The 121,559-nt window shown below is 42.5% G+C and overlaps 1 protein-coding gene across 7 annotated transcripts; it reads right to left on the bottom strand.

Moving 5' to 3' along the window:
• Positions 1-1,139: 1,139 nt before the first annotated feature.
• On the bottom strand, positions 1,140-117,314 carry CEP350 (centrosomal protein 350). Of its 7 annotated transcripts, none has more exons than XM_090047668.1 (39): positions 117,252-117,314; positions 90,758-90,843; positions 89,355-89,398; positions 87,688-87,802; positions 85,840-85,972; positions 81,358-81,983; positions 79,584-79,697; positions 75,402-75,515; positions 73,352-73,498; positions 68,116-68,777; positions 67,306-67,427; positions 63,311-64,377; positions 61,423-61,576; positions 58,794-58,957; positions 58,039-58,225; positions 56,886-57,106; positions 56,611-56,774; positions 56,019-56,129; positions 55,629-55,769; positions 52,937-53,073; positions 51,928-52,047; positions 50,769-50,950; positions 49,869-50,065; positions 48,402-48,586; positions 46,753-46,840; positions 45,779-45,925; positions 40,994-41,151; positions 37,194-37,316; positions 31,833-32,032; positions 29,932-30,143; positions 28,998-29,142; positions 25,522-25,682; positions 24,791-24,927; positions 23,488-23,570; positions 20,272-22,346; positions 18,809-19,210; positions 18,572-18,718; positions 16,363-16,485; positions 1,140-5,205 (listed from the first exon to the last, which is right to left on the bottom strand). In XM_090047668.1, exons 2-39 carry the CDS (start codon positions 90,828-90,830, stop codon positions 5,041-5,043), a joined length of 9,546 nt encoding a protein of 3,181 aa, XP_089903794.1. In that variant the 5' UTR covers positions 90,831-90,843; positions 117,252-117,314; the 3' UTR covers positions 1,140-5,040. The 7 variants fall into 7 exon arrangements, with proteins under 7 accessions (XP_089903794.1, XP_089903793.1, XP_089903796.1 ...); XM_090047667.1 differs by lacking the exon at positions 117,252-117,314 and adding an exon at positions 110,311-110,520; XM_090047670.1 differs by lacking the exon at positions 117,252-117,314 and adding an exon at positions 110,311-110,520 and having other exon boundaries at positions 50,775-50,950.
• Between the last annotated feature and the right edge of the window lie 4,245 nt (positions 117,315-121,559).

Here is a 121,559-nt window from a genome sequence, read left to right as displayed (position 1 = left end):
TGGTTTGGAGTTAGCCTGATGACTTTTTCTTCTATACTTGAAGAGTCATGGGGAAACTCCAGGCAAATCACCCACTGCAAGGCATGTTGGGATGGGTGCTCTCTGGTCCTCTAGAGGTGAAGCAACAGCACTTCAGGCTGCTGCTCAGCCTGGAACTCTAGGGTACTGCATGTCTGTAATAAACTTGGAACCTTACCATACTATTTTTGGAAAACAATTTTCTGATCTTAAGTGATACTGCACAGAGTTGGGAACCCAAACAGAACAGCACTGGCCTGAAGCATGGGAAGTAGGAAGTAAAATTAACCAGCTCAACTAATGAGGGAAGTGAAGTGCACAGAACTTTGGTAATGGAAATGGATGGAAAGAATTTTCAAAGTGGCTTAAACGTGTTCAACTTCCACTGAATTTCAACTGGAACAAGAGACCTAATTCCCAGGCTCTTTTGGAATCCCCAGTGTGACAACTTGTAATAAAATATATCAGTCTTGGCCACTCTTAGGCTTATTTTTCATGAATTTTGCAATGTTTAGTGTTTTTATTAAAGCCTCAGTTCCCAGTATCCTGACTGAGCACATCTTTTTAATTTAAAAAGAACATAGAAATAGTTATAGATGCAGCAGCTGCAGAGAAAGGCTTGATGCTCTGCTTCCCAAGGCTTGTAAACTGGAATGAATGAAAAAAGACTCAAAACTCTTCATAAATTACTTGTGATGTTCTGAAACCTGATTCATGCCTTTTGAAAGTGACAATACTATACAAGCAAGGAAGATAAGACATGGATTGAATAAAAGAAAATTAATCTAGATTTATCACTCTCCTATACCTAGTGAATAACCTACTACCAGGTTACTTATATTCTATGAAACAGATCAGATGTATACTGCCCAAAAGTATAAGCCAAAGGAAATACTCTTATTTCAATGATCATTTATACTAAAGAACCAATTTCCTGATTTTTTTTCTTAAAACAACTTGCCATGAAGTTTTCTAAATATTTAAAATTTTCTTCTATCAATAAAAGCTGAGAAAAACAGTAATTCAATTTAACTGAGTTGATTAATCTTTAAAATGAACATAAGTAGACATGCTAACAGAAAAATAAACCTAGTTTAATAAAGCAGCAGTGCAGGCAGTCATTAAATTTATAAATCAATTTATTTACAGATTTTATCCTCTTAAAGTACATTTCAGTTAACAAAGATATTTACACTGGTGTACACAGGGACCACCCTGGTGTATTTTACAGTTCTTAATTACAAAAAACCCCACATCCTTATGTCTACTGTGCAAAGCTGCTCCGGGTGGGATTATTCACTGAAACTGGCCCAGAACCAAGTGAACAAGTTATGTACACATACACAGTAAACTGGTTTATTGTTAATATCTGCACAATACAGTACATGGGGAGGCCAGGCCTCCCAAAAGGCGGCTTTGCAAATGTGTATCAAAAGGCTCTGCAAAGTCAAGGAAAAAACCTCTCAAATGCAGGTTAATTACAGTACTCCTCTCTCATGTCTGTATGTATTTTTGCATTTAGTTTTTTAAATTACAAATAAGTTCTTGATATTTTTTCCTCCATTTTAGGTGATTTGTAAACATTTCAGAATTCCTATAGTTCAAACTAAGCACTTTGTATGCATCAACTCTTCCTCTGCTGGAAAGAATTTTATTCTCCCAAGATTCTTAAGGTAGCAAAGGGATATGAAAGTCAGAACTGCACTCCGTTCTTTGCAAGATAGTTATTTAAATGTTCTCCATCACTGTGCTACTGAATATCTTCTGCAGGTACACACTTTATTCAAGTATTGCAAATATCTAAGGCCACTTTTTCAGGAAAACAAAGCCAACAAGATAGATTTTTTTTCAATAAACTACTCAACTTTATGAGCAACAAAACATAATCAGAAAGGTATAGTAGTAATATTCCAAAAATCAGTAGCTTAGGAAGCATCCTATTATGAGAGAGGGTCACCTTCCATATTCACACAAGCCTGGGCTTTTCTATATGGCATTGACTGATCTTTTCCTGGGCTGAAAAGGGAATCAACTTTCCATATCAACTCAATCCAGTGCTTTTGCTCTACTAGTGAGAGCTTGCTCCAATTTGCTGCTCAGAAAATAAAGAGAGTACCAGTATCCCTTTAACCTCAGATTTCTCACTCTTTCACCAAGACAATTTAATAAGGATCAGATCATTATCATGACAGAATATCTTAAACTTGGAGAAGTCGGGGGGGAAGGGAGAGCAGTGAAGTGCAATTTGTTTATTCAGCCCAGAGATTCCCATCTCAGCTGAAAATTTGTTATGAACTCTGACTAAAGGGACCATCACCAAGTCTCAATACTCTTGAGTCCTAGTCTCCATTGTACTCCAGTACTCATCCAATGTTAAGGTCACTTAACAAGCATATGCAGTTATTTTGTTTCACACAGCTCCTGCTGGGAATTGTTACAGATACTTTGAAATGTTCTCTCCAACCTCCTTCCACATTACGAGGAACCAGCTGCAACAAACACGATCTCTGCTGCTGCTGCTTTCAAATTCCCACATACCAGCCCTATACCCCAGAAGGTACCCTCAGAGAGGTAAACCATCTTACTACCTCAGCATAGGCCATGATATCTCAGGGATGAAAACAACTTTTTCTACCATTTCTACAATATTCACAATATAAGTCTGCATTGTAGATGTCTGTACTGGTACTCTGTCCTCTCTACTGTTATTGCCACTTACAAAAATAACAATTGTCCCTTTTGAAAAGAAGATAGCCCAGGAAATGGAATCTGAGACAGGGACCCAATCCACAACACCATGCTGATTTAAAGACAGCAGCTTTATCTCATTTGTTTGAAGCACTTGGTAGTTCTGAAGTTCAGCATCATGAACCCAACTATCTTACTGATTTAAATGGCAAAGTGAATTACTTAGGAGAAGCTGAATGCTGTTGCAACAGGATCGTCTGACTTCCATACAGCTATAAGGGAAGTTAGCACAGACAGATATACGTGCTTGGTCAGAAATGTTTCACTACATTATGTGTTTCCCTTTGTTCTTTTGCTCACTATGCTCTTGTAGATATGGCTCATCACTAATAACTCACAAATGAGATGCTGGCAATATATGACAGGTGAGATTCAGATATGATCAATCCCCTCCCACTCCAACATTTCTCACTGCTGTCCCTGATTTACAAAAATGACTGTGTTTGTGTCACTGTGCAAAATGCAAATATTTCAAGGACAGTTTTCCAAAAATAAAGATGGACAAGGAGGGAGCGCAATGGAGCAGTGATGGAGGTATGCATAGTTGGAAGCCCAAGAAACAGATAGATGCAGTAAAGGGTCAGAGATTACCCCATGTGCATATCAAGGGCTACAGTATCTTTGGGTGCCTCCTAACATGCTTCTGAGTGCACCTCAACACTCCCACATGTCTGGAGAATATGAATCTACTCTGGGTCTGGTCCTGTGCTGGTAAACAGGATTTCCACTATTAAGGCATAAACACTCAACCCTAGATTGTCTATGTTCAACCAAGAACCACAAAATGGGTAAGTCAAGAAGGCCCTCAGAAGACAGAGAGCACTGTAACTGAACAGCTCCAAACATTGCACGCAGTGGCCATCTTCAGCTTATAGCTCCTGGGAATAAACCATTTCTGATGAAAGAGAAGGTAATAAGAGCAGGAAGGATTCTGAGATCTTCTTTTTAGCTTACTCCAAACACTTCATAATTTCTGACACTGGTCCAGCTGAGGTTCCTTTTACAATTGCTGCCTTTGCTTCCCAAGGTTTGACTCCCTTGATCCTCCCCACTGTCCCACGAGGCTGAGGTTTTTTGTGCAAAGAATATGGACCCTACAAGTTTCCAGGATAGATGTCATGTTATCCAAGTACCTTTCATAGGTTCTGCCATTTCAAAACCTAAGAAAGTGCAACCATTGCACAGGACATGTTCCTGATTTCCAACTTAATAAATTATCTTAAAATAAGTTAAAAAAATCCCACAAGCACAAAACATGCACAGAGTCAAGCACTGGACACCACTTTCTTTGGTGCAGAACACTCATTTCCCTATATCTGTCAAGCAGCAGCTCTTCCTATTTATAAGAGTTCAATGATAACAAGGGAGGGATTGAGGACCAAAGCTGTGTGAAGAAATATTTTCCACTCCCACACATCTGATGCCTGAGAGAATCCTGAGTATCCATTTATCAAGGAGCAGCTGGTGGTTCAGGAAGTGAAGAAATGCTACATGGCAGAAGTAAAGTTGGCCTCAGGCTAGTCTGTTGGAGCCAACTTTCAGCAGCCTTTACCTTGCTCTTGTTCTGCACTTAAGTAAAACAGATAGGGAAGAGGTAAGAACTGTGCAAATGGATGAAGAATGCAAGGTTACCAATTCCCCTGGATTAGCCCAGGGATCCTGTTGGGTACTACACCTCAGCAACAAAGGTGGAAGTGGACTTTAGAATGGAATCAGGCCCTGGAGTGGAAAAACTGATGCATGCAGTTGGGCCTGCGGGGTAAGAAGGAGAAGTGGTTAAGAGCATAACACTGTAAAGGACTTTAAAATCTTCTTTATGGTTAAAACCCAACCAAACCAGTAGTTATCATAATCACTGGTGCATACCTAAAGATCACTTGAGTTTCAACTCTTGACAACAATTCCAGGCAGAGTGGCCAGTCTCCCAACCTCTCCCAGCCCAGCAATCCCACCTTCAGAGAACAACCTACAGTTCCCAGCCCAGTCTGAGCCATGGGGAGCTGCTGGCAGCTAAGCTGAGTACTTCCTTGGCACAAGGATGACATGAACACTCCACATGCCAGCATCAAGTGAGGGATCCTATTCATCGCGAACAAGAGATCCAGTGTAAGGTCTCCTAAGGTGAGGCATGCAAAACCAGGTTGATTCATCACATCCAAGTGGCCTTTAAAATCCACAGCTGAAAGTCCAGCAGCAGTGTAGTTACGGTGGAGGTGTAGTATGTCAGAAGGCAGAAAGGCCTATAGCACAGTGTCTGATTTATTTCCAGGGATGTCACACAAGAAGTAGTCTCTGCTGTTTTTCATTTATCTGGTTAAGAACATCAATGGTGTCTCTGATTAAGGCCTCAAAGATCCCATCTGCCAACTGCATCTTCACACACAGCTCATCCTCATCATAGTTCACCCACTGAGCTTCTTCCTCATGAAGTTCCTGTACCTTGGGGGGTAGAGAAAAAAAAATATTACTTTACTGCTGCTTAGCATATCTTGTGCACTTTCAGAGCTTCCAGGAAGAACCAAACATGAGATGCATGATAAAGAATTACTTGCTAATAAAGAAAATATTTTTCTGTAAGTGCTGTGATGATCAACAAATAGACCACCACAACAATCTCTGCTGTTTGCCACTATTCTCTATTTTACCCATTTCATTAAATGCAAAAGGATTTGAAAAGCAATGCAGCAACTCCTGTTTCTTCACTATTTGATGATTCATTAACCCGTGAGTGAGCCTGGATGTTCAGTCCAGTCCAGCACTTACAAGAGTGCTGAGGGCTTACATCTGATTAGAACACACGCCATTAATGGTGACCTCCATTGAAGGTGTCTTGTAACCAGCCCTGAATAAAGTTTAAGCTGTGTACTCCTGAAAAAGTGGTTGCAGATGTGTTCTCAGAACATTAAATGAGCAACTGCACAATATATCTCCTTTAAAATAGTATAATTAGGTATCCTATTTATTTTCCCCCTTCATTTCACTGTTCATTTTAAAATGTTTCCTTGTATTGTTACACACTATTTTTGTTTAAAACACAATACTGATGTAACATCATGCATCACTACCGACCAATAAATGCGAATTCAATCTGAAAGAAACCAATTAATTTCTCATTTGTAAAAAGTCAACGGATGGCATGAGTGCTGTACAAAACACAACCCTGAGTGAGAAGAGGCAAACTAAATGAGGGAAATAAAAAAAATTAGAAATATGAACAAATTCAGAAATAAAAGAAATTCACATCTGATTACAGTACTAATTCTCCTGAAAGCAGAAGTAGAGAAGCAGGCAAACAGTGCACAGTGCAGTACTATGTTCTGTATAAAATAAGGATTTTAGCAATATTTCATGCTTCATTTGTCTCAAGGGCATAACAGCTAAAGGAATGTTGTGCTAATTAGAACTACATTAATAATTTGTCTCTCTTTGTTTTCATTAATGGTCAGAGTTACAACACTCTTATTAATGGGATGGCAACATGTGTGGTTTTTAGGCTCAGGAACAGCATTTCTGAGATGCTAATCAAACGACTGCTGGTGTGAGGATGGCATGGGGGACTGAGTCCCCCACGCTGGACTCCCTGCATGTTAGCAGCACCAGGACAGCCTGGCATTGACAACCTCACTCCCTTTCATCACAGCCTTTTCTTCCCCATACTACTAACAACCCAGGACAAAGTGTTATGGCTTAAAATCAAGGAAGCAATGCAGCAGCCTGCACATCCACATCCCACAGCTTTTGGGAGAAGACTTCTTCCTGTGATTCCAATTCAAGCCCCAGAGTCCCAGGAAGAAGAGACTGATGTCACTGAAAAAACACCAGGTGATGCAGGAGTCTTCAACAAAAAATGAATAAAGATCAAGAGAAGTACTCTCTTTACTCCTAGAAGAAGCTCAATAACAGAGAGGCCAGGCTCTTATGGCATTGAGGCTGAACCTTTTCAGAAATCCAGCTAAAAGCACATTACAATATATTGGCATCCCTGGGTAAGCGTGGTGAAAACCCTGCTGAGAGATACACTGACTAATAGATGCTTCCTTCAGAGAAGGTTACAACCTAAATGGGAAGTTTGGGGGCCTTCTGAAGCTGATTTAGGCAACCAGGGTTGTGCTTTCATCTTGGGGTTGGAAGCTCCGAGTTCTACAAACTTGGAGGAATTTGAAACGTGGGTGGCAGAAATGTCTGGATCCATGTGCTTCTTGCTTCTGGTGGCCAAATCATGAATCCAGCAATTAGCTAAATCACAAAATGAAAAAGAAAGTAAAGTTGTCTTTAGTAAGCAAGTGTGGTTTTGGGTGCAAAAGCCCACTGTGCTTCCAGTTTGTTATTTGTTTTTCGGGCTCACCCCACTAGAAGCAGAGGTTTTGAAGATGCTGAATACTGCTATTGATTTGGCAAATGAAGAGCTATTGGTGCAGTTAAGGCAGGGGCGGGCAAAAGGCAGCCCGTGGGCCATTCTATCTGGCCTGCGGGGCCCCTAAAAATTTAGAAAATTAATATTTATCTGCCCCGGATGTCTGTCACGTGGCCCTCAATGGCTTGCCAAAACTCAGTAAGTGGACCTCCACCTGAAATAACTGCCCGAGTAAGGGGGTGCTACGGATGGAATAAAGTGTACCAAGGATGTGACTGTTATTGCTGCAAGAAACATGTATGCTGCCATAGAAGCAGGGGAAGAGTTATTTTTTCTTCCGTGGCCCCCTCTAGTGGTAAAAATGGCTGAGTAATGCCTAGTGCCTATGAGATTGAAGGAGGATTTCTTCCCCCCACCTGCTGTGGAGACCAAGAAGCTAGCTGATACTGCTCCATGGCACAAGAGAACCATTCCTTATCCTTGGCAATTAATTAATAACAACTTCTCACACTGGTTGGAATGACCCAAGGCTCTTTTTAAATTCTCTCACGCCCTTCCCACCTCACTCAAACGTTTATGATTAGGGACCTACTGAAATTGTAATTTCCACAGAAACTGCAAATTCGGTTGATCTCCCTGAAAGTGCAGGGACCGTGAAAAGGTGCAAAACAACCTCAGCAGCAAGTGGGAAGTGGAATTAAGTGCTGCAAAAATAGAAAAGGGCAGGAAGCCCTGGTGTCCTGAAGCATGGAGGGGTGGGAATTCTGGGACCTCTTGGCCAATCAGAGCTGTGGGGGTCCTGCTGTGCTCTGCCATGAAAAGTGGTGACTGGCATGTGCTTGGACCACAAATTGGTGGGCAGCAGCCCCAAATTTGGTAGGTGCCTAATTATGATGATGTGCAGATGCACATGCGCAGGCAAGTATATTCTTTTCCTTATCACACTGAAAATAATTAAAAAAAACAAAACCCAAAAAAACAAATCCATAGGGGAGTCATGGAAAAAGGTTCCTCATTTCCAACTAGAAAACCTGCAACTGCAAAACAGATCCCCTTTTATTGCAAACTGCTTCTGTTTGTTTTTCAGAACTACAACAGAATAGAAAGACTTCAGGCCTTAAATTAACAGGCTAAGGTCAGGTAAGTTTTAAAGAGGGTCATTCATAGGCTCACTGGCCCAAAAAACTAAGCTATTACCTCTGCTTTTGTCCAGCTTCACCATCCTCTATGCTCTGGGAAGAATTATAGAAATTAAGGGCTGGAAAGAGAACTCCAAAGAACATTGAGTCCAACCCCCTTGCTCTGGCCAGGAACATTGCTGAGATCAAAATGATCCCAGCAAGGTATCTGTCCAGTCTCCATGTGGGGTCTCACTAACACCAAATAAAAAGGAAGTTATTGCTTCCTTAGCCCTGCCGGCGACACACTGGCTAATGCATCCCAGTATGGTATTAGCTCTGTTGACTACAGCTTCGCACTGGCGGCTCATGTTCATCCTGTGATCAACCATAACCTTGAGGTCCCTTTCAGCCACTGTGCTGGCCAGGACTTTCCTCCTAAGCTATACTCATATTGCTGGTTACGTCTTCCCAGATGAAGCACTCTGCATTTACCCTTATGGAACTGCATCTGGTTCTGCTCCATGCACTTTTCCAGCTTGTCCACAAACTTACCAGCCTACTTCCACAGACAGAAAGCAGTAGCAGAGCTTTAAGCATCACTCACATGCATGATTTCACAGGTTTTTATAGACATTAGGGCTGGAAGGGACCTCGGAAGATCATTGAGTCCAGCACCCTGGCCCAGGGGCAGGAAGTTAGCTGGGGTCATAGGATCCCAGCAAGATAAGCATCCAAACTTCTCTTGAAGGCGTTCAATGTAGGTGCATGAACGACCTCCGGTGGCAGGCTATTCCAGACCTTGGGGGCTTGGACAGTAAAGAAATTCTTTCTTATGTCCAGCCTGAAATGGTCTTGCCATTTATAACCATTCGACCTCATCATCCCTTGGGGTGCTCTGGTGAACAATTGTCCCCCCAGATCCTGGTGAACACCCCGATAAAAAAAAAAACTTACAGGTGGCCATCAGATCACCCCTGAGCCTGCGCTTTTCCAGGCTAAAGAGTCCCATGGCTCTCAGCCTGTTGTCATAAGGTCTGTTTTCCTGACCTCTGATCCTGCGCATGGCTCTTCTCTGGACTCTCTCAAGCTTCTCCACATCCTTTTGAATTGAGGAGCCCAAAACTGGATGCAGTACTCCAGCTGTGGCCTCACCAAGGCTGAGTACAAGGGGAGAATGATGTCCTGGGATTTGCCTGAGAAGCATCTATGGATGCAAGCCAGCATTCAGCTTGCTTTACTGGCAGCAGCATCACATTGAAGACACATGTTCACCTTGTGGTCAATCATGACCCCCAAGTCCCTTTCATCCATAGTGCTAACCAGCATAGCACTACCAAGCCTATAAGGATGCTGCAGGTTTTTCCTCCCAAGATGGAGAACCTTGTATATTTTGGTGTTAAACACCATCAGGTTCTCGTCCGCCCATTTCCTGAGCCTGTCAAGATCCACCTGGATCACCCGCCTGTCCTCAGGTGTGGATGTTTACCCCAGAGTTCCGTATCATTGGTGAACCTGACCACTCCACTTCTGACTCTAAAGTCCACATCATTAAATGAGGATGTTGAACAAAATAGGTCCAAGGACAGAGACTTGGGGAACTCCACTGGTCACAGGGCACCATGACGACTGACTTCCGTCAACCACCACCCTCTGGGTCCAACACAGAGCCAATTCCCCAGCCAGTGAATCATGGTGGACCCAAGTCCGCAATTGGACAGTTTTGCCAAGAGGTGATCATGGGATACCAGATCGAAGGCTTTTCCGAAGTCAAGATATATGACGTCAATCTCCTCTCCCTTGTCCAGGTGATAGGTCACCTGATCATAGAAGGAGATAAGATTGGTCAAGCAAGACCTACCTGCACCAAACCCGTGCTGGGTATCCCTCAGGAAGTTGTCATCAGCCAGTCTGTTGAGACTGGCCTCCTTAATAATCTTTTCTAAGAATTCATCAATTTAACTTTAGACTAAGAGGCCAAGTGAAAAAGCAGGGATGACTGGGTTTATGCTATTACAACAACCACTACTGCCAGTGCTTTAAATATAATGAACATGTAACAACAATTGATAGAGTGTAACAAGGAACCCCTGCCCCTGTGACTGGTGAGGCTTGAGATGGCAGGAAGTTAAGGGGCAGCTAATGAGCAACTGAATGACCGGTTACACCTGGTCTCTAGGGGCAACAGGTAAGCAGGAGGAGGCTGGGTTAGTGGATTTAAACCCAGCCTGGGGCCAAACAAGGAGAGGGGAAGAAAGGAGCCCAGGAGAGCGTGGGTGCAGGTGGACAGTCAGGCAAACTGGGTGACAAAAGACTCCTAAGCAGGTAAGGCCTGCAGGCTGCATTTACCCAAGGAGGGAAACTTGTTTCTTTTGACATGCAGATGGCTCGTGCTTTTTGATTTGGTTTGGACTTGTGAACTAGAGGACTGGGTTGTGGCTACAGGGGCAAAGAAAACTATAAGCAGGGGTGTTGAAGTGTGGCCCCTTTTTTATTATAGGGGCCAGAAGACAGCCTAAAGCCAAGGGGAAGACTAGCACATCGAGACAGAACCCCAAAAGGGGTGAACACAACTGTTGAGGCCAGAACTATAACCCAGTGGTTGAGGCTTTTAATCAGTGGACCAAGGCAAGCACAGACAGAGAAAAAGGTGCCTAGGCTTTGACAGCTGGAGCCCCTACAAGCTCTGAGAAACCTCCAAGGCAACCCTGTGAAAAGGGACCTCTGCATGGGTGCAGGTGGGCAAAAAAGGGCTTGGGTAGGGCAAATGGTCTGACCGAACAAGTCAGGCTACCCTCAGAGCTGCTACTGGTTTGAGGGATTCCCCATGGCACAACTAACAACATCAAAGTTGCTGCAGGCAAGGAGTGGGAAGTGCAGGGAATGTGGGAGAAGGTACGAGGCAAGAGCTGACCCTACCCGCGTTACAGAGAGGAAGGTAAATTTTCAAAAACTGAAGGGGAGACCTTTAGAAGCACAAAGCAGCAAGATGCCCAACTTCCCATGAACACACAAGAGGGCTGGCATCTAATTCTTATGTGTGCCTAAGGAAATCTCCTGTGGAGTATGAAGAAAGCTGTACAAGATGAAGAAATCAAGATCAGAGGATAGCAGAACTCAAACTGGTCACAGATTTTTTTTTTTTTTTTAAACTTTAACTGTGAAGAACTACTGGACTTTCAAAAAGGTTTAGTTTTTTTACCAACAGTTGTGATTTTCATTGAAATTATTAGTGGAAGTTACTGAATTTTTTTGCTTAATGAAGACCGGAATTTTCCAAAGAAAAATTTGAATAATCATGTTGACAATTCATTTGTTACGTTTCAGCTAGGAAATCATTTACTTTTTCTTTCAAAAAAGAAAAATGGTTCAGTTGTTATCCCTAGAAAATAATAACAAATACTAAATTTCCACAAAATCTCTCCCCTCAGCCCAGATTTTTAACCCAAAACTTCTGAATAGGGTAAGGGTGCACACTGTCAACAAACCTGAAAGTAGGCTTCTGAAATTCTCTTTTTGTATGGACAAGAAACAAAAGGGGAAGTGGGGAAATGATACTGAGAAGCCAAATCTAAATTCAGACAGAAAAGGACTATAACCCAGGGGACAAAGTCTGTAAAGGTTCCTCACGCCTGAAAGAGAACCATGAATATCCACAGAAATGGCAGCAGAAGAGACATGGCCATAATGCTGAGGGAATGGAGATCTGTGGCAAGATCAGAATTAGTATCCAGCCAAGCTGTTTGATGCTGGAAAATGGAACCTGCAGAAGTAAGCTTTAGTGTTAATAATGGAAAAGAGTTGCTAGCAATACTCCTGGTACAGCTTATCTAAGAATTGCACTGAGGAGCAAAGTAGGAGCTAGAGCTGCAGAGGTCATAGAATCATAGAAGTCGGGTTGGAAGGGACCTTGTAGATCTTCAAGTCCGACCCCCCGCCTGGGCGAGAGAAATACTGGACTCAAATGAGTCCAGCCAGGTAGGCATCAAGCCTCTTCTTGAAGAACCCCAGGGTAGGAGCCAGCACCACTTCCCTTGGAAGTTGGTTCCAGCTCCTAGCCACCCCAACTGTGAAGTAGTTCTTGTGGATGTCTAATCTAAACCCACTCTCCAATAATTTGTGTCTATTGTTCCTTGTCATGCCAGGGGGTGCTAGGGGAAACAGTGTCTCCTCCAAACCCTTCTGATCCCCCCTAGTGAGCTTATAGGCAGTCACCAGGTCCCACCTCAGCCTTCTCTTGTGAAGGCTGAACAGGTTTAGGTCCCGCAGTCTTTCAATGTAGGGTCTGCCCTGTTGTCCCCGGATCATGCGGGTGGCCCTCCTCTGGACCCTCTCAATGCTGTCCACATCCTTCCTGAAGTGGGACGCACAGAACTGGATGCAGTACTTCAGCTGTGGCCTGACCAGTGTTGCATAGAGGGGGAGGATCACCTCCTTGGGTCTACTTGAGATGCACCTGTGGATGCACGACAAGGTCTGGTTAGCCCTGCCAACTGTGACCTCGCATTGTCGGCCCATGTTCATCTTGGAGTCAATAATGACTCCAAGATCCCTTTCTGCCTCCATGCTCTCAAGAAGGGAGTTTCCCATTCTGTAAGTGTGCTGCTGGTTACTACTGCCCAAGTAGGGCACCCTGCACTTGTCAGTATTGAAATGCATCCTGTTTATGTCAGCCCACCCCTGTAACCTATCCAGATCTTGCTACAATCTTTCCCTCCCTACTAGCGTGCTCACCTCACTCCAAATTTTGGTATCATCAGCGAATTTAAACAGGTTGCTTTTCACCCCATCATCCAAATCACTGAAGAAGAAATCGAACAGCGCAGGCCCAAAGACCGAGCCCTGGGGGACTCCGCTGCCCACTTCCCCCTAGGTCGAATATGACCTGTCCACCACCACCCTCTGAGTACGACCCTTGAGCCAATCTGCAATCCATCTGACTGTGTAGGCATCAATGCCACAGTCGCCTAGTTTTTTAATGAGGCTGGGGTGGGAGATGGTGTCAAAGGCCTTGCTGAAGTCCAGAAAGACTACGTCCACAGCAACACCTGCATCCAAGGCTTTTGTGATCTGATCATAAAAGGCAATCAGGTTAGTCTGACATGACCTGCCCATAATGAAACCATGCTGGTTGCCCTTGAGCATCATCCCTGAAGCCAGCCCATCCCAGATGTTCTCCTTGAGGATCTTCTCAAAGAGTTTCCCTAGGATTGAGGTAAGACTGACGGGCCTATAGTTGCCCGGGTCCTCTCTCTTCCCTTTTTTGAAGATGGGGACCAGGTTTGCTGGAGGAACCAGAGACCAATGCAGCTGCTGGAAGAGTTGGAAGGCAGGAAAGCTCAAGTAGACCTTAAGCACTGATGTATATGAATGCTACTCAATCCAGCTGCAGAGCCCTGAGAAACAGATTTCTTGAAATGACCAGCTGATGTCCCTCCTCCAAAAGGCATAAATTCATTATACTTTTCCAGGCATGGAATCTAATTATTGGAGGATCATCTTAAATTTACCCCCCCCGCCTCCCCCAACTACTGCAGGTGGTAGGGGGAAGGAGATGATGAGAGGAGCATGTGGGAGGGCAGACGGTGGGGGGCCATTAGGGGCAGGCAGCAGAGGGAGGGCAGACAGCAGGGGTGCAGGTAATAGGGGGCAGGCAATAAGAGGCAGGCAGCTTCCCCCTACCACCTGCTCCCCCAACTTACCTGCCATTGTGTCTAGCCCCCTGAAGTCTCAGACTGCCTTGATTCCCCCTTACACATGTTTCTAATACTACCTACCTATGTAAACCTCCACTGCAGTTATCATGGGGATGTTATATAAATATGAATCAAATATTTAAATAATTAAAGCCCCATCTCAGACGCTCTTGAATGTCAAAATTCACTACTATTCGAACCATCTGAATTGATTCGGAAAAAAATTCAGCAATTCAGCCATAGACTAAACAAGCAGCTTGTTGGGGTTGGGGGAAGAAAGGATTGGGGCAGGGGGCATGGGGCTAAGGGAGCGGGGTGGGGAGGACACGGTAACGTTCACAGCAGGGGCTATGCCCTGCTGCCACTTTGCCCAGCTGGGGCGTGGGGGGTTGGGGAAAGCAGGCGCAGATTGCTCTGGGTAGAAGGGGGCAACCGGCACCAGGGCATAGCCTGCACTCCCAGCACTGCCATGCCTGCATCAATGCTGGGAGCGTGGACTGTGCTGCCACTGCTGGCCAGTCAGCGCAGACAAGCAAGTGCTGTTACTGTCTGCCAGGTGGCGCAGGATGCAGGCTTGGCAGCACTGGTAGCGGGGGCTATGCCCTGCTACTGCTTGCCCCCTCCCATGCAGGGCAAGCTGCACCTGCATTCCCCACCCTGGCCTGGCTGGGCAAGTGGCAGCAGGGCAGAGCCCCCACTCCAAGCACTGCGACACCCGCATCCCGCACCCCCCTCCCTAAGTAATGCACCCCCTTGCCCTGGCTGGGCAACTTGTCCCTACCCCAGTCCCAATCACTCCCCCCTCCCCAACAGACTTGCCAGCTGCCTGTTTAGTCTGTGGCTGGAAGTCTGAAGCAGTGCCAAATCTTTTGGATCCGATTCAGCTGAATCGAATCAGGATAGTGATTTGAATCTCCGAATCAAATCACTGTCCTCCGAATCGGCTGAATCTGAATCCGAAGCGAATGCCTGCCACTTCGCACAGACCTACTATCTAGTTTTGCTTTATATTATAATAATTCTTTCAGTTTTAATGGTAATCTAACTTAGGTTATTTTTGCGTCTGAGCATTTTTTTTAAAGCATCAAATCAAATGTGGACAATCAATTAGCCATACTTATTCGACTCGTAACACAATCCTCCACAGAATTCTCTAGCCATTCTTAATAGACTAACTACAGAATTTTTAGATACTAGTAAACTGCAGATATTAATTTACTTAAGACATCTTTACTCAGGTACATGAGCAAAAAAGAATGGATGTGTTTCTATTATTTTTTAGTTTCTAAAGGCAAGCTTTCACAAAACCTGTCCAGGCACAGTTGGGGCGTGGGGCAGGCAGCAGGAGACAAGCTTCCTGCCTCACCACATCCACACTACCTGCCCCCTACTGCTCCCTCCACTGCTTGCCCTCTTACTGCTCCCCAGTGCCTGCCCTACCCACCTGCCCTACCATGTGCTCCCCATACTGCCTTCCCCAATGTCTGTTCTCCCACTGCCTGCCCCCTTCTTCACCTCTGCCTCCCTGCCTATAGTAGTGAGGGGGATGAATTTTAGATGATCCTCTAATAATTAATTCCATACATGGAAATCATAATAAATTTATACATTTCTGTATACAGAATCTCATTACTGGGGAGATTGCCTTAAATTCAGGGGTGTCTTGTACATGGGGAAATACAGTATTTAAAGAAGGAACCCATTTTGTTCCTTGGATTAGTTCTTAATCATTAGAAGCTACCATAGTGAATTGGTGCAGGTGTATAATAGGTACACTACTTGCATAAGAAGTGGCTGCACTTCAGGGAACTGCACACAAGCTAAGTTACATCATATGTACAACAGCCTTGATATCCCAGGATGTTGATATCCCAAGATATTCAAAGCCTAAATTCAAACCTTTTTATTAGTTAAAGCTCAATTCAGTTCCTAGCTGAAAAAATTTCCCATTAATTTTCTGGAAATTATCCACTAGAACAAAAGACTGAAGTGATCCATGGCTTGAAGTAAGTGGTATTTAGATAACAACGCAGAATATAATTAAATAAAGTGTTAGGTACTGAAAATTCTTACATTGTCAAGTGGAATCCTCATTTTCATCACAGCCAAGAGACATCTCTCTCTCACTCATTTCATAAATGTAATCAACAATTAACACATTAATTAATTTATTACTTACTAGGTAATAATCAACTTTTTAAAAGTTGACAAGACATCCTCTTTTCCTCATGACTCCTCCTGTTGCCTTTGTTTTCACATATACTTATCTGAACTAGTAAGGGCTTAAAATATGGTCCAGCACTGTGCACCTAGGTTTAACTACCGTCTATAAAATGTCATCTGTGGTGCCTTCTTTTGAGATCTAGGTTACACTTAATTCAGGGGGTAGCACACTTGGTCACATTACAGTTTGTTTGCATCCACTGACCAGTATATGATCCACTCTGTCCCGCTTCTTTCGTCCAAATTTTATCATTTTCTGCCAATCGGTTTTGTGATTAGGTTCCTTCCTCAAGCAGAATAACTTCAGCACTTCAGCTGCAATGAAACTCTACATGACAGAAAATAAATCGATATCATTATATTTAGGGAAAAGGTGAATCCCGTTCAAAGCACCTGCTCTACAAATCAGATCATAGTATAGAGGGTATGTTTCAGTTCAAGTTTCTTCAAGATGTTACATATTTAAAGGAGTTTATGACAGAATTGCCCATTATTAACATGGTCTTAAAAGGAATATTATGAAAAAGTACAATTTATTTAATACAGGAGAGGGGACAGAAGTCATCACTTAAATTGCTCCAATGCTCTTATATTTAGAATTGAAAGTTGTGCTTTTAATACAGTCAGTTAGAAATTAAATCTCAGTTCATGGAGGAAAATGTGTGTTAGAGACTGAGGCCCTCTTCTCCTTCTCCATTTTTTAAAATCTTCTTGACTTTATCCTTCTCTTCTTATTAATAGGAATTTGAGGACAGCTATAGTTTGGAATATTGGATTGTATTCCTGACACTGCCATAGATCCAATGCATTATCAAGGACAAGTTCCTTAAAATTCAGTTTTATTTGAAAATGACTAGAAAAAATGCACCGTAGGAATTCCTTGTTTGTTTCCTGATGATTTCAATATGAAACCACTTTGTTGACAAGCAGCTTTTCTTCTTTCAGCCCTGCAAATTCCAAAGAGGCTTAGTGTCAAGCTGAACAACCCCAACTTGCCTTCTTGGGCATCATCATCAGTAACACAAATTCGGCAAGTGAAACAAGGCCCTCAGTCATCCTAGTGCAACCTTTTCAGATTTAAATCATGCCATCAGATGCATATGAATATTTCTATTAAGGGTAATGGGGTTGGCACAGATATGACTGAAATTTAGCATTCAGTTAACCATGCATAAACACATATAAAGTCTGGCTTGCTTAGGCTCAATCCTGCAATTGCCCTTACACCTGCACAGAGTCCTACTGAAGTCAGCACAGGTACGCAATCTGTCCACAAAGATTAAGGTTGGTTAGATCTGCAATATAAGCCTATGCCCTTAAAATCACTAAAACTGGCACATAACCCTGGAACAGAGGGGACCAAAACTGCTAGTAAAAAAAAATACCATTTTTCTAAGGGTGCACCGATAAAGATTTTTTTGTCTGACACCGGATTATTAACCAGCCACATCAACCGATACTGATATGCATCTCGGCAGTTTGGAAATCAATGTCTGGCCGGTATGTCTGTAGGGGAAAAGGGGCATGGGGGAGGGAAGTTGCGTGGGGGGTGGGGCAGATTGAGGTCCCCACAGTGAGGGAGGAAGGGGGCTGGGGCAAATGCAGGCACTGCCCAGCCAGGATGGGGTGCAGGACAGAGACACGGGAAACTTGTCTTGGGGACATTGGGGCGGTGGGGAGAAGTGGGGTGTGGCTTCTTGCTGCTGCGTGCACTCCAGGGGAAGCATGGGGGGCATGTGGCCCCCAGATTTGTTTGTGGGGTAAGGGTGGGCTGCCTGCTACAAGCCTGGGGCCAGGTGAAATCTGGGGGGCACATGCCCCCCATGCCTCCCCCACAGTGCGTGCAGCAGTGGGGAGCTGTCCCCCCTCCCCACACATGGACAAGCCACCCACAGCCCTGTCCCGTGCCCTGTCCCAGCTGGGCAGTGCCTGCTTCTTCCCCAGCTCCATTCTCTCCCTCACCATGGGGGCCTCGATCTGCCCGCCGCAACACCCCTTCCCCTCCCAGACTTACTGGCTGGACACTGCTCACCAAGCTGCCCACCTGCATTCCTAGCCATGTGCATGGTGTCTGTGTGCATGCGCACCGCATTTAATTGGTGACATTGTTGGCTATGCTGGCCAAAAAAAAAAAAAAAAGCTGATTGCCGACAATGTCAATTTTCCTTTTATTGCTGCTGATCCAATATGGACTGATCTATCAGTGCACCTCTACATTTTTCCACAATCCTTTAATCAGCTAGGACCCCACTTGAGATCTCTTTGTGAATCACTAGCTACACCTATTAAAGCCCAGGGTAATGCTTATCCACTCTTACAGAGTATTTTGTGCTCTATAAAGAGAAAAAATGACACACAAGCACAAGGTATTATAGTACGTAAGAGCAATTGTATTTTAACAACCTTTTTCTTACCTTGATCTCATCAAGGTCATTAGGATCTTTTACCCGCCGGAAGTATGCAGAAGTGATCCTGTATGGTTTCATCCAAATGGGCTGATTGAGATTAGGATCCTCAGCAAAGATTTCCCCAAAAATTTCTCTTGTTAAATCAAATACTGCCTGGACAAATAAAAAGTAAACATTTAAAAACCATTAGCTGCTAAAGGCAAATTAGCCATGGGATGAGATCAAAGTTCCACAGGGTTGTACCTTTTTATAGACCTGTTTGCTAATGGTCTCCATGTCTTGCTCCTGGATGGTATTCCCAAGGTCTATAGGAAGGCTGATACTCTGAAGATCGTGACCCAGCTCTTTCAACTTCCACAGCTCCTCGGCTGCTTCATGTACCATGCCTTCCACTTCCACTGCAGTATGAGGGACAGCCAAAGGTTCCTCACATGGCTTTGCTGGCACTTTTTGTGGCTCCGTCTTGGGCAGCACTGCTGGTTCTTCAGCTTGCTTCTGCTGAACCTTGTGGGAGCTTAAACCAAAGTCTTCATCAAACCAGTCTTGATCATCTCCTAAAGCACTCAAGAACTCTCGGCTGAGTTCCAGTTCTGCTAACCTCTTGGCAAGCTCTTTCTGCCCACTGGCACCAAACACTGGGCTTTCCTGTGATAAAAAACAAATTAAAGTTGCTAGCAAAAGCAGTATCATAAACTACTGTCTGCTCTGAATTCAAATCCAGATCAATATTTAAATATACTTCTAATATAACTGGCAGTGTATATGAATTTATTCAAAACTAAAAAACAATAGGATAATATTCATTCTATTTATATACCTGTGCTTTTACCATTCTTTCTTCAATGCTTCTGAGAAGTTACTGAAGACTTTAGACTAGACAGAAGTATTTTTAAAAATAAATGATCCATTCCTGATGTTCACTCTGCTCTGAAATCAAACAGTTTAAGATGGGGTGGGTGGCTCAACAGTTTGGTAATGGGGTATGGAATTTTTCACTTGACTTATAATCAGTATGCATATAACCAAAATCAACAGCTGAAAAGCCATTACTATCTGATGGCGGTTTTGGTGGCCTATGGGAGGTGACCTGGTGCTTCACATGACAGCAAGAGACCACCACTAAAGTGATCAGGTTTCCTTGGCACTTCAACAGAAAAACCGAGTCTTACACTCTTACCTTTCAGGTGGCTATGAAAAAACCTGAACTTCTGTTCAGGCCATAGCTATCCACTGGATACAAAACATCACTTATTGTTGAGCTGTTACTCAGCATCTCAACACGTTCATTAATGCACTTTTGCTAATGCACATTAAATTTAGTACCTCTAACACGAGAGACTAAATAAATGCACATTAGGCTGTCCTAATGTGCAGTAGCAAAAATGCGCTTTTTTAGTGATGCATAATGTGCAGTAGCGTATTTTTACTGCATATTAATGTATTAGCATAATTTTTGACATGGAGCTTTAATGTGCAGTAACATAGGCTACTGTGCATTAAAAACACACCTGTAGATATGCCCAGCATGTACTAGAAGGTTGGACATGCATCACAAGTCCTCTGCTAATACTGCAGGAAGGAGTGGCATAGAAGGGGGAGTGAAGGGAGAAGTCCTACACAAAAATGTTGACACACTGTTCTTCAAACTCAACAAATCAACTAAACAAACTATTACTCCCTCAAATCAATGCAAGATGTATACTCACTGGTCTGGGACACATATCCGGAGAAGAAACTTCCTCTCTCTCATCTTCCAATTTAGAATTTAAGAAAAAGTCGTGCAAGCAACTCTCTCCTTGTTCCTCCACATGTTGGGTTGGTGTTCTGGGTGACAGTTCCTCTTGGCCATCACAAAGCTCTTGATTGCTAAGTTGAATTTTCTCATTTCTGACCCTCTTGATTTGTTGAAATTGTTTAACAGCATCTTTAAGAAAGTCCTTAAGGAGAACATCAGTCAGCAAGCTGACCTTTTCTAATTGATCTTCTGACTTTTCTTCTTCCTGAAGTGGCAATTTAAGCTGTGCTTCTAACTGGCTCTTTTCTTTTGTCAATAAGTCCATAAGTGGAGTTGCAAGTTTCTCCAAAACTCCAGAAGAGAGATGATTTAACTTTTCAATACACTCCTCCCCTAAGATCTGTTGCTTTTCCAGTTTTTCTGACAACAGATTATCTGATGTGTCTTCTAAGAGAACAGCAGAAATCTTTTCTATGGTGCCAGGAACAATGTCATCTTTTATAGAGTATTTGAGACAGTCTATCACAGACTGCTCTTGGGCAAGTGATTCAACAGCTGCAGAAATCTCCTTCACATGTTTTGCTTCAGGACTGGAATCATCATTATCTCTTTCCCCAGCTGGCCCTTCTTGAGCAGATATGCCTGCTGGGGCTTTATCTTGAGAATACTTTTCTGTTGCATCGCTTTTCTGGTCTTCATACTTGCCAGGTTTGGAACTTCTTTTGTTTTTTGGCTCTGTTTTGTGGTGCCGATCCAATTTATCATCAAAAAATGAGTCTTCATCTTCATTTGTATCTACATAGGTATCAAAACTTTCTGAAATATGAGATATCTTATGAGGAGGGGCAAAAATACCATGCTTTTCCTTGCAATCAAAATATTTAATACCATCATAAGTTCCATTGTTATTTCCTTCAGGCTTATCCAGTTCCACACCAGCCCAGACACCTTTAGCAAACCTGGTCAGACCTTTGAATTTCAGTGTGCCAGGCTGGACACTACTCACAAGTACCCTGTCTCCAATATGGAAATTTAGGAGGCCATCTGCTTCTTCCACAATGGAAACCGAGGCCCAAAGTGATGAATCAGTGGGACCTGGTTCTCTCACTACGTCACTGCGCTCTTTATCTTTTATGAGCTCTGTTGGTGACTTAAGTTCTAATAATCTCTCTGAATGTATGCTGTCTGAGACAGAAAGAGACTTGTCACTGAGATATTCACTAATTTCATCATCACTTTCAAGACTGGTAGATCCACTCCTGGAAGATTTTGCATGAAGTGATTTCAATCTAAGTGACTGAGAGTCTTTTCTGGGGGATAGCATAGAGATCTCAAAGTCATCTTTGTAACACTCAGCAGAGGCATCTTCAACTGATTTCTCTTTTCTGTGGGAGACTCCCTCAAAATCTTCAGAGTAGGACAACCCTTTCTGACCAAATACTTGTTCTGTAATGTCTTTTTCTTCTATTAGTTTGCTCAGCTTGTAAGAAGACTTTCCTGTATCAGTACTTCGGTCACTCACAACTTCATCTTTGTTCATCTGTTTCTGTTCTGAGACTTCTTCTCTACTTTGAATATTTTCAAAAGCAAAGCCAAATAGTTCTTTCTGAGATAGCTCAATCTCAGTGCAGGGGTCTTTTTTTGGAAAGACTTCTAGTGAATTCTCCTGTTCTCTCTCTAGTGTTAAGATGGCACCAGAGCATTCTGAATGTTTAATATTAGCACCTTCAACTTCAAATTCTTCTGGTTTTCTGTACTCCATCTCTTCTGGTAACTCAGATTTGTGACTTGACACAATGTCATTAACAGATGCATCTTCTGACCTGCTCCGTAACACCTGAGATTGTCTACAATACTCTCCTAAGTCTTTGAAAAAAGATGAGGAGGGCACACTATCCAAAGAATCACCAGATTCTGCTCTGGATCTCCTTGGTGACTTTAAGACTGGAGACAGGGTTTGGGAAGGCTCTTCTGTATGAATTTCTGTTTCAATTAATCTCTTGCTGTGCATGGACACAGACTGCTCAGTACTTGATGGTACAGCATCTTGAAAAAAAAAATCATTGCAGCATTAACATGTTCAAGCATGATCTTTTACTACCTTCCATCTCTGTCAAAGTAAGTTAAGTCTAACAATGCCTGTGTTGTCGGAATACTGTAACCATTAAAATAGACTTTTAGTCCAAAAATTCCATGCTAAAGAATATTAACAATACATCTGAATATTTTAGAGGTTAGTGGACCATTTTGTAAATATTAGTATCATCCCCCTCAGTTCTAGATCCTTACGTCCTCCAATCAAACCTTTTCCCTTGCATAAGTTTAATATCATAGGATGTGAATGTGGTATGCAAAGCAAAGCTTAGCTTTTTATCTGGAGATCAAAATGGCAAATAAAGTTATAGCTGTATGCAGATCTTTAAAGATTAATGGTAAAAAAACTGAACATACATTAAGAAAAGATTTTAAATATTTTCAGACCTTACATTGTTTCTGGTTTCTTTAAGGATCAAATCTGCTTAGTTAAAGACACTCTTGTAAAATACATCACTTTTCTTTAATAACATTTTAAATTTTTTTTATTATAATCAAGTCCTTTAAAAGAAGGGATCCAAGTGCAACGTTTTCTAATTCAGGGAAGGACTATCCTAAAGGTAAAGCTTTGTTCTTGAAACCATTAAAGTAAAAATGGATGTAAATGTAAAAAAAATAAAAACAAACTTGAAATATGATCCATGCTCATTTGAGCTATCCATACTCTCTATTAATCTCCTCTACTCTGATACGGACAACAATGACTTAATGATAAACAGGTTTTTCAAAACACAGGGCCTTGTTGCATAGTAATCCTTAATAGCTGGAATTCTTAACCTCCCTGGAGGGTCCACACTAACACCTTAAAGTGACTTAAAGCACTCATGTGGCTCAAAGTTATGCCACTCCAAGACAGGATTCTCTCTTGATCCACACAACCCAGCTCCTGTTCCATTAAGGTGTGGCCACTCACAGATGTGCTGTTCAAGTTGAAGATGCGACTGCTCCAAACTCCAAGCTAGCACTACGCCAATCAATATTTGTGCAACTCACAGCATGGAGTGTAACAAGGCCCCAGTAAATAACAGAATTCTGCAAGATTAATAATAAAGACTCCTCCATCTACAGTATTTACACTTTTCCATTTACATACCAACATGTTCTGCAATGGATTCCAAAGATGCTTTGGATCGCTCTGATTCAGTCAATGATTTCCAATTCTTTGTCGTCTCAGGCCTAGGGTCAAAAAGTCAATACAGTGAACCACAGCTTTTTTCAAAATGTTAGAATAGCTATTCAAAATGTTAGTATTGGTTACAGAATCACATGCCCCACACCAATGTGTATTAATTATGAATTGAACATAGGAAGCAATTTAAAAAGTGAGGGGGAAGTTGGAATGGGTGCTGGAGAGGGTCTTTCTGTAGTGTTAATCATAAAAAATATTGCCCTCTACAATTAAAGCATAACCCTCCTATATGAGTATGCTACAAATCCCATCACATGCCAAGACAGGGACCTACCGAATTCATGGAGGAAGTAGACCTCCTTTCATTTTGCAGGTCCCCCACCACTATCTCCCGCCCTGCCAATTAGTGGAAGGGTCCTGCCTGCAGCTCACTCCTGACCAGCGGGGAGGCAAAAACTGCAGTTTTAAATATAGCATCATTTTTGCCTTCTGCCAATGATTGGCTGAGGGGCCCCAGATAGCTCTGCTGTTTGCTGCTGGCTTGCAGGGAGGCAAAAATGGTGCCACATTTAAAACCACAGTTTTAGTGTCCCTGCGGATCAGAAAGGAGCAGCAGGGTCCTCCGCTACTCAGCAATGAGGTGGGGGAGAGAAACAAGGGGTGAGGTGCACACAGGGGAGTATGCAAAATTAAAGTAGTCATCATGCACTCTGCTTCAGCCATAAATTTGGTAGGTTACTACCTACAGTGCTGGTGGAACAGAGAGAAACACAAGGAGAGATGCCAAGAGGTGTAGTGGATTATACTGCACTGTTTCACCTCAAGACAGCCTTCTTTTTTTTTTTTTTTTTTTTTTTAGGGTTCCACAAAATCAGATTCTTCATGTTTCTTCCACACAATTTTCCCTATCCTAGCACACTGCATTTTTGAGATACCCTCATAATCTCCCCTCCTCCACTAAGAAAATGGTATAAAATGTTCACACACAAAAGGGTTTTTTTGTCAGCTTCATAAGCCTTAAAAAGTTCCCCGAGTACAGTAAAAAAGATCTATTCTCCTAATGCATATAGATATTAGAAATACATCAATATCTGCTGATCAACAGACAGAAAACACAAATTGTTCTTTTCTTCCATACTTGTGCAGGAATATCTTTAGACAAATGCTTTCTTTGTTGCAAACTTGATATATTTTTGAAATAACAACTATAGTTAAAATAGAAAAATGTCTTCAAGGCACTATTAAATTACAAAGAGTTCCAAGTTACCTATGGAGTGGAGATGGCTTGATTTTAGGTTTTTCAGAAACTGAAGATGGAGTTTTAATCTGAGGTTTAGCTGTGGGTGACATGTCCAAGTCTTGGCTCAGCTCTGCTTCAGTCTTCTTGATGAACTCATCGTAAGACTGAATATGAAAAAAGTAAGATTAATAAACCACATCTACTAGAAAGAGTTAATCCACCAAACAGAAGCTATCAGATGTATATGCTGAACTGAAAGCTTGCAAAGAACAATTTTTCCAACTAGTTAGTCGATCTAATAAAAGATATCACATATTTTACCCAAAGAATCTTGTCTGTCTATATTGAACAAGTAGCTTATCTACATAGGTAACAATTCTTATTGTGAATGCTGGAGCATTTACTCTTAAAGCCAAACTCAAATACTGTTTTTCTAGCCTTACTGTATATATTACTTTCATTAAAATTAAATTGTACAACTGGTAGTACAGAAGTTTAATTAATGGGTTGCCCCTTAACTTCAAGAGCACTGTCCGTTCTATTGTTATTATTATATGGACTATGGCTGCATTATTGAAAATAATTAAATCCCTTGTGGGCCCTGCCTCCACAAGATTCATAAGAGGGGGATGAGTAGAAGCATTCTACTTGAATAGTATAAGAGAAATGATTTCTCTAGCAACTACTTACAATATATTGATTTATACAGTGCTAACAGTGTTACTTGTTACAAAGCCCTTCTTCCAGTGGTTCCTAACCTCTAGTTGTTTGATCAAACTGGCCTCCTGGGCTTTCAGTCTTTCCTTCTGTCTCTTCTTCTGTTGCTTTTTCAGTTGGTAGACAACAGACTTCCTCTTTCGTAGCTCTTCTTTTAGGGCCCTGATCCGGCCTTCAATGTCACTCTGGTCAGATGTAGTTTCTGAAAAAAGGTTAGTTTAAACTTAAACTTTCAAATAACAATGTAAGTAACACAGCAACGCTATCCAAAAAATACAAATAAACAGTCAAAGGACTCAAATCATTTTACATGTAAAAAAGTAGTAAAATAAATTAAATTTTAAAAAGTTCATTTCATTAAAATAAACACTGTTTAGTTCCATATACATATGGAAGTAAACAAGTGTCACATCACACTTTATTCAATTTGGAAAAGGCAGAGTTATGGCTTTTAGTCATATTGTAGATCCTTTGAATGTCAGAATCACTAAACATTGTAATTCACATGCTAGAATGTGGCACTGAAGAAACGGCTGAATATCCAAAATGGGCAGGATTCCTGATGCATTTAAAGATGAAAATACACAAGACACGCAACAAAGATGTTTGTTATGGGTATGCTCCGTGTAGAGGTAACACTTAAGATAGCCAATACATACTAGAGCGGGGGTGGGCAAAATGCGGCCTGGATGCTGGATGCAGCCCGCTGGGCCATTCTATCCAGCCCACGGGGCCCCTAAAAAATTTAGAAAATTAACGTTCATCTGCCCTGGACTGCCTGTCATGCGGCCCTCCACGGCTTGCCAAAACTCAGTAAGTGGCCCTCTGCCCAAAATAATTTCCTGTCCCTGTACTAGAGGGTTTGTTTTGTTTTAATTTTCAGAAGGTAAGTTTAACATGCATTATATATATCATTGTCCTCATGCCACACCATTAAGCTGAGAATCACAATGCATTCTTATACCCTTTGGCAGATGAAACACACTTGAAGATAAAGATAATTAAATAAACTGTGCCCCCCCCCCCAAAACAAAAAAGCAAACCACACAGGATATAAATTACAGAATTAAAAATCAAATGTCAAGCCTTTTAACTCCCAGTTATTTCTAGCCAATATGGCATATGGGAGAGAGGGGAGGGGAGCGGTGCATGTTGTTGTGAATGAGGCCAGTATTCAATTCACAAAATTAAACAACAACAACATAGCTCTACTCTCTGTTTAATTAGGCAGGATGCATTGTAAACAGCTTCTAACACTAGCCATATCAAGCTGTGCTTCTCTGAACAAATTTACATCATGAATGTGTCATGAATTTTTCTGGACAAGATCTAAAGAGAAAAGTTGTCCCGAAAACTTCTTGTCCTTTTTTTTTTTTTTTAAGGAACTTACACATTAAACAGGACCCCTCCCACCTCCCCCGCAAAAACAACACCCTATGCTAAAAGAACATAAGGTCTCATAATCAAACACTTAATTGCTAGAGAATACCAGAATAAAGGTCGTCTCTACAATCTCTTTGCCCCATCTTGTGTCTGCATTATGCTACACCTTTAATGACATATGATTGTTTTTTGGATTCACCATACACTGTTTTATTTTATTCTGATTGCTGCACACTCTTCAAACCTGATCTGAAGACAGAATTATTAAATTTACTACTGTGCTTTTCTCTGACCCTTATTATAGTTGCTGTGTGCTTCACTAATATTAAACAGATTTACGTTCACAGTACCCTTGTGAAATGAAGAGGTATCATTATCCCTGCTTTAGTGATGGGCAGGGATCTGAATTTTCTGTTCAATGCAGAAAAACAGATAAAAAAACACACATTTTTCTCAGTTAACACAGAAAAATGTGGGTTTCTCTTTTAAAGAAGAAAAATGTGGGAAACCACAAGTTTCCCTTTGCAAGTTGGCTGGTTATCTGATTTGAGAAACATAGGATCTGATTTTTCAGAATATGTAGCTTTAAAAAGTAACACAGTCAAAATTCAACTTCTGTTGACTTCAGATACAGCTGTGAGTGCTCAGTGCTTCTGCAAGGTAGATCCTGGGGTGTCAAACTGGGCTTTCACACTGCTATCAGATTTCACAGATATTTGATGACAACAGAGTAAATCTCAGGAATACCGAGTTCCTTTCTAATATTTGAAGGAGAAGTTAAAATACTGGGTACAGATCCTTCTGCTCAGTCATTTCCAGCCTGTCTTTGTCCCAGTCTTGTCTCGTCCTTTTTGTAATCCCTTTCACCTCACTAAATCAGTCCCAGTTTCTAATCCTCAGATTATTCTAGTCCACGTGCCCTAGTTAAACCAATCCTGTTCTTCTCTCACAATCTTCCCTACTAGCAATGTTGTCACCAGCTATAGCTTTTTCTGCAATGGACTCCCCACCTCAGTCTTCTGTTTCTACTTTATCCCAGACTGAGTCCCAATTTCCCTCCTGTCAAACCTCTGGTCCCCTCCCAGTTGAGACTTCCTTGTCCCACCTTACTGCTAACACACCCACCCCCATGTCTGCTTCTTGTCTTGTACATTTGAATCAAGCAGCAAGGTTCCTTCTCCCAGATGGTTCTGGTGCTACGTAGTGTTTGTCTGCATCCTAGAATAGAAAATACAGGGGAAATCCTTCTTGCCCCAAGGCTGGAATGTGCTTAGTGGGTACTGAATCAAAAACTCTGAAGTCTCTACATGCTTATTAAAAACTGGACATTTTCAATAGCTTTAACACTGGTTAAACTTGAGCACTTTTCATTATGGCATGCCACCTTCCTGTGGAATTTCAAAATTCTTGCTCCAAAGAGTGGGGACGCTACAGCTTCTTAAAAAAAGAAAAGCGGTGAGGTGGGGGGCCAAGAGTTCAATATTTTTTTTTTTAACATATTGTTCTCCAGTCTTGTGCTCAGGAATGATGGAACTCTTAACTGAAATTTTCTGAGAAAATTCAGCCTAAAGACAATGCCCTAAATTCATCCTAAAGAAAACAAAACAAGAAAAAAAGAAAAGAATTCAGAATTGATGAAAGTTGCCAAATGGTGCAACTCAGAGAATGAAGTCCTCAAACTACACAACAGATAAACCCAAGGCAGAGGTAACTACATAGCCTTTCCTATAGCAAAAGCAGCATTAAACAATAAAACATCTCTAGATGGAAATAATTAAGAACAAAAGATCATGAACACAAAAACCCCTAGTAAGGCCTACTTTTTAAAAAAGCAAAATGAAGGAAACAATAAGCTTAAGTTCTCATAGCACAGAGAACATGTGTAAACTAAAACTAACCTTCTAAGAACTGATTCTAGGGCTCTATGTTGCTTCCAGAAAAAATAATGACATCTGTGCTTAGAAAACATTAAGCTTTATAAACTTTACTGATCAATTGCATGGAGGTAGGAGGACTTGCATGAAAGTCTTGGCAACCTTAACAACTGGATTTATGAGTCAATTTATTGGCTTAAACAGTGTTGAAAAATATATGAAAGCACAAGAAAATGCATTCTCAGTATCTACAATCTTACCTGACTGTGTCATGGATAAAGACTCATCAGACCAACTGTGGGACACCTGATGGGATTTCAAAGGTAAACGCAGCTGCCCTCCAGTTCTGTGGCTTCCTTTGCTGGAATCCTGTTTTGACAGAGTTGTACTACTTTTGGAAGGAGACTAATCAAAGAAGAAAGAAAAAACAAGTACCTGCTTGTAAAGCTCAATTTAAAAGTATGAGATCATTGTCATTACTAGCTTATTACAAAGATGGAAGTATTCTCTAGTCATAAACCTTTAGCAACACTAAGCAGTTAATTCCGTTTTATTATGCATCAAACTACAAGCATCAAAAGGAGCAATAGTGATCATTTGCCTTTAATGTAGACCCCAGTAATCCTACCTTTTATGGATTACCCTTCTGTTATACAAGTACATTTACGCATTTTTGATTAACAAGTTCAATTTTTTTTTTTTTAAACAACTGAGGTAACCGTAACTTGTACGAAATGCATGCAAAACTGCAGATGTGTAACAGGGCAGATCTGCACCATGAGCAGCAATAGCACATGAGGAAGCAATGATCATCAGACTGCCAGTGGCAGTAGTATGGCCAATCATCAACTGCAGTGGCTGTTTTGTCTGCAGTCCCTCCACCAGCCCTGCTAAAGTTGGCACCCGGGGCTCCTGATCTTGTCTTCCCACCTTCCCCCTGTTCCCCACCCTCCCCCCAGTTAAGCTACTGAAGTTTAAAAATGCTTAATTGACCCCCATTCCCAAACAGATTATTCTCCAGTGACTTTTAAGGAATTCTGACACTAGTATTTTTATAGATAGTTGGATTTTTTTTAAAGAAACAACAAAATAATTAAACTTCCAAGTAGCCAAAGGTTAATTTTCTACATGTTTCCTGATGTTTGTTTTCCAGTACTAGAATATAGAAGTAAAAAGCATAAAAAGGTCACTCACAAGCTTGGCAGGTGAGGTAGCAGACTTGAGGTCCTGCGAAGAAACTATTTCTTCAGTAAGTGTACTGTGATCAGGGCTTGCAGGCTGTTCATGCCCCATAATCTCTGATGGGATAGACTCAGCAGCTGGACTCCCTAGTTCTTCAGGAACAGAGCTTTCACTGTTTAGATGAGAACAGGAAAGCACTGGAGACTCTTCTTCACTGGCTGTTTCTGAAAAGAGATTACAGGAGGGAAGAGAGAGCATATGGTAAGAGTCAGCCATGCAAGTACATGCCCTGAACATTATTTTGATTTATGCATTTGATGAAACAAAACATAAAAAACAATACATGTCACAAACAGCATTTAAGTACCAGATTACACAATGTTGTTTAACTTGTATGGCTTGGATTGCTCAACAAGGCATACATTTTTAGCAGAGAATTGCAACTAAAGTCTGTCAGATTTTAAGTGTGACAGCTGAATGCCAATAACAATAGCGTTTCAGCATATTCTAAATTAACTTTTGCCAAATTAAATGATTCTAAATGAACAGCTCTCAGCGTTCAGAAATGACAGCCTTCTCTACTCAGTTAAGGCCTCCACCAGCCACTGTGTTGCTGAAGTCAACTGTTGTGGAATAATGCTGAAGTATAAAATCAATCAATGGGAATAATAATAGTTGTGGATGAACCCAAGAGGGGGAAGAGTTTAAAATGTTATGATTTAATTCACTGCTGCCAGGTGAAATAATCCTAAGGTGAGGACTTGGTTTTAACATTCCTGTTTTCATTTTACTTCTACAAGATCTATAAAATGTTATGGCGGGTGAGGACCCCACACACCTTGGAAGACAACTTCATGTTGGAGACTGGGGAAGCCCCCCACCTCCCCAAATTTCCAAGCAAATTGTGCACGTACATTTATTATAGATTCATGGAGGAACTGATTTCTAGCCTTTTTTATACTACAAATATATTTACTTTTCCTTTTCAACACTCTGGGGTTTGAGCCTATTAAAACTATACAACTGGGCATTCAACTTTACGCATTTTACAGCCATGTGGAGTCAAAATGGCTGTTAGTAGTGATATGAGACATGCATTAGAACAACAGAGGCAGTTGAACACAAGTATCAGGTATACATCAGGATGTAGATAAAGGAAAGCCCAGAGTCAAGGATGTGACTAGGAGGAAGCAACTGGAGGCAAACAGTTTTGAAGAGAGGACAAGATGGTGCTTGTGGGAGATCCTCTTGCCCAAAAACAATTAAAAAGGCAAGTCTGTTGAAGACATGCCTGGGTAAGTGGCAAGCATTAATGATGTGATCACTTAAAGGTGAAAGCATGAAGGGGGAAAAGACAGTAAAGAGCAGAAGAGCACACAAGACTATATGGAAGTGTATAGAGGGTGAATCACTGCCAAACAGAGAGAACACACAATTACTAGTTCACTGATTATGCTGCCCAGGGGTCAAGTGTCAACAAGACAGCCTGTGGGCTGGTGTCCTATCATCTGGCCTGTGGTGCTGTCTCTGAGTCTCAGGCTGGCCCTGCATGCTACAATAATAGCAAGCAGAGCCAGTTTGGCCCTGTGTGTTGGATCCTGTGTCAGTCCAGATTAGCCCACAGACAGGCCCTGTGTGCCAAATTCATCATGTAGGGCCAGTCTAGGGCCAGCATACACAATGCAAACAGCACACCTGGTTGATTTGGGGTGCATGCTGTCTCCAGCATCAAGGGTTGGTCTATGGGCCTGATCAGACTCACAGATTGGCTCTGCACCATTCATCTGGTTTGTAAGACTGGCCCAGTTTGATACCCTTGTTTTATGTTATGTCAGTTTACCAATTTCATGAGCTCCAAGAAGCTGCGGACACTATTTAAACTAATTCTTTATTTGAACATTCCTTGGTATTACCTTTGGGTTCAGTCCTCTGGTCGCCCTGTTCCTTCTTTGCTGTTTTTGTTTTGAGTAGCTGTTTGTCCCAGGCAGCTAAAGCTTGTTTCTCTATCCGGCGTATCTCCACTTCCTCTGCATCTAAACGGCGCTTCCACTCCAGTAATTCTTCAGCATGCTGTCGCCGCTGCATCAGTTTTTGTTCTCGCTTAGTCAAGAACCTAATAAATATACAAGGCAATGAAAAGAAATTCACCGTATCCAAAAACCCAATCATGAGGTGCTTTGTCATTATGATGTACAAATATTCACAACCAAAAGGTAATCAGCTAGGACAGTATCAATGCTATGTAAGACTCCCTATATTTCTAATATACAACTAGGAAAAAACCCTAAATAAAATGGAAGCTAGTACTTTCTTGATAATATTCTATAATACTTATGATTACTCACTGACAACCTACAAAGAACAAACACAGAGAAAATGTTGAAGTACTCTGTCAATTGTAACAAATATTAGCCTCTTCTATTTCACATCTTTAAGCATTACTGTAAAAATAAGTGGGCAAGTCTTTAAAACAAAAGTATGCTATCATATTGGTAATGCATAGAGAGGCCTACCTCTGATTTTTAATGCTGTTTCCTCCAAAGAGGTTTTAAATTTAACTTTTCACAAAGTCCACTGAATCAGAGTCATAATACAATTCTGCTCAAAGTTAAATGAGGGGCCCAATCTATTAAAGAGTGTGATAAATAGGTGAGAACAATCAGGACTCATGGTAGAGGGTGAGTAAACTAGAAGAAGCTTATAATATCCAAGTTTTGAGGAGGCTCAATAATAAATTGATGGTTAGAAGTAATCTAGCAATAACCAATTTGAAATAATGTTTGTAGCAGTCCCCATCTTGACAGAAAAAAGTGCCTTTGGCATTAAGTTGGAACCCTCAAGAAAGTAGCGATCACTGGGAAAGCAAGCATTCCTGTTACAAAATACAAACATTTTCCTTACTAGCCTCAATGTCAAAGAAGAGACTGTACCTTCATATACTACAGCGTTCTTTCCAACTACATGAACAACCATAAGGAAAGTGAGCATGGTTCTATATTGGCAATTCACTTGAACAGCAGCTAAAGTAAGTGACTTCTTCATTTGAGCACTGCCTGCTCAGATCCCTTCCCTTGAGAGATTGTGTAACATTATACTTCTCAAAAAAGAATATGATCAGGTGAATAAAGGGTGTGTGACTGCCCTCTCCACCTCAACTAGTTAGACTATCTGGCTGGTAATTTAAGACTATAAAGCTTAACAAAAGTAAGAATCAAACTGCAGGTAGCATCCTCATTTTTTCCTGGTGACAACTTTTCCAAGCAAACCGTAAAACCCAGAAATGCTGGAAAACACCCAGAATGCATCTGACATAAGTAGTCATAGGATTTGTATATACATTCTGGTCCCTGTCTTTAAATAAACTGAGCATAGCATACCCCAAGTTTATTTTCAAATACCACAACACATCTGGGAGATGGAATTTTAATACTCTAAATAAGTAAGGACCTGCTTAATATTCACATCGTACAAAACATAGGCTTCCACTAAATGTGAGGCTTACAGAAAAGCTTGCATCAATTAATTTATCTTCTAAAATGAAGTTTTGGATATATAAACAAAAAAAATTGTGGAACAAATCATATCAGCAGATAGCAAGATCTGAATTTCACTGTTTGCACTGCAAGTCTGGTCACTAATGCTGGACCCAGACATGCAGGCATGCATGGTTTGTGGCCATTCAAACCTCTCTGCAATGCCACAAACAGCACAAGTTGCATAGTAATCAGTGCATGACATTGCTAATTTACAACAAGGCAAAATTTGCTACTGGGATTTCCCAGTAGCAAAAATAATCCCGGAAAAAGCAGCGTAACCCATGCCAAAGTGCCAAGTGCTGGGACAAATGCAGAGATGGAGGAGCAGGCTGCCAGCGGCCTGCTCCCCCATCAGAAACAGGCAAGTCGCTAAACATGTGAACCTGGAGATTAGGGTCTCATGGCAATGAATGAAAATTTTCTCCGATTAAAAAGCTACTACTGTTACAAAGGAGATGAATATGCGAATAGCCCAAAGCATGTTATTAACTGACATGCAAAAAGATTCAAGGGTCATTCCCTCACACACAAGGTCTTCCAACTTGGAGCCAATTGCTTAAAGGGCCTACTAAATGAGACAGCCAATTGGTTAACTGTTTCTAAACGATTCTCTGACTAATTTGCCCCTATTCTTGTGGGGCAGAGGTGGGTGACAGCCAGAAGTTCTCAGCAGAAATGAAAGAGTAGGACAGGAGTTATATATACAGAAGAGATAACTTTATAGGAGTTATATAGTAGTAAACAACTGAAAGATCTCCCTTGAGCAACCAAAACTGATCTAGATAATTCGCCTGTTATTCTGCTCAGTAGCTCCTGAAATGTCTTGTGGAAAAGCAGATATGTAGATGATGAAAGCAGACTCATTTGGTGAAGAGAAGCAGCGGCTACTTGAATGACTACACCTCTTTTCCTCCAGAGACCAGAAATCTGTTTGGACAGAGGTAAAACTAAGCAGAGATACGTCTTCTTTAGATATGTACATAATGATATGAGACCCAAAAGCTAGAGACCACATAATAAAGAAAGAGCGTTGTCCAAAGCAGTCAAGAATTAAACATGAAAGCTGGATCATCACAAGCCTTCACAAAGGCCTCTATCACCAAGAGAAAACAAAATGAGACTTTGTTAGATCAACAAGTCAAAGGCTATAAGGATCTTTTATGGTTATTTCAGAAGAATACTGCATAGAGGCCTCACCATATTGAGAACTCCTGGAGCACCCCTCAAACTGCATCCTGGCATTGATCTTTACCCACAGCAAAGATTCAATAACTTGTTTTAAAAAATCTACATAAGCCTAAAGGGAGCTGTCATGTACATCCTCTTCTTCCTTACATCAAGAGATGAGCTTTGAGTCCAATCAGAACTCCTGTCTTCAAAACTATTTTGAAAGCAAAAATTCTTAAAAGCTCAACTTCCAGGCACCTTTAGACAACAGAACTTTGCTAAGTATTTCAACTAGGACAAAAAGTCATACAGTAGGGGTAGGCAATTATTTCATCTGGAGGACCACTTAACGACTTTTGGTGGGGAGGGAATTGTGTGTTGTTGGGTGTGGGTGCCCCCTACCACGTCTCCCCCACCCCCCATAGTGCACAGCCCCTGCCATGGCAGCACAAAGCAGCAGGTCCTCAGGACACTCATGGGCTGTGGCAGGCAGAGCCCCCCAGTGGCACATAGCTCCAGCTGAATCCCAGGAGCCATGTGCTGGCACAGAGCCAGACCAGTCCAGCTAGCTGACATGAGCCTTCAGGCCAGAATGGGCTGGCTCTGTGCTGCTGTACACAGCTCCCAGCACTGCAGGTGGGACCTATGTGCCATCTGGCTGGGCTGGCTCTGTGCCCCCTCACGGGGCTTCCAGCACTCCAGTGGGGAGCCACACGTGAAGGCACAGAGACCATCCAGCCTGCTGGTGTGCAGCCCCCCACAGCTCCCAGTCCGTGTGCTATCACACCAGGCTCCATACCTCCATGTGCAGCTGCCCGCTGGAGCGCTGGAAACCCCACATAGAGGCACAGAGCCAGCTCAGCTCAGCCCAGCCCAGCCTGATGGCACACGGCTGCCACTTGCAGTGCTGGTAGCCCTACATGCTGGCATGCAGCCAGCCTGGCCTGGCTGGCTGGTGTGCACCAACCACCCAGGCTGAGCAGGCTCCATGCCGCAGCTGGAGCCTACTGTCTGCTGCTGCCAGCAGTGATGGGGGCTATGCATCATGGTGGGGTGGGGGGCATGTGGCAGAAGGGCCCACACTCGCCCACAAACCCCACACCCACTGGCAAGAGCTGCCCTCCCCACTCACCAGCTATGCAGTCCTGCTCCATCGCACATAGTGCCTCCGTATGGGGCTCCCAGCTGGAGTGTCGGGCACCCCACAAAGATGGAAGCACAGAGCTAACCCAGTCCAATGATGCACAGCCTCCAAAAGCCCACTTCCTGCTGGCTTTCAGAGGGGCAGCTGTGGGCCAGGAGTAATTTTTTTTTTTTTTTTTTTTTTTTTTTGGAGGGGCCCCATGGGCCATATAGAACGGCCTGGTGGGTCGGATCCATCCTGCGGGCTGTATTTTGCCCACCCGTCATACAGCCTTCTCTTCAACAAGTAGAGTTAAGTTGGAACTCCTACTCTGAATTTGGGAAACTTAATGGAAAATCTGCATAAGTTGTGCATCAGTGCTGGGAGTGGGACTCAAAGGAATAGAATGTTGGTCTGAATACAAAATTGTCCCATATATGATGCACACTATTTAAATACTTGAATTCTCCTCAGGCTCAGCCATCTTGCAAGGCCTGACAGTGAAGTAAACTGCGTCAAAATATCAGGACCAGGAAAATATATTCTCCATGTACAACTGATCCTGATTGGGGGCTGGGGGTGGAAGAAATGAACTAGACAACATCTAAATTTTCCATGATTCAATGAACTAAACAAAATCAGATGCCCAAGGAATCAACCCACAGAAGCACAGAATGGCATGAAGAACCAACTAACCTGATTGCTACACAAAACTTTTAACAAAGCTATAGAGGTTGTCAAAACCAGTGTAAAAGAACAACAATTCAGCCCTTCAACCTATGGTGGCAAAAGGAAATAAAGGACTAGTTGAAGTTCAATTCCCTTCTATAACTCTTGGGGCTGAGTGGTCAGAACCACAGGGAATGTACATACAACCTCAATATTTGGTACATTCTAGAGGGTTCCAATCACAACACCAATGGCACACACACACTTCCTCATAAATGGGAATCTCTACAGAAAATTATCCAATAAGACCTCTAGTTTATATTGGAGAGGAAGTTTTGGAGGAAAAGTATACAAACAACATCACCATTCTCAGAGGCTAACTATGCTTCTGGTGCTAAATGTTGCATTTTTAAGCTGTCAGTTCCAAAAGTTTAAGAGAAATCATGGCATAAGAACAGCTTGTGCGTGCAGTTAAGATGATTAAGCTTGGGGTTCTCCCCATACACACATACTGTAACTAAAGTCCAAGTGTACAGACTTTAAAAGCTAAGACCTAGATAAAGTTCCCACTGCTGTTCTGCAGTAACAACTGGATAACAGGGACATGGAACAGGCTGTCTACCTGCCATTCAGAATACCTAATTAGCAATACGAGATTCATTTGGACATAGTGAGGAAAGTCTGCCAAAACTCTATCCTGATGAAGAGTTTCCAGTCTATTTAGGACTGAACAGAGCATGCTCGATCAAAGAGTCTACCACTGAGAAAGGTACCGTTACCTGACCAATTGGTTGTAGATATACAGCTGGAATTTGGGGTGGAGGTTGGGAAAACAGACACTGAGAGAGGCCCAGTGGTGAGACGTAAAGACAGAGAAGAAGTAGTGAACAGGAGAGCAGTGTCTACAAAATAAGGAGGAAGAGTTTAAAAACAAGATAGCAAAAGACAGAAAGAATGAGAGAAGGAGAGCATCTAGCAAATATTTTTTTAAAATGCATTAAACATTACACTGATTTTAGATCACCTAGTCTATCAAACAGAAAAAAAACTGTACGTTTTACTTCAAAGGTAACAGAACATAATGACTTGTGCATAAACTGTGAAATATTATTTTTTAACAATTACATTCATGCAGCTTTTCTTATTGTTAACTGTCTTAATTTTTCCCTCAATCTTAGGATATGTACTATTGCCCAAGTGCAAGCTTCTATTTGCAGTTCTATCTATGCATTTATACCCTGGTCTTCAGCAGCTGCTATTCCAATACACAGTAAAGAATGTTAATAGAACTAAATTATGTACTGGTTTTGCAATGTGGAGAATTATATGAGTCTGACCCACTTAAAGACATTTTCACTTAGAGGTTCATATTTACATCAGATCACTTCTCTAAAAGGTAAACACCAGTGAATTAAAGATTATCATCACTTGGTTAACAAACAGCGAAATGATTTCAGAAAAAGTCTGACATGTTCACTAGTTCATGTTTTTTCTAGTTATACTGCAAGCATTGCTATTTTGCCTTCTCAGTTAAACACAAGCTTGAGTTCACATTTCTCTGGTTAGGCGCCATCTGATTTATTAAAAGTACTATGTTGTACGGTAGGATCCATCTTACTAAATTCTTGTCTGATAATCACTTGAAATCAGTCTCCTAATGAGATGTTGGTGTAAGTTATTCATAAGAAAATGACATGCTACACATAGTTCATTATTAATTACAATGCAAGGTAAGAAACCTATTTATGTAAAGCAACAACAGAATGTCAGTTCCTTTATGTCCTTAATGCATTGTTTGTTATTGTTAAAGCCACAAGGGATTGGAGGAAAGGGGAGAGGGTTAATTCTCTTTGACAGAGCATGCTCCTGTTCACATGCACACTACAAGGATTCATGGAATAAGACAACTCTTCTCTTTTCTTGTTAGGAGAAGACAGGTACTGAAGCTGCCACTTCAGCTACAAGACGAAAGATCTCTTCCCTTGCTATAGAGTAGAGCAAGTTCAGCATTCTTATCCTGTCCAAAGCACAACAGATTTTTTAAAAGCCACCTTTCTTCCCCCAGTTTGCTTTTACTTAATTCTTATTATTTACTTTCTTTACTATACTACATCTCATGCAGTATAGACAAATTCAGTACTGGTACTTTAAGGGCTGACTTTCTTTTTCTGCCCCTCTCAAGAACCTATCAAAAATGTCTCGTCATACTGTGTTTTAACAGCATTCTTGACATAGGATCATGGGAAAGTAGGGCTGGAAGGGATATGACGAGGTCATCTAATTCAGCCCCCTGCTCAAAACAGGATTATCCCCCACTAAACCATCCCAGGCAAGTGTCTGTCTAACCTATTAAAAATTTTCCAGGATGGAGATCCCACATCTCCAGGCATCCTACTCCAACGCTCAACCACCCTCATAGTCAGAAAGTTCTCTTTAGTTCCAAAGCAAATTTCTTCTGCTGCAGTTTGAGGCCATTGCTCCTAGTCCTAGTCCCTTGCAACCACAGAGAAAAAGGCCATCTCCACCCCGTTTATACTGCCCTTCAGATACCTGAAGACTTATCAAATCCCCCCATCTCAGTTTTCTCTTCTCCAGAATCCTAGTTATTTCAGCTTTTCATTGTGTTTTGCAGACTTGTCATTTTTGTCACTGTGCTGGACTCTCTTTAATCTGATTACTTCTTTTTTGACGTCCTAAGTGCATGTCCTCCAAAATAAAGCCACTGAAGTCTACACTGCTGTTCTATTTTTTTTAAATGACTAAGCACCCAATTTCAGGGCCATCTATTAAAACATCAAGTATGAAAAAAATAATCAGCTTGACAAAAGATAACCTTTCAGAGCAGTGGCTTTCAACCAGAAGACTGCAGTCCATCAGTAGGCCATAAGGATGGCTGTGAAGCTAGAGTGGTCAGCTGACCCCCCCACAATGCATGCCAACACAGCACCAGGCAGCATTTTAAGCCACTATGCTGAGTTTTACCTTCTGAACAAGAAGCAGTATATCAACTTACTGATCTCTAAGAGGCACAGCAAATTAGACAAGGTTTAGTGATGTTCCAATTCAGCCTTCCTCATTCTGGTTAAGGACGCAGCACAGTATAGTGCTAGGTTTGGGTACTTATGCACAGTACTGCCTTGCACCAAAATAGCAATGGGCTATGACAGCTTTAGTATGGTACTTCCAACTTTTGATCATGCAGATCAGTTCTTAATTAGGTCACAGGATCCAAAAAGTTGAGAACCACGGTTCTAGGGATCTTTTCATATTTGAACAAAGTCCCACCTCCTCTCCCCTTAAATTAACATTTACCAAACACATACAACTGAAGAAAAAAGAAAAAAGTAATGAATGTGGAACACATACATTAGACCACACACACACCCTCCCCCAATACCAATTTCTATTTCTTATTCCTTAGAGCAAGTGACAAGAGAAAGTGACTGCTCTACTATGTTTGAAAAGTTTATACAATCAATTCTGAATTCTGGCATCTGCCATGTTTTTGATATTTCATCTGATTCACCGGTTAACTCTTCATGGTTAACAAAGACCCCTTCTTATTTTGATGAGAAAGTAGGATCCGGCAAATATTATTTGCTTTTTGAAAACTCTGAAACACAGCTTTGTCTATAAACAAGGGCTCTCCCATTTTTAAGGCATTAAACAATGTTGGTAAATATTTATAACAGGAATCTACTTTTATTCGGGGGATCTGAATAAAAGTAGCATGATTGGTTTCAGACGTAGAGAAAATGTTTCCTTACTGTTTTGAAGTCACAGTGGCTCCAGAGCTCTAAATGGCATTTGTACCTTCAAAAAGAAAACTAAACAGGGAACACAGGGCACTCAAAGGATCACAACCGCTTTTTGTCTGACTTACGCTATAACAGATAAAGTCTGTGCAATTAAAATGGCCAAGTATCAAGCTTTTTCCTGCAGCGCTGAGTACTTATACAGACCTCCCTTGCTATACTGCCAGAGCTCTCATCCCCATGGTATCTGAACAATTAACATTGAAGGGGATATTCTACCAGTGGAATTTCAAATGGCCAGCACCCTGATCAATCATAAGCATCTTGTTGCAGAACATGCAATACTTTATTTTTTTACTTTTTCTCCTATCATTCTGGGATGATGACAAACAGAAGAAAAATTAGAACAAATGCTGCATTATTTGGAATGAAGTTTAACTGACCTAACCAGTTAACAAGCAATTTTATATAAAAGCTATTAACAGTGGTGACTTGTTTATTGTTCAAAAAAGCACCATTGCTAAAAAAATTCTCTTCTAAAGGAAAGGTGAGGCACAGAAAGGATACAGACACTGTGCATCAGTGGTCTTAGAAGAGACTCAATTGAACTGAAATACAGGAGGCTCTTTCTTTAAGCATGCTTTTGGAATGAATTTCATATCAGCTCCTCAAATGAAACAACATCATGGTCATTTAAAATTAAGCGTAACTGTGGTTAAAGGGGGAACAAACTGAGCAGTGTCATCGACTGCTTTTAATGCCAGACAATTTATCTACTCCTACTGGTTTTAGTAAACTACAACAAACAAACAAGAAATAGTTACTTTTCATCCATTCGGCTGCGCATTTTCTTGAGCTTCTGCATAATGCTACTAGTCTCACTACTGGAGATGGAGATAGGGGAAGGGCTACGGGTTTCTGTGTCGGTTGGAAGTGGGCTGGAAGCATTGCTCTGCTTTATATCGTCTTCACTACGCAACTCCTGCAATACAAGCATTAAATAAAAATTAAGAACAGTTGTCCAGGCCTTGGGTGATCAAGAAAATAACTTTGAATACTGATCAACTTTCCTCCTTCCCCCAACCTAAGGGGAAAATCTAAATAATCAATTGTTACTGCACTGCTATATCCAAGTTTGATCCTTGGATTCCAGTAGCTTAAAATTTGTGTTTAAATTGTAGTAATTTCAGAATAATCTAGAGAGTAAGCCCACAGGCGACACTGATTAAAGTGAACAAATAAACAAAAGACAAAATTCAATGTACTTGTTCAATCTTTTGAAGTGTTTCACTGAATTCATTTATTCCTTAATTGCCAGATACCCAACATCAATCCACAGTATTTTTCTGTCTGCTACATACCACAACATAAGAGAGACACCTTGATTTTGGTAAAAAGAAATAGAATGAGGAAAAAAAGACAATTTTTCCAGAGTTATGGCCACATACAGCACGGACAGAGCCTAATCTGTCCGTCTCACCCTCCCTTTCCTATTCAGGTAAAAGTTACAGGTTTAACTCATTCATAGCTGAACTGGTCATCAGCTTCTTGGCTGCTCAGCTAAAAGCTGAAATTAAGTGTTGCTGAAGACTGGACTCCATGGGCAGATCTAGGATTTTGAAAAAAAGTTGCAAACAAACAGTCTGAAAGTGCTGTTAAACGGGAGTGGAAAAACAGAGTAGCCAACAGACAATAAAATAGCTGCAGAAACAATATCATGATTAGTGGGACAAGAAAACCATTAAAAAAGGACACAATCATTAACAAGTGTGAGTGAAGAGCAATTAGCAGCAATCAGGTAGGTTACAATGAGCCATGCAGTCAACTGACTCCTTCAGCTGTGGCATGTCCTAAATAGACATGCCACAGCTGCTGCTGGGCAGTTAGTTTTAAACTCTGGAAAAGGAATCAAAGTGGGGTGTAACTGCACCACTGGACCCCTCCTCCCCAGATCTGCTCCCTGCATTTGCCTGCCAGAAAATCAGCTTTTCTGCTTAAGATACATACCCAATTTTGGAAGGTTAAGTTTTGGGAAAAGAGTGCATGTGGCATGTGAGTAAATGGAGCCGACCCTAAGGGGGTTGTGGGGCCTGGAGCAAATCAGCCTGTGTGGGGCCCTCCTAACACTGTGCAGGACCATCGTACCCCCTGCAAAGAGGGGAGAGGGTGTCCTCTGTGGTTCTTCTGCAGCACAGGGCCGAGCTGCCAGCTCTAGGCAGGCCCCAACTCCACAGGGCCCCCCAAAGCACAGGGCCTAGGGCAGTCACCCAGATTAGCGGTACCGTAGGGATAGCTCTGTGAGTAAATATAGTAGTGGTGCTTCAGAAGCTTCAGTTACTGGTTCCTCTTATTAAATAACCTCAGTAGCTTCCTTACACCTATTTTAAAGAATTCTGGCAATGACCTCTTTAGTTAAAGTGCCCCTAGACACTACAGTTCTCCACTGACCATTAACAACAAGGCTACAAAAATGTTGTCCCAAATACTGAATTGGTCCTTTCTATATTATTCTAATATAATAAAAGCATTACTCTGTCCGTGTGTAATGCTTTGTTCGCACTCTGATTGGTTGTCTTGGCAGCTGATCACAACGCTGACTGAAACAACCAAATCTAAGCGCTCCAAGAGTGTTCCAGACAGAAGGTGGCGGTGCACCGCCATGACAATGGAGATGGAGCAGGGGTCAAGGCCAGCACTGCTGGTTCTAAGCCTCTACCTCTGCCACAGGCCTTTTCTTTTATTCAATTTTGTTCTCTTCCAGTCCCTTTCTATTGAATCTTGATTCGACATTTTACTTCCCTCAACTTCTAAGAAGGTTGTCTCATTAACATAAGCTTAAGCATGGGTTGCCTGCTTTCCTTTCTGACCATTTATTCTATTTTTGTTTCATAACCAATACAAATGCAATCCAGACTTTCAGGGGTATAGGCTGTAGCTGTGTTGGGCTAAAGACATAGGCAGACAAGTTCTTTGGGTAAATCCAATATCTTTTATTAGACCAACTCAAATAGTTGGAAAAATTCTTCTTTGCAACCTTTGGGGTACAATTACCCTTTGTTAGGCTGAGGAAACATCTGCAGTTGGTCTGTGCTCTTCCTGGATGGAGTGGTTAAGCAGCCAGAGGCTAGTATGCATGCAAGAAAGCCAGTCAGTGAAGATATAAAATGAGGCAGTCAGTGTGTGAGAAAGGTGGCGAGGGAGGGGGTGACGGGACAGTGGACAGACATGAATATAGCTGGTAAATAGTAGAGAGGTTACCTGGGGAGTCAGATGCTAGGTAGATCATAAATTCAATGTCTATATTTAGTCCATGATTTTTTGTATCCAGTAGACTGATGAAGTGAAGGTCATAGGCTCGTCTGTGAAAGATGTTTTGTATATTCTCTTTGAGGATTGGAGAGAGTGGTTTTCCTTGTTGAGAAATGCGCCCGCACAGTTAACTGGGTATTCTTGTCTTTGATAGATTTCGGGTGCGTGTTCATTCTGGTGGCTCATAAAAAGGTTGGCATATTACCAGCTTATATACCAACATCCCACACCAGGATAGCATCCAAGCCTGCCTTACATATCTACAAGAGCAAGATTACAACTCGGAGTACAGGTCCAAAGATATTACTGAACTTGTACACTTCATCCTTACGTACAACAAACTTTACTTTCAATAACCAACTCTACCTCCAGAGCACAAGCACAGCTATAGGCACCAAAATGGCCCCACAATATGCCAACCTTTTTATGAGCCACCTGGAAGAAGACTTCCTCAAGGACTAAGTCATCAAACCGTTGCTATACTTAAGATATATCAATGACATGTTCATCATTTGGACTGAAAACCTGCAATCTGACTGATTTCCTCAGAAACTCAACAATCACCGCCCCTCCATCAGACTCTCTCCTGAATACCTCAGCACCAACATTTCCTTTTTACACTTAGTGATCACTACTGAGAATGGTAAAATACAGACCACCACATACAAGAAACCCACAGATCAATAGACGCATCTTCAAAGAACCATCAATCACCCTAAACACACCAAGAAAGCTGTAATATACAGCCAAGCCTTCCAATACCACTGAATTTGCACTGAGCCATGATTATTACCTCACAAATCTCAAAAAGGCTTTCACTCATCAAGGACACTTCTCCAGAGACAGATCGTGCTTTTGAAAGAGCCACCCAGATACCACATGCAGAATTGCTGCAGTACAAAAGGAAACCCTCACCATGAACCACACACCACTGGTTATGATGCATCATCCCTCCCTGGAACCTATATGGGAAATTGTATGGCCCAAAACACACTGAATGGACCCAAACCATGCCATGACAAGAAATGTTAAACCAGCCAATGTATCTCCACTACCCCCACAATAACTACACCCCCACAACAGAACCATCACCATCCCTGGATCTTTACACCTACACCTCCAGAAACGTACTACATCTCATCCAGTACATCAAATGCGCTAATGGAAAATATGTAGGAGAACTGAAACATCAACTGTGCACCACTAATGAATGCACACCAAAAAACTATCAGATAGGAATACCCAATTACCTGTGCAGGCACATTCCTAACAAGAAAACCGCTCTCTCCCCAAACTCTCAGTTCTAATCCTCAAACGGAATTTACAAAACACGTTTCACAAACGAACGTATGAACTCCACTTCATCGACTTACTGGATACAAAAAATCATAGACTAAATATAGACATTGGATTTATTTTATAACTTGCCTAACATCTGAGTCCCCAGGTAACCTCTCTACTATTTACCAGCTATATTAGTTCCCTCCCCAACCCGCCACCTGTGCCTCACCCACTGACTGCTTCATTTTATATTTTCACTGACTGGCTTTCTTGCATGCATGCTGGCCTCTGGCTTCTTTACTAGTACATAAAGGAAGAGCACAAACCAACTACAGACATTTCCTCAGCCTGATGAAGTATATTTGTACCCAAAAGCTTGCAAAAAATTTTTTCCAACTATTTGAGTTGGTCAAATAAAAGAGGTCAGATTTATCCAAAGAACCTTGTCATCCACACTTTCATGCTTTTTTGAATGGTAAAGCAAACTGAAAATTCCTTGCTGTTGTGATCATCAAAAATCCAGTACTGTAACCAGGTATATATTCACTCTCCAGTATAATCTTTTATGCAAGAATAGCAGTAGTTGGTATTTGTCTGTGACAAAGACTTCTCCTTATTTTATGTTCCTAAATACTTATAATCTGCTTAATTTCAAGGATAAAGTATTCTAAAAATTAGCAAAAAACTTTTAGATTTTCCAGGTTAAACGAGAGAGTGACCAAAAAAACTAAACAAAAGAAACAAAAAGAAATGAAAAGAAACAGTTTTTAAGAGGCCACTGTGAAAATACTTTATTTTCGAAGTACAAGCAAACAGCCCTTTCTGCAAATCACACCATTTAAGGCGTCTCTCTCATGCAAGTCACTAAAGTCACTTCTGAGAATTGTTCATCATCTGCTGCAGAAAAACCTCAAGAGATGAGGTCAGGTTTTAGAAGAGCAAATTTGTAACAAAGGAGTCAATTATTAATGGCATAACATACTAAATAGAAAGACAACAGTTCTTTAACACCAGCTTACCAGTTTATTTTCCCCTGCAGACTTCAGTTTTTCCTGCAGTTTCATGGTAGTCTGGCAGATTCGTTCTATCTCTTCCTGTTGCTTCAGAATCAGTTGTCTCTCCTTCCTAGCTGCCTTGTTGGCCTCCTGGAGACGTTTAATTTCTGCCTTTAAGTATGGGGGAAATACAGCAAAAGAATTTTAAATCACAGATGTTTCTAAGCAATATTTCTAAGCCTACCATCATGGCTGGGCTACATAATGAGTTTTAATGCATTATGCTATATCAATTTTACTTGGCTATTCTCAGTTTGATTATTATCCTCTAACTCCACCAGTGGTTGCATACTGGTAACAGAAGGCTCAACTGGAAAAAGGCATCAAAACTAGAAACTACTGGCACACAAATACCAGCAGGTGCATCTACACATGCATTTTACTGAAGAGTTGACTAACTAGTTCTTCAGTGAAGTGTCACAGTCTACACATGTGCCTATATTAGGATGTAGTAAACTAATTAACTCTGCTGTAGGACAGTAATGTCCAGGACAAGTACTATCTAACAGCAGAGTAATTATGTGCACTCAAATGCACATGTAGACTGTGACTGGGCCTGAGGGTCCTATAGTGCTGTGTGCTGCCTTACACATAGCTCTGCACTGTAAGACCTGCCCCAGCCAGGTCCTCCACTACCTGGAGCCTGGGGCTGACTCTACCCTGGCCCCTGCCAGGCCAGGGCTTCTCTATCCTGGCTTAGATTGCTGCAGTCCTGGGTGCACATGAAGATGCTGTACTCAGGAAGCAGTTGACTCTGGCACAAACTGCACCCGAGTTTATTCAGGTGCATTAATAGCATGTGTAGATGCTCCCAGTGAGTTGCAATGAGCTTCTTAAGAGCCTAGTGGACAGTCTCTAATTCAGTACTCACTGTGTAAGTTGTCCAGTAATTAAACAATGGATTAAAATGGATCTTTTCTTAACAGAGGACTATTTACCTGCTCCTGCTGCAACTTCAGCAGCAGGCCACGCTGTCTCTTTCGAATGGGAGGCATCTTGTCATCCTCTCCTTTGTCTCTCAAGTGTCTGAAAGAAAATTGGCAAAAGGAATAAAGCAAGGGAAAAAATTGCCTCCATTTCTTTCATTTTCAAATACACCAGTACTTGTCCATTATGTAAATTTAACTGCAGATGAGGGTAGCTCCATTTTACATGTCAATACTTGAACATGAACTTTCTCTTTGGTGAAACATTATGTTCTTAAAGACCTAAACTTCATTTTGTTTCTGTAAAATACAAAATATTAAGGAGGCTAATGTGGATGGTACTAGACATTGTTTCTTATGTCCAGGCCAGAAGTTCTGTAGAGGAAGCATACTCTTCACTTGAGAGTAAGAAGAATGTTTCAGGAAGTAATGCTTTTTAGTTCCATGTGCTCTTTGCTATTTTTAATCTTACATTTTAGTGTCTGGACAAGATATTCATCATCTAACAGTACCTAACAAACTGCAAAACATACTTGCTTAATAGAACAGTTTTCAGGGCTCCTTTACAAATGCAATGGGATCTAATGTGTAATCCACACAATTGTGCCTTCTGTCATGCCACATGTGCATGGCAGGAGGTGCGATTGTGGAATCACACATTAGATCCCATTGTGCCTTAAATCACCAGTGCAGAGGGAGACTGGGATCATGAACCTGGACTCCCCCTGCACCAGTGCCTGTAGCTATGAACCCCAGAGCTGAAGGAACTTGGCAAGACTTGCAGCAGGGGCAGTGTTCGTTGTACTGCCCCTGCTGCAAACCCTGCAGCTGACAGGGGCTGCAGAGCTAAAAGTGGGGGCAGTACCAAGAATGCTGCCTCACTGCAAGCATCATTGGCAGCCGGGTCCACAGTGGAGAGAACATGGCCAATGCTGTGAGCCTCATGAGATGTGGGGCTCACAGTGGCAGCGGTGTTTCTCTGTGGTGCCTCTGTTGTGGGCCCTGCAGTCCACAATGTGGGGGTCTCAGTGGAGGGAGAGGGAAGAATTGGCAGCAGCACAGAGAATGCTGTTGCCACCGAATCTTGTGAGGTGCAGGGCTCACAGTGGCAGCAGCATTCCTCTGCGCTCCCAGCTGTGAGCCCCACAGCCAAGGAGATTTGGGGGGGGGGGGGGGGGGACACGGACACGGACAGACAGACAGCACTCTATACTGAAACCCCTTAAATTGACGACACTGCCACCACTGACAGCCTTCTCAGTTACAAGGTCAGCATCGGATGGTGCACCCCTGGGGCTGGGAGCCCCTCAGTTGACGGGGCTCCCAGCCACAGGGGAGCACCTAGCCCCCATATTCAATTAATGGCGTGATTAGAAAAAGCTACAAAGTTATTATTACACATTTTTGTGGACTAATATTATAGTTTATTGCTTGTTTTATCACGCTATTAATAGGTTGAATGTGTAGCTGGGCCACAGCTTAAGGTAATCACCTTAAGTGTAACATGTAGAGAGGGCCTAAGATACTAGAATACTTTTACATGGATGTTTATGTTAGAAGAGTAATTTATAATCAACATTTAACAGAATGAGAGAAAAAGAGGGAGGCACTGACACAACGGAGTAATCATCAGGAAAACTATATATTTAGAGTTCTCTTACTTCTTCTGGTGTTCCAGCCAGGCCAGTTCAGCCTTAGTCTTCTCTTTCAAAGCTTTTTCTCGGAGGCGGAGCAGTGAGGACTGATGAGCTGCTCGCATTTCCTCTTCTTTCATGTACTGTCGCACCATCTCCATAGTGAATTTAGAGAAACTATCCTGACCCCCTGAGAATGGCATACTTAGCTCCTGGAAAGGAGTGGGAAATTCATAAATTAATCCTCACAAAAAGTACATTAGCAGCATACTGTCAGACACCAATATTTAATAAAACCCGATATCCTTTTTATCACCACCTTCCTTGAAATTTCTCTTACAATACCCTCTCTTAGGACTTCTTTCTTTTAAACTTAGTATTAAGTGAGACTTCTCAGACATCAACATCTCTCTAGCAGTAGAAAAAAAACAAATGTCTCACATCAAAGTACGTAAAATTTCTTTCATGTATTGATCTTACTTACACCCACTTGAAAAAAAATTTTCCTTAAAGGGCTGGAGCTGGAGCAGGTGGGGCAGCCATGGGTGGGCTGGGAAATGGGGTGGTGGGTCCAGGGGCTCATGAGAGCCCCCACAGTGTGGGCCAGCAGGGATCAACCCCCACCAGGTAGCACCCAGTGAGTAGGGGCTTCTTTTTTTTTTTTTTAAAAGCACCAGGAGCTAGGGTGGGGCAGCCATGGGGGGCTTGGGAGAGCAGGCAGGGGATGGGGCCTGGCAGGATAACTACTAACAACCTCGTACTTGTAATAGTGAGACTGCAAACTCCAGTTCTTAGTAAAAAGATTCCTATGGGTTTACTGTTCACCAGCAATACATCTGGCACTGTGCCAGCAAGATTTATTTGAGAGGTAGAGCACTGGCATAAAATATGGTCCCTAACACAGTACAAAATATTCAGGGTTCCAAAGCCTCCTTTTAGCCATCAATCAAAGCAACTTATGTTTACACATACACCTCCTAGTTCCACAAATCACTAAACTTTTTAAAATTATATAATTCACATCAAATTTTTACCAGCTATTGTGGCCTTCCTACCAATAGGGGAACCTGTTTACCAGGACACTTGGAAATTTATTTTAGTGTTTTGTACCTAACTTATGCCTTGTTTTTCATCCGTTGGCCTTCTGAGGTTCCTGGAAACTAATACTCCTAACTTTCCCATACAAATTCTGCATAGGTCACATATGGTTTATTTTCTAGTCACCGAGGTCTATGGCTCAAACTGTTACTAAGATGCTATTTTGGGTCATGATGCCAACAGGCCTCTATGACTTCTATATGCACTAAGTAATTGCTGCACCAATCCATGCTCCAGCAAGGCATAAAATAACCATTCAGGAGCAGAAAGGCAAGACAATTATCAGTTCAGTTGGTGCTCTTCCCTGCTTTTAAAACAGAAGGGGAGGAGGAGGAGAAATGTATCACCATTTGCAACACTGCTTGCAATTTAATATAGTCTGTTTATTTAATATACCTTGATAGATGACAGGGCTGTCTTTTCTGGGGAAGCCTCCTCATCAGAATCATCCCGATGACCTCGCTTCTTCTCCATGTTGATCCTACGATGGCTCTCAGAAGGCAGTAAAGATCTGAAAGATTTTTCCTCAATCTCATCTTCTGTCATGGACTCATCAAATTTCAGGGAATATTCTGTTGCAATGGAAGCTGAATCTGAGTAAGAAATCAGAAAAAAGGTTTCATCATTAGGTGTGCATAAATGAAGACTCTCTCAAAAGGGAGGTTGAAATGGATTTTGCCTCCCAAAAGTATGAAATATCAGAGAGATACATATTGACTTATTCTGCCAAATAAGGGTCTTAAATGCAACCACAAGGAATGACTGCTAAAACTGGGTAAAAAAAGATGGGCAAAAGAACAACAGTAGTTTGACCTGTACTTAATATCCTAAAGTAAAAATTTAATAATTGTGCAATCATTTTTTGACAGGACATAAATGAAGCATAGTATTAGAGTGAGTTGTTACAAATAGTATTACCTGGCTAAAAAAAAAAGACTCCAAGCTGAGATTGTCTCATACCATTCCACAGTTTAAGGTACAAATGCTATTTTAGCTTAACATCTGGCCTTCAGCCTGCACACACAGCATGTATTCTGCTTTAACATTAAATGAACACCCCAGAATAGTTGGAAAAGAAATTAGAACCTAAGAAGTCAATCACCCTTTCTCTAACTTGAGAGTTTTAAATGTTCTCTTTCCATCATGAAATTCCTTTTTCCCCACCACTATTTTAACTCAGGGTCTCATCGGTTATTATCCATGTTCCCCTTTCATTCATTTCAAACACTAAAGACTTGGGCAATATCTCCCTTCTACCCATAACTACTTCCAGCTTTATCAAGAATAAAAATGTACCTAAACCTTTCTCATCTGGTAGTGATGGAATACTATCACTCCGCAAGGAATCATCCACAACAGTTGGAGCATGATCTTCAATGGAGCTGGTCATCTTTTCACGCCGGGAGGGTTTCTTCTCTTTCTTTTCATTCTCCTTGGAAGACGGAACTGAAGGACTCTCCTGGCGGCTACTACTACTGCTGTTTCACCAAGAAACAAACATTTTTTAAAGGACATACTATATTGCTTATTTTTGCTACCAAAATTAAGACATAACAATTGTACAATCAACATCACAATCAATAAAGATGAATATTATTCTAGTCACTCCATCACAAGAGAGGCTATAGCAGAATTAAAACAGTTTAAAATGAAGACATCAAAAGTGTGACTAGGAACATGGAAATAATTTCGTATCAACCTGAAAAGATTGCGACTATTTATCCTAGAAAGGAGACACAATAAAAATAATATAAAAATTGATCAATGGTATAGAATAGGGGTCAACAACTAACAGCCCAAAGACTGAATTCAGCACACAAGAGACATTTTATCCAGCCCACTGCTGGGCGGTGTCTGTGGTGTTTGAGCAGGGGGAATACTGCCTGCACATCACAGAGAAACCAGTGGCAGCACTGGAGAGAGGAATGATAGCTCTGGCTCCAGCTCCAACAGTGCAGGCCAGGCTAGAAGCAGCCCATGCGCAAAGCTAAGTTCCGTTAGAGCTTCCTGGTACAGCAAAACCTTGCCAACACATGGTATAGAGAAAGCAGTTGCAGAGCTTCTATTCTTGTGTTGCAAAAGAGGGGGTGGTCAATAAAATTAAGAGACTACAAATTCAAAGCCACAGAACATATTTTTCACCTAACAAACTGTGTAATACATTGTTACTAGACCTCATTAAAGTCAAGGGCTTAGCAGGAGTCAAAAAGCATTAATATGCAGAATAATCACTTTTAAAAACAACCAAAGAAAAATGAATTTTAGAAGAAATATATATTTTCAACTTTGGAACATAAGCCAACCTGCAACTATAGACAAGATTAGGCAGAAACTTTTCTTCGGGAAAAAGATTAAAATTCTAGTAGAAACTGGTTTCTCATGGTATTCATTTTTACGTATGTTTATACTTTACTATGTATTCAAAACACAAATTGATTGCATCGCCTCTTCTTACCTCCTATCACGATTCTTGGATCGTGAAGATTCTGAGTAGCTGTCAAATGATGGTGAGTACATCTGTTTTGAGTCAGTTGTATCCTCTTTAGACTGTGGAGGGGCAACAGATTCACTTTTCCTAAGAAAAGGAAAATGTTTTGGGTGAATTTGAATAGCAAGATCTAAGAAAAAGGTCCCTTCCTTCCTACACACACAAAATCAGTTATGAGAAATACGGCTTTGTTGACTAAAAACCAAAGAAGATGAGACAGAAGGCTAGGATACTTAAATTAGATTAAAATGTCATGAGATAACCTCTCTGAGAAAAAAACCCAGAAGTTTTGAGTATATACAGTAAAAAATCTGTTATCTGGCCTCCCCTGGAAATGGAGGATGCTGGATAACAAAATATGCCGGTTAACTGAGCAGGCTGAACAGGTGTCCTTGCTTGTTTGGGCTGCCTCTTCTCCCGCCATGTCTGGGGTATTGCTGCCCCTCCCACAGCATTGCCAACCTTCCCGCGGGCCCTGTGGGACCCATGGGACAGGGAGGCGGGCCCCGTGAAGCCTGTTATGCCCCTGGGCCATGGAGGCTCGGCAGCACAGGCTGCTTTGCTCCAGGCCATGGGGGCTTGGAGAAACCAGAAGTGCCACGGTGGGCACTTCTGGTTTCACTTTACCTCACAAGCCGGCATGCTGATTAATAAAGCGTGCTGGCTTGTAAGGTGCCGGTTAACAGAGCTTTTCCTGTATACAGCTATGTATTTATATTATATAAAACACACTCACAGAGCAGAGGCTATGTTACTTATGGGGGAAGGTTAATTGATGTACAAAGGTGACATCTAAGTTCTTCCTCCGAGTCGTTCTATTTTATTCACAAAGAACTACTTTGCACAAAACTCTCTCATTAACATTCTTATGACTTTCTCAAGGACAGGACAGTAGCTTAAATGATGTGAGAAGCCACAACTGTTATTTTTTTCACCTTAAGCAATATATTTGTGGAAGGTTCATTTGGATAGGTACCTGTTTGGATCTGAAAGAGCTCTTATGTGTTTTATGAACTCTGAATGATGCTGCCGCTGATCATCATATAGTGCGGTGATTGGAGCTGCAGGAGCACTGGCAGCTTCTGGTATCTGAGTTCGTGCTAATTCTGTCATCTGAATATAGGGAAAAAAAAAGAAGAAAAACCCAAAAGTTGCCTGAGGGGACACAATAGTTACAACATCACACCGCTACATGCCTAAGAAGCAGCACACGATTCTGGCTGACAGTGGTGGCAGCTGCAGGTGAGGCTGGCTGGAACAGACTTGGTTCAAAACTCCAGGTGCTGAGGAGGAAACTTTGGGGGGGGGCGGAGGGGAGGGGCGCTTTTGAGACTTGGTGTAACACTTATGCTTTATATAAGAAGGGCTATTGGGAAATTCTCCAGGGAAGCTGCCCTCCCTGATCCCAGCCTGCTAGGAACCTTTGGCCATGCATTCCCACAAGCCCCCAGTGTCTGCAAGTAGGAGTTGCAGTTCCTTGGACCTCTGTTGCTCTCCCCTGTAACCCAACTCTAGCAGTTGTCTCAGAACTCACTCATGCCAAGTGTGGAAGCAGCCTCTACCTAAAGTGCTGCACTGGGGCAAAAAGAACCACCAACACACTTACAGGCTGGGGGATGACCTTCTCAGCAGCATGGCAGTAGAAAGGGATCTTGGAGTCATAGCTGACTCCAAGATGAACATGACTTGTCAATGTGATGAAGTGATCAACAAGAATAATTACACTTTATCATGCATTAGCAGATGCATAACTAACAGGTCCAGGGAGGGGATGCAGAGAATCTTGAGAGGGTTCAGAGGAGGGCTGTTTGTATGGTCACAGGCCTGCCGGAAATGTCCTACAAGGAAAGACTGAGGGACTTAGATCTCTTCAGCCTTTGAAAAAGAAGGCCGAGAGTATCTTGTGACTGCTTATAAATTCATCAGGGGAGGGCAGCAGGGAATAGAAGATGCTCTAGAGGGTGCCCTAGTAAACAGAGCAACTAGGAATGATGGCCACAAATTGATGGAGAGCAGACTTAGGTTGGGCATTAAAAAGAACTTCACAGTAAGGGTTGCCAGACTCTAGAATGGGCTTCCAAGGGAGGTGGTGCCCCCCCCACCCTGAGGGTCTTCAAGAGAAGACTGGACAACCTACCTGGGGTCGTCTGACCCCAGCACTCCTCCTGCCCTGGGCAAGGAAGTCAGACTCAATGACCTACTGAGGTCCCTTCTGACCTTAACATCTATGAAAAACCCAGAACTAAACTGAGTCCAATATAATCAAGGCATTCCTTATAAAAAAAGAGAACCTGAGAAACTGTGTGCTAAATAAAGGCATTTATTCTTGTATTGCACAGGGAGATATATAGCTACCTTTCCTATAGGAAATGGATCAGATTGTTTCAGTAAGGACCCCTCTACAGAGGCAGGTAAAGGCACAATGGGATATAATGTAAAATTCATGCAAATTGCACATTAGATCCCACTGCACCTTACTGCCAGTGCAGTGACCAACAGCTGTGGGCCCTGCAGCCAACAATGCTTGCAACAGAGGCATCATTCTTATCCATGCCTCCCTCTCCTAACCCTGTGCCCTGAAGCTTGCAACTTGGGGGAGGGAAGAAGTGGGTAGGAAGAGGAGAGTAATGTTCTTCCTGCTGCAAGTCCTGCAGCTGACAAGGCTCACAGCAGGTAGTGCTGGGAACATTGCCACCATTGTGAAGCTTCTCAGCTGTGGGGCTGGAAGCAGGTGGTGCATTCCTGTGGCTGGGAGCCCCTCAGTTAATGGGGCTTCCAGAAACAGAGGTGCATAATGGCCATACATTCCATTAACAGCATGATTAGAACAACCTACAAAGTTATTCCATATTTTTGCTTGTTTTTTCGTACCATTAATTGGTTGAATGTGTTGCTAGGTCACAACTTAAGGTGTGATTAACTGGTTAATTATGCCTTAAGCTTAACATGTAGAGGGAGCCTGAGACACGCGTCACCACAAGAACTGGATAAAGATGGGATAATACACTCTTAAAGACGAGTCAATCAGGATGAAGGAAGAAGTACAACACGGATCTGCGTATTTAATTTTTATTTACACAAAGTAGTCAAATTGCAAAAGCCACGTTCTAATCTAAACTGTATTTGTTGTGTGGCACTCCGGCCATCTTACCTGAACTCTGCTCAATTAAAACAATCTAAATTTAGACAGACATCTGAAATCTATAAACAGTGGGCAGGTGATGAGGGCTGAGTTTAACACTTTAGTTGGGGAAAAAAATAATCCAATTCTGATCTTTTCCCAAATAAATTAACCACACACTTTGTTTTTTCTTTAACAAGTCATTTTCACCTGAGACCTACAAATTAATTCCAGATGAAAGGTATAAAAGTTATGGGACCATACACATTATTCTTGGCATCATTTTATTCTGAAATTGAAAAGCAAAAATATCACACTGAGGATTCTTTTAATTAACAAGCTGCCCCAAGGAGATTTTAGAGCAGACACTCATTCTCTCCCTTCACCTCCCATAAGTAGCAGCGTTAGAATAGCTACTGAAAATTTTCCCAACACTTGCGGGCTACAAGACAAAAAGGCTGCCCAAAAAAGTGAATGGGTTAGTACCAAAGACAACATTCCAATAAATTAAACCTAGAAAATCAAACCCTTTCATATAGCATCTTACCTCACGGATCTGACGAGCTGCATCTGTGGTCAATAAAGCAGCTTCCACCTGTTTGGCTGCAATTTTGCACGTAGTTTCCTGTAGTGCTTCTACTGCATCCTGACGTGACTGGACCAGATGCTGGAGAGATTCTGCATGGACCTTTACGGAAAAGACAGCTATATCTGCTCTTCAGAGCATTTTTACAAGAAGTTATATTTGTTTTTAAGTTACAGGGGAAAAAAATAGAGTTTGAAATAAATATTTCTCTCTGAACTGTTTTGGTCACGTGTCAGTCCCACATCTTTCCTATACGTTTAAAGAACTCAATTTAGAATATTTCTGGACACAAGTTTACAGACAAAATACTGCATATATTACACATTTCACATTTTTTGAAGAGCAGCATACCTGAGCTGCCTTCTGCCTGGCTTCATCCAGCTGTCTCTGACTTTCTAAAGCCTCTTGTTCTGCCTTGAGCTTCAAGAGAGCCAAATCCCGCTCATGTCGTTGTTGTTGTGCCTAAAAATTAAGAACATTCAGTTTTAATGACAAAAGAGTTTTTTTTTTAAAGTTAACTGAAATTCAAAGGTTAGATTAACAATGCTGCTCTAATGACACATTCATTTGTTAAAAGTCAAACTTTTACCTCCCCCAACTCTTTTTGGCTTTATCATCTTATTGAGGAGTGTTAACAGCATAAACTACCCTCTTTCAGCCCCGAGTACAAGATGAATAAATCCAGAAATTTGTTTGCTTTACTTTAAGTAGTAGCTAATCTTATCAAAAGAAAAAGACTTCAACCAAGATATAGTATACAAACAGGGAAGAAGTTGCAAATAACTAATCTGAAAATGTACTGTCTGAAGAGACTCCATCACCTTGGCTGAAGATTAGTTAAAAAGTTTCTGCTGGTTAATTTAACCACAGTACTTTTGTTAATTTTTCTTCACAGAGAACAAATTAGGGAAATTAAAGCAAGGAAAATAACTTTTCCAGTTACCTTTAGGATCTGAGCCAGGGAAACACTTTCCTGCTGGGCAAGTGATATGCCCCGTACTCGTTCTACATCTGAAAGCTGTCGTACAGACTCTTCAATGACATTCAGGTAATTAAGCTCTGCTGACAAACGATGCTGGAGACCAGCGGGGGAGAGGTGCATAGCTCCTATGGGACAATATGCACTGTTTAAACATTTACAGGACTTAGTCTTTCAGAAAATAATATGAAAAGTTAAAAAGTAATATAGGCTTAGTTGGGCTTTCTTGGACAGCTCACCGGTCACTGAAGGTGCTCCTGCTGTGGTTCTGTTGATTCCCATGCTCAAGTCAGGGAAGGGTACATTGGACTTGAAGCCTGATGTTGTACCCAAAGAAAAGCCTCCAGGAGATCTGGCCCTTTCTGCTGTATTGCCTACAGAGTCAAATTGTAATAGTTTCTGGGAACCTGGAGACGGGGGAGAAGTTGGAGTTTTCAAGGATCTTCCCTTGTCAGAGAAACTGAGAGGAAAAAAGAAAAAAAAAGTTAAACCAGAAAAAAAGAAGAGAGTTAGCATTTTCCCCAAGCCAAGCCATTTTACCTATAAGCTAACAGTTTATAGAGCCGTAATTTAGATTTCCTGTCTACCCACATTTGAACAAGCTATGGTGAGGACTTTGGGTCACAGAAACACAAAAAGAAGGGCTAGAAGAAACCTCAGGAGGTCATTTAAGCCAACCCCCTGCTCAAGACAAGACCATACCTATCTAAATCATCTCATCCCAAAGTATTTGTCTAACTAGCTCTTAATAACTTCCAAGGTTGGAGATTCTACACCCTTGCTAGGTAATCTATTGCAGTGGTTAAATCACTTCAATAGTTAAAAAGTTCTTTCTAAAAGTCAACTTAATTTTCCCTTTTGCAGAAATTAGTCTATCACCATGCTCTTTATAAATCATCGCTCATGTATTTGAAAAACTTGTCAATTCCACCCTGTCTTCCCTTCTGAAGATTAAATAATCCAAATTCTTTTAACTTTTTCTTGTAAACCATGTTTCCTAGACCTCTAATCTTTTTGTTGCTCCCCCTCTTTTGAAAAAGGATATTACAATTAGAGATAGTGGCCCTGCCATGACTAATGGATTGCTTGGAGAGATAGCATTTCTTAGGTCTAAAGGAATTCTTTATTGTCAGCTTCTTCCATAAGTAAAATCAAGGTTTATGGCCAACATTTTAAAAATAAGATGCCTGAAGTTAGGTACCTGAATGGGGTCAGACACTGAACAAAGAAATGGGATAACTGCACGAGGCTGTTATACTTTGTAAAATTCAACAAAAATTTCTTGAGGTTGAAAAGTGACAAAACAAAACTCCAACTTTTTGAGTATTGTGCTATAACTCAACATCAAATGCTAGTAATATGTGCATGGGATCTTATAAAAGACCATTTTACCTCACTGAGCGCCCAGACACTTCTTCCAAAGTACTATCAGTATCTGGACTCTGCTCATGATCTCTGTTGGAAATTCTGCTACTAGGTAAAGACTTCTTTGCCTGTTGGGATCCATGCTCTGACTCCGACAGCATTTTGTCTTCTTCCATGGGAAACTGAAGTGAACTTCCATTAAAAGATTCTAGCTCTACAAAAACACAATACTGGCAAAGTTAATTCCAATTGTTTCTGTAGCTAGTAACTGCTAACTAACAATTGGGGTAACTCCCCCTGCCACACACAGGCCTTGTGTAGTCTAAAGAATTCTTGAATTCAAGAAAAACACAATTATGTAAATACTGCAAGTTCTTATATAGAGGAGTTTCATAAAGGAGCTAAATTTACTAGAGAGTATCCGTTATCACTGCAAGCCAAAGCAACTATGCACATGTAATAGCCAATTCTCTTCCACCATGCAGAGGACAAATAGAATTATAAATGAGTAATTTACATAGATGGAGAAGAGAAAATACAACTACCAAAGACAAATATTTGCCATTCTCTTTAGAAAAATAATATGATAGAAGCAGATATTTTTCATTAAGAATCAATAAGATATGTTACTATCTGCACTGGATTAGAGGTGCATGCTATTAACCCCCAAATGACAAAAACCTAATTATAACAACAAAAAATCCTAGAAATATCCTTAGAAGTCTGAGTGTACCAATATAAGCATATGTAAAAAGGAAGGATACAGTCAGCATTACACTTACTTTCCTTCCTCCCAATTCTTTTAGAAGAAGTAGATGAGCGAGAAGATGCTGCAGAACGGTGCCCAGATGAATGCGGAGAGCCAAGTTCTACAGACCAAGGCTCGTGAGGAGACCTCCTGCTGCGAAGTTCTTCCTGAATACTGGCAATGCTGCTGGCACTGATACTGTCATGGAATGAAAATACCAGCTAAAGACTTGAAAGACCTCCACTCCACATCACAACAAAAGCACAAATGCTTTTTGAGGTGACAAGTGACTAGCAAGGGTGTGTGAAATGAGCCGTATTCTATTTGGATATGGCCCAAATCAGGGACAGTGATTCGATTAGTTGATTTGGATCACTGTTCCATGTTCAATTCAGCTGAATCCGAATCTGAAGATTCGACGCCGATTCGGAGTATCAGTGATTTGGCCATAGACATAGCTTTAAATGCTTTTTCTACATACCTCAGGGTACCAGGTGCAGCTCGTGAACACTGCGATGGTGGGGTGGATGGAGTGTCCCACAGGAGCGCAGGAGGGCCCTTGGCAGCAAACCCGGAAGTAGACCAGAAGTACTTCCAGGTCCGCTGCTGAGCATGCAGGCCCCTCCCCCACCCTGGTGATCAGCCACAGGGGGACCTAGGGTGCCCCCTCCCCAGACCCAGGAGGCACCAGTTCCCATGCCAGGGATGGTCCGGGGGGGGGGGGGGGGGGGGGGCCTGCGGACCTGGAAGTGCTTCTGGTCCACTTCCGGGTCTGCTCACAAGCACGCTGGGGAGTCCTCCACGCTCCTATGGGACACTCCATCCACCCCAGCATCTCAGCATTCACAAGCCACCTGGTACCTTGTGATATGTAAAAGAAACATTTAAAAGCTGAGTCTATATCTGAATTGCCAAATCTATCCGAATCAATTCAGAGGGTTCCAATTAGATTCGGACAGATCAAAGGGTCTCGTGATTCCATTCGGATTCGGAGATTCGGCCACTGAATCAAGCAAAATCGAATCAGGGACCGAAGTTCCGCATAGCCCTAGCGAGTAGACGGCAGGGTAAATAATGTTGCTTCATTAAAAAAACATGTTGAGAAATACTAAAAAAAAAAATAAAAAAAAAAATTAAAAAATAAAAAGTATTAGAAGATGTTTGTAAGTTGCCAAGATATGTAAAACACATGAATTCTAACCCAGATGTGGAAAACTAAAAGATGATTACTTGCATCATTCCAAATAAAAATTTTAATGGGAATTCAGCTACAAATGTGGACATAACATAACCATTTTTCTGATATAATATCCCACCCTCCGCCACAGTAAACAGAAAATCAAGTATTAAAGTTAAAGGTATTAAGTTGTTACAACATAAAAAGCTAAATCACAGTTAGGGGCCTACCTAAACCACAGTGGAAGTTTGTGGCACAGCAGCACCTTTAACTTTGTCCGTTTCACCACATGCCCCCCCAGGATTTATTCCCTGCCTTCCCCACAGCCACCGAGTAGCTGAAAGGCAATTGATGTCCTGGTTTCGGCCCCTTATCCATTCAGCAACAGGGGGAGGGGTAGGCAGCAAAAAAAGTGAGATTAAAGGTGCCACTGTACCGCAAAATTCTGCCATGATTTAGGTAGGTGCCTAATCAGAGTATCTCCCTTCCTCAGCAAGGTATTTCTGAGCATTTTTATAGCTAGGAAAACCCTAAATCTAATGCTTAAAATTAATGAATTACATATTCACATTGAAAAGTTCAGTCAATTCACTGAATTCAACTATTTTCATAATAAAAATTAGACACTAGAATGTCATGGTTTTGGAATTCTAAACAAATACAGAGATCTCAAAATCTAAGAAAGTTTTTAAAGAAATAGTTTTGCTAAATCTCACTGGAACCTTGAAAACATTTTAGACTCTTTACTAAACTACTACAAAAAAGATGGTACTTTACAAATATGAAGCAGTTAAGCATCATAACAGCTATGAACAGTTGAGAACTGTAAACTTTTCACCAGTTTACAGGAGGGGCAACAAACCTGGAAGAGTTAAAAGACTTTCTTAAGGCCACACACCAAGCGATAGCAGAACTGGGATTAGGCCCCAGAACCAGTCAACTCTCCCCACATTTGTCCCTAAACCAGCAATTATCAACCAGAGTGCCTTGAACTCCATTCAAGGATGCTGCGGGGTGCCACAAAATGGTAGCACTGTTAGAGGCGCAAGCATGATTCACAAGACAAACCCAGAGATTCCAAATAGGAATCCATAGTGTAAAAACATACTGACCTGTTGTAGTCTGAGTTCTTTGCAGTATAAGAACTGCTGTATTACTTTTCACTTTTTTTTTTTTTTGACTACAGAGAAGTAAGAGCTAGCTAGCATTTTCCAAAGTATGCCTCTAGTCTAACAAAGGGAGCCTCAAATGTAAAAAGAGGTTGAGAACCACTGCTCTAAAACATTCTTCTTGATATGTCAGTTGTGCAAGATCACAAATAAATATTTCATCAAGCTCTATAGTGAAATATTATTTCTCTTTCATGGATAAGATGAAACAGGGTGTCCACATATTACTTGATGTAAAAAGGAAGTCTTCATAAATTCTCTCAGAAATTCAGTATCATTTAAGAAAGCTTTTCTTCAAATACTTAAGATACAATTACCTAGGCTCAAGACCATTCCTTTTGTCTGTCAGAGTTCCACTCCCCTGTGATGAAACAAAGTCATCTTCATATGAAACAACACTATCTGGAGGGCTCATGGCAGGAAGTAAAGGTCGCAGGATTGGAGACCCACCATTTGACCTTTCTTCAAGTCCTGTGAAAAAAAAAAAAGAAGGGATGGGAATGGGGAAACGAGACAGTTAACAGTAAACTCCATGTTGTCCACTTCACAGGGAATGTTTTCTGTAAGATTTAAATGATTCCACCAATAATCATCACATCATCTATACTGATATTGATTCCACTTAGAAAAAACATTTTCTGGATAGCATGATGCTTGAAAATGGAGCCGTCTCTATTCTATTTCTCTCTCAAAATAAACGTAGCAAATGCCATCAACTTGAAAAATGAAAAAAAAAAGACCAAGAGAACAGAATGTAGGGTACCTTCCTGAACAACAGTCAGCATCAAATGACTCAGAGGGCAAAGGGGTGCAACAGAATAGATGTAATTGCACTTGTATAAAGAAAGAATAGCTATGCACACAAATGGACAGAAGTGTTTTGCATGAGAAACGTCTAAAACTTACAGGTCAAGCTGACCAATTAACTTGGTCACTTAAGCAAGACATACAATCTGTTCAATATTTATTGATGTATCAGAATCGTATCTGCTAGAGAACAAAAGATTGCCACAGAGGTCTTGGTTTATTAACTGCCTTGCCTACCACATTATTTTGCAGAGCCACTGTTGAATAAAGCATATGAATAATTGAGGTTACAAATAAAGATTTACCCACTCCAAGTAACCTGCCCCTGACTATATAGCACTATTTTCACAAGTAGAGAGAATCTGGCATATATAAAGTCACTAACATTTTTTATATTAAGCAAATTGTGCATATAGTATGCATTCCATCTTTTTGGCTAAATTGCAACAAGAAGGGAATGGGATGATATGCTATTAGAACTTTGGTGCAAAGCTAGATCCTTTTGTCAGAAAAAACTCACTTAAGAAATCACATCTGCGGGGCTGGAGGGTAGATTTGGAATGGAGCTGTGGTAGGAGGATGCATACTCCCAACCACTGGCTCAGTTCTCCCTGGTGACTTCATTTGCCCCACTACATTAAAGAAACCTGAAAAGAAAGAAAAGGGGCAGGACTTACCTTTTCCTCACCAACAAGGCCCTTCTTGTACATTTAAATTGCCAAAAATATATATTTAAAAAATTAAATTAAAATAAAATTGACAAAAAAATAAATAGCCAAAAGCTGACAAAATGGTTAGCAATGCAAATACAGTGGCATTTGAAGTAAATTTTAAAGTGGCAATGCTCTGAGCCAATAGGCACACTTATAACATGAAGGTGAAAGGAACTGGGAGGAAGAGAGAAAGGTAAGTGGCTTGCCAAACAAGAAGTTGGGGAGACTTCTACAGAGAAATGATTCGGAACTGCACGAAGTGAAGTGAGCCCTCAGTCTGATTCACAAACCCAACCTGAGTTAGTCAGGTCCAACAGAACTTTGGATGTGATGAAGTATCTGAGCACACCTTACAAATCTAAAGGTATATTTAAGAATGGAAATTACCATGCATTAAAGAGAGCAAAATACTATTCATGGCCCAAATTAGGATGAATTACATTGAATAGTTAATTTTTTTTAAGAAACAACAACAAAATCACTTATCTTCTTGGATTTAAAAAACAGTAAATCACTTAAGAAGTGCAGAGAAAGTTTTAAATAGAAATGCTGCATCTTCATATTAAATGTCTAAGATGCTTGAAAACTGACTCTTTGCTAGGGAACACAACTAAAAAAAAGAAATCAACATGGAAACTGCAACTATGCACTCAAGATTCCCTATATTATTACTATTTTCCCTTACCTTTTCCATGTAGCTGGTAAGATTTTGCAAAGATGTTGATGACACTATGCGGACTTCCTTTTGCTAGTTCTTCCCATGGTCCCTTACTCTGAGTGCTACTTGTCTGTGTAAAAAGCGGCATATACTTTTCAGCCTCCTTCTGAAATTCTTTTATGGGCTCAAAAGCATTTTTTTCCCACACACAAAATTCCTTTTCTTTTAACACCTCAGCTGTCTTCAAGGGAGATTGTCTACTCTGGCCTCCATCCTCCTCAGAAAGACTCCCTTCACTTAGAAGAGGTCCTTCACTGATTGAATCTATGCTAGAATCACGAGGAATTATGACTTTGTTTTGACCATAAGGCTGTTTTTCACAACCAGGGGAGTCAGTTGACCTCTTTGATAAATGTCCTAGGATTCCTTCAGGTCTTTGATTGGCTGGGGACCTCATCCCAAGGCTGACTGCGGCTGTATGAGGCCTGATAGTTTCAGGAAGCTTTTTAAATTCACTTAGGTTGCCCACTCCAGGAAGGTTATCATCAAAGCTTGTATGAGACACACAGGTACCCAACATTTTCTGAATTCTGGCTGAGAAAACATCTTCATTATCTTCTCTCACAGGAGGACTCACAACTTTAGCCCACCGCCCATCATCCAGATTGCCTTGGTGAAGGAGTTCATGCTCAGTGTTCCAGACAGAGCCATAATTAATGCCAGCCCCAGCTAACTTCTTGGTTTCACTTTCAATCCTACTAGAGAGGGAAGCAGCCGTAGCCTTCAGAGCTTCAATGCGTTCCAATTTACTCCTGTATTGACTACTGGCTGGTTTTGCTAAGAGATCTTGCTGTGCAGAAGATGAATTCAGGTAAGGCTGAGATGTCAGTGTCAGGGATCCCATAGCAGCATTATGATTCCTCCTGGGTGATGGTGCCGTGTCAAAGTCCTTTTGCAAAAGGCCCATCTGCTCCAAGCTCAAAAGCTGGGAGAACAGACCTCCACTCGAGCCTGCAAAAGGCTGTGGTTGCGAAAACTGGACTCGTGGGCTCAATCTGTCTGGTTGTATCCAAGTAGGGTCCATCAAATCATTTCTGAAATTAAAAAAGACAACTTATCTATCTGTAATTTACAATTACTAACAGCTGATGTGAACATATATCTTTATAACAGCCAATTAAAAAAAAAAACACCAGACACAATGTTTAGTTTTTTGGAAATAAATGCTAAACATACCAAAATAAGAAAAAAGTACTATAGTCATATAAACTATACACTACATACTTATTAAATTAAGATGCTTTCCTAAATTCTATTGTGTTGTACCAAGCAACATATCTTAGTAAGAAAAACACGCTTTTCCCTAAGGCTTCAGGGAGCCTTTCAGACATTATTTATACTTTCTTTGCAAGTCCTGTGATCAATTCTACCCTGCCCAGAGAATACTCTACAGCAGTGGTTCTCAACCTTTTTATATTAGGACCTATTTGTAAACATAGATGGCCAGTTCTGACCCAGTACCTCTCACTCCTGCCCTGCTCCCAGCCCTCCAGTGTGTGGGAGAAGGGGTGGGTGTATGGGGACCCCAAGTGGCCCCTTGCAGGCTGGAACTCTACCAGCCTTCAAAAGTAAAAGCAGTGTTTTCCTGTGTTTTTCTCCTTTAAAGGAGAATTAATTTTTAAACATTTGTTCATGACCCTTTCATATATCCTCGCAACCCACTTCTGGGTCGTGACCCACAGGCTGAGAAACGCTGCACTTGCTTGCATTACTCTTCCCTACAGGTCATGGTAACCATAACTCAGGACAAGAAGCAGATACATTTTAGAGGAAACTAGCAGCACACTCATAAATGTATGAAATTTCTTAATAGATATACCCAATTATGATGATTCTCTTTCAAATGTTCTTTTAGAACTGCTTTCACTAACGTTACTGGTACATAGCTGAGTGTCAGGATATCAAAGAAAGCCACCAGCACAGTCCTGTTTCTCAACATACTACATAGCTCTCCAAAGAACTGATAGCAAGGGTCAGCAATCTTTACAAATGGCAGGCTACAACTTGACAGCCCACAGTAACAGTTGGGTTACAATCTCCCAAAAATGCCCCAGTACTCCCTGCTCTCTTGTGACCCCCTCACCACTCCTCTCCCCCAAAACATACAATCTTCACCTAGTGCTGCAGATTCTCATAGTCAGGGACAAAAGCAGAGAACAGGTACAACTACTGTCTCAGCAGGGATAGCATAGGAAAAAAGTGGACAACAGCACAGGTGTGCACCAGTACCAATGGCATACAGCAGAACCCTGTGGATGCTCCCTCTGTAGCCCCTGGAATTGTGTCAGTGATCCAGCCACCAACCACAGGGGAATCCAAGTTCTTTAGGGGCTGGATCAAGCACGTGGGCCGCAGGCTGCCAACCCCTGATTTATGGAGCCATTTTAGCCTCGGTTCTCTCCTGTTATTAACATTCATGCTTATTTTTGCCTTTGGTATGACTAATGTACACATTGTGGTAGTACAGGAATTGTTATTTTATCCAGTCCTTTGCAGCAATATTAGTGTACTATCCAAACTATTACAACTTGATCTTCCTAACATTATAACTAAATTTTTTCCTGCCTAGAGAAACTGAATTTTAATCTGACCAAGTTAAACCCAAGATACTAACCTATGTGTTATACAATGTAACACAGGTCAGCAATGTTTTCAACAAGGGTGAGAGCAGGGGAGGGGGGAATTGTGTGACCAGAATGACCCAATTCAGTTCAGAGCGAGTCAAACATTAGGACCCAGCTACTGCCATGGCTTCTCCCTGACACTCAGCTGCAGTGTGGTGCTGCAAAAGCCCCCTACTTCCATAGTCCATGCTGCCAAAGACAGAGCTACCCCACTGCCAGAGTCCCAGGAAGCTGACTGAGGTGCAATACAGGGAGAGCCCACTTCTGCAGAACCCTAGGCAGGTCATTGCCAAGCAGCAGAAGTAGAGGCCCCCACTTCTGAATGTCATAAAAACTCCAGCCCTGTAAGCCGGATACAAAGCCTTCACAGGCCAGATCCAGCCCAGAAGCTGTCGCTTGCTAATTCCTGCTCCATAAGAAATATCATATGAAATTAAAGACCAAATTATAGTTCCTGTGAATAAGGGGACAAAGTTAAGGATGGGCTAAGCAGCCTTAATGATAATTTTCTCATTTTTGCATATTTAATTATGCATCTAGAACATTCTTATTATAAGTCTGATTTATTAAAAGTGATATGTATTAGTTTAAGCATCCAGAAAAGAAGAGCTCACAATCTAAACTAGACATACTATATAACAAATGACCAGACAAAGGCCAGGTTTAAAACACTGCAGTCTTCCTTTTGCTGCTTTTAAATGTTAGCAGATTATCAAAACAGCTTCAGGGAAGAACAATGTTTTAAGGAGAGTATCTGAAAAGTAATAGAAGACTGCTTGTTACACAACAGGAAGAGAAAGAATTCCAAATATAGAGACAATGCTGGAAAGATATAAACTGAGCATTTCGTAGGAAGCAGGTAGAAAAAAAAACGTAAGATGGGAGGTAAGAAAAAGCTAGACCAGGGATGTAAGACAAAGCAGAATTGTATGGAGTTCCAAAAAAAAAGTCTAAACCCAAAACAAAGGTAAGAAGAAAACAAAAGAATGACTAAGCAGCAGATGTGTGTAGATGACTATTTATTCTTATATAGAAAAAAAGGACTGCATCTCTCCAACATATTCAGAAGATCAATGGCAGCTGTCAATTATCTTTCAAAATGCTATTTATAGATTACATGATGGAGGCAGATTGGCAACTAATATCTACATAACCTTTAGTGCATCAGCTTCTATAATACCACAAAACAAAATGGTAATTCTCCATTTTAAATAATCCTACTTACATAAAACAATTTTACAATCACTATAAAGGTAATGGTTCTCTATAGAAAATAATGAACTTCTACAAGTCAAAGACACTATTTTTGTATTTTTCCAAGTGTCCCTACCTACTTACCTTACAAGAGGCTGCGACGGTTCTGACAGGGACATATCACTACTGGAGGATGCACTAGGAGGACGTTCTTGTGCTTTGTTTTCTTTGTCCGATTCCCCAGATGGCTGATATCCTGGTCTGGCCTAGAAATGAAAACACCACCAAAAGTTGAACTTTATTAAAGTGTTCAAGCAACTTGGAAGCTTAAGTCTCATTAAAAGTCAAAAGGGACTTGCTTTAGTATTATACTCCAAGGAATTCTTTACTAATATGCATAAAGAGAAAAGAATTTTTCAGGTTTCTCTCTCAACAAAACAGACTAGAAATAAGCTTTGTTCATAGACAAATAGAAACCAAATTAACACTGATGTTGTCTGCTATGACCATTTTTAAATACTCAGTCTCTGACTACCACCAATTAAATATTCTCAGTGGTCACAGATAACCCCTTAGTTGACAGAAGTCTGAGTCAAAGCCCTTCTTCATTCAGATGCTGAGGTTTGTTAAATGCATTTCTCTGGTCAATCTATAAGTAACGCATCAGCTACTGTTTATAACCGAGACACCTGTTTTCCATTAACCTTTACAGTGGGTCTTCCTGTGATGGACAGCAGTCTCTTGCAAGGAAGTTCTGTTGTTGTAGGACCTACCTCCACCACATCCAGCTAATGAACAAACCAAAGGTACAGCTTTTAGTATACACCACTGTTTTCACAGATTTGATTTCTTCCTCTAACAACAAGCTGAAAAGGACAAGTCAGAGCATTCTTAAAATATTCTACCCTCTGTTATGTTTGATTTCAAAGTACTGAGACAGTGAAACACCCATACCTGCATTTCCTGAACAGCAGCAAGCTTAGATGGCTCCTCTAACAAAGTCTGTTCCAGCAACAATTTAGAATAGGTTTCTTGTAATCGCCTAGCTGCTGAAGGTTCAGGAGGTGGCACATTCTTTGCTTTAGCAAAAGCCTCCCTCTGTTTCCTGTAAAGCTCTTGAAGTCTTTTGTTCTTTTGTTCTGTTGCTTCCTTCTGTGCCTTCTTTTCTTCATTCTGCCGTCTCTTCCTCTCTTCTTGCTGTCTAATAATGTACTGGCGAACCTCATCTGTATCATAGTGACGCTTTTTGGAGATAACTTGAGGCTCTTCACAGGAAGCTAGCTTGTCTGGTTTTCTTTTGGTTGGACTGTGGCTCCTGGCACCTTGAGTAGGCAAAACAAATTTCTGGCTCTGCTTTTCACCATCTTTCTCCTGCTTTGTACTCTGAGTCATGGAGTCCAACTGCAGGTCATCAAGAATTCCACGTATCTCCACAGGTAGAAAATCCTTATTTAATGAGCTGTGATCATCTTGTTTACTCTCTGGAAGAGTATTTTCCAATTTCTTGAGGTTATTCTCAGACCGCACTTTACTCCTTGACCGTTCTGAACTTCTCGAACAGGTTTTATTGGTAACATCCAGCCTGGGATCTGAGCTTGTCCTTCCAATACAGCCTGCTAAAGAACAGAGGTATTGCATTTAAGAATTTTGACTGGAGAAGAGGAGATTTCATTTTAAAACAATTTATACAGTTTTATGTAAAAAAAATTTAACCATTTTTTTTTTTTAAAGGTAAAGCTAAAATTTTGGAGGTACAAACCACCAGAGAAATATCTACAAATATTTTCAGGCACAGAACCAAAAGAGTCCAGTACTTAAAAAACCCTTAAGGTATTACTAATTGGAAACAATCAGGCATTGGATTATAGCCATCAAACCTGTAGAAAGTCCATCTCTCTGCTTCATAGAAAAGAAAAACCCTGAAGTGTGGAGTTCCTTCTTTCCTAGAACAGAATGGTTTAGGAAAGGACGCAGATGAACTGATGGACTAGTTCAGGTGTCAGTAACCTACAGCCTAAAGGCGGTATCTGTCCTGCCAAAATTTTTTTTCTGGCCCTCAAAGTTGGGATGTAGCCAGAAAAACCGGTGGGGGGTGAGGACATAAGCAGTAGCCTGCTGTAAAACCAAGTCACATTTATTCAGTCAGCCCTTGCTAAAAGGTTGCCAATCCCTAAACTAAGTTTAATTGAAACAAAATTGACAAAAATGTTTAGAGGGTCTCAACACTACGTTCTCTCTGTGAAAATGCTATGTTAGAAGAATAAGCCATTACAGGATTCACTTTGGTTACCTTCTTGGCTAATGCAGTAGTGAATAAAAGTGAATAAAAAGAAAGTGTTATGAATGAGGTACTGTAAAATAAATTCCAAAAGGGGCTGGGAGGAGGGGATTCTTTGACACTAAGAATCCATCAAAAAGGGAATCCTGTAACAGATGCAGTAACCCAGGTAGCCTTCAGAATCCAGCTTTCTTAGAGGAAAAAACTGAACATCACTGGAGCAGAAGTGATATTCACAGACTGCAGCAAGGTACAGGATGAAAGTCCAGAACGTTTCAAAAGCAGGACCTAGTCAAAGATCTTGGATATAGAAGCCTTTGCCAGGTTGATATTGCAATGAGTTGCCCAAACTGAAAATCTTTTCTGTTTAGAAGAGTAAGCTTTCCTCAAAGAGAGATTCCTTCTTTAGAACAGAAATTCTTCCACCTGTAGGGAGCACTTTTTGTCATAAGTGCTGAAGCAGACCAGATCCAGACTGTCAGAGGGTCTGAACAGACATCTGCATAAAGGTTTGTCAGCTCTACACTGGTAAAAATAAAATCTTGTTGAGGATTAAAACATGGCACAACCAGAGAGGGCTGATGCCTCCTGGCCTGCATATAAAGTACATTGCAAACATGTTATATGGCAAATATATTATTGGTTAGAACCTATAGCATGGAATTCCAAAAAACAGACTGGGAAGCAGGTGATCACTTATAACATAAGGACATTTATGTGAAAAAAATCAAGTCCTTCTGATAGCATCTAGCATTTCAAATGCATTTGTGACTTCAAGGGAAAAGTTGAGAAGGGTAGCCTCTTCAAATGTTCTGAGGGGTATATCAACCCATTCAGTGCTCATACAGGAAGTGATAGGGTTACAATTCTCATGTTAACTTAATGCCACTTGAAACACCACACAAACATTAACCAGACCTGTAATGGGCACAACTGAAGTCTGGCAAGCAGCATCTTACAAGTATACCTTGTCTTGTGACCTAGATGTCTGAGACAGCTCTGTATTCTGCCTGCTGGATTAAACTTGATACTAGCAACTATCAACCGAAGAAATCTGTTTGAGAAGATAGGTCTTCATCAGTTTGGCAGCAGTTATGGATCCTATGAATTCAATCATCAGTAATTGGATGAGACTCTCTCATAGCTCACCGAAATGACCAGCATGAATAAGAAAAAGAAACAGAATAAGGCTGTGGTAATCTCTTGCCAGCCTTCTAGATATGGGTGGTTCATCTGTTCAGGCGTGCTGAGTAGGTGCATTTTGCAAGACACTCAGTGGAGTAGATAAACTGAATAGTTCTTGTGCTGCCAGTGACTTGGCCAATTGTGAATTACAGATGCTTTCTACAGGTCACATAAATAACATTAAGGAAGTATATTTGTCCTCTAAACTTAAAGCCATGACTAAACAATATTGAGCCTGAAAGGAATGGATAAAGAAAAACATTACTATCTTGATTCTAAAGCAAAGTAAGCATTTGTTCAGTCTTCTCAGGTCTAGGATAGGACAAAGTTCTGCTCCCCTTTCCTTTCTTTTTTTATTTTTATTTTTTAGATAAGGAAATATGTATAGAAGTGTCCTTTTCTATACTCCATACACATCCATAATTTCTGGATAGCCAACCATGGTGAGGCAAGTCATAAACAGAAGAATAGGAAAGATGTTTCCAAGAACTGAAGTTGGATGGGACATCCATGAATTACAATATACATTCATCTTCCACTGTTACTGCAGACCAGGCCACATGGAACAGGGCACTAAAGCATGCAAAAGTAAGAGTTGTCTTGAATCAAAGTAAGGCTCTTCATCCTCATGTCAAAACTTGCTGCCTGGAAACAAATGTGGGTACAGGAAGATGACAGACTTCTGACCAGTCTAGGATTCTTCCCAGATGGATATTCAAAGGTGCATTTTGGAGATATAGTCATTTTCTGCCTAAAACTCAAAATGGCTTGCTATTTCCTGTTTGATGCCCAAGGAAAGTAGCATAGCAACTCTGAAGGAATGCAATGTGGTATTGGTATCTTTGTTCTAGTCCTCTGAAGGAAAAGTCCTCAGTACTGTTTTGCAACTCCTTACGGATATTTCAGGCTCATAGCTATGAAGCCCTGTGTAATGCTCAAGATGACTGTGTAGGCTTATAGTAATGTTTTGTCTAAGAACTGGCCTTCTCTTTAATGAAGGCTTCCAACTCCTATCTGGCATCCTGAATAAGAAAGGAAACTACAAGTTGGGCATGATTTGAAACCTGAAGACTCCAAGGGTACATCTACACAAGACGCGTTAATGAGCATTAGCCTAATTTAATGAACATTAAGGTGCATGTCTACACATGGGCACCCTTAATATGCATTAAAAATGGCGAAATTAGGCTAATCATACCTAAATTTCATACCTGTTAGTGCTGGTATCAAATTTAGGTGCAATTAGTTAAAGCACATTAATACATGTGTAGATGCAACCTGGCACTAACTTTAGTGTCAAGTCTGCCCAGCCACTAGGGGCACATGGCAGGGCTGCAGGGACTTGGCAATAACTTCAGGTCCAAGTCTCTGCATGTGTAGACACCTTCCAAAAATCACTCCATGTGCATTAAATGTAGTCATGCTTAGATGCATGAGTAGATATGCCCCCATTTTGGTGCAAGTAGAGGTGCAAAGTAAAGGGGCAAAATAAAGTTGTGGAGTTTTTTTTCTTTTTTCCCCCCTTTTTAAAAAACAGTCTAGATGGGGGAAAATAAAACAGGGGGGAAAAAAATGGTAGGAGGCAATTTTAGGCCCAACTGAGTTAGAAGAGAAAAATGCTAAAGGAGACAGACACTACTAAACAAAAGTCTTGCTGCTTTGGGTGAAAACAGATGTAGCCATATTGCCCCTCAGGTTCTTGAGCAGGAGATAAAAGCACATGGAAGACGCAAGTACAACCCTCACAGAAACTGCTGTTCAAATGGCTGACCTGCTTCACATGAACCTCAGGTACATGGTCAGTGGAATTCACAAGAACACAATCTAAGAATAGCAATTTTCAAGCCAAATTCAGAAAATAAAAAAGTTATAGGGGATAAAAATAAGGTTTTAGGGGGGCACTGACATATCAGTTGGCTATCGGATTGGCACCAATAAAAGGAGAAATGACATTATTGGCTATCAGCTTTTTTTGGTCGTTGTATCCAATAATTACAGCCACTTACACAGAGCACCCTAGCAAACACAGTACAGTCCCCACATCCCACTGCTGGCCTGAGGTCGCAACAGACTACAGGTGCGGGTGAACAGCAGGAGGGGAAGGGGGCACAGGGCACAACACAGCAACAAAAGGACCACTACTGGCTCCTGCTGCCACTGCCATGGCAACGCTGTGTGCACAGCAGAGGTCTGAGCACCAGGGCTGCTGTGGAGATGTTGAGCTGTGTGTGGACACAGTAAGGCAGTGAGTGAGGGACCTTCCACTCTGCCAGGTATGAGGCGCCCTTGCAAAAGCGGCTTCCCCCCAGTGACTGCGGAAGCCTGGCTGTGTGGGGCCCACTGGCGCTGAGGTAGCAGTGTACTTTGGGGCTCTAAATGCGCCCGGTGCAGCTGTCCGCACAAGAAGCAGGGGGCGGAAGGAGCGCACATGTGCTATAAATGCAAAACAAACAAAAGAAAGGTTTATTTATGTCAGTACTTTAAAATGCCTTGCCCTATTACTACAAATCCATTACCAGATAGGGATTGGCCAATATCGTTAGTTAATCATCACCCAAGAAAATCTTTATTGGTGCACTCCTATAAGGTTTTGTAACAGAATCTGGTTGAGCTGCATGTCCATAATACAGCACAAACCTGCTTAGTACATGCATAACTCAAACACACAAAGCTGGTAAATACATCAAAACCAAAGGAAGACTTAGTGTTAAGTACACCCCAACTTACAAGATTTAGTAGCTCTTTCCCTTCCAGTCCTGTCAGTGGACGTTGCTCTTCTGTCCTGTTGCTCCAATTTGGGTGCTGGACCCAGTATCTTTTTTACTAGCTTTTGTCCATCCCGCCAAGATGATGCATTTATCACATGGCTTCCACCTACACAAAAAATAAGAACTGCAACACTGGATGTTTGGGGTTTTTTGTCACTTTAGATTCTAATGGAAATTTAAAATTGGGTCAATTTCAGGCTCCCTACTTTACCCAGAATTTCCTAACCAGACATGCTCATTTAGCACAGCAGTAGTGTTGAACCTATGGCCAATGGGCTGAATGCAATCCACAAAGCCTGTGTGAACAGGCCATCACTGGCATGAGCTCACCAGCATGTTAGCATGGCTTCTGCTAGAGCTTCACGGGTTAGGGAGCTCAGAGAGCTTGCTGTACATGCCAGCACAGGCTCTGGCTGGACTCACTGCTTTCCTGAAACTCTGTAGCCTGCTGAATTCAGCCCAAGGGAAAAGAGGGGATACACAGCCATGGCATTCACCCCCTGGGCTCCAAAGCTGCACAAAAGCAGTGACTGCAGGCAGAGCTTGTGCTGACAACTGGTGAGCTCAGAGAGGTCACTGTGCACTAAAAGGTCCAGCAATACTTTTCTATTTGGCCCTTGGCCCATTTTTCACTCTAAGATTTGGCCTGTTTGTAAAAAAAAGGTTGAGCACCAGCATACTACAGCATACGCAGAATATACAAGCTAAATGGATAAATAAATAGAAATTGCACCCTAGCTACTCTATGTGACTGAAAACTCTAGATGCCGACCTGAAGTAAAATATTTGGAAGTTCAAGTGTAAGCTAAAGTAGTCCTTCATAGACTTGTCATCTAAACCTAAAACAGGTTACTATCAACATTTTAAAACAGATGCAACAGCAAAGGAGGTTCTCTTGTCCAACTTGCCACTCTCAATTACTTCTATGCCCCTTCAGATAGACAGGGCAAGGGTTTATCTTTCCATTTCAGGTCAGCTGTCTGAACTAAAAGAAGCTAACAAAGCAGAATATGAGCTGCAGTTATTTATAGTATTTGGCTGTGCTGAACAATCTGTTACTGCAGTGACCATAGGGGGAAGGGAACATCACTACAGATATGCCATTGAGCCAGCCCTGGTGCCTAGAATTTCAGCTAAAGAATAAGGAGCATTCTGTAGTTCAGCACAGAAATATCTACAGCTGGATAATACATCAGTGAGATTACTGATTGCAATTGCCTCTGTGCTATTCCTTCTTTTAGACCTAATGATGACACAAATATTTAATGAGGCATACTGTTCCATTGTTAAAGCTCTTCTAAGAGAAATTTGAAACTAGTTTTTAAAGGATCCAAAATGCAAAGCATGCATTAGAGGAGTTTTGATAATTCTACTTTCTCTGTAAGCAAGTTTACCCCCTTCCCAATTCCTGCACATGGATTCAGCAGACCAGAACAGACTAGCAGAAGACTAGCTTCCTAGCAACTATTTCAAGATACTATTAAATACGTTCAAAATTTTCAAATGCTAGCAATCACTATCATAGAGTACTGACACCCAGCTTCCCTGAATAAAGCATACTGAGTGCACAAATGCTATATTATGCCACATTAACTATATTTGCAAAGTGTCTTAGAATAATGAATTTGTACCTGTATCTCCAAGACTAATTAAAAGGGAGGGAAAAAGTTCACTAACCACATATCAATACATATAATGAAGAGAAACACACAATAATGAAGGATTAATAGCAAGGTTAAGACTGTGTATTTTTTTTTTTTTTTTACCTGTTATTATAGTGGGTCAACACTAATTATTAAATTTCCAAATGAAGTAAACAGAAAAAATGAATGGCAGGACAATATGGGGCTAGATATAGTATATAAAACTCCTTTTAGAACATTTTGTGCAACTGACCAGATTTCAGGCTGACAGTGACACTTCCATCTTTATCCCAACTCTGGACAAAACGAGGCTATGAACACACACATCTACAGAGAGAACCCTGTGTCACATGTAGTATCAGTTACCTGGTTTGGAATCTGGGCTTGATGACCGTGCCAATTTTTGGACCTTGCGCATTGGCCTGGTGCTTTTTTTCTCCTTACTCTTTTCAGTAGCTGTCTCTTTCATTGTTGAATCCTCTGAAAAGCAGCGCATAAAGAGTTAACTACCACTTCATAGGAAAGGCAGAATACACAGAAGCAAACTCGCTTCAGATTTACCATGATAAAGAGGATGCCAGAGAATGATGGCAAAGATCTCACTATGTTCTATACCAGTAATGATTACATCCATATCGGGCAGTTCTAATTCCTTTATACAAAACCAGCTAAATTGTATTCTATTGGGACTCTGAAGACAACAGCTTAGACCCCATTAATGTGCTGTTTAAGCCAAGTTATCCTTGAGGCTTTGAGTGAAATACTCCACAAATGAACATTTTCAAATCAAATATTGCTTATATAAATGCTGGAAAATGGTAATGCCATAAGCATAAGCATACCCTGAAAACTACAGCCATCGTCAGAAACTCATTTCAGGTATTAAAAGTGGTTTTAATAATCTGGCATATCTGAACTAACATTGCTTTTGGATTTCACTAAATGATATTACATTTTATAAAGCTGATAGTAATGCTTTGTCTGAACTATCAGCTCCTCCATTACTGAAATACATCATCCCCCTACTTTACATTGTGCATGATAGCACATTTATCCCTTGGCTCTAAACCAAAATGTGACAAACTGAATATCAGGTCATTCTCTTTTCTGCAAGTGTATGACTGCTGAATTTACCACAGCCTGCATCAACTGTTAGAGAATTATTCTGCATACGTTATCATTTACAACAGAATTGAGAATTAGCTCATATGCTTAATAAAAAAAAGAACGAAACGTACTAATGCAATATTATCTATGAGCTTGTCTTAAAGCTAAGAAGGGTATTCTTAAACCTATGTTTTAGCTGAAAGTGTTAAAGCATTGTTTTAAAACTCTGGAGCAGATGAAGTTATTCTTAACACTTTTAGTTAACTGAGGCAAATGCTAGAATGAGATTCAGAAACAACATCCCACAGAGTAGGATTCAATCTAAGAACTGGGCCCTAACTCAATGGAATATTGATTTTGAATACGCTATGTGCCCTAGTTACCCTAGAGTTTTAAAGCACTACATTCATGCATTTATTAACATGTTTTGCAGATACACCTTTTATATACAAGCCGTGTATGGCCACTGTCACTATGGTATGAATGTCAGTCTTCCAGAGATTATTGCAAAGAGTGTACACAAACTAGTTCTAGGGCAGGTGTGAACAATTTCATTTTTACCGCAATGAGGTGATTCTGAATTCTAAGTAAAAGTATTTAGATGAAAAATCTGTTAATTATTTCACAGCTAATCATTTTAACAACAACATACCATTCATGTGATTATTCACCCCTAATGAATAAAACATTTGAATGAGAATAGTGAGTTGCTCTGAAGGTTGTTGGGATGAGGTATTAAGGGCTCAGTTTTTTCTCTCTATACCCCACAAATATTCTTCCAGTGATGTTTCCCCCTGACAACAAAGGGGAGGAAAAGCCCCTACCTAATGACAGAAAATTCCAACCCCACTCCCACCCATCTAACAGATGTTTTATAATATTTAAACTGGCAAAATAAAGCCTGCTTATACTGAAAATTGAGCTGAAAATCTAGAGCTAGCAAAACATTAAACAAACAAAATATAAAAATACTGAGAGATTCTGCATGGTTTGTATTAATTTCTATAATTATAGAAAAAGATCATTTAAAAATGTTTCTGAGGATGCAGGTGAAATTTTCAGCTGAAAATTTTGTACCATAGAGCCTTGCAATAACATTTCAGTCCAGCTGACTGTATAGTGCATGGAGCCTTGCTGTGTATTTCTAGATGGCAGTAAAATTAAACATTAACATATGGACAGATAATATAACAACCTAAATATATATTTACAGTATGCTGCTATAGATTGTTTACTTGGAATCAGCAACTTGATATGATTTTTTTCAACTTTTGCAAGAGACACATTGCAGACAGCTGCCCTACACATGGTATTAAGAGAGACATATGGCCAAACCTGCCTATTTATTGCTCAGTTCTCTTACTGATAGAAGATTTGGGGGGGGGGGGAGGGGAGACTATGCTCTACATACCTATTTTCACATTTAAACTTCATTTATATGAAACTATTTTATTAAAAAAATCATATTTTCTTTTAAAAAATTTAAAAAGTGTCTGTTATAACAAAACTCCTATAAACATTTGAGTAAACTGAATAAAAAACATGGGTAGAAAGAAGCAAAAGCAACTTTAAGCCAAAATTTTTGGTTCCCCAAGTATGGAGCTGGACAAGAACAGGTCCAGTCCCTGGTGAAATAGTTACTACATCAAGCATGTCCTAAATTAAACGTAGCTCCTTACAATATCAAGGGGGAGTTTAGTCAAGGATCATAGACAGAACTATGATCATATGCTCCCCTATTTTTCCAAGTCATGTTTCCTATACCAATGTATCGAAGAAGGTAGGATTCTATGTCCATCCTGGGGATTCTTTTTATTCTAAAAAAAATAAATAAATAAATTTAAAAAAAAAAAGAAGGGGGGAAAAAAACAAAACAAACCGAAAAAAAAAACCAGCAGCAGGGCTGCATATAGCAGGTTTACAGCTGCCTTTAAATTATCAGAATGCCATAAGCATATGTCCAAGGACAAGCGCAAAGTCCTGCACTTAGGATGGAACAATCCCATGCACCAGTACAGGCTGGGGGTAACTGGCTAAGCAGCAGCGCTGCAGAAAAGGACCTGGAGGTTACAGTGGACAATATGCTGAATATGAGCCAACAGTGTGCCCTTGTTCCTAACAAGGCCAACAGCATACTGGGCTGTATTAATAGGAGCGTTGCCAGTAGATCGAGAGAAGTAATTATATCGCTGTACTCTGCACTAGTGAAGCCACAGCTGAAGTAGTGTGTGCAGTTTTAGGCCCCCCACTATATAAAGAATGTGGACAAGCTGGAGAGTCTAAAGAGGAGAGCAATGAAAATGGCTTGAGGGTTGGGGCACACAACTTATGAGGAGAGGCTGAGGGAACTGAGCTTATTTAGTTTGGAGAAGAGAAAACAGAGGGGATTTGATAGCAGCCTTCAACTACCTGAAGGGTGGTTCCAAAGAGGATGGAACTTGACTGCACTCAGTGGTGGCAAAAGACAGAACAAGGAGCAATGGTCCCAAGTTGCAGCAACAGAGGTTTAGGTTGGATATTAGGAAAAAAGACTCTCCACTAGATGGGTGGTGAAGCACTGGAACAAGTTACCTAGAGAGGTGGTGGAATCTCCATCCTCGGAGGTTTTTAAGGCCTGGCTGGAATGACCTAATTGGGGATGGTTCTGCTTTGAGCAGGAGATTGGACTAGGTGACTTCCTGAGGTCCCTTCCAACCCTAATTTTCTATAATTCTGTGAGAGATTTCAAGACAGAAAAAAGTCTCTTTATTGACCATGGAAACTCTATTATCCAGTGATCTTCCAATTAGCATATGACATGACCATAAAACATCAGCAGTTTGGAAGAAAATAAGTTACTTAACAGTATACACCCTCTATCTTCTCCTGCCACGGGCATAACCACAGATACCATACATGACACCACATTCCACACACAAAATAAAACTTCTTAGGATTCCCAGCTTTTCACCACTCCTCTATGTAACTACACCCTCTCAGTGCATCACAATACTGTACAAAGCACATTCACAACTAATCTGGTGAGAAAGTCTGGTAAAGAAATACTTGAAACAGAACAGAGTTAAGGATACATGGTCTGTAGTATCTGCTTGCTTTGGTAATGGTAAGATATTTAGAGTCAACTGAAGATTTTCAACCACAAACAAGAACCCATAAAAATGATTTTTCACAGAAAAATGTTAGTGATATCTTTAATGGGAAATTTCTAAGTGAAATAATCATACAAATAGTTTCAAAGTTTTCTGCTGTATCAAAAAAAGAGGGTGGGAGAATTTCTTAAATTCAGTCAGTTCTACTACCAGTAGAAGTATAAGATATGTACCATTATATAGTCCACTTTTCAAAGCTGTATGGATTTGTGTCAAATAAGCTGTACATAGCCCCCTAAATTGCTTCACAACATAATCTATGTGGATTAATAAAACTATGGCTGCTTCTTACCTGCTAACTGTAGTGCTATATCTCGATATAATTCCCTGCTGATACTGTGAAATTCATCTTCATGCCAGACCTTTCCATCAGGAGTACGAATCTTTGTCTCAGCAGGATTAAAACCTAAAGTATAAAGAACAACAAGTTGTCTAGATTTCACAGAATTCTTCAAAAACTTTAAAAAATAGCTTCCATAAACCCCTATGGAAAAAGATATCTCCATTACATCTCTAATGTAATTAAAGGTAAATTATATTAGGAAAAATAATATACTGCTAACAACTCCCACTCAGTAATCTAGTGCTTCTCAGCCCAGGTGCTGTGAGAGCCTTTTAGGGCTGCCATGCAATATTAGAACTGATGGGTGTGCAAACACCCACACCTGAGTCCCAAGAAAAAACAGATTTCAAAAAGGAATCCAGAGGGTCAAAAACAATTCTGATATACTGTGGTCTTTCTGAGTTCTCTGCAATAGAACTGCTCCTATTTTTTCCTGTAGTCAAAAAACAATTGAAAAAGTTAAGAGCTGGCATTTCCTGAGGGGTACTTTGAGTCTAAAAACATTGAGAACCACTGCACTGTATAAAGCAGAATATCATAAATGGTGCAGATAAGAGACAATTTTCCCAGCCTCTTTTTTATGGGAAAATCATTGCTCTCTCACACTTCAAATCCAGAGTACACAGTAGTAATAATTTTAAGACTTCAAAAAAACTATATGAAGACATTAATGTTTCAAAAAAGAGCTATACTACATGCCAAAAATGTGCTTCTAAGGAGTGTTTTCTAATATATTTATTCATTCTTTGGTAATCTAGAAGGGGCAGGAAGAATTGCAAAAGAATGTATCATATTTATTCAAATCCAAGATGTGCCCACCCCCCCACCCCCAAATCAGCATGGAAGGAGCTTCATCTTGGATTTGAGTACTGGCCTGGGGCAATAGGTACCTCAGCTCAGGTGTTGCACCTGGGCTTAAGGCGGAAGCCAGAGCTGAAATGACATCTGCCCCAGGCCAGAATGGTTTATTTGGCAGGGAAGGGGGCATGTGGACATGGGAAGGACAGGAGGTGACCTGCAGCCAGCCCCACTATCCTTGCCCTCCATGCCTTTGTCCATCCCCTGCCTCCCCCACCCCTTGCTCCCCTCTACCTGCACCCACCCTCCCTTATCTTCTGCTCAGGCTCCAGTCTCTCCAACTGCCATCCAGCCTGGTCAGGAGATGCTGCTGTCTCTCCCTGACCTGGTGGGCTGGGGCCAGGTTGGACCACTGTTGCTGCTGACTGCCCCAGAGCCAGACCAGAGCTGCAGGAAAAGGTAACGGGATAGAGGGCGAACAGTGAGCAGAGAACAGGGAGGGGAAGAGGAAGGGTGCAGGAGAGATGGAAGGCATTGGAGCAAGGGGCATTGAAGCAAGGGGCATGGTCTGGCCTCTCACCCTCTGCTGCTGCTTTCTCTGCCACAGCAGTGGGGTGGAAGAATTTAAAACAACCTTCTACTAATTACATTCTACACATGGAAACTTGTAACATTATAGAAAAATTAGTGAATCTTATCTAAGGGTCATCTTAACCTGAAAGTCATCTTGAATTCAGGGAAATACAGTAGATTTTCTGTAGGATTTTACTATTAGATGACAATTCCTGATTTGTGATCATATTTAAAATATTCCTGTCCTCTCCTGCAGTTCCCAAATAAGTGAACATCATGAGTTAGGCTGCTCTACAAAGCAAACTCTTCTCTCTTTGCATATAAATCAAAGCAAGATTGAAGGTTGACATACCTTTGTATGCTGGAGCAGGAGGTGCAACTGCTACTTTTCTGACTTTCGGAGTCACTGCACTCTCCACGTTTGTTACTACCACTGGTTGCTCCGCATAACCCTGAAGCTGTCCTCTGCTGCTTAATTCTTCAGAATGCTCCCACTGTTTTCTAATCCGCTCCTTCAACTTCTCCAATTTATTATCATGCTGTCTCCGCTTTAAGATTTCTAGTCTGTGGGCACTGGAAGTACTAGTGGAGGAAGGGGAAGATTCTGACAGCCGTACCCCTTTTAGTTCAGGATCCTGGGCTGTGGTACTCAGAGTTTTAGTGCCGCTCTCATCTCCTCTGGATCCATTAGTTTCCTCCTCTGATCTTGTAGGTGTTACAGCTTTAAAAAGAACCTCATTGCTCTGCAAGGCATCAATTGCTGGACGGTCATTCAAATACCTGACAACTGTCTCATCTGCAGCAGAAGAATGCGGGCTTTCAAAATCTCTGATGTGTGGGTCCCGTTCATCTCTGTTATATATCACGTGGTTTGTTCCTTCAATCTTTCCCTCTGCTTCACTACCTTCCAAGCTAGATAGCAAATGCTTGGCCTCCAGCTGGCTAGAACTGTGATAAGATGGGGAACCATATGTTTCCCTAATGTTGAAAAAAAAAATAAGTACAAGAACAGTAAAAACTACTCAAAGTGGGTTTCAAGCAACTTCGCAGTCATTACCATTTAACATTAAATACACAGTGGGCATATTTATATGTACAATTAGCGTGCCAGGGTTCATTGCTCCCAGGCATGCTGTTTGCACATGCAACTGGGACAGCAACATGTGGAGCCAAGGCAGTGCAGCCCCAGCTGGCAGGGACCCTCCCTGCACTGGAGCACCTTTGTGTCCCAGCCAGTTCTGTCAGCATCTACACATGCATTGCGGCAGAGTAAATAACTCTGCCATACGATAGTACGCATGTCTGGAAGTACTATCCTATGTCAGAGTAAATTAGTTTACTGTGTTTTAATAGCACCACATGTGTAGATAGTAATGTTTTACCACGAAGTTAATTAGGCAACTCCACAATAAACATCTTGTGTAGACGCAGCCAGTATGTTTTAATGAAAAGGTATTTTTATTGTGCATAAAAGCTACAAAAAACCCTTGCATTTAAAATGTAAAATTTGTCACTACTGAACACTAGGGCTGTGCAAAACGGGCCCTGTTCAATTTGGATTCGGCCAGAAACAGGGACAGTGGTTCGATCTGTTGATTCAGATCACTGTCCCCGATTCAATTCAGCTGAATCCAAATCTGATGACTGAACACTGACATGGCGAATCAGCAATCTGGACACAGGCAGAGCTTTAAAAGTTTTTTCTACATACTTTGAGGTAGCAGCACTGCTCATGATCGCTGCAGTGCTTGGGCACATGGAGCGTCCCCCAGGATGGGGGGGGTGGGATCTCCAGCATGCTTGGCAGCGAACCCAGAGGTGGACCGAAAGTACTTCTGGTCCACTCCCGGGTCCCCCCATGTCCTCCCGGCTCAGTGATCTGCTGCAGGGGGACCCCAGGTGCCCCGCCCCAGACCCAGGAGGCACCAGTCACCGAGCCGAGGTGCCAGAGGGGGGGTTCCCCCAAGCACTCCCTCATGGACCGGGAAGTGAACTGGAAGTGCTTCTGGTCCACTTCCAGGTCTGTTACCTGGCACACTTGAGAGCCCCCTGCGCTCCTGTGGGACGCTGCATCTATCCCAGCGCTGCAACATTCAAAGCCCCTGCTACCTAGAGCTATGTAGAAAAAGCATTTAAAGCTGTATCTACATTGGAATCACCGAATCTGTCTGAATCTCTCCAAATCAATTTGGAGGGTTCCGAATCAATTCGGAGAGGTTAAAGGGTCCTTTGATTCTATTTGGATTCAGAGATTCAGTCACTGAATTGGGCCGAACCTCCACCGAATCAAATCAAGGACTGAAGCTTCACACAGCCCTACTGAACACTATGTAAGCCATGGCAACAAACATAATGGTTTCAGCATCTGTCCAAATAAACGAGCCTTCACACTTCACAGACAATAGTGATTTTCAGTGGTTACTGTTTACATACCAAATAGAAATAACTACTGATGCAGCATGGAAAGAATTAAAAATGCAAACTTCATAACAGGTGTTTACTATTGCCTACTAGAGCTAAAGTGGCAAGCGTTTACAAAGATATTCCCATTTCTAAAAGCTCAACATTTTCTCTAAGTTACCTATACAAGTTCTGTACCTTGAAGTTGACTTGGTTTTTGAATCAAGCCAAACCCCTTTAGTAACTTCTATTTAGTTTGAATGTAAAACTTGCCATTTAAAGTTTGCTAAGCATTTTCCACACCAACAAAGCTATGCAAAGAAATGACTGATGTTTTAAACCTGAAAATAGGCAGAGAAAAAAAACCAACGAATATTAATGCCTTTGTGATGGACTTTTGGAGCCATTTAAAAAGGAAAACTTATAATATTAAGCATAATTCCCAATGTAGATCTCTAACACAGAAGTTGTGCACATGCACACAATCACTTAGTTGATAACCCAGGGGGAAAAAAGGAAAAGACAGCAAGGCTTTTAAGTTGCACCAAAAAAAAGTTGCATCTGTGATATGAACTCTACATTATCAACTGTTGAGAACAAAATGTAAAGGTCCCTTGGAAGTTTGTTAATAGAACTCACAAGCTGAGCAAGCTAAACAACTCTGGACTTTTTTCTTCCCAGCAGTGATTCTACATCCTCTTCTTTTCTAAACCCAACAACTGCTAATAGAGTATTAAAAAAGTCTGCAGTATCAACCAAGTAGAAGTAAGGAAATTACAAGAATTTAGATAATTTTGGAAATTTTTAATGGACAACGTTTCTTATATAGGTACATCCTCATGAGAACTTGATCATCAACTAGAAAGAGTTCATCTGTTCCAGTTCTCTTTTCCCTCCTCCTCAAGTAAAATTATTTGAGGTATTAATTGTTTTTGCAGTAGACTGATATCAAGAAAAAAGTTATTACAGATGAGGAACTAGAATCCAGAGCAATTCAGTTAACTAGGGTGGTTAATTTGGTGGGAGGATCAAAGATTTAAAGTTTTCTTTCTGTTGATAATTAGCTTATAAATAGTGCTGCAGGCGGGATTTTTAAATTCTCTCTCTTGAAGTCAACATAAGTGCGAGTTCAGTGGGCAGACAAGGTTCTTCGGGTAAATCCAATATCTTTTATTTCACCAACTCAAATAGTTGCAAAAATTCATCTTAGCAAGCTTTCCGGTGGTAACAAAGTTAAGCCAATACTGAGTTTATTTTAAAAATCTGCATAATAACCAATTTTTACAAACCATCCATTATGGTTAGCATATCTAAGGTTGCCACAAGCTGAAGGAAAAAAATTATGGAGAAGTCATGGTAATGTTGCAAGCCTCAAAAATGATGTCAAGCTGTAACCAAACTAACTCTGCAGCAATGAGCTTAGCATGAACTCTCTCTTACTTATCTTTGTTTAGATTTTGAGGCATCTTCTAATAAATTTGGTAACTGGCCTCTTAGCTAAGATTTCCTATTTCTTCTTAACCTCCAATACTGCAAAGCCTGAAAGATGTTCCGTTCCACTTTCCCTTCATCCGTCTATGTCATTGCTGACCTTGTACTTATGCCTTCCACACACACATACATATAGTAAGTTAAATGAACCTTTAGCATCCCCTACAGTGTGGCCAGCAATTCCTGGCTCTCTAGCACAATCCTATAAAAGAGCAAGTTTATGCAATAGTTTACCATCTTGTTCACTGATCAGTCAGCATGTAAAAGCATCCTGTTAGGATGTAAATAGTCTGTAAGTAAAATGTCAAGGAAGTAAAATAAACTTCTCATTATTCATGATACTTAAAAAAGTAATGTGTTTTTTCTATTACATTAATAAAAGGGCTGAACCTCAATGAAACTTGCATCCGTTCATCAAAAGGGGAAAATAACCATATCAAGAAATATACTATCCTTTCTACATCGTCAATATTACATACCTGAAGGCAAATAAAAACTGGAAAATTATCCTTTTAAAGCATCTCTTGTGATAAAAACCATAAGAAACAGCTATTTCTTTCCAAGGACTTGCATTGTATAAATGCCTTTTTAGAATGTTATACCTCCACTGATCACTGACTTGGGAGAGAACAGCCAGGACAAAGACACAAAGCTGATAAAGAGCATCAGGAAGCATAATTTTTGTTATTCATCACCATTCAAGTTAAAGATATAAGAAACCCAGCAAACCACTGGATCCATCTGCCTGTCAACAAGATAAAGTCCCTTTGCAAGCCATCTAAGATTAACACTTACTGAGGCAAAACCAAAGAGATTTTTGTAAATCTCCGCAATTTGGCAGGAAAAAGAAATTAATCCCAATTCCGAGAAGTTACCAAAAACATTAGCATTCGCTCTGTAACAGCATTTTCTTCTGTAAAAGTCAGTTCTCTCTGGCACTAACCTGTATGAAGCCAATGGTTCACGAAATTCTACACGACTACTTTTTTTCACATTGCTCTCGAGAGTGGTTGCACGAAGAGGACTACGAGAGGCCTTCTCCTTGCGTGACTTATTTTGACTGGAGGATCTGAAGGCTGAAGCAGAAACAAAGGAATTCTTTAGATACTACCATCTGCAAGAAGGGTAAGTTTATAAGGATGAATGGTTTAGAATGCAATTTTCTCTGAGCTCAATTAACCCACCAGGACATAAGTTAAATGATCACCTTTGCTTCTTCAACAGGTGTTTTAAGCTACAGGGAGAAAGTAGTGAACACTCAAAGCAAATCACTGCACTTGTTCTTTATCTCAAATCTGTAAAAGGATATTTTTAAAAACCTTAACTGAGAATGACTGAACCTAAAAAAGTTATGTTGCTCTGGCTCAAAGATGCAATCCAAAATCAGTTTTCTTGTTATTCTGACCTGTCAGCAGATTATCTGAACCACATAAATCAAGCAAGGCGAACACTATTTTTTGTACGACTACATTTTCATAGTTAGCTTAAGCTCTAAGCCAAAGGTCAGCAATGTTTTTGGCCAGAGTGTCACAACACCCCAACCTTGACCTATGCCTTGACTTGGTGTGCCAGAGGCAGACAACAGGGCAGTCCCATCCTTGTTGCTGGCAGCAGGTGCGGAGACAAGACTGCATTGCCCCAGCACCTTCCCTGCCACACGCCCCGAGGCACGTGTGCACCCACTGCCACCATGGAGCCCAACCAGGGCTCCAAAGCCCAATGCAGTTGTTCGCAGCCTCCCAGCTGCCTGTCACAACCATCCTGGGCTCTGAGCATAGGGTGGGCCATTGGTGCAACCCCAGAATACAAGACATCCCCTTGGTAAGAAGCAGGCCCCCTCAGGCTATCAGCAGTGAGGGGTGGGGCCACCGCCTTAGCCAATCAGGAGCAAGAGGCTGGGCCACCATAAAAATGGCCACCTCCCTCCCTCCTTGGCTGGGAGCCCCGGTCTTCCTGGCTGTGCACTGCCCAAGGTCTAGTCTAGGCACAGCCAATGGAACTGCAAGGGACTGACATGTATTTCCATCAACGAACTGAAAAAGTCAGGTCCTCATTGAGAAATGGACAGGGGACAGAGTTTAAAAACAAGACAGTCTGGTATAAAACAGAATCAATGGCCACCCTATCTGGGCAACTGCTGCCTGCCACAGAGCTCGGTCTGCTTGCAGCAGAACTTGCAGCCTCCCCGCTGCCTGCTGTGAGCAGCTCTAGCTCCATGGCCAGTGGCAGCTGCCCAGGGCCCAGGTTGGCTGTGGTGCGCTGAGCAAAATGGCCTTTGATGCCATGCTCCAAGATGTGTGCCAGGAGTTACCAACCCCTGTTCTAAGCAACAGACATTATATGTCCTTCTGCACTTTTCAATGTCTCCAATGCCAAGATCATCCATCTAAAACTCAAATGTTATAAGGAGTTACCCTAGTGGGCCAGTATTCTCGTTTTGTAAACCTACTAAAATAAAGTTATATTGTTGTTAGTGTCAAGAATTATATATAGTCACTCCAACGTAGCCACACATGTAGTCGTCAACTTGAATGCCACGAGAAGAAGCTAATAGGTTATGCTGAACAATAACTGCCCCACAGCAACTTCCTAGCAAGTTTCAGACGCCACCAGGACATAGGGAGAAGGATGTGTGCATGTGCATACACACAGTGCTATGCTAATGCTATTTAGGTTGGAAGAATGTGTTGTTTCCCTGAATTAATTCACAAATAGAGGAATTAGGGAGGTGGAAGAGAAGAGATTACAAAAATAAATCCGATCCTTCCCAGCTCTACATGGTAATACATACCCTTTCTACTTATTTTCCTGGTAGCATTGGCAGAAGACTTCTTGGCATCCATGACAGAATCAAACACAGCAGTACTGGTGGGAACGACTTCCAATTTGTTCTCAATGTGACGCAGCTAGGATTTCAACATATAAAACAATATTCAATTTCAGTGGTTTGAACAATAAGACTATAGTTTTCTTTCTTGTATTTTCTTTTTAAAAAAAAAAAGAAAAAGCTCTCTCACTTTCAAAACTGGAAAGCTAGATACAAAAACAACTTTAAACTCCAATAGTACAAAACTGATTGATTTTGTGACTTGAAACTACATTTGATTATATTCTTCTATAGATGGAGAGTGAAACAAGATTTCCCATATAAAAATACATCTCCTAATTCAGGGGCGGCCAACCTGAAGCACTGGTGCCACAAATGACACACATAAACTAGGGCATGAAGCAGAAAGCACACCAGCAAATTGGGCAGGCAGCACAGGGAACGAAGCAGAAAGCAGAGCAGGCAGGGGAAAGGGATTGTAGAGGGACTTCAGAAGAATGCAAAGCTAATTTGTGGCACAGCTGCCAAAAAAGTTAGCCCCCACAAATCTAATCCAGCTCTTCAAATTGAAAGGGAAACAGTTTGGGCATAATCAAACCTAGTTACAGAAAATGTAATGCAGCAGCTTGAGTATTCATTTTAAGTTCCCACAGCAGGACAGCATTTTATTGCTTGGCACTAAACATATGCAACCATGGGCAAAATCTAGGATTTCGAAAGGGTAGGCTGGAGGGGAAATGCAAAGAGTGCACTGCATCATCACATACAATAAAAATAAACTAGAAGCTCTACTAATAAGCTATGGGCTAAGGGCAATATTAGTGAACAAAAACAAATATAACTTTATTGGAATGTGCATTAATTTGTTATATCATACAGTATTTATAAAAAACACAACAAACTATACTAAACAATATGTTGTTTCATTAGTCCTGTTGTCATGAAATGTGCATCTCTTTCAGCTCCACAAAACAAAATCAAGCCTTCTTGAGCATCTTGACAGTGCATCCAATGCTTCACTGAAAGTTATTTCAAGGCCTAAGTTAACCTTCATCTGAGTTAACATTTCCACACCTGAGTTAATGTTTCTAGTTAGAGTTAAAAGCAGTCTGCAGGGCTGTGAAATAGAAGCTACATTACCAAGAGCAGCTAACAAGCAGAACAAAGGATAAGTTACTTAGTGGAACAATTTAAAAGGAGAGAGGGTCATTAACACCCATGAAATAGAGAGCTTAGAAGGAATCAGGTAGAATATAATAAGTCATGAAGTCAAGTAACTCCCTCACTGTTGCCTAAATAGAAGTGTTACTGCCATGCCAGATGGCTGATTGTAAATATCAGGTAAAGCAAGAATCAAAGGGGGTGCAACTGCACTTCCGCTGGATCCATTCCTGCATGCAGCAATGAAATAATATATTGGGCTACTGGCTCAAACCCCTGATATGTGAATCCTTTTAGTTAGAAAGGGGACAGACAGTTTCTTCAGAATTACTAGCAGAGCTCTGTGCAACTTACACGAGCAGGAATTCAGAAAATGACTTTCAGAAATGACTAGTAACTTCTAGGACCCAACTTCCACTAAAACTGCAGTAGCCATGAATTGAGTTTAAACCAAAAGAAATAATACTTACAGCAGCTTTAGTTTGAGAAAAAGTATCCCATACTGCAGTTTGATCTCAAAAAACAAAAATAAAAGAATAAAAACAGGTTTCCTATTAGTTCAAACAACACAATGAAACAAAGCATTTTAAAACAGTTTTGCATGGCTCATTGCCAATTTCTTTTAAACAAGGTCATCCCAGCCTGTGAAACTCCTGTTCAGATGAATACAGCCTAATGATAACCTCATCCAAAAAGTGAAGAATATCAAAAGATTTTATCTGACTTTTATTAAATTTGTTTAGTATAGTTTTGAGAGTTCCTTATACTACTTGAAGTTAGCTCTTCCATGTATTTTAAAAATGTATATAAAACCAGTTACACACAAGTTTCTGGGGAGTTTTCTTCTCTCTCTCTTTTTTTAAATAAAGAAACTATGAATATAATGTCAAAGAAGATGCCACCTGGACTATAAGACCACCACATGTGGAAATCCATTTCAAGTGTCAATTTATGTGTTTCAGTTTTGCAGGCCAAACATATGCAAAAAATGTTTCCAGAGGCCCAACAGGTATATAAACTTTACTTACTTCAATCCCATAAACTAAACAGACGAGTCAGCTATTTTCACAAATCTAGTAATGTCGCCAATATTACTGAAACAGTATTTACAAATCCCTTTTTCTACAAAAATATTTTAATCAGCACTAAAAAAAAAAAGATCTGCAATTAATTGCCTGTTACCATACTATCCAAAATCCTCAGTCAGGATAAGAGCCACACTATGCTCTAGCAGAAAGAAGTCAATCTAATTTATGATGTAAACAGCTTGGGGGGAAGTGGGAAGGAAATAAGGGAAATAGCAACAAGAATACATTTACTGAGAAATGGTACCTCAACAACACCTTTTCAGAAGCACTGAAAACCTGCAACTACATTTTATTCATTATATATTTATCAAATCTGAGAACAATCTGACAATACTTTTTTAGAGAACAGTCACAGTCAACTATGAGGCATTCCAATTACCACACTATAGCATATACCTGATTTTGAGAGGCAAGGCATGCTCCTACTACCTGCTACTATTTTTAATTAACCTGTAGTCCTCAAGTTTCTTATACTGCCTAGACCACATTTTAATACAGATTTTGTATAATTTTTAATATAGATCTTTTGCCCTTTGGGGGGAAATAAAGCCTGAAATCAAGAACCCAAATCTATGAAATGCAATTAAAACTATTTGATATTTAAGCACTATCAACAAATGCTCTGCAAATGTGCTCTTCTATAGAAAAGCAAATTAAACACAATATGGTTTTCTCCTTTGATCCCTAGTTGAAAAATTGTATCTACTAATTATATATACAAATTTAACAATACAATATTTCAAATCTTTTTTTCAATAAAATAATGCAACAAAGTAAATCCATACCTCTTACAGAGTCCCTGTTCTGAGAATGCCTTGGATTTTGTAAAGGCACCTCCTTTGATTTGCTGCTCCACATCCTGTCAATTTACCTACAAACAAAAAAAAGCATTCAAGTAAAAATTATTTTTTGTAACAAATGAGAGCAAACATACTTCCTCTCCAGATCACAGGCAATATCATGATCATTATGAAATGAAGAATTATTTTAAAATGCCAGTTTGACAACATTTACAACACCAAAATAACAAGAGTGTCACTGAATGACAACAGGTGACAATGAGAGTCATCAAAAAGACAACAGTAAGCCACAAAAATGAATACAGCTTGTAAGTGTTAAAATAAAAGGTGGGGAGGAGGGACAAGAGTGAACAACTTCTGTTGAAACAGTGATGTTACATGTAAGACTGAATTTTACCAGACAGGGAAGACAGAAAGTCATGGTGCAAGTTCCCTAGCTCTACAACACTGGCTCCCTGTAGAAAGATGGGTACAACTCATTAGTCTATAGTGATAAGCATTCTACCGAGTCTAAAGAAAACACTAAATCAGAGTTTCTCAACCCATGGGCCACGACCCAAGAATATATGAATCACAAACAAACATCTAAAATGGATTCACCTTTAAAAGAGAAAAACATGGGAAACTGTGGCTTTTTCAAGGAGCAGCTTGCACTCCCCCACCCCACAATGCCCCACACACCCACCCCCTGCCCAAAACACTGGGGGCCTGGGGGCAAAGGGCAGTGGGTTGGGAGTGAGGGGCACTGGGTTGGAACTGGCCAATGTTTACAAATGGGTCCTGGTACAAAAAAAAACTTGAGAACCACTACACTAGATAACCCATATGATCAAAGATAAAGGGAGCATATTGAGGGGGGTACAGCATCTTCTTCTAGAGGAATTCTGTAAACCTCTGATGAAAATGCCTAGTGCCCTACCAATGAATGAATGAAGTGAACTAAAACTGACATTGAATACGTCACATTCTTCTTATAGTTTCATAGTTGGTAGGGTCAGAAGAGACCTAAGCAGATCAAGACTGACCCCCTGCCATGGGCAGGAAAGAATTCTGGTGTCAAACGATCTAGTCTCCTTTTGAAGACCCCAGCCCCCAGGGTAGGAGTGAGCACCACTTCCCTTGGAAGTTGGTTCCAGATTCTAGCTGCCCTGACTGTAAAGTAGTGCCTCCTGATATCTAGCCTGAATCTACTCTCAGTCAACTTATGGCCATTATTCCTTGTTACTCCCAGTAGTGCTCAGGAGAACAGAGACTCTCCCATAGCCTGCTGGTCCCCCTTGGCCAGTTTGTAGACAGCCACCAGATCCCCTCTCAGCCTTTCCTTGTGGAGGCTGAACAGGTTCAGGTCCTGTAGCCTCTGCCCGTAGGGCCTGCCTTGCTGCGCCCTGATCATGTGGGTGGTCCTTTGGACCGTCTTGATGCTGGTCACATCCCTCCTGAAGTGCGGCACCCAGAACTGGACACTACTCCAACTGCAGCCTGACCAGTGTTGCACAGAGGGAGAGGATCATCTCCTTGGACCTGCTCGTGATGCATCTGTGGATGCATGACAAGGAGCAGTTAGCCTTCCTGACTGCGTCCCCATATTGGCAGCCCGTGTTCATTTTGGAATCAATGACTCCCAAGATCCTTTTCTGCCTCTGTGCTGATGAGAAGGGAGTTCCCCAACCTGTAGGTCTGCTGCTGATTCTTCCTCCCCAGGTGCAATACCTTACACTTGTCAGTATTGAAACCCATCCTGTTCTCATCTGCCCACCCCTGTAACCTGTCCAGATCTAGTTGCAGTCTGTCCGTCTCCTCCAGCGTGTCCACTTCTCCCCACATCTTAGTGTCATCTGTAAATTTGAACAAGGTGCTTTTCACCCCCTCATCCAAGTTGCTGATGAAGATGTTTAACAATGCGGACCCAAGGACCAAGCCCTGGGGAACCCCACTGCCCACATCCCTCCAGGTCGAAAAAGACCTGTCCACCACTACTCTCTGGGTGTGGCCCTCCAGCCAATTTGCGACCCATTTGACTGTGTAGGTATCAACACCACAGTCGCCTAATTTTTTAATGAGAATGGGGTGAGAGACAGTGTCAAAGGCCTTCCTGAAGTCCAGAAAGACTACATCCATCGCAACACCTACATCTAAGAATTTTGCGATCAGGTCGTAGAAGGCCACCAGGTTGGTCTGACAGGACCTGCCTTGAATGAACCCATGTTTGTTGCCCCTAAGCATGATCTCCCCTGCTGGTCTCTCGCAGATGTGCTCCTGGATAATTTTCTCAAAGAGCTTCCCCTGAACCAAGGTAAAGCTAATGGGCCTGTAGTTTGCTGGGTCCTACTTCCTCCCTTTTTTGAAAATGGGAACCACATTGGCCCTTTTCCAGTCCTCTGGCACCTCACCAGAGCACCATGAGCGCTCGTAAAGCTGTGCCAGGGATCCCACAATGACCCCTGCTATTTCCCTCAGCACCCTGGGGTGGAGATAGTCAGGACCTGCTGATTTGAACATATCTAGTCCCACCAGAAGTTCCATGACTAGGTCCTCACTGACCCCAGGCCTGGCAGCACCTCCCCTGGGAATGTTGAGGATCTCGGGGGCTGCCCCAGTCCCTGCTCAAAAAAATGGAGGTAAAGAAATTGTTAAAGAGGTTAGCTTTGTAGTCTTAAGAAGTAATGGTCTGAAGTTTGAACAAAGTCGAAAGCAAGTAACAATAAGCAATCAATTTCAGAAGGAGGTTTAGAAGTTCCCACATTCAGTAACATCTTTCAAACCAGAGAATCCGGAGAGTCCCCAGAGATATAACATTACCTGGAGGCAGTTTCACTACAGGTCTGCCAGCAGAAACTGAATGTAACCTCCTCCTGGCTAGAAGATATCCTACTGGGCATTAAATCAAAGAGAGATTTGGGACAGGGTAAAAACAGAACCAAGATTTAAGTTGACAGAGGAACAAACTTTCTGAAGGTTCTAAGAGTTAAATTTAACTCTCCAAAGCCAGCAGCCATCCAACCTGAATTACCCAAGACTGACCAAAACACCCTCAACCTGTTTATCGCTGCACGCACAGTGTACCCCCAATCTGTGCACGGGGCAGGGACAGGCTACCCGCTTTGAGCTTGGGCTCCCTGCTCTGCTGCCTTCCCCCTGGGGCCTCCACAGCCCAGCAGGTGGGACCTGGCATAACAGGGCAGAGGAGGGCCAAGTGGGAGAGCTCCTTGCCACTGCAAGTCCTGCACCGCCCTGGCAAAACACCCCCTGCCCACCTGGCAGCAGCAGGGGTGGTTGCATGGAGTTGTGCCCCTCGCTGCTGCTGGGCGGGCAGGGGGTGCCTTGCCATGGCAGCACAGAGCTCCTAGCGGTGGCACTGGGCTTCCCTGCCTAGCCCCACCATGCTGGGTCCCACCTGCTGAGCCATGGAGGCCCTGGGGGAGGGCAGCAGGCTGGGGAGCCCAAACCCACAGCGAGCAGCCTGCCCTCCCATGGACTCCACTCTGGCTGCGCCACCTTCTGGGGAGGAGGAGCCAGGCTCCATACTCCACAGGCGGCATCTGGGGCTCATCCCCCTGCTTCCTGCAGCAGCACCTAAGGACCTAGGTCCCGCAGCCCTGGCAGATGGGGCACCCTCTGGCAGGGCTGGGGAGGCTGTCGGTGGAGAGTTAGGGGCACCAGCAGGGGTGTGGAGGCTGTGGCTTGGGAGTGAGAGGCCTGTACCTGTGTCCTGGTGAGTGAAGGAGGAGGGGGACCTCGGATTTTCCATGATAAAAAACCCAAAATCAAATACCAACATTTACAAGCACTTAGAATTTATATTGTTAAAGTGATTGAGGGACTGGTAGGCTTCCCAACTGTTTTAACATTGTAAATATATCAATAAAACATTGTGCTCAACTGATACAGATACAGTGGCATTTCATTTTAATTGCGGATTTGGGAGGGTTTAAAAAAATCAGAGAATCTGCAATTTTTAAAAACAGAGAAAACCAGGATCCCTGATAATCATGTATGCCATAGGTTGCCAACCTGTAGCTTGAGTGCAAAATGTGGTACAGGAAACCTCTGTATGTGGCATGCAGCAGATCAGAGATGGGGTAGGATGGGGCAGGCAGCAAGCACAGTGGCAGACAGGCCAGGGAGCAGAATGCAGAGCAGTAGATCAAGCACAGGAAGGGGATTGGAGTGGCTCCTGAGGAGGGTAAAGGGTTTAATGTATGACCCCCACTGATGTATGCATTTTTAAATCCTTTTATAAACAGCAGATTAAAACAAAATCTTTGAAATTGTTACTTGTGCTTTACATTTTCAACTGCAGATGATTGCTAATAATTAAGGACATGACAACACTGAGTATAGAAGTACACCTCGGCCTCTGGATTACTGCTCCTAGTGTCTGCAATAAGAGACAGATGTGCCTAGCTCCTTCGATAAAAGTGGTTCTCAACCTTTTTCGTACTGGGACCCATTTGTCAAGATCAATGACTTGTCCCAACCCATACCCCCCTGGCCCTGCTAGTACCCAACCCACAATCCCCTGCCCCCTTCCCAGGGCCTGTTAGCACCCCTGAAACCCAAGCCACAGCCCCCTGGCCTTGCTGGCACCTCTCACCCCCAAGCCACAGTGCCCTGGTCCTGCTGGTGCCCCTCACCACAAGCCACAGCTCCCTGCCCATGCTGGTGCCCCTCACTCCCAATCCGAGTCCCCTGTTCCACTCCCCCCAGCCCTGTTGAAGGGGGCCCCCCCAACTGCTTCTATCCTGCTCGAGCCAGAGCACAAACAGCAAGTGCAGGCCCCTGCATATACGGGCTCCAGCCCAGGCATGCAGCTCCCCACTGTGAAGGGCTGCCCCTGCCTCCTTCTCTGGCTGACTGGCCAGGTGCCTTATCATCCCCTGCCCACCCCAGCCACCGTCCTCAGCATCAGCAGGCTGGCGTGCACAGAAACACACACACATCCCCAGCCCTCTGGACAGTCCCCTGGACCTCCATCCTCCTCCCCATACTTACCTGTATCCAGCAGCTGGGGCTGTTTATGACCCAGTCTCACTCTATGCTGGCCACGTGCATCTGCATGTGCAGACACACATGCACCCGCTGCCTCCACTCATCCTAAGCAGCCGCTTGCAGGCTGGAACACTGCTAGCCTGCAAGGGGAAACCTGTGCTTTCACAGGTTTTTCTGGGGACCTGCTTGCAACCCTTTCAAATACTCTTGCGACTCACGGGTTGAGAAACTCTGCTCTATAACACCAGTGTTCTTCTCTGCCTTTCAGTACGCTGTTTTCGTCAGTTTTGCTTCTGCTTATGAAGATCTGAAGAGCAATGCAACTAACTAGTTACGTTAATCTCATGTTACTGCTGTCTGAGAAAAGCATCCTGGAATCAGGGACACTGAAGATATCTATGGATCCAGGACATTACCAATGCATTATTTCATTATGCATAAAAAGTAACCTTCACAACACAATGATTTTCAAGCTGTCAACAGTGATACTGATGGGCTCCTCTGGTTTATGGGAATGAGCATCATGACAACTTTTCTGTTGTTTCAACTCACCGTAAGCAGAGGACCTAACCCTATAAAAGCAAGATCAATATATCAATACCCTGCCTGCTCAAAATGACGCAGAAAGTCAGAGCAGAAGTGTAATGCTGCATATATATGCCTGCAAGCCAAAATACAGCTGTTATGTCTACTTTAAGACTTACCACCCAGGAAAGCATCAACTGAATACTAATATTTGACATGAACAAAAATTAGGAAATATTTTATAGAATAGCTTGACACACTAAAAACTTTAAACAAATACTGTGCCGATATGCATACATATGTCAAAATTCCAGAATACTATCAGGACAATAGGGATTCTAAAAATAAAGTTCTGGAAAGACTTCTTAGGAAAAGCAATAGAAATTTCTTTATGTACAACTAAATGCTCTATGTCAATTTATTTTCTAGACATATTTAATATGATAGAATTTTACTCGTAAAATCAGGCCTTGTTTTCAGTAAAGGTATATGAGAGAAAAATTATGCCACCAAATGCGCACACAAACAGATATGCAAGGAAATCCCCAACATATGTATGCCCACACAAAATGATAAAAACTTACTTTCCTAGTTCTGTGGGTATTTAATAAAGGATTTGAATATAAATATCAATTTTTTCAAGAGCTCTACAAATTGATAAATATCAGTTTTGCAATGATCTGTAAGCATAGCAATATACATCTGAAATCCTCCTGGAAAAAAAAAAAAAAAAAAAAAATCAAGCTGATCTTGGAAGCTAATTAAGTGGGAAGGTGTCTCCTTGCCACAAGGAGTTATTATGTTACCATTACAATGATGTGTCATTTTAATTATTAAAATCAGACATCAAATTTATAAAACCTAATAAGGAAATTTATCAGAAAAAGCTATAGGCAGTCTAACACTCTATTAATATTTAATATAACTTAAGAATATCCTTATTGGTAATAAGAATATTTAAGGCCACTTGGAAACTGCTTAGATCAGGTACAGTAGAAGACAGTTCCACAGATATCCACAGTTAGTGGTATCCAAGATAGAAGTGCAGAACATTATTAGCTTTTTCATAGTTGAACAAAGCACACAAAAAAAAGACGACACCCCTAATGTATGCAAAATATGTAAGAAAATCAAATGACAGAAATAAGACCTATAAAACCTGATGACTTGTCTCGTTTTAGAGCAGAGGTGGGCAAAATGCAGCCCAGGGGCCGGATGCGGCCCTCCGCCATTCTATCCAGCCCACGGGGCCCCTAAAATTTTAAAAAATTAGTATTAATCTGCCCTGGGCTGCCTGTCATGCGGCCCTCAATGGCTTGCCAAAACTAAGTAAACAGCCCTCTGCCCAAAATAATTGCCAGACTCTGTTTTAGAGTCTGAACTTTTCAGAGTCTGAATTGTGGAAATAAGTGCCACCACTGTTTAGTTCCAACAAAAAGAAGAGAGAAAATACTTAAATATATTGCCCATCAAGGAAAATATGAAATAGCAAATGATGGGAAAATTATCCAGCAGCTTTACACAGTTTTTGTACTGGGAATTCACCTTTTTCAGACTAGTAGATGTCACGTAAGTTTTCCAAGGTGAGGACTAATTGTAGAATATGAGACCAAATTAGGGTGTGTATACCTGGATGTCCAAACAAAACTCACCTCCTGTTTGGAAACCACGTGACTGCCTATGATGATTATTGGCCACCAGCAAGCAGCTCCACTCCCTATATGCTGAATCTGATACTGATCATCAGAGAGAAGCAGCTCAGCAGAGAAGTTACTGGCCAATCACAAGAAGCTGGACAAGAACTGAAATGCTCACTTTGTAAACAAGAGATCCTGCTATAGCAGGGGTGGGCAATTATTTCAGGTGGAGGGCCACTTACCCAGTTCTGGCAGGCTATCGAGGGCCACATGGGTAGCCCCACCCCTTGAAAGGTGCCCCGCACCCTGGTCACCATCTTGGCACCAACGTCCCAATGTCTTGGGACCAATGTCCCAGGACCAGCACCGGTGGGATCCAAAGTGCAGCACAGCCTGGCAGGGATCTGTGGAATCAGGCTGGGCTTCACCAGCAGGGAGAGGGGAGAGCTGGCCCAGCTCCATAGAGCCCCTGCCAGCTGGGACCCCATGCTCTTGCCAACCTGCTCTGGGCCCCACCAGTACTGGTCCCAGGAGTCGGGGGAGGGGGAAGATGAGGGCGGAGGAGACGATGAACTACCAGGCCCAGCAACAGCCAGCGAGCCCAGACCAATGGTCAAAAGGGAGAAACAGGTAAGTGATGGGGGACGGGGCATTGCTGAGACTAGGGGGTCAGTGGGCACAACCTTTGGAGGCCTCAAATGCCTCTACACGAATGCTCAAAGTATGGGGAAGAAGCAGGAGGAACTTGCCCTCCTCCTAGCTGTCACCAGCCCTGACATAGTGGGGATCACAGAAACGTGGTGGGACTCATCGCATGACTGGGCGGTGAGTGTCAAGGGCTATAGGCTATACAGGAGGGACAGGATAGGAAGGAAAGGTGGAGGAGTAGCACTCTACATCAAGGAGGAATATACTTCCTCGTCAATTAGCAATGGGGTAGAGGGGGGGCACTGAGGTGCTCTGGGTTAGAGTAAAAGGCAGCCCAGGGGATAGAGACTTAACGGTGGGAGTCTACTATAGACCTCCCAACCAGGGAGAAGAGCTCAACCAGGAATTCTTAGGTCAGCTCACAGAGGCAGTGAGGGCTAAGGATGTGGTCATCATGGGGGACCTGAACTTCCCAGACATCTGCTGGGAAGAGCAGTCAGCCAAGTCTGATCGCTCACGTCGGTTCTTAGCCAGAGTGCAGGACCTCCATCTAACCCAGGAGGTGCACAGCCCCACCAGGGGAGATGCCTTGTTGGACCTGGTGCTGGCCACGGGTGATGACCTGGTGAGGGGGCTGCGGGTGATGGGCCACCTGGGAGACAGTGATCATCGCTTGCTGGAATTCACCATCCAGCGTAAGGTGGCAAAGGGCTGCAGCAAGGCAACAGCCCTAGACTTTAGGAGGGCTGACTTCAACAAGCTAAGGAGGATCGTTGGGGAAGCGCTGAGGACCCAGAGGGGAAGGGAGCCAGATGTCCAAGGTGAGTGGTTGCTCCTTAAGGAGACGATCCTCCATGCCCAAAGGGAGGTAATCCCAACAAGGGTCAAAGGGAGCAGGAGGGCACATAAACCCCCATGGCTCACTAGGAGCATCCAGGAATGTCTCCTTGCTAAAAGGGAGGCATATACCCAATGGAGGGATGGGGTTATCACCAAGAAGGACTATGTTACAGTCGCCCGAGGATGTAGGGGGGCAGTCAGGAAGGCCAAGGCAGAGATGGAGATAGGACTAGCTTCCCGGATTAAGGACAATAAGAAGTCCTTCTTCAAATACATAGGGGGTAAAAAGAGGGTCCCGGGTAATGTGGGGCCCCTGCAGGACACGATGGGCAACTTAGTCATCATGCCAGATGACAAAGCTAACATATTTAACGATTTCTTTGCCTCTGTCTTCCTAAGTAGGGACCAGTTCAGCCACCTCCCTGCTGGGCCCCCCTCGGGCCCCGGGAGAGACACGCCTGGGCCAGGGGTTAGCGAGGAGTTAGTTAGGGTACTTCTGGAGAGGCTGGACGTGTTCAAGTCCGCTGGTCCGGACGATCTTCACCCTAGGGTTCTACAGGAACTGGCCGAGGTCATTGCGGGACCCCTGGCGCGGCTCTATGAGCACTCGTGGTGCTCTGGTGAGGTGCCGGAGGACTGGAAGAGGGCCAGTGTGGTCCCTATCTTCAAAAAGGGAAAAAAAGAGGACCCGGGAAATTACAGGCCACTTAGTCTTACCTCAATCCCGGGTAAGCTCTTTGAAAAAATTATCCTGGCACACATCCAGGAGGGCCTTGCGGGGGAATGCATGCTCAGGGGCAACCAACACAGGTTCATCAGTGGCAGGTCTTGTCAGACCAACCTGGTGGCCTTTTACGATCAGGTCACCAAATCATTAGACGCAGGGGTTGCTGTGGATGTAGTCTTTCTGGACTTCCGGAAGGCTTTCGACACTGTCTCTCACCCTGTCCTCATCAAAAAGCTGGGAGACTGTGGTGTCGATGCCCACACAGTCAAATGGGTCGCCAACTGGTTGGAGGGCCGCACCCAGAGGGTGGTAGTGGATGGGTTCTTCTCGACCTGGAAGGACGTGGGCAGTGGGGTTCCGCAGGGCTCGGTCCTCGGGCCCGCACTGTTCAACATCTTCATCAGTGACTTGGATGAGGGGGTAGAAAGCACCCTGTTCAAGTTTGCTGATGACACTAAGATGTGGGGGGATGTGGGTGCACTAGAAGGGTGCAATAGGCTACAAGCTGACCTTGACAGGGTGCAACGGTGGGCGGATGAGAATAGGATGGGGTTTAACACTGATAAGTGCAAGGTGTTGCACATGGGGAGGAAGAACCGGCACCACACTTACAGGTTGGGGAACTCCCCTCTTGCCAGCACGGAGACGGAAAAGGATCTTGGAGTCGTCATTGACTCCACGATGAACATGGGCCAGCAGTGTGGGGAGGCAGTCAAGAAGGCCAACCGTACCCTGTCATGCATCCACAGATGCATCTCGAGCAGGTCCAGGGAGGTGATCCTCCCCCTCTATGCGGCACTGGTCAGGCCGCAGCTGGAGTACTGCGTCCAGTTCTGGGCACCACACTTCAAGAGGGACGTGGACGATATGGAGAGAGTCCAGAGGAGGGCCACTCGTATGATCAGGGGTCAGCAGGGCAGGCCTTATGAGGAGAGGCTACGGGACCTGAACCTGTTTAGCCTCCACAAGAGAAGGTTAAGGGGGGACCTTGTGGCCTGCTACAAACTGGTCAGGGGGGGATCAGCAGGTATTGGGGGAGTCCCTGTTCCCCCGTGTGCTGCCAGGAGTGACCAGGAATAACGGTCACAAGTTGGCGGAGGGTAGGTTTAGATTAGATATCAGGAGGCGCTACTTCACAGTCAGGGCGGCTAGGGCCCGGAACCGGCTTCCAGGGGAAGTGGTGCAGGCTCCTAGCCTGGGGATTTTTAAAAGGAAGTTAGATGAGCACCTTGCCGGGGTCATCTGACCCCGGTGCTCTTTCCTGCCAAGGCAGGGGGTCGGACTTGATGATCTACCTAGGTCCCTTCCGACTCTAGCTACTATGAAACTATGACACCAGCGCAGGCCCTGTGCTCCCGCTGGCTCCCTGTGTCCCCCAACCCCATGGTACAGGCTGGGGGCAGTGCACAGCCCTGACCCCCTGCTCACTGGCAGGGAAGGAGCTGGTGCGGAGTGCAGGGAAAAGTGGCCCCTCGCCCACCCCATGGCCCACGCTCCCTGCTGCAGCTGCTCGCAGCCCATGTGGAGCTGTCCTGAGCAGGCATAGACAGCCCCAGGTGGGCTGCGAGCAGCTGCACCATGGAGCACTGGCCACAGGGTGGGCAAGGAGCCACTTCTCCCCCGCACTTAGAACCAGCTTGAAATCTGCCCCTGCTACCAGCCTGGGCCCCGCGCCAGCTCCAGGCTCGCTCATCAGGGCTGTGCATGGCGGCAGCAGCTCTGGTCCCGCCTCTTGCTGTGATGGGTAGTGTTACCTGCTGCTGCTGCCCACCTGGAGCTCATGCACCAGACAGCCCAGAGGCAGCAGTGGCAAACACTGCCCAGCTCGGCAAGTGGGAGGGCTGCAGCTGCTGTGTACAGCCCCAACAGGAGAGCCCAGAATTGGGTTACAAACTGGGGGGGGGTGGGGGGGGTGGAGGGGGAGTGGCCCCTTGCCCACTCTGTGCCTGGCACCCCATGCTGCAGCCACTTGCAGCCCACCTGGGTCTGCCTGTGCCAGATAGCCCCACACGGGTTGCGAGCGGCTATGGTGAATTTTGAGGTGGCTATAGCCTATCCTGTAGGCCCCCCATGCTAGCACCATCACCCACCCTGCCCCGAGCACAGCCCCCCACACCGGGAAGAGGCCAGCGCAGCCCCTGGCCCCTAGCCCACAGAAGGCAGCCCACCTTCACCCCATGCACAAATCCAGGGGCCACATACTCCCCATGCCTCCCCTGAGGGTGTGCCGCCTCCCCCCCCCACGCTCTCTTGACATGCTGTCCATGGCTCCATCCCAGCCAGACAGTGCCTGCCTCTGCCCCAGCCCCATTCCCTCCCTCAGTGTGGGGGCCTCAATCTGCTCCCCACCACCTCACACTGCTTCCCCCCCCACACAAACTTACTGGCCAGACACTGCTCTGCAAGTTGCCAGGGTGCATTCCTGACCACGCGCATACACGCAGCATTTAGCAGTGACATTACAGACTACACTGACCAAAAACAGCCAATCGACAATGATGTCAATTTTCCTTTTATCAGTGCTGAGGCGATACAGACAGATATGTTGGTGCACCTCTACCCCCAACCCTCCGTAAGATTTTGAGAGAAACAAAAAATGGGTGAATAAAAAGGCACAGAGACACACAGAAAGTGATAAAAAGGACAAAAAATTAAGAAAGAGAATACAAATAAAAAAAGGGGGGAAGAGATTATAAAAAGTGAGACAGAAAGAAGAGAAAGATGGAAGAAAAGAACAGATGCAACTTTACCAGTAAGTTTTCTCAAGAACTGGAGGTCCATTCCCCCTCACCCCCCCAATTTGTGGAAATAAAATTGATACAAAGGGGAAAAAGGGCTTATAATACAGATAATGAGGAAAAAGGAATGAAAGGAAAAGTTGAATGGTATTTTAAAAAGGGTAGAGAATGTAGGGCAGTTTCTCCCTGTACATTAACATTTAATGGTTCTAAGAATAATATTTAGAGGGACTTTATTCTTCTACATTATACTTCCTTGGGAGCACATAAATGGTACCAAACCAAAGCAAAGTATATCAAAATAAAGTTGTTTTACATTTGATGCAATTTTAGCAAAAAGTATCTGAAAGTTTTGTTCAGCAGAATGATACAGTAGGCATTTTAAAGTGCCATATTTACTCATATCCAAGATGTGGTTTTTTTCCAACTATTTAACGTTAGGAGGGAAGGAGGAGAGCCTTATCTTTGATTTGAGTACCAGCCTGAGTCAGGGCCAGCTGCTAGCTCCCCTGGGCCAGGGCTCCTGCCACTGCCACCTACCTTGGAATAAGATAGGGGCTCTTGTGTAATTCATGCCAGAGTCAGAGCCAAAGCAACCACTCAGGATAAGCGGTGGCTTGGGAAGACACATGATGAAGAAGAACAGGGGGCAAGGGACAGAGGATAGGGCATCTAACCCCATACCGCTGCTTTCCCCACCACTTACCCCCCTTGCCAGGTAAATACAGTAAATCTTACAATCTAAAGCAGATTCAGTACGTTGAGATACTATCTGAATTATCCCAAAACAGTATTTGATTCACTCTATGAGAACTAAAGCTCATAGAACTGAGTACACAACGCAGATAAAAACCATCTGACAGGACATATCTATCACTAAAAAAAGTGTTAGACTGCCTTAGTATTTAAACCCAGAATCTTGTTTACATCCCTAAAATGTTATATCTCCCTTTCTGTAGACACACAGTAAAAGGAAAGTATAAGTATGCCAGTTAAAGGGCTATACAGAATGGATGTGAATTTGCTACTTCAAGGATCATTGTTAATAATTTCAGTAAACTATTGCTCCTAATGACAGCTGAGAATTCAGTCTTTCCATTTAGACAGGGATGTCAAAGATATGACCTGCAGCCTAATCCAATCCACAGAGCTGCTATTGTTGAGGCCAGAAATACAGGGGATGGGGCTTGCCACCAAAATCCAGCCTACGGAGTCACTTTGGGGTCACGTTACAGTGGCAAAGAGAGCGAGCAATGGTTGCATTAATCTCTGCAGCTCCCCAAGTTGACACAGTTGTTAGCCCCGCTGCCACATGCAGGTCTGGATCCAACCCAGGGGCCCAGGCAAATTTCTCTGCAAGATTCCCCTGCATCAAGAGGGTTAGAGGCTTCAACATTATCCAAAAAAAAACCCAAAAACAAAAACAAAAAAAGTAAGACAGGAAGCTTAGATAATAGCAGTTATGTAATACAAATCAAGATATGCTATACAAAGCTTTTGCTCTATTAAAACATTAACAAAAAGAATTTAAACAGATTCAGAAATTTTAACTAGAAGTAATTAAACAATCATCAACATAGCTCTGTCTTTCTTTAAGGCTTAACGTCTATAGCCAAAAATGCTTCTCAGTGCGGCTAGGTGTACCAAGTATATCCTTCTTCTCTCTCAATTTAAATAGAAATTCTACACACATTAAGATAGGCATAGTCTTGCATAAACTGAAAGGATTAAAAAATGTGGAGGTTACATATTGTTATGCATACATGGTCTTTAGTCTATGAATATTTCCAAACCCTTTTCTGAAACAATAAAAACATGTTCACCTTAATAATCCCTTCATATATATAGCAACCATCTTTCAATTTTATGCTTCATAATAAAATACCAGTAACACCAATTTTATATAATGATGTTATAATAAAAAAAATTGTTGCTGTTATCATTAATTGATGCAAGTATGCCTTAGACCGGGGCAGGCAAAACACAGCCCCTGAGCCGGATGCGGCCCATGAAGGGACTTTGTCCAACCTGTAGCAGGTCCCTCTGTCCCACTTAGTCCAGGTACTATCTTGCCCAGGCTGCATCCTGCCACCCCCAGGTGTGCAGTGGGATTGGGGTGGCTCCACAGCTGGACTCTGGTCCTAGCCCAGGCCCCAAGGGGACTGGCAGGGACCTGTGCACACTACTCTGGCCCCGGCCCTGGCCCAGCCTGCACCGTGCACATTCCAGTCCTGCCCAAACCAGAGCGGACCAGCTGTAGACCAGCACACACAGCCCTGGCCCCAGAGTGCCCCGTGCCAGCTCCGGATCTGCTTGCCTATGATGAGTGGCAGCAGTGGCCAGGCAGAAGCTGCTGCTGAGCACAGAGGAAAAGCTGCCCTGTGGCTCCTCTCCGCCACCACCAGCACTACCTTTGGGTTGCCTAGTGCGGCAGTGGTGGCAGTGGAGAGGAGCCACAGGGCAGCCTGGGCACAGGCCCTGTGTGGCTGCAGCAAGAAGGTCCCAGCAGCCTTGAGGGAGAGTGGCTGCTTTTCCCCCTCGCCCAGCAGCAGCTTCTGCCCAGCTGCCACCAGTGCTGCCTCTGCTCATCATGGACAGGCCAGTCCAGAGCAAGCACAGGGTGGGCCAAGGTCAGGGCTATGCACATGGGTCCCAGCTGTTCTGAAGCTGGTCCAGTCCAGTTGGGTCACATCTGGCGTGGGTGCAGGGTAGGCTGCAGCTGTGCACTCAGCTGCTGCTAGGCACTGGTAGCAGAAAGGAGCCTCAGGACACACAGGCTCCAGGATGTTAATATCTTTAATTGTTAAAATAGGCAAAAAACTTAAACATAATAATAGGCATACATTGTGTTTTAATATCAACATATTTACTTAATTTATAGATTATTCCACAAAACACTTCCTCCCTTAATGCACAGTTACTTAGATAACCAAACAGAAAACTATATGCTAGTTTAGAAGGGAACAAATTTAATTCTAAATAACTTTTCCCCTTCAATCTGAATAACATGCAAAGTTATTGAATTCACCTTTGGCAAGCTGTCATTTTCCATTTTAATCATCTGTTGAGGTACATTCTTAATCTGCTTTGTCAAAATGTTTCTGTTCACGTTCCACTTTCATACTGCATTTCTTTTACAAAACATTATCACATGCACTTTGTGCAAAGGGCACCAAAAAAACACCACTCTAAAACTGAAAGGATACTATCCATTCATTAGGTGCTTACACCGTCCTCACAACAGTAGCATTAGAGGGCATGACCCTCAGCTTCATGTGGGCTAAGAACAAGTGAAGGAAATATCTGAAGCCCCAGACTAAACAGTCTGGGATAAAAGATGCTTGTCTATAGTATCTGGGGGCATCCAAATCCCAAGACCTCCAAGCTTGGGCCTGCCTGTAGGATGCCTGTCATTGGATTTGGGAGCATCTCAAGTTCCAAGCGTGAGAGGCTGGAATGGAGGATGCTCGCCAGTTGTAGCACCATACATGGTGTTTAGAATGATTAAGTTCTCCCTGCTCAGTTGATATTGGTTTTTGGAATGATTGAGCTCTACGCAATCAATATGATTTGGAATGGATTTGGCCGATTTGACCCGGAACATGAACTATATTAATAAAAAAAATCCGAGGGCGTGTTCCCCCGAGGGGAAATAGCAGTAGCACACAGTTGTGCTGCTAGCTGGCCCCAGGCACACCTCTGCATGCATACTCTGGTGCACAGCAAATAGTCTCAGGTAGGGGAGGGGAGGCTGGGACCAGCACCTGGGCCAGCACCCAGGGCTTCATCAGTGATCCAGAGGCATGAAGCCTGGCCAACAGCCAGAGTGGGTTTCTTTGACATCGGGATTTTCTGGTATGTAATTTTGCCACCATGCTGCAAGTATGCAGTGCAGCAAACAGAATAACGAGTGCTTCATGTTTTGTGGCACCTCAAAAGACTCTGAGGCACCTTAAACCGCATGTTCCCGCTCATGGGACACAGCCTTAGTGGCTAATGCAAACTGGGTTGACCGAACACAACTGTTTAGAGGCATTTCCAAATGCCAATCAATTCCTTTATTATTATTATTACTCTTCTCCACAGAGAGACAGACAGGATGATATTCCCTTCAAAAGACACGTCACAGTAAGTAAGCAATCTGGGGAAAAAAATTCCAGGGAAAAGGTGATACTCATCTTAAAGCCTATTCTTAACTCTGCCATAGTTATATTGGAACAAGAATGACTAAGTATCACACATGTCAACTAAAATACCTGAAAACTACCTACCACACTGCATAAAAGAGAAACATTTGACTGGGTCAAATTCAGATATATTCCTGTATCTGTGAATTATGACAATGTGATAGGAACTGAAAAAAGTTCAGACTCAATCACCATTAACTTAGGTCTTGAACATTTAGTGCTATGTAGCTGTAGCTTCCAACAAACATCAGTAAATAATGTTCCAGATATTTGCAGAGCACGTGCCAGCATCTCAAGAGTGGGGATACACAGAAGAAACACAGTTACATTCTTTGTTCACACCAGTTCATGAGGAAAAAATATCACCTGTCTAGAGCAATACACAATAATCAGTCCAAGGGGGAAAAAAGCACATTTCTCCCTGACACATTTAAGTTTTGCTAATATGTGTCCACAACTGAAAAAAACTAGGGGAAAATAATAATACTTTTTTTTCCCCCCCCAATGTGTTCACTTTTGCAGATGATACCACTTTAGGGGGTAATTCTAGCCTTACTGAAGTCAGAGAGCTTTGTCTCAGACTCAAGTGTATTACAACAAGTTAAAAAGGGAGCAGGGATTTACCGGGTGTCAGCTGCTCTACCATAATTGTCTGTTTGCCTGCACTTTCCTCACTGTAACTTCAAGCTAAACTGTGGCGGCTTAGACTCGTTTCACAGAGGCTTGCAGTGAACATATGGACATTTACTGTATAGTAAGTCCCTGTCCCCTGTCGGGGCTGTAATTTGTCTGTTTATAAAGATCCTTTAAGGTGGCTGGGATTACATGCTGTATCGATCAGTTTCATTTGACCTGGTATAGTCAATTCTTTAACTTGGTTTTGCTTTTTGTTTTTGTTTTTTTTAATTAATCTTTCACACAATTCTTTTCACCAAGCTGGTCTTGTATACTTATGTCTGTGAGTAATATCCATGTCTGCCACGCAGGAGACCTGGGTTCGATTTCCAGACAGGCACATAACTACAGCTATCAAGACATTGAATGTCTGGACTTAGTTTGGCCTTTGAGTTCTGTCTCAAAGGTCTAAAGGAGGAATGAAAGGTCTGGGCAGCCTCTACGCCTCTGTACTTCTACCTATGCATCAAAGGTCCAGGTGACTTCTCACACATATACCATGATCCAGAAGGATTGACGGATACCTACAAAGTCCTACTGAAGTCACTCGAGACGAAAATTATTTGCATGTCAAACAAACACCACCTGCATAACTTGTGTTATATGGCCCCACAACTCCGCTCTCACACTCTGATTCAAAGGACCTCAGCAGATGCCTGAAAAATCTGACCTATGTTCAGAGCATTCTGTCAGTATAATTATAACAACACAGTTAAATGTCAAAACCATCCTAATGCAGCCACTGCCATATCAATATATACATGATTTTATCACTATAGTTTATGCATATTTGAATGGAATAAGCTCCACCACTGTAACTGCAGCTACACTAGGGGTTATACTGGCAAAGATACTGCAGTAAAAAAAAAAGTGACCTTCTAATTAAACCAGCATGAAACTTACGTGCAGAGAAGGACTAATTTAAAGACCAAGAATAAGCATGAGATTATACATACTGATTTCAATTTTACTAAAGTTAGGCAGGTACCTAGATAGTGCTTCTTTAGGCCCAGAACAGTTCTACTGAAGTCAACAGGACTATTCATGTGGGTAACTTTATTCATTGGGGGTTTTTTGGCATGTCTATCCCATATATTTCTGCCAGCATAGTTAGGTCTTTGAGAAGCAGGAAATCTGTGATCTGACAAATGCAGCTGTGCTAGCAGAAACACTTAGTAAAGATATAGTGATGACCAGTTATGGTTTTACCAGTTTAACTTTGATTTTCTTGTGGATAGGTGACTTCAGTACACCAGTACAAAGCACAATTTGCAGAATATTGTTAGTTTCTGTCTAACTATATGCCCTGTAAACACAGTAATATTTCTATACTAGGTGCAGTATGTCAGTAATATTTCTGGTTCAGGGGAAGTTATATACTGACAAAACTGGACTATGTATCTGTATAGTAAAGCTATGGTTTACAAGTAAAACAACAACAACAACAACAACAACAACAGCAGCAGCAGCAAAACCTATACTGGTAAAAGCCTAGCTTTGCAAGTAAAACTGGCATCTACATCAGGGGCTTCAGCCAGCACAGCTGAAACAGTCAGGATCTCACCTCTTTATACCACTGAGTTCCTGGAGTAGGTCCGTAGCGTATCTGTAGCCAAAGAACGCTGTGCTTTATTCGAAGGCATGTTTTCCATAGCGTCTCCCTTGGAAACTGAAGCCCTCAACAGTTTGCAATGCTAGTGTGATTAGACACTGCAGGTAAGGGCATAATGAAACTGTTGCAAGTAACCAAAGACTGTAAAAAACAGCTGGTTTCACCTGCTCTGAGCAAGTCTACACAGCAGCACAGAAGGACCGATGGAGCCTGCTTTACAAACACAAGAGTCCAGGTAAATTCTGAGGTGTCCAACCTACCCCAAACTGCCCTTCACTTTTCCTCAGAACAGCTTTTAGCTAACTTTCAAAGATGTTGGGTGGCAAAGAGCACAAGAGAAACAAAAGAGAAAACAGATCTGTCCAGCTGTAGACCTGACAAGTTCACAACATCTGAGTGAATGATCCCACGCTCCCAGGGACAGCAGAGCTTGCTGACAGGAGAAATTACTCTTCATCCAAGAACCTGTGCTTCTGTCAGACCTGCGGCATTTGCCTTCTCACGTGGATACACAACATCCCTGGAACCGCATCTGTACCAGCCCTGCTCCCCTCTGCACACTGACATGGCAGAAGCACCGGACATGGGCACCCAAACCCACACGGCCTAAGTCACACCAGCACAACACGCAGCAGGCAAGGACCTCGGGCAGCTTTTGTAGGCAGGTGGCGACCATCCCCACAACCCTCATCGCGGCAAAGCAGTCCAGATTTGTTTTGTTTTTTTAAAGGGAAACATGAAGGAGGCCCGTAGGCTGGAGCAGGCGCCACGTTTAAACAAAACGGGCAAGACGAGGCTGGGACTAGAATTGTTTCCTGCTTTTTAGCTGAGGAAAATAGAACAGAAACGGGACCGTCAGCCCACGAGCGCCCGCGGCCCGGCCGGCTGGGGAAGACATGGCCGCGTCCCAGAACTGGCCCCAGTTCGTCCCGGCCCCGGCCCAGCCCGCCGGCTCCTCACCTGGTGGCCGCTGCCGCCTCCCGCCGCGGCGGCAACTCCCAGCGCATCCCGCGGGGCTCGGGGGCCCGTGGCAGCTGACGGCCGGAGTCGCACGCTGCGCCCGACCGAGCCTCCTGTCCTTCAGCGGCACCAGCCCGCCGCCATTACCGGCCAACAACTGACACGGAGCAGCGGCGGCGGCGGCGGCGGCAGCACCAGCAGCGTCGCAGGGCACGGCGGGAGCGGCTGGCAAAGCCTCGCGAGAACTGGCGCGACCTTCCCAACATGGCGGCGCTGCTTTACCCGCGGGATCGGCCATGTTGGGAGTGGCAAGATGGAGCGCCTCGCTTTGCTGGCGAGGGCTGCAGCGGAAAGAGAGTCTGAATGGGGCGGGGCGGGTGGGGCGGGGCTGGCCCGGCTGAGCCCGGGAGTTGGGGTTACGGCAGACTGCTGAACAAGAGCTGTCGGTACTTTGCACATTAAGACACCCTGCTGGGTCCGGTGCACTCATCCCACGTGCGGTGCGGGGGGGGGGCAGCACTGCAGCAAGGGCCTGCTCTGGCGCACAGGCCCGTGAAGTGCCCAAGCACCAGTGGGGGCTAGGACGCTGCTCAGAAAGCAGAGGGAAGGATGCTGGCATTAGCTGCACTCTGCCTACTTTTACCGCTGTTTATGTACAGATGCATTGTGAAGGCATCAGAGTCACGAAGGGGGGTGATTCTTTCCAGGCGCCCGGGCTCAGTCAGTGCAGACCCAGCCCAGTCAAGGCTCCCAAGAACTGCTCCTGCTCCTGCTCCTGCTCCTACCAGTGCCTCTGTAGACCAGCATTTCATCCACCTCCGTTCTTGTTCATGACCAGGCGGGTTTTCCAATCATACTTCTTAAACAAGAGTCTTCCACCAAGACAACCCCCTCTCCTCCCCCAAGTAGATTTATGTTTCCCTTCCCCTTGGTTTTTCAGTGGCAAATGCAGAACAAAAGGGAAACAAAAATGACACACTTGTGAAACTAACTTCTGCCTATTGTCTGTGCCTTTTGCATGCTCACAGAGCAACCTTTTTCAAAATGGACTGTTGTACTCAGGAGACCCCTACCATCTTTTAACACCTCTATGCAAGATGAAGTTTCATTTCTACCTAGCAAAACTTTTACAATCTTTGAATTCTCCTCTGCCTGAGAGAGGGCATTTGGGACCAAAAGTTTGCAAATAAATTTTCTTCCTACTATTTAGTTGGTCTAATAAAAGATACCACCTCCGCCACACAAGTTTTGTTTGCCTGAAACCAATTCGGAATTTTTCAGAGGTGGTTGGCTGTGTTAGGCTAAACTAAGGCAAAAGTCTTAACTGGCACCATGTAAACTAATTCAGGGACTTAAGTTTTTGTAAGCAGCAGCTTGCTTTTTCTGAGGCCATGAAAGTCCTTGCACATAAAGCAATCTTTTCATACCCTCTGACAAGCTTATAAAACCTTATGAATCTCTGAATTAGTCTATAATTCTTCAATTTGAAAAATGTTGAACAAGTTAAAAATTGTAGTCAATTTTAAACCCACAGGATACGTTACCAGTATTTTGAAATGTAGTTGTCCCCTCCATACAAACAACTTCCCTCCCCTAACTCCATACTTTTGACCATTTTTAGTCTTGACACATCTAACACACTGGAAAAATTATTTATCTATTAAAGTCTCATCAAGACAGAAAACTGCCTGAATATAAAGTTTTAAAATTATATTTGGTACCCCAAAAGACTGTGTAAGGTTTATAAAAGCCTGAGACTGTAGAAACTCTGCCAAAGCTGATTCTTAGCTCTTTGTCCCAGCCTTCTCAATTCAGAACGAGAATTCATCTCTATTTACTTCTTTGGATATTGTTTAAAGACATAATGAAGGGAAAGATTTACAAACCTTAGCGAGTAGCCATTTGAAAATATGCAAGTTTATTTCCATTAGAATATTTCAAAATTAATTTAAATTTGTTGACAAGTAAAAAATAAATAAGTGAACAGTTTAAAATTAAGATTAAAAAGTTAAAAGTTGATTTTTTTTTCATAGATTCATAGACATTTGGGCTGGAAGGAACCTCAGAAAATCATCGAGTCCAGCCATCTGCCCCAAGGGTAGGAAGTCAGCTGATGTCATAGGATCCCAGCAAGATAAACATCCACATTTCTCTTGAAGGCGTTCAAGGTAGGTGCTTGAACCACCTCCAACAGCAGTCTATTCCAGGCCTTGGGGACTCGGACAGTAAAGAAGTTCTTCCTTATGTCCAGCCTGAAATGGTCATGGAGGAGTTTGTGATCATTTGACCTATTCACCCCTTGGGGGCACTCTGGTGAAGAGATGTTCCCTCAGATCCTGATGAGCACCCCTGATAAACTTACAGGCAGCCACCAGATCACCCCGAGCCTGCACTTTTCCAGGCTGAATAGCCTCATTGCTCTCAGCCTCTCATCATAAGGTCTGTTTTCCTGACCTCTGATAATGTGCGTGGCTCTCCTCTGCGCTCTCTCAAGCTTCTCCGCATCCTTTTTGAATTGTGGAGCCCAAAGCTGGTCGCAGTACTCCAGCTGCAGCCTCACCAAGTCCAAGTACAATGGGAAAATGACATCCTGGGATTTGTTCAAGAAACATCTATGGATGCAAGCCAGCGTTTTGCTCACTTTACTAGCTGCAGCATCACATTGACGGTTTATGTTCATCTTGTGGGTCAATCATGACCCCCAAGTCCCTTTCATCTGTAGCGCTAACCAGTGTAGCACTGCCAAGCCTATAAGGATGCTGCAGGTTTTTCCTCCCAGGATGGAGAACCTTGTATATTTTGGTGTTAAACACCATCAGGTTCTCGTCCACCCATTTCCTGAGCCTGTCAAGGTCAGCCTGGCTCACCTGCCTGTCCTCAGGTGTGGATGCTTTACCCCAAAGTTTGGTGTCATCAGTGAACTTGGCCAGTCCGCTTCTGACACCAATGTCCACATCATTAATGAAGATGTTGAATAGCATTGGCCCAAGGACAGAGCTTATGGGGGCCCCACTGGTCACAGGGCACCACGGCGATTGACTTCTATCAAACGCCACCCTCTGGGTCCAACCACGGAGCAAATTCCTCAGCCAGTGGATTGTGGTGAAGCCGAGGCTGCAGTTGGCCAGTTTTGCCAAGAGGTGGTCATGGGATACCAGATGGAAGGCTTTTTTGAAGTCAAGATATACGACATCAATCTCTTCTCCCTTGTCCAGGTGATAGGTCACTTCGTCATGAAATAAGCAAGACCTACCCGCAACAAACCCGTACTGGCTATCCCACAGGATGCTGCCATTGGCCAGTCTGTTAAGAATGGCCTCTTTGATAATCTTTTCTAAGACCTTCCCCAGGATAGAGCTCAGGCTGATGGGCCTGTAGTTTGCCGGATCCACTTTTCTCCCTTTCTTGAAGATAGACACAACATTGGCCTTCTTCCAGTCTTTGGGCACTGCACCAGAGCACCTGAAGTTCTCGAAGATCTGTGCCAGGGGCAGAACTACAATGCTAGCCAGCTCCTTGAGTACCCTGAGGTGTAAACTGCCAGGGCTGAATGACTTGAAGGTGTCCAGCCTCTCAAGGTGTTCCTTCACAAGGTCAGCATTGATGGAGGGTAAGGAATCACCCTCACCCAGGCCTTCACATCCCATAATGGACTGGTAAAAAAACAATGCAAAGTACCCATTTAGTAAGTTGGCTTTTTCCTGGGCATCAGTTGTCAGTTGTCCCATCTGGTTTAGCAGGGGTCCAATGTTGCCCTTGCTTTTCCTCTGGCTCCCCACATATCTAAAAAAGGACTTTTTATTGTCTTTGATACTTGTAGCTAGTTGGAGTTCTGTCACAGCCTTGGCTTTCCTGGTTTGCTCCCTGCAGGTCCGGACCAGTGCAAAATATTCCTCCTTGGAGATGGATCCAGTCCTCCATCCTTGTAGGTCTTTCTTTTTAGATTCAGGAGGTCTGCTAGATCCCTGCAGAGCCAAGGGGGCTGCTGTGCCCTTTTGCTGCCTTTCCTCCGAGATGGAATAGACTTTGCTTGTGCCTCCAGGATTGCTCCCTTGAGGAGCAGCCACTTTTCCTGAACTCCCCTCCCCTTTGTGTCATGGTCCCTTAGGGCCTCTCTGATAAACCTCCTGAGCTTGTCAAAGTCAGTTTTCCGGAAGTTAAGGATTTCTGTATTGCTTACTGACTTACTAGCTTTACAGTGGATGGTGAAGGTGATCAGCTCCTGGTCACAGTCACCCAGCTTCCCTTTGATAATTACATCACTGATTAGGTCATCCCCTGCTGCCAGTACCAGGTTAAGCAATGTTTTGCCTCTCGTCGGCCTGTAGACTTCTTGCATCAGATAGAGCTCATCCACGCATAAGAGAAAGCTTTGCGACCGCTCGGATTTAGCCGAGCACTTTTCCAACGAGATGTCAGGGTAGTTAAAGTCTCCCATGACAACCATACACCGGGAGCGTGCAGGCTCAGCAAATTCCCTGATGAACTCCTGGTCAAGCTCTTGATCCTGGGTAGGAGGTCTGTAATAGACTCCCACCATTGTGTCCCCTGTGCCATGTTCCCCACAGATTTTAACTTAGAGGGTCTCCAGTCATCCACCCTGGGCACCAATGTCAGCTTGCAGGGATAGCTTTCCTTGACATAGAGAGCTACACCCCCACTCCTTTTGTCTACATGATCTCTCCTGTACAGGGTATAGCCATCTATACCTGTGGCCCAGTCATGGGTGGAGTCCCACCAGGTCTCCGTTATCCCTATGACATCAAAATTATTTGTGTTAAGCAGGAGGACAAGTTTCTCCTGTTTATTTCCCAAGCTCCTGGCATTCATGTACAGGCAGGGAAGTGTCTCTTTTGGGGCCCCTGCCTTCCCCACAGCTTGTTCCAGGGCTGGGGCAAGGGTGGGATCCCTCAAGTGCCTTGGCCTGCTGGCTTTGCAAGAGTTGCTGAGTGGACCAGCAGTGGCAGTAGTCCCCCATCCCCCAGCGGGCTCAGTTTAAAGCCGGGTAGTGCAGGTCAGCCAGTCTGGCTGAGAAGACGCCTCGTCCCCAACGGAGAGAGGTGGAGGCCATCCCTTCCCAGCAGTTCACTGCTTCTCTCCATCCTTTATAAGCCTTTTTTTTTTTTTTTAGATGTAGGAGGTCCATGACTTCCCTGTTGAGCCAAATGCATGACTATGGTAGAATATTACAAGGAGAGTTACTTTCTTCCAAAACTGAACAAGAAAAAGTAATAGAATTGGGAAAACAGTATCTAATCTGCTTCTGTGAAGGAATTTTACCTACAACTTGACCCAGGCCCTTCTCACTCCTAGTTTTGTATAATTTTAAAACCAAGCTCTCTGCTTTCAAATCCATTCTTGATTAACAGCAATAAGAAATCTGGAAGAGACCAAGTTCCAATTTACTTTCTCAATGTTATCACTTATTAATAGTGTTTTGACATAAATGTTCCTATCTCATGTAATTCCCATAGGTATTTTTATTGCTTGATACATCAGAGCCCAGGTACAAGTCCAAAAGGTGTTCTGTGTTTTGGCAGTATGTGGGAAGAAGGAGGTACACATTTACCTTCTGTACCTTTTAGAATAATTCTAATAGTTTTTTGAGGTTTTTTTGAGGTGGAAGGGGACAAGTAGAGTTTCTCTCCCAAAACAGTCAGAATGTGTGCATGTGTGTGTTTCTGTTTATAATTTAACTAGTCTTCCTCCACCCACCCTACAGACAGGCAAAAACGTTTCCCTAAGCACGCACACTCATACATAGTTGACACATTTTGGTGGAAATTTTACAAATAACGTTTTTTTACAAGACATGTATCTGGCCTGAAAGTTATCCTGATGCAAATAGTTGACACTGAATGAAGTTAAAAGCACCTCACACCAAATTCTTATAATGGAAAAGGTTAACCACCCCTGCCTACAACATTAAATGAAATATAATACGCTTATGTTAAGAGATCATTAAGATTGCAAAGCCAAGCACCTGAAACTTAGAAAAACATCAGAATTAGAGTCTGTCCATCCAACTTTATTTCTGCTCCTTATAAGTATTATGATGCAGTATGTATAATGCAATATGTAATTGTAATCTGTATTTTTCAGGGGGGTCTCATCTATCTCAGTGTACAGGATCAACCATTCCATGCATGGAACATTTTAAGATGGAGGTCAGTTACTTTTAAAATTAAAAATATGTATTAATAGTGGGAGAAGGCTAAAAAAACCCAACTAAACAAGCAAATGCATTGTCAACAGCAAAAGCTGTGAATAGTTCCCTCCTGCCTTCTATGAAAGGAAGCCAACAATCCCCAAACAAGAAACTAGTTATAGTAATAGTAGTCCCAGTACTTGTAGAAGTATTACCACAGTCATGAGTAGTCTTAGTTGTGGACTGACACACCTTAATTAGTACATGCTACAGTTACTCAGCACTTACTGTAATATACTATGGGACTGGCAGCCTATTTCACTTGCTCATTACTTCTATAATTTTTTTGAAGCGTTGCTCCTTTTATTTTGCTCAAAGGTAAATCTAGCTTCTTACTCCTCCCTTCATTTCCACACACTGAGTGTATCAGAATTTTCAGATATGAAAATCATTAAGTCTCCTTTATGTTCAGTCAATGTAAAAAAGTTAAAAGCAAGACTTTTCCCCCAACTCTAAACTTTGTTTCACATTATCCCCACCTATTCTCAATGTGTCAGAAGTTCTCTGTCTCACAGTGGAACTTAAGTACAAAAACTCTTCTGTATGGAATCTTAAACAAGTGATCAAAGAACATGTTTCCACAGTCAGATTTAACACCGAAGGAAAATACATTGAAATAGTAACATTCTGTACAAAAATGGCCTTGATTTTCCAACAATCTCAAACTAAGTGCTCTTTCCAGTGAATTTTGCTTTTAAACTTTAGCCTTTTAGAAATAAAGTAAACCCTTTACCTGGAAATAGCCATGTCTGGCAGAGAAAGGAACAAGTGGACTGAAGTTCCAATAAGGCTTAGACAGACTGGTAGGAAAACTGTGTGGCGTTACTGAATAATTGTAGACACCCCGTCCAAGCAGTAAAAAGCAGTGGCAGGGAAAGAGGGCTAAATGTAAAGCAGCACAATCTCATTTTACACAGAGTAGATTATCACAGCTTTCACAGATAGGCTGTGGAAAGTTTTCCACTCCATAATACTCTTGCACACCCCTTCTAAAATTAGAAGGCAGCTGGCTATTATGCCTGAAAGACAACCCAGTGGATTTCTCCCCCTGCTCCTTCTTCGACTAACATACCTCCTAGGAATTTTGGGAAGATAGTCTCCACCTGTTGAACATGGAATAGGGTTATTCAGGCATTCAATTATAAATCCAACTGTCAACATCTAAGCAATAAGACAGAGTTCAATAGCTGTGAAATGGTGGGTATATAAACTGCAGAAAAATACAGCATTTATCCTAGAACAGAGGTGGGCAATTATTTGGGCTGGAGAGCCACTTAAGGAGTTTCAGTAAGCTGTTGTGGGAGACAGAGGGAGGGGTGCTGACTTGACTTGGCATGGTGGGGAGGGGGCCATTGATCCTATCTGGCCTTGGGCTGCCCACCCCGCACCCACCACCAGTGGCATTGGATGGAATGGGCAAGTGGAAGGGGTCTCCACAGACACCAGTCTAGGACTCCTGCATGCAGGGCATGCTCAGCCAGGCCAACGGGATGGGGCCATGGGCAGGTGCGGAGCAGCATTCGGGAGAAGGTTGGGCAGGACTGGAAAGTTTATGCAAAAAATGAAAATTGTTTCATATGTATGATTTAGGATTATAAAGCATACTTTTAAATAGCCTCACTCTAGTGCATTTAGATAGATGCTCCTCATATCTGTACTGTGAATTACAACTGATCTCTATACTACAACGAGCCTCCCAGTCATCGACACACCTTAGTATATAATTTGATTACTTGTTTATATATAATGGTACTACTGTGAATGCATATACTTCTGAATGTAACACCAAAAAGGTGTCTACTATAAATATGACTACATCCCAAATGGCATACAACACAGTATTCAAACAGCATATTAACTATGGCTAACATTTACCTGTTTATCTATATCATACCTGTGCACATCTTGGCTTGCATACCTAACAAGAAATCCATGCAGCTGCCTGCCTGAAAAAAAATAAATCTAAAAAAAACCCCTCTCTGACACAGAATGCATACATTTTTATTTGTTCAAGTATAGAAACCTTTCCCCCACCACCATATACAACTTTTTACTAATCTCCTAATCAAGTTCAAGATGCATCTTGGCCAAGATTACAAGAGGACAGTAGTCAGTCAGAGCAGGTGTGAAAAATGTATTTTTGGTTTGTGCACTATTTTAAGTCAGTGGTTCTCAACTTTTTAGATGCAAAGCACCCCTGCCAATGCCAATGGTCAGACACAGCTTTGTTTCCAGCTCCATCCCTTCCAGTCATAGAGCACATGCAAGCCCTGGCTCCTGCCCAGCTACACAGCAATGGCACCATCAGCTCCAGCCCTGGGGTGCTGCTGTGTGGCTGGGCATGGGCTGGAGTTTGCATGTGCTCCATGCCCAGGAGGAAGTGGAGCTGAAGCCAGAGCCACATCTGATAGTAAGCAGGGTTGGGAGAAGGCAGAGGCTCCAGGTGGAAGAGCAGAGGCTTTGGGGAACAGACAGTGGGGCAGAGGCTGCAAGTGGCACAGGTAGAAAGGGGGTGGGGGGTAACGAGGGGCCAGCTTCTGTACAGCTGGTTTCCCTGCTGAAACAGTGGAGAGGGGACAAATTTAAGACAACCCTCTAATAATTAGATTCTATACCTGGAAAATTATAATAAATTGATACATATTCCATATATAGAATCTAATTACTGGGGGGTTGTCTTGAATTCAAAGGAGTTTTGGATTCAGGGGAATACAGTAATAGAGCAACTCTTCTGTTGGAGAGAACTCAGAAAGACTATAACAGGTCAGAATGTTTTAACATTTTGAATTCCCATTTGAAATCTGTGGGTTTATTTTGTGAATCATATTTGCACACCTTACTGTGCGAGACGTGGTATCCCTGAAAGGATCTCATGGCACCCCCAGGTAATATAGCACCCTGGTTGAGATCACTGTCTTAAGCACTTATGATGTCATTTACTACCAAAGTCAAGTTACATATTGTCATATTCAGGCTAAGCAAGTGTAAGAAGAAAAGCTGCTTCAGAGTCCCCCTGCCAGGAACTCTTCTGATAGCAGCAAGGGAGTGGATCACTGTCACCACAAAGTTCCAGCTGCTTGCTCTCAGAAATCTTGCCCATTAGATCTTGCCCCAGTTCCAACCTCAAGGTCAGGAAGATCAATAACAAGCAAGAGGAATAAGGAGTTCAAAGTCTGGATGAAAATAGTAAGCTATCAACAGGGAGATAGGCTAGACATGCCACCCTGAAATTAGCAGTTTACAATGTCCAATGCCACATGCATTCTAGTTTAGAAACATCCAGGATTGATCCGTCCCTGCCTTTCTTGTTGTCATGATTCCTTTTCTTTTCCAAAATTTTTATTTGTAATATTGCACTTCAGATCTAGAAGTCTTCTCTTTTCAAGACTTCTCTTTTCAAGACTAAGTGTAAAGTTTGCTTCTATATAAGATGATGATTTCCTCCTCTGTGTGGTTTATTCTATTTTTTGCCTTATGCAGGTATTTAAGGATCAATTGTTTTATCTGTTAAACTGATCCTGGTACCCTCTGAAGTTTACTCTAGATTATTTATCCTTTTACAGAGAACTTTCTTCCTTAGTACTTCTACCCACCACCCCCTCAGATGCTCCTGCTCACTGAGCTTTTGATACTTAGAGGCAGTCTGTTTTAATTGATCTGTACAACACTTTTAAATATTTGTGCTTTATGCTTGTAACTGATTCATGTCCCCCCCACCTATCTCTAAACCCCAAATATAGTGTCCCAATCCAAAGCTTAGCAAATATATTACCCTAAAATAAGCCTGCTGAACACCAAATAGAGCTTTATTTTCATTCAACCAGTCCTACATGCTGCAATAGTTGTAAGCACACACTTTAAATTTGTTATTCCCTATACTTGGTTCACTGGATGGTGGCAATCAGATACAGCTCAACTTCACAATGCAAGGAAGTTTCTCTAAGATGCAAAAAGGCTTGCAGACCTTCGAAACATGTGTAGTGGCAATAGCAATTCTGTAATAAAAGTAAATAGACTTAAAGAGAATAATGGTCTGTAGCCTCCACATGAATGATATTTTATTACATGTAATTATTCTTCCTTGATTGATGAGGTGGTAGGTGAATGGTCTCAGTTGCACTCATTATATACAGCAACAAATCCAAGAAAGGGAATGCAAAGACTGTACTTTTTAATTGCATGAACCCAAGCTTCCTTATAACTGGCCCCACACCATGTCTAACAGAAAGCATTTGAATCATTTGTTAATGATTAGTTATCTTATTGCTCTTTCAAACAGAAACCAGTTAGCTACTTGCTTTTCATTTACTTCCAAACCCTAATAAATGCATCCTAAGTCTAGAAATGCATTGTTTAACAGATTCATAGACATTAGGGCTAGAAGGGACCTCGTGAGATCATCAGGTCCAGTGCCTGCCCAAGGGGCAGTAAGTCAGCTGGGGTCAGATCACCCCAGCAAGATAAACACCCAAGCATTTCTTAAAGGTATCAAGAGTAGGTGCTTGCACTACTTCTGGGGGAGTCTATTACAGACTCTGGGGACTTGGATGGTAAAGAAGATTTTCCTTATGTCCAGTCTAAAACACTCTTCCAGCAGTTTATGACCGTTAGACCTCGTCTTCCTTTGGGGTGCCCTGGTGAACAGATGTTCTCCCAGTTCCTGATGCACACCCCTTATGCCAGCGGTGGCAATTATTTCAGGCAGAGGGCCACTTACTGAGTTTTGGTAAGCCTTGGAGGGCCATATGACAGGCAGCCAGGGACAGATAAATATTAATTTTCTAAATTTCTTAGGGGCTCCACAGGCTGCATTTGGCCCACCCCTGCCTTATGTACTGATAGGCTGCCACCAAGTAACCCCTGAGCCTCTGCTTCTCCAGGCTGAATAGTCACATGTCTCTCAGCCTCTCATCATAAGGCATGTTCTCTTGACCTCTAATCATGTGCATGGCTCTCCTCTGGACTCTCTCAAGCTTCTCCACATCCTGTCTAAAGTGTGGAGCCCAGAACTGGATGCAGTACTCCAACTGCAGCCTCACAA

This window comes from Crocodylus siamensis, chromosome 5, assembly GCF_052110815.1.
Source record: "Crocodylus siamensis isolate JL-2025a chromosome 5, ASM5211081v1, whole genome shotgun sequence".
NCBI lineage: Eukaryota > Metazoa > Chordata > Crocodylia > Crocodylidae > Crocodylus > Crocodylus siamensis.
The sequence above is the reverse complement of the archived record's forward strand: the minus strand, read 5'-3'. Positions and strand labels throughout refer to the sequence as shown.

Excerpts from the sequence above, each read along its gene's own strand:
- CEP350 (XM_090047668.1), bottom strand. The coding sequence starts at position 90,830 with ATGTGGAGCAGCAAATCAAAGGAGGTGCCTTTACAAAATCCAAGGCAT. Across the intron at positions 79,698-81,357 it reads TCCTGCTCCAGCATACAAAG|GTTTTAATCCTGCTGAGACA; the intron begins GTATGTCAACCT and ends TTTATACTTTAG. Across the intron at positions 64,378-67,305 it reads CCGTCGCAGCCTCTTGTAAG|AAATGATTTGATGGACCCTA; the intron begins GTAAGTAGGTAG and ends TTTTAATTTCAG.